The sequence below is a fragment of the Henckelia pumila genome, chromosome 2 (assembly GCF_033568475.1).
Source record: "Henckelia pumila isolate YLH828 chromosome 2, ASM3356847v2, whole genome shotgun sequence".
NCBI lineage: Eukaryota > Viridiplantae > Streptophyta > Magnoliopsida > Lamiales > Gesneriaceae > Henckelia > Henckelia pumila.
Genome location: NC_133121.1, coordinates 14,202,394 through 14,341,142, shown reverse-complemented (window position 1 = coordinate 14,341,142; position 138,749 = coordinate 14,202,394). Strand labels below are relative to the sequence as shown.

General features: G+C 36.8%; 6 protein-coding genes across 14 annotated transcripts in view; 4 read left to right on the top strand and 2 right to left on the bottom strand.

Annotated features, from left to right (window-relative positions):
- Nucleotides 1-37,215: 37,215 nt before the first annotated feature.
- LOC140880684 (uncharacterized) lies at nucleotides 37,216-86,292 on the bottom strand. 5 transcript variants are annotated; one of them, XM_073285332.1, is made up of 44 exons: nucleotides 86,043-86,291; nucleotides 85,620-85,805; nucleotides 85,209-85,298; nucleotides 69,300-69,370; nucleotides 69,002-69,157; nucleotides 68,670-68,790; nucleotides 68,131-68,186; nucleotides 67,794-67,848; nucleotides 67,659-67,715; nucleotides 67,446-67,547; nucleotides 67,209-67,289; nucleotides 67,039-67,091; nucleotides 63,303-63,372; nucleotides 61,721-61,784; nucleotides 60,123-60,271; nucleotides 59,879-60,006; nucleotides 59,749-59,806; nucleotides 59,459-59,556; nucleotides 52,113-52,197; nucleotides 51,917-51,982; nucleotides 51,773-51,832; nucleotides 50,935-51,021; nucleotides 50,660-50,846; nucleotides 49,330-49,373; nucleotides 49,127-49,258; nucleotides 48,896-49,024; nucleotides 48,703-48,755; nucleotides 48,583-48,631; nucleotides 48,060-48,118; nucleotides 46,014-46,150; nucleotides 45,780-45,934; nucleotides 44,947-45,075; nucleotides 44,789-44,874; nucleotides 44,578-44,693; nucleotides 44,375-44,487; nucleotides 44,102-44,225; nucleotides 43,825-43,946; nucleotides 41,974-42,160; nucleotides 41,692-41,860; nucleotides 40,186-40,510; nucleotides 39,435-39,574; nucleotides 39,232-39,350; nucleotides 38,949-39,150; nucleotides 37,216-37,568 (listed from the first exon to the last, which is right to left on the bottom strand). In XM_073285332.1, exons 1-44 carry the CDS (start codon nucleotides 86,148-86,150, stop codon nucleotides 37,481-37,483), a joined length of 4,866 nt encoding a protein of 1,621 aa, XP_073141433.1. In that variant the 5' UTR covers nucleotides 86,151-86,291; the 3' UTR covers nucleotides 37,216-37,480. The 5 variants fall into 5 exon arrangements, 4 of the variants coding, with proteins under 4 accessions (XP_073141433.1, XP_073141432.1, XP_073141434.1 ...); XM_073285331.1 differs by having other exon boundaries at nucleotides 38,949-39,350; XR_012149710.1 differs by lacking the exons at nucleotides 37,216-37,568; nucleotides 38,949-39,150; nucleotides 39,232-39,350 and having other exon boundaries at nucleotides 40,186-40,322; nucleotides 40,408-40,510; nucleotides 86,043-86,292.
- A 17,953-nt stretch (nucleotides 86,293-104,245) lies between these two features.
- Nucleotides 104,246-116,311, top strand: LOC140879774 (cell division cycle protein 27 homolog B). Of its 4 annotated transcripts, none has more exons than XM_073283670.1 (16): nucleotides 104,246-104,501; nucleotides 105,242-105,314; nucleotides 105,865-105,971; nucleotides 106,166-106,212; nucleotides 107,186-107,283; nucleotides 109,451-109,752; nucleotides 111,248-111,403; nucleotides 111,863-112,076; nucleotides 112,722-112,906; nucleotides 112,987-113,052; nucleotides 113,603-113,722; nucleotides 114,350-114,426; nucleotides 114,718-114,837; nucleotides 114,924-115,143; nucleotides 115,227-115,508; nucleotides 115,913-116,311. In XM_073283670.1, the coding sequence occupies exons 1-16, from the start codon at nucleotides 104,397-104,399 to the stop codon at nucleotides 115,961-115,963; spliced, it is 2,223 nt and encodes a 740-aa protein (XP_073139771.1). In that variant the 5' UTR covers nucleotides 104,246-104,396; the 3' UTR covers nucleotides 115,964-116,311. The 4 variants fall into 4 exon arrangements, with proteins under 4 accessions (XP_073139771.1, XP_073139770.1, XP_073139773.1 ...); XM_073283669.1 differs by having other exon boundaries at nucleotides 104,248-104,501; nucleotides 112,686-112,906; XM_073283672.1 differs by having other exon boundaries at nucleotides 104,248-104,855; nucleotides 112,686-112,906.
- Nucleotides 116,312-118,590: 2,279 nt separating this feature from the next.
- Nucleotides 118,591-126,163, top strand: LOC140880301 (UDP-N-acetylglucosamine diphosphorylase 1-like). Its single transcript, XM_073284629.1, has 16 exons — nucleotides 118,591-118,732; nucleotides 120,850-121,129; nucleotides 121,343-121,397; nucleotides 121,487-121,638; nucleotides 122,238-122,277; nucleotides 122,638-122,730; nucleotides 122,801-122,913; nucleotides 122,998-123,072; nucleotides 123,346-123,385; nucleotides 123,508-123,590; nucleotides 123,678-123,755; nucleotides 124,178-124,321; nucleotides 125,306-125,373; nucleotides 125,490-125,604; nucleotides 125,671-125,827; nucleotides 125,917-126,163. Exons 2-16 carry the CDS (start codon nucleotides 120,980-120,982, stop codon nucleotides 126,012-126,014), a joined length of 1,461 nt encoding a protein of 486 aa, XP_073140730.1. The 5' UTR covers nucleotides 118,591-118,732; nucleotides 120,850-120,979; the 3' UTR covers nucleotides 126,015-126,163.
- Nucleotides 126,164-127,528: 1,365 nt separating this feature from the next.
- LOC140881318 (SEC1 family transport protein SLY1) lies at nucleotides 127,529-130,660 on the top strand. Of its 2 annotated transcripts, XR_012149916.1 has the most exons (4): nucleotides 127,529-127,660; nucleotides 127,742-128,083; nucleotides 128,521-130,095; nucleotides 130,202-130,660. XR_012149916.1 is itself a non-coding variant. In XM_073286525.1 (3 exons), exons 1-3 carry the CDS (start codon nucleotides 127,630-127,632, stop codon nucleotides 130,005-130,007), a joined length of 1,860 nt encoding a protein of 619 aa, XP_073142626.1. In that variant the 5' UTR covers nucleotides 127,529-127,629; the 3' UTR covers nucleotides 130,008-130,660. The 2 variants fall into 2 exon arrangements, 1 of the variants encoding a protein (XP_073142626.1); XM_073286525.1 differs by having other exon boundaries at nucleotides 128,521-130,660.
- A 1,584-nt stretch (nucleotides 130,661-132,244) lies between these two features.
- Nucleotides 132,245-134,918, top strand: LOC140882184 (pyruvate dehydrogenase E1 component subunit alpha-3, chloroplastic). Its single transcript, XM_073288004.1, has 3 exons — nucleotides 132,245-132,691; nucleotides 132,997-133,774; nucleotides 134,456-134,918. The coding sequence occupies exons 1-3, from the start codon at nucleotides 132,434-132,436 to the stop codon at nucleotides 134,731-134,733; spliced, it is 1,314 nt and encodes a 437-aa protein (XP_073144105.1). The 5' UTR covers nucleotides 132,245-132,433; the 3' UTR covers nucleotides 134,734-134,918.
- Nucleotides 134,919-135,636: 718 nt separating this feature from the next.
- Nucleotides 135,637-138,749, bottom strand: part of LOC140881945 (organic cation/carnitine transporter 7) — a 3,683-nt gene continuing 570 nt past the window's right edge. The window contains exons 2-6 of the mRNA XM_073287630.1: nucleotides 138,169-138,437; nucleotides 137,050-137,287; nucleotides 136,402-136,930; nucleotides 136,113-136,315; nucleotides 135,637-135,956 (exon numbers count right to left, since the gene is read on the bottom strand). Of these exons, the coding sequence (XP_073143731.1) occupies nucleotides 135,732-135,956; nucleotides 136,113-136,315; nucleotides 136,402-136,930; nucleotides 137,050-137,287; nucleotides 138,169-138,437 (1,464 nt within the window). The 3' untranslated portion in view covers nucleotides 135,637-135,731. The remainder of the gene's footprint in view (nucleotides 135,957-136,112; nucleotides 136,316-136,401; nucleotides 136,931-137,049; nucleotides 137,288-138,168; nucleotides 138,438-138,749) is intronic.

Sequence of the window (138,749 nt, the reverse complement as noted above, 5' to 3'; positions counted from 1 at the left end):
GAAGCATGTGACAACATCTCATAGTAATTAAATGGATTCCATTTATAGCGAGATAATATTATAATTCACAACGAGTGATGTATATTATTTTTCACCTAAGATCATATTAAAAATGTACATGACTCCTAATGAGTCTTGTGTAAGGGAATTGTGGTTGCACATAAACAGTTTGAGGTGTTGTCACAAGGTGTTAACAACACCTACAATAACACCTTGAGTAATTTGCAGCGAAATAAAATTTAGGCGTGAATAAAATAAACAAGCAACCAAATAAATGGACTCAAATGATTTAAGCAAGAGTATAAAATACTCTTGCAGCGCCTCAGGACAAAACTTCACTAGAAAACTTTCAAAGAATTTTACAAACCCTAAAACTAGTGATTATTGTAAAATTCAATTTCTCAAAACAAGTGAGAAAATAAATAGTAAAAGTTCTCCTAAAACATTTTATATGAAATAGAATAACAAAAACGAAGTAAGGAGAAAAACTCTTGATGCCAAAAACACGTGAGACGAAAACACTCTTCGATCAACTATCTTTGAGTGTTCTTCACGGCTTCAAGCAATCACGACCGATACAAGCTTCAGCAGCTCTTTCTCAACGTACGTATATTGAAGCTACAGAAACTCACGGTCTCTCTCTTCCAATATATATACTTTAATCCTCCCTTGTAGATATTTTCTTGTAGAGATAGGATTCTAGATCTTGTTTCTTTTTTATCAAGTAAAATCTACATAGTAAATGAATTAAATCATTAGAGATAAGATAATAAATATTATGATAAACTTAATCATATCTCAAATCAAGTTAAACAAGGAAGTAAATAACTTATTTAAAATTACTTCATGTCCAATAAAGGCAAAAGATATTAGATAGAATCTTTTTCAATTAGGATGATTTTAAGTAATAAAATATTTCTTTCAATCTCTCCATTTTTGCCTTTCTGGACAAAACACATTTAACTTACAAACAGATCAACAAAACTCCCCCTTAATCAAAACTCCCCATGAATAGATTCTCCTCCTAAGTATAGGCAGAGGTGTTGTTACGAGATGTTGGCAACATCTAGCTACGACACCTCAAATAAGAAAACATAAGTGCAAGGAGAAACAGAACCAAGAATTCATATCAAAGCGGACATCACAAAAGAACAGTTTTGATTAGGATCAGAGCTAAAACACACAAAACACAAAACCTAAGAAAAAATTTAAACTATACTAGCAAAACCAAAATAAACAAACTAGAATTGATTGTTCTCAGATGAGCCATCAGCTTCTTCTTCTGCTTCACTTCCTTCTCCCCCTTTTTGTTCAGAAGGGCCAGCTCCACTTAATAGGGACTCATAGTGAGCCTTCATCCCTTCGTAATAGGCTAGATTAGCCTTTGCTTGGGTAATCTTCTGCTCAGCATGCAACAGTTGAGCTTGAATAAAGGTAGAATCCATTTCTTGAGCAGCAGAAGGGGGGTACAAAAACAGCAATGGCAGAGGGGGTGTTGGAAACACCTGCCACAACACATGCGGTAACATCTGATTCAGACCAGGGAAGGTCTATTTTCCTATTTCCTTTTAGTAATGCAGGTGTGATCTTCAGCAACTCCCCAGGCTCAAGTAGCTCATCATCATCCTTCTCAATCTCTTGAGACAGCAGCATAGAATAGATTAGGGATGGATAAGGCAACTTCAGGGTCGGTTGAGCATAATCTGCAAAGGCCATGACTGTTTCAAACACAATTCGGCCATAGTTAAATGCGATTCCAGTACCAATAGCATACAAGACAGGGGCTTGATGCTTTGTAACCACAGTAGAATTCCCGGAAGGGGTCCAGGTCTTCACAGTAGTTTTGTGGAGAACATAGTATAGAGAAGTGAGCTTGTGTAAGGCCCTGAAATTAATTATTTCGTGATTAGCAGAGTTGATTATTAATTATTAGTGGAGTTATTTGAGCCGGGATTGAATCGATTTAAATTGGAGTTTCAGGGATCGAGTTGCAATTTAGGTGTTGGACCAAGTCAAATGACTTAACTTATATTATATTATATACCCATCACTTCACCATCACTCCTCTCCTTTTTCCTTAACTCCCCACACGCCAAGACCGAGACGAGAGAAGCCATGGTCGTTGCTTCTCCAAGCTTTTCTTCAATCCGATTCGCACAATCCGACCGTCAGACTTCCGATTCGAGTTGAGATTCACAATCACCGCGACAAAGGCTTCGTTTGGACGTAAGTTTTGCTACGATCCACGAACTTTGATTTTTGTTGGGTTGTCAGAATTTGATAATTTTCGAGTATAATGTGCTTGAACTAGCATAGACCGTGTATTCGAAATCGGTTTGGAAAAAGAACGAAGTTTGGATTTTATATGAATTTTTGGAGCATATTTCAAAAATGGGTTTTGGATTTTGGTTGGATTTGGTTGTGTTTTGTTGGATTGGAAGTTGGTTTGAGTTGTATTGTTGATGATTGTTGAATTGAGATTTTTGGTTTGACCATTTATAGCCGTTATGCCGTCGAAATCGAATTTTGGATTATCGGTTCTATTATTTCGGTTTGATTTCTGATCGAGCAAATACTACCACAGAAAATCAACTCAAATATGTCTATCAATTAAGCTCGAATAAATCGCAAGTGCACGAGTCAAGTAATAATATAGTGTACATGAGTACGAGTATCGTCCCACAGAGATTGATGTTTGACAAATTCACCTCAAGTATAATTCTTTAGTTAATTAAAACGAGAGATGGAGAAAAAATTAATAAACTAAAATAAAATGATGAAATAAAAGAAAAACAATAAATTAAATTCAAAAAATAAATAAACGATTGTTAGGATCTCGGTTCACCTACCCCTTTTTCTTCTCTAATGATTGAAATTCGGTTCTCAAGTCTTGCTTTTGACGGAATTCCTTAATCTATCAATATAATCTGTCGAGCTATATTAATCTAATTAACAAATTGCAATAACCAAGTGTCCTTGTGTTATTTAACAATTGCAATTGCATTACGATTTGTGGAATCCTCTAGCTTTCGACCTATTGGACTATGACTATCAACATGTATCCAACCTCATATGTCTATGCAAGTTGTAGATTCATGGACTATATTACCCTATCATGTTATAAAATCTCCTTTCAGTATCAATTATAACACATAAAATCAATTCGAAGTTGATCAATCTCCAAATAATAAATAAACACAGTAATATAATCAAGAATGCATAAAAACCAAATTCAATCTTCAAGAAGAAATCAAAACAAAGTTTTGGGGGTAGGATCCCCTAAATCCCAACAAAAATAAGAGAGAAAAGAAGAAACTAGTTTGCGCGGTTCTTGAGATCTTCACGCCGTCTCCCTTTTTTGCTCTTGGTTCTCGCTTGGTGGCCGCCTCTCCCCCTCTTTGCGTCTCCTTCTGATCTCCTTTTTATATATACTTGAAAGCCCGTCAAATAAAGCCCGTGACTCAAGACTTTTAAAATCTCAAAATTTTTGATTTTTTTTCCTTCCGTGTCGCGCCATGGCGCAGAAAAAAACACGCCATGGCGTGAAAAGTTCTGTTCCAAATTTCTTTTTTTTTTCGTCCAGGTCGCGCCTAGGCGCTCAAAACTTGCGCCTAGGCGCCATATTTTCTTCCTAGCGCACAGTTTTTTTGAAAAATTCATAACTTGACTTCCAGCCATCGGATCGAGTTGAAATTTGGACAGCAGCTTCAAAACATCTTGTACTACAATCTGAACGGTGGAGATTGAATTTATAGTAATCTAGAATTCAATTTGAATTTTTGACTAAGGATGCTCCGTAATTCATTGTTCAAAAATTCATTTTCCTACAAAATTAACCCGGAGAGTGAAATGCACAAATAAGAAATAAATCACACAAAAACTTAAACGAACCAGACTCGAAGGAAATTTTTTTTAAAAAAATATTACATATATGCATCTATACTTAAAATAGATTTTCATAAAATTTAATACATAATAAAAAGTGATTTCATCTTAAAAGTTTAAAAACTCGAACAAGTTAAAATCCATGCAAACGACTATAATATCAAAAGTATGCAAACTAATGAAAAATAGTAAACATGTGCGGAAAATAGCTCAATACATAAAATATCTCATCATAAACTAAATCAACTGAAACATGAGCTGGCGAAGGTCACGGGTGTGCTAGCTCGCCACGGATGCACAGAGGTCTTCACCACCAGTCGGGACCACAACCTCCTGAATAACATAAAACTCACATGCACACCATTTAGATCTAGTGAGCCTAAAGGCCCAGCATGCTCTACCTTTAATAACGAGTACTACTAAATAAAACTACATGCAAGCACATAACGTATATAAAAATAACCTGATGATTCTAATGCATGCATGATCGTAAAATCGTATGCATAAATTGCGTCGTAATCTAAATCATAACATAATACGTAACATAATACATTACATAATCATGAGCATGTCATAAACATAAAAATCATTTTCTGTGGGTCATATCAGTGAAGTGTAAGCTAATTCGATTGATCAATCTAAATCCATCGTACGTGGTGGCGGCCTGTGGGGTGTACCCCTAAGGCCCTATGCCACTTCACCCAACCTTTAGGGATCCATAGGCTCATAATCGTAATTGGAAAGGTCATCGGGCCCGGTATCCCGACCTTCAGTCCCGTGTTTGTCACAAATCACTTCAACTTCCCAAAAATATTTTCTTTACATGTCCGTTATCTCATCATAAAATACATGCATGAATCATGAACTTAGAAATATCATTTTCTTAAAATTTTTCCCGTAAATATATATTTAATTCATTTTCCCATAAAAATCATATTTATATCAAAATATACATATACATCTATTAAATATATATTTACGGACTATTTTGTTTGCCACTGGCTAGTTCGAGTTGTTGTCCCTTAACTAAAGCCCATAAACTTATACTGGCTCGTTAACATTTATACTGACCCAAAAATACTTAGACTAGCTCCATCACACTTAAAATGACCCAGATCAAACTTAGATTGGCCCAATAGTACTGAGCCTGACTTAGAATTTAGCTCAACCAAATAAATTAAACAACTTAGGCTCATTAACGAATTTAGCCCAATTAATAAATTAAGCCCCCAATAACTATCTTAAGCCCAATAAGCTTGACTCAATAGCTAAATCAATTCATCCAAGCCCAAATAACATTTTAGCTCAAATAAACAACTCAAGCCCAATAAACATCTTAGACCCAATAAATAAATTAAGTCCAATAAATATCTTAGGCCCAATAACAAAATTGACCCAATGAATAAACCAAACACTTGGACTCCTAAATAAATTACCCGGCCCAAAATAAAATAATCCGAAACCAAACCATAACATATGACCCTAATACACTTTACCCGACCCGGACAACCCACTCGTCCGAGCCCTGTCTGAGCTGCCCGCTAGATAGACCACCCTTACAACCATCCAACTGTTCACCTAGCCGACACTAGTTCAAAACATCTTAAACCAACACCCAAAAGGACCTAATCCAACCATCAACCATTGAACAACAACTAAGACCTAGCCATGACAGAAAAATCATCCACAATACATAAAAACGTGAATAATGCATGAGCTAAAATTTGAGCTGTCATATCCACATACAAATGCAACAACATAATTTAATAACCAAAATAGTGAATATACTGATCTAAACGGTGTGAGCAAGGAAGAGTATAACATGTCTTTGCGTTTAAAACGCACGAAAAACCTATACAGTTGCGGTTGCGCATATCGGGACTCGAAAATCTCATAATTATCCAATTCTGGATCAAATCCCTAATCTGCTGATTTCTGCCTCTAATTATCCTCAACGGGCTTCTGATCTGCGAAAAATCACACAATGGTCAAAAGTCAACCTTGGTCAACTCTGGTCAAAGTTTGACCAAAAATTACCGAACTTTATTGTGCTCTCACCGCTTAATGATTTCGAATCTCGACTCGAAACTTGGATATTCGGATCTATCACGTCGAACCGGTCAAAAATGGTTAACACGTCGGAGGTTGGTGGCTCGCCGGAGAAGACGGCGGCGCGGCGGCGGTCGTCGGAAAATCGCATAACAACTCCAAAAATTCTGAAATTTGGCAGGGTTGTAGAGCTCAACGAGACGATTCTAACGCACTAGGCCATGACCGGAATGGACCACCGTGGCGGCCGGAAATCGCGAATTACAGAGGCGGCGGCGACGACTTTCGAAGCTTCGATCTACCCAATTTTTCCACGAAATATGCTGGAATAAGCTTTGGAAAAGATCTACACACATCCTAATACCGTTTAGCAGCCCAAAAAAGATCTCAATCGAGCTAAAATCCGACTATTACACACGAAGAAGACGATGAATAGTGTCGCCTCTTTCTCGACTTCGTGCTCACCAAATCGGACACCAAAACTCACGATTCTTGGTATGGTTGTTACCGCCTCGACGAGAGCTACAATATGGGAGGTTCAATTGATGGCAAAGGGCGGCGGCCGGCGACGGAAGAGGCGTGAATGGGGTTAGGGTTTTAGTGTATGTTTTTGGTGTTTAGTGCGTGAGAGAGAGTGTACCACTTAATATTATAAAATTTGGTCCTAAAATAACCCGGTCTGATCCATTTCAATGCTCTTGTGTTATTTTACACCAATATGTAATTTAACACATTTTTACAATTATCTGAAATAGCGAACTTTGACCTGGCAACTAGACCAGTTAATTCCCAATAAATAAATTGAGTCAATTTTAGGCTTTGACCAGTGACCTAAACTGATTATTTTCTCCAAATTAAATTATCTGGCATCAATAATTATTTTTAATTCCATTATCTCAATAATTATCTCAAAATGCCAAAATTATCAGATATTCAGAAATAGTCAAACTCATTGACTAATTGGCACGTGTATTTTTTAAATAGACTCTATAACTCATTTGGCAGTAATAATTATTTTTCCAACTCAATAATTATTTTTAATTGCCAATTAATTCGTTAATAAATTTTTGGGGCGTTACAAAAACAATACATAAAACAATATGAGACCAAACATATGCAGGCAAAATAGACATAAAATAATGTACACAAAATGCACTTATCAACACTCCCATACTTAATTCTTGCTTGCCCTCGAGCAAGACATGCAAAACAATATGCAAACAACTACAAAAGTAAGAATGAATCATGAACGTGCACAGCCTCCGAAAAGTTCCCACATTCAAAAATTAAAAACCACAAACTTCTGATTGTTCACAATACACTCTCAGTTTAATGTAAACGTGTGTGTGTGCCATTTTATTCCAGTACGTGCAACTTTAAAAGAATCCATCCTAAGAATATTTAGCGACCTTTGACAATTCAATGCAAGTATCACAATCCAGCACTCCTTCATCCCAACAATCTCAAACAAAACATGCATTCTCTTGAGAATAATTACGTACCTTCGGATTTTGCTCCCGGTTTTTTTCTAAGCCACAATAATTACCCGCAAACTTAGCTATAACTAAGATAGGATTCGAATTTCAATCCCCTCGTCTATAGCCCGGATGGAACTACAATCTCATTTATCCCGCAAACTTAGCTATGGAAAATTGATTAGGATTTAAACCATTTTCCAAGCCCGGATGGAATTGTTATTTTAAAATTTGTTTAAAAATTTTGTATTAACCCCATGGACTCCGCATACTTAGTCAAGAACAAGAGATTAGGATTTCAATCCCTCGCTCGTAACCCGGATGGAGTCAACTTTATTTTTAACCAAAAGATTTTTCAAAAAATTTATAGGTACGCCCAAAATCACACATGCAATGTCTAACAATCATCAAGAATCCAAAGACACTATCATGATCAACAAACATCTATTGTCGTGCAATGGTCAAACAAACACGAACTTCATCAATCACTTCGCTACACTACACCAATCTAACATGCGTGCTTAATATGATTCACGATTCAACCAACAGCTTCTCATGTTCAATCAAAAGAAACATTTTTTTAAAAATAATTTTTTTCAACTCTATCATCATCGGCTAACAATCATCATTCTACTTATTCACATAACACAAACACAAAACATAATGATATCCATGAATACAAATTATATGCAATAATCTAAACCATATGAATGAAAAACACAATGATGAACGAAACTAAACTAAATAACACCCCCCCCCCATACTTATCCAAAGCATTGCCCTCAATGCTCTAGAACAATAAACAGAATGAGAAATGAACAAATGCAAAACAAAAATAAACACAATGAAAATAAAATAACACTCCCCTGGTCAATCATCGTGGTGTATATCCATCTGCCGCTGCTGCAACACATTTCTTAGGCCATCAATATTCTTATATATTCACCTTGAAAATCCAAAAATTGAGGGATTAAACATGATCAACTCAACACGAAACGACACTAGATAAAAAACTAAAATTAAATAAACAAAACAGAAAGAATTAGAATTCTTGGGTTGCCTCCCAAGTGGCGCCTGATTTTCAGTCATTGGCTCGACCATCAGAAGCACTCATCAAAGAGCGGTTGACGCCCAAAGTAAGTGTCATATGACACCACCAATGGGTATTTGTTCCATGTGCCCTCAAGCTTGGCCAGATGTAAGCAGTTTATGCTCGTCACCTCAACAACACTCCATAGCAGCTGATAAACATGGGAGGAAAACATCTCTGTAGGTTCTCGGAGAAAAAATTCTTGTGAAGTTTGTGTTGGCGGTGTATCTGCATATATTTTCTTCAGAACTTCTTCCGGTTGAGGTTCAATGGGAAGAGAAGACACAAACACCTCTTGATCTTCAGCATGAATTGATTCGCATTCCAAATCATGGTTCTCTAAGTCATCATCATTGAACCAAATTTGGGGAATCACTGTTTGAGTATCTTTATTCACTTCATGTTCTTGGTGTTCATGGAGAATTGATATTTTGAGATTCTCTATCTTTTCCTCAAGGTGGCATCTAGAATTGATTAGATCTTCTATAGCTCGCTCGTTCATGACCACGTACTTGCTCACCATATCCTCTAATGAATGCACGAACAATTGAGAACAAATTACCTCCTCCTCTTGAAGTTCGAATGGTTGGTCTGAAAAATCTGGGTAACAAGTATCTTGTGGGTCTTGGTGGCTCCAAATCTGTGGTGTAAGATCCCAATACCGGTGGCAGTTAAATTCTGTCATATCATCTAATATGTGTATCGCACTGTCATCATCTCGGCAAAATAATGGACAACCAGTTTGCAAAGCTCCATTAATTACCCATATCCTTGTCACTACATCCAAACCATTAAGAAAAAATTTAAGAAGAGAATAATTGGTGAAATCATGATACCGGAATGTGTTCGCCAAATTATTGAATCTCTCCCATGCTGCGTAGAATGGCTCTCCATGTTGCTGGGTAAAACTCGTGAATACTTGTCGATAGATCATCTCAAAGTATTTCACCAGATGAATTCCTGCAAAAATAAAAATAGAAAAAAGGGTAGATCACGCAGGAATAAAGTAGAATAAATAAAAGAATTAACCAAAGAAAATAACAAAAAGTAAAATTTGTCAATTTCAATCCCCGGCAACGGCGCCAAAAACTTGATCGAACAAATACTACCACAGAAAATCAACTCAAATATGTCTATCAATTAAGCTTGAATAAATCGCAAGTGCACGAGTCAAATAATAATATAGTGTACATGAGTACGAGTATCGTCCCACAGAGATTGATGTTTGACAAATTTACCTCAAGTATAATTATTTAGTTAATTAAAACGAGAGATGGAGAAAAAATTAATAAACTAAAATAAAATGATGAAATAAAAGAAAAACAATAAATTAAATTCAAAAAATAAATAAACGATTGTTAGGATCTCGGTTCACCTACCCCTTTTTCTTCTCTAATGATTGAAATTCGGTTCTCAAGTCTTGCTTTTGACGGAATTCCTTAATCTATCAATATACTCTGTCGAGCTATATTAATCTAATTAACAAATTGCAATAACCAAGTGTCCTTGTGTATTTAACAATTGCAATTGCATTACGATTTGTGGAATCCTCTAGCTTTCGACCTATTGGACTATGACTATCAACATGTATCCAACCTCATATGTCTATGTAAGTTGTAGATCCATGGACTATATTACCCTATCATGTTATAAAATCTCCTTTCAGTATCAATTATAACACATAAAATAAATTCGAAGTTGATCAATCTCCAAATAATAAATAAACACAGTAATATAATCAAGAATGCATAAAAACCAAATTCAATCTTCAAGAAGAATTCAAAACAAAGTTTTGGTGGTAGGATTCCCTAAATCCCAACAAAAATAAGAGAGAAAAGAAGAAACTAGTTTGCGCGGTTCTTGAGATCTTCACGCCGTCTCCCTTTTTTGCTCTTGGTTCTCGCTTGGTGGCCGCCTCTCCCCCTCTTTGCGTCTCCCTCTGATCTCCTTTTTATATGTACTTGAAAGCCCGTCAAATAAAGCCCGTGACTCAAGACTTTTAAAATCTCAAAAATTCTGATTTTTTTCCTTCCGTGTCGCCATGGCGCAGAAAAAAACACGCCATGGCATGAAAAGTTCTGTCCCAAATGTCTTTTTTTTTCGTCCAGGTCGCGCCAAGGCGCTCAAAACTTGCGCCTAGGCACCATATTTTCTTCCTAGCGCGCAGTTTTTGTGAAAAATTCATAACTTGACTTCAAGCCGTCGGATCGAGTTGAAATTTGGACAACAGCTTTAAAACATCTTGTACTACAATATGAACGGTGAAGATTGAATTTAGAGCATTCTAGAATTCAATTTGAATTTTTGACCAAGGATGCTCCGTAATTCATTCTTCAAAAACCCATTTTCCTACAAAATTAACCCGGAGAGTGAAATGCAAAAATAAGAAATAAATCACACAAAAACAATACATAAAACAATATGAGACCAAACATATGCATGCAAAATAGACATAAAATAATGCACACAAAATGCACTTATCAATTTCCGGTTTGTTATGAGTTGATGAATTGATAGCGAATCCGTATGTTCAACATTTTCAGATTTGGGTTGAAGATTCGGATTTGGAACGAACTTGGAAGTTTGAACCAATTCGAGAATTGAAGACGATTTGAATCCTTGACGAACTTGAAAGGTAAGAAGACGACAATTGAATGAATGAGACGATTAACTCGAATTGAATTAATTCGAGTGCCCAAAAGAAATCACATACTTGTATGCTATTTGAATTATTTGATTTTAACTTGAATAAGTTTAAATTCACTTGCATACATCTTGAGCCAAAGATTCGATTTGTTTTGAACTTAGACGATTTAGGGAGCTATATTGAAGTGGCTTTGGATTTCGAGTTTTTCCAATTGCTAGAATACTTCTTATAGTTTCTCTGAAGTCTAGGGGTTTGAGTTGAGCGACATCCACCCCGAATGGGTGTGTCAGTAAGTTGTTCGTGAAAAATTGACCCCGGGATCCCAACCGAGTACCGTTTGATATTCGATTATCCGATTAGATAATCCCGAGTTTTGAAGTCATGCATTGCATTTTAATGCATTTTAAGTTGAGTGCTGATATGCCTTTTTGAATTTATTGACTCGTTGTTTTATATAACATGAATTGATATATTATTTGGAATTGCTTGATTTGTCTCTTTTACTGGGAATTGTATTCTCACCGAACTATCCGGCTGTCGTTTTGTTTGTATGTGTACTTGACGGCAGGTGGGGCAGGATTGAGTCAGAAGCTGCTTGACTAGATCGAGTTGGAAGTGATAGAGTGAGACACCGTCTAGAAGTTTGTTCTTTTAGCAATCTTGCATTATAGGGTTGATGAAATTTCATGTCTTGAATCATGTTTAGGAAACTCGAATTTATTTGATTTGTCGAATGACCCTATCGTTGAACTTATTATTGTATCTTGGGCAGAACCTAGAATATTGTATGTTCTAATTATTGATATGTTTGTGTTCTTGAGTTTAGATTTGATTGGAGATGGCTTTGTTTGAATTTTCCGAAACCCTGCTCTTTTCTGCCCAGATGGCCTGCGCGCGGGAGCGTCTCATCTCGTGCGCGCGCGAGGAGCCTGAAGGGCTCTGTTTGTTTGGCTCGCGCGGGCGCGAGCACTCCCCTTGCGCGCGCGCGAGCATCCCCGCGAGGCTTTTGGCCTCATAGCCTGCGCGCGCGCGAGGCTCTTTTTTTTTAAAAAAAAATTATTCGTTTTCCTAGTCTCTTTGTGTTCGATTTTAGATTATTATTCGAGATTAGAAGATTAGAAAATGGGGTCTCACATTAAGTGGTATCAGAGCGATAAGATTCTTGGATTTGAACTAGAGTGAGCGGGGTAGATCGAGTCCGCATGAATTGAATTCTCGTATGTGATTGATATATTTTAATGATTATTTAAATACGTGCGAGCATGCTTTATTGATTCTTGGATTAATTGAATTACATGATTTGTGATTTAATTTATAAAACATGAATTACTTGAAATATGAACTATATTTTAATTTCGGATCCGAGTTCCACCTTCTGCTTGAGCTAGCAGATCAAAGACTGTTTGCGATGTGAATTAGAATCCGGTTGAGATCCAAAATTTGGTAATTTGTAGTTGAACGAACTTATCAAACAGAGATGTGGAACACCGAATTTTGAGATGGAGATTTAGTATCCTTTCATACTGAATATCAGAATCGTCTCCTGAAGAATTTTAGCAGACGACAACCAACAATAACTCTTTCGACTGATCTAGATCGTACCACCATTGCACTGATAGATGTCACTCTGACACCGATGGGAGTACTACCGAGGAGGTTTTAGTCGTTTAGATTACCAATTTTGAAGAGTACCGGGAATGATGTTGGACGCAGAAGTTGAATAGAAGAGATCGATCAGTTGGGTGATTCTCTGAACTACACAGATGACCGGAAAATTTGGTTAGTGTGGTACCAACGTAGAGGATTGATAAACGTTGGTAGAATTTGAAGAAGAGAGCGTTAGGGAATCAAGGTTCGATCACTTTTTGGAATCTGCTTTCATCCAAATTTCTTCGGCAAATTCCTTTTCACCGTTTGATCAGAGTTAGAGGACTTAGAGATCATCTTTTATCGAAGAGAAAGAAGTTTATGAAATCAGTGAGCAGTGCCTTGAGATCAGAAGACGATGTCAGGCCTGTCATCAGCCCGGACACTATGCTAGAGTTCGTCATCATGATATTATCGAAAGATCTCCGAAGGGAATTTCCTTGTGTCTTTAACTCCAACAAAGATACTAGCCATTTCAGTTGCTCCTTTCGGCAGCAATAACAGAATCTATGAGAATTTAATCATATGACGAATCAATCTTCGAGGCAATAGATTTTAGTTGTACTCTTATCGAGGATCAGATTTAGATTTCACCGATGATGACCGCAGGAAACAGTAGAGTATGATTTCTCTTCTTATTCTGATATGATCGGTTGCGCACCTTATCTTTCTTCTTATTGATATTTATTGACGCATCTCGGTTTGTTGAATTTTTATTATCAATAGTTGCAATTCTTTTAATTGATGGGATGAGTTGGAACCGAACAGTATCGTACTTCAGTATCAGATTTTGATTTGATTGTATGTTAGCTGCTTTATCCAGTACAGGACTACTGTGGATTGTTTCGGGAAGTTGACAGATTCAGATCCGAGTCAATAGATGAACGGAAATCCTTCGGTAAGGATTCTCGATTCCAGGATTCTTTGTTAGTTGATATGTCGAATGACCTTTTGATTTCAGAATTTCGCGGAGGAATTCTCTTGTTCACAGGTGATGTCCTAGAATCTAGCTTGAATTGGTTGATAAACCAGTGGTTAGAGAGTTGCTGTTATCATCCAGATGAGATTTCTGGATTACCTCTGTGTCATGGGTTTAGATTCAGCAATGACTTGAGATCAGACATCATCAGCTGAGAGTTTGATAGAAAGAAGTATTGAAGACTGGACTTGGATCGAGGTATGACTGCTTTGGAGTATATTCGTACCGTTTGTAGTGAAACTCATCTACAGTATTGTAGATCTTTTGAACTGAATCTATCAGAGGTATTTATATGGAATTAGAAATTCTTATCGATCTTTTCGGTTCTGTTTGAAGAACAGTATTGATCATACAGAGTATTGGAGAATGGTTTTATAGAATTGCGTGCCGAGACGTTGCATGCTATGCTATTGAAGTCTGAATTTTGATTGTATCGAGATGTCCTTTCCTCGATCATATTAATTCTAGAGCTGGAATTTCTGTGATCATTGCAAGACCAAAGCTGTTTTGATTGAAGCCAAACCGACATCTGTATCTGAGAATTGAAGATTTTGAGTTCTATAGCAGATTTTCGAGAGATTCTTATCGTCGTGGATCCGGTTTCTCATCTAACTCCAGAAAATGCACTTGTACCTGAACTGAATCTTATGAGATCAGTTTGTTTGACATGAAGAAGAGATCGACCCGAACTCCAGTATTTCTTACTTCCTCAGTACTGATAATCTTCAGCGCATTGCATCTTCTTATCCAGATTCTGGAGGTATTCTTATTCAGAGGAAGTCTGTGATAGCTCAGTCATAGTAGCAGCTGACGCAGTACGAAACTCAACATCCGATTCGTGATACTGAATTTGCAGTGATCTTATTGCTTGTAAGATCTGGCATCATTATCTCCAGTGAAATTTTTGAATTCTTTTCTGAACTGAGAAGTCAAGTATGAGTTTTACAACCGAATTGATTTTGAGATTGAGGAAAATAATTGATATAATGAAGAATCCGATGGTGAATTCCAATATGATCCGAAGTAATACAATGCAGCAACAGAGGTTTGAACATAATGATCTATTATTATTTTATCTACTATCGTTATTCTCCTTGAGCCGATGGATCCGTTCTTATTTTATCTACTATCCTTGACTTCGCCGACCGATGAGTATTGCACTTCTGATTTAGAGCATGGAACAGATACGAAGTCTATCAGAATTCTATTACCCGAACTGAGCCAGAATTGATTTAGAAGATGGAGATAGCGCAGAAAACAGATTCGCATTGGAGAATTTACTGAAGAAGAGTCAGAACTGGGCACAGTCTGAGTTTCAGGACAGTGACGATACCTCAGTTGTGAGTAATTGTTGTACCAGATATTTTTATTGAGACAGAGTATCTTGTGATTGGCACTTTGCAGTTATTCATTATTCTTTCAGACGACCAAAAGATATTCAGAGGATTGAGAAATCGACCTTTATAGGAATAGATGAAGATTTAGGTTCGAAGCATGATTTCGTAATTGCTAGTCTGTCCACATTTGATAGCTGATAGAGAGAAGGAACCGACTGTCTGTGGTTCAGTTAATTGTCAGAATGAAAAGAAGATTACTTTTCGACGAATACCTTTCTGAAGCTATCGATCAGTCTGGAAATTAGAAGCCATCTGAGCTTTATTTGACCAATTGCAAAAATCTGCTACTGTTCCGTACGGAATGAATTCCAGACTCGACCTGATGTTGAGAAGTTGGCCATAAAGAATTTTAGATTGTTTTTCTCTGTCGCAGTTTATCCGTGCAGAATAGAATTGGGAGTGTTCGACATGTGGACACGAAGGTATATAACTGTCTGATTTGGAGATGCTCTCTGATGATAATCGAGATATTTCTGTAGTCTGCTTTTGTCTCCGTACAGAATGGATTTCAGACACGATATTATGATTGGGATTATTGTCAGGAGGATTTCAGATAGTTGACTTGTCAAAGTCTGTCCTTTCAGAATGAGATTTTGAGTTAACTCTCACCTTGAACTCAGTCTTTGAGAGACTTTTGTTATTTGATTATAAATGGGTTCAGTTTATTATCCTCAAAATGACGAACAACCAAGAATAAGCGATATAGACTTAAGAGGATATGCGGAGCTGTAGTGCTTGATTTTGGCACTAGCTGGATGTATTTCTCATCTTTTGCGAAGTTTCTGTACAACAGCTACCAAACGAGTATCTTAATACCAATCTTTGTAAATGAATTGTACGAGAAGAAATGAGAATCCCAATTGAATCGGAATGATTTTATGAGTTCCCTGACTTGGGATCAGATTTGATTCGAGGTTCGATAGACGGATGGAGATTTCCTGTCTATGATGAAGATGATTTGAGAAGAAGGATGGACGAATTATTCGGATTCCGACACAGACCTATGTACTTATATTCAGGGAGGCCGAGTAATTCAGAAGATTCCTCCTTTTAGAGGCTGTGGCAGTTATGATAAGAAAGAGAACGGTCTCTATGAACTCACGGGTTCCTTTGAGATTCTTGAGGAGATAGGCGATCTCGCCTACCGACTTTTACTCCTTCAGTTCTCCTTGTTTTTCCACTACTTTGTTCTTCCGTATTCTTCGGGTATTCTCGACGTGCTTCACGTATTTTGTTGCCAAATTCATAGTTTTTCTTTGATGTTGAGACGGAAATTGATGAGTCGCCAGTTTTGTTTGAGACGAACGATTCAGAGTTGACCGAACATGGTAACAGCTCCTTAGCGAAACCGATTCAGATGAGTTTGTGCAGTTGAGCCGATACGAATTTGAAGAAACGGTACAAGAAGCAGAGTTTGATTAGAACCGCGATTTCAGAGTTAATTTTGAGAGAAGAATTATTATAGCAGTCTTTGAACTTGATCTTGTATATATGAGATTGAACTGCTTTGATTTCGAGGACGAAATCGATTCTTAGAGGGGGAGAATTGTAAGGCCCTAAAATTAATGATTTCGTGATTAGCAGAGTTGATTATTAATTATTAGTGGAGTTATTTGAGCCGGGATTGAATCGATTTAAATTGAAGTTTCGGGGACCGAGTTGCAATTTAGGTGTTGGACCAAGTCAAATGACTTAACTTATATTATATTATCTACCCATCACTTCACCATCACTCCTCTCATTTCTCCTTAACTCCCCACACGCCAAGACCGAGACGAGAGAAGCCATGGTCGTTGCTTCTCCAAGCTTTTCTTCAGTCCGATTCGCACAATCCGACCGTCAGACTTCCGATTCGAATTAAGATTCACGATCACCACGGCGAAGGCTTCGTTTGGACGTAAGTTTTGCTACGATCCACGAACTTTGATTTTTGTTGGGTTGTCAGAATTTTTAATTTTCGAGTATAATGTGCTTGAGCTAGTATAGACCGTGTATTTGAAGTCGGTTTGGAAAAAGAATGAAGTTTGGATTTTATATGAATTTTTGGAGCATATTTCGAAAATTGGTTTTGGATTTTGGTTGGATTTGGTTGTGTTTTGTTGGATTGGAAGTTGGTTTGAGTTGTATTGTTGATGATTGTTGAATTGAGATTTTTGGTTTGACCGTTTATAGCCGTTATGCCGTTGAAATCGAGTTTTGGATTATCGGTTCTATTATTTCGGTTTGATTTCCGGTTTTTTATGAGTTGATGAATTGATAGCGAATCCGTATGTTCAACATTTTCAGATTTGGGTTGAAGATTCGGGTTTGGAACGAACTTGGGAGTTTGAACCGATTCGAGAATTGAAGACGATTTGAATCCTCAACGAACTTGAAAGGTAAGAATACGATAATTGAATGAATGGGACGATTAACTCGAATTTGAATTAATTCGAGTGCCCAAAAGAAATCACATACTTGTATGCTATTTGAATTATTTGATTTTAACTTGAATAAGTTTAAATTCACTTGCATACATCTTGAGCCGAAGATTCGATTTGTTTTGAACTTAGACGATTTAGGGAGCTATATTGAAGTGGCTTTGAATTTCGAGTTTTTTCAATTGCTAGAATACTTCTTATAGTTTCTCTGAAGTCTAGGGGTTTGAGTTGAGCGACATCCACCCCGAATGGGTGTGTCGGTGAGTTGTTCGTGAAAACTTGACCCCGGGATCCCAACCGAGTACCGTTTGATATTCGATTATCCGATTAGATAATCCCGAGTTTTGAAGTCATGCATTGCATTTTAATGCATTTTGAGTTGAGTGCTGATATGCCATTTTGAATTGATTGACTCGTTGTTTTATATAACATGAATTGATATATTATTTAGAATTGCTTGATTTGTCTCTTTTACTGGGAATTGTATTCTCACCGGACTATCTGGCTGTCGTTTTGTTTGTATGTGTACTTGACGGCATGTGGGGCAGGATCGAGTCAGAAGCTGCATGACTAGATCGAGTTGGAAGTGATAGAGTGAGACACCGTCTAGAAGTTTGTTCTTTTAGCAATCTTGCATTATAGGGTTGATGAAATTTCATGTCTTGAATCATGTTTAGGAAACTCGAATTTATTTGATTTGTCGAATGACCCTATCGTCGAACTTATTATTGTATCTTGGGCAAAACCTAGAATATTGTATGTTCTAATTATTGATATGTTTGTGTTCTTGAGTTTAGATTTGATTGGAGATGGCTTTGTTTGAATTTTCAGGAACCCTGCTCTTTTCTGCCTAGATGGCCTGCGCGCGGGCGCGCGAGGAGCCTGAAGGGCTCTGTTTGTTTGGCTCGCGCGTGCGCGAGTGCGCGATCATCCCCACGAGGCTTCTGGCCTCATAGCCTGCGCGCGCGCGAGGCAATAGCTCGGGCGGGCGCGAGGCTCTTTAAAAAAAAATAAAAAATTTTATTCGTTTTTCTTGGCTCTTTGTGTTCGATTTTAGATTATTATTCGAGATTAGAAGATTAGAAAACGGGGACTCACAGCTTGGCAGCCTGCAACTTCTTGGGGTGAGCTGGAAAAATAGTGACTTGTCCTCCTGTGATTACAGAAGTCATCTCATCCATGGTAGGCAGTGCAGCATCATCACTGGCAGGAGTCTTGAGAAATCCATTTATTATAGCTGGACTGAAGGAAAAAATCTGCCCACGCACATACACTTTCCCATACTTCATATACCTTGGATCCCTCACAGCTTCAGTGAGATTGCAGTAGAACTCGCACTAATTCTCTGCAGTAAGGACCAGCAGTAGTAACTGTAGAAAGTATGTTCCTTACCTCAAAAAATTTGATCATGTTCTAGCTCCATAGCTTTCAACATCAATGTTGTGTTCCTCCAGGAACTCCCGATCAGCATACTTGTCCCAGCATTCAGCAATCTCCTTAGAATAAAAAGTAGAGGAATAGGACGAGTTTACCCGGTATTCTTCACCCAAGGTGTTGTCCAAGGTGTCGGAAATACCTTCCTCAGCACCTTCTTCTTCTTCATCAAAGTCATCAGAAACTTACTCTTCTTCCAACTCCTTCTCAGCATCTGAATCTTCACTCGAATCAGAGCTGGAACTTTCAGAGGGTTGAGGGCGGTTATCAGCGTATTCTTGAAGCATTTTTTTATCAAGTTCATCCTCGGATTCATGAATAGGAGATGCACTAGCAGGCTTCTTGCTTGTGGATTTCTTCATCTTAGCCATGAACTGGGCTATAGAAATCTCCTCGTCATCAGAGAAGACAAGAGGAGCGGCAGTAGTTGTCTCCTCAACAGTAGGAACAGATGCAGATACATCTTTCTCATCAGCAGCAGCAACAGATTGAGTCTCTGGCTCTGTGGATTCATCCTCAGAAGACGAATCTTTCTTTGATGATTTTTATTCTGATTCAAATGGAACAGAGATAGTTGGAACAGATGGTTCCATGGCACTGGCTTTTCCTCTTTTTCGATGCACCAGCTTGAAATTCTTATCAGAGCTTGCATCACCAGAAGAAAATTCGGTGTCCACAAGAGAAGGTCTGAATGGTTGAACCTTCCCTCGAAATCTTTTCGATGCTGTATAATCAGGATTGTATCCAGCTTGCCTCTTGGATCGGCGAGTCAAGGGTTTCGTGGGAAACACCTTGTTTAGCACGGACATATCAGGTAAATTTTCCACATCGATCTCATTGCCTGGCTCTCCTGGAGCGATGGAATCCAGGGGCACTGGTTCTTCAGCAATAGGAACTATGGCTTGCTCAACCACATGGTGTGGTGATGTAGGTGTTGTGACACCTTCCGCAGCATGTTCCGTATATCCCATCTCAGAACGAATATCGTATGAATCAAAATCCTTTCTTGCCATTAGAATTTCTGAGTGTGAAAGATAGAAGAGAAATTCAGGGCAATTGAAAAACAGAGAGTATGGAGAATACAATGGTGCAAAACGAAGCAAGGAAATAATATATTTCCTTAAACAGATAAGAACACAAATATATAACACACCAGAGATTTTCCTATTCTAACTCGGATTCTTAGTAGGCCCCAACGGTAAAAAATTCCCAACGGTAACTATTCGGAAAACGGTAACAAATTCGATTTAATTAGGAAATAAATCTCTTTGATTTCCACCGATAATCTAGGCCCAAATATTTCACCAAATATTTCCAAATTTAACTCCTCATCAAAATATAACACCACTGAAACAAAATCCAATCCCATTCAAATTCAAAAATTCAGAGGATAGAGCAAAATTCAAAATTTTCATCTGATCAGAATTCATAACCTTTCGGCCAAATATATTCACAAATAAAAATATGCATGTCCTTATTATGTCTAAAAACAGAGTGTGACATAAAAATAAAATGCAATTATATGCACAAAAATATGTTGACAAGTGAGGTGTTATCCACGATGTTGGCAACATCTCCCAGCAACTCTTCAGGATTCTAAAAATTTTTTATATCCACTTAATTATTTTTACAAAAGTGGTAGCCTGCACACTAAAGGAACGATCTTTCAATGGACCCCTTTAGATAGCTTTTTCCATTTGCTTCTGATTATCAATCAAATTTGATGATTGATTCATTTCAAGCTTAATCATTCTTGTTCTTTTGTTATTCTGATTTTGCAAAGTCACTTTTCATTTGGGACAAGATCATGAAATACACGAACGTCCCTCCACTACTTCGTGACTTAGTCAGAACTCTTCTTCAATTTATCCAGATTAAACTGTAAAATATTTTGCAAAGAATCCTGAGTGAAAACTAGTCAATGGTTACACAGTATCCAACACATCACAAAACAGAACGAATGCATGAATGCAATATGCCTAAGATCCTAAAAATGCACATGCATGAAAAGGTGTTGTCACAGGGTGTTGGCAACACTCTTGACAACATCTCGGTTCTGTCTATAATACACACATACTGAGAGACTTCCTTAGACTGGAAAATCTCTCGAAATCCAAAGCTTTTGTGAATATATCAGCTAATTGGTTATTAGTTCCAACAAACTCAATTAAGATCATGCTTTTCTCGACCAAATCTCGAATGAAGTGATGTTTAATGTCAATGTGTTTGGTTCGAGAGTGTTGTACTGGATTTTTGGATATATCAATGGCACTAGAATTATCACAGTATACAATTGGAGTATCACTCTTAAGACCATAATCATTTAGCATTTGATTCATCCAAAGGAGTTGTGAGCAACAACTACCAACAGCAACATACTCAGACTCGGCAGTAGACAGTGAGACACAGTTTTGTTTCTTACTATACCATGACACTAAGTTATTCCCCAAGTAGAAACATCCTCCCAAAGTGCTCTTTCTCTTATCTAAATCCCCAGCCCAATAAGCATCACTAAACCCTACCAAATTTGAATTGGTTTCTTTAGTGTACCAGAAACCCAAATTCAAAGTATCTGCCACATATTTCAGTATACGTTTCACGGCCTTTAAGTGAGTAACCTTTGGGTTAGACTGGTATCTAGCACACAAACAAACACTATATATGATATCAGGTCTAGTAGCACTTAAATACAAAAGACTATCAATCATGCTTCTGTAGAGGGTGTTGTCAATACCTTCGGCAACATCCTCCCTAGACAATTTTTTAATTAGACCCCATAGGCGTGCGCATGTGTTTAGTGTTGTCATTCAGAAACTTCTTCATAAGATTTTTAGCATACTTGCTTTGACACAAAAATATACCATCATGCATTTGTTTCACTTGCAAGCCTAAGAAATATGTTAACTCACCGACCATGCTCATCTCAAATGTAAAAGACATGCACTTCACAAAATCATCAACAAGTTTATCATTTGAAGCACAAAAAATTATATCATCCATATAAATTTGGCAAATTAAGATATTACCTTGAGATTTTTGCACAAACAAAGTCTTATCAACTTCACCTCTTTTGAAGCCAATATTGAGCAAGTACTCAGTAAGTCTTCCATACCATGCACGTGGTGCTTGCTTCAATCCATACAATGCCTTTTTTTAACTTATACACATAATCAAGATGATTTGGATCCTCAAACCCTTTAGGTTGTTTCACAAAAACTTCTTCATTTAGGATCTCATTCAAAAAGGCATTTTTTACATCCATTTGAAAAATTTTCATTCCCATGTTACACGAAATTGCAAGCAAAAGTCGGACAAACTCAAAACGGGCTACAGGAGCAAAGGTTTCATCAAAATCCACCCCTTCAACATGTGTATACCCTTGAGCTACCAACCTAGCTTTATTTCTAATGATGTTTCCCGACTCATCAGTTTTATTTTTGAAAATTCATTTATTTCCTATGACATTACCATGAGCAGGACACGGTACTAAGTACCAAACATCATTTCTAACAAATTTTTCTAACTCTTCATGCATAGCATTGACTCAAAATTCATCTTTTAAAGCCTTTTCAAACTTTTTGGGTTCAATGTTTGACACAAAACAAGAGAATCTTACCTGAGAATACGTAGAACGCATGCACAACAAACCTGCCATCTTTCGATAATTCACTTTCTCTTTTCTTTGAGTTTGCAAGTCTCCATGCACATCTCCAATGACTTGTGAGGTTGAGTGATTCTTCTGAATTCTGCTTGGAACATTCTTTCCGGCTTCGTTTACTTCACTGTTCTCATCAGTATTCTCATCAGTATTCTTTTCAACTTTTTATTCTGGATTTTCTATAGGAGGTGTTGTCGGAGGTGTTGGCAACACTCCTTTGACAGCATCTAAATTTCTAGAATTATCCAGCAGATCATTAACTTTATCTTCAGCTGTTTTCTTCTTTAGATCTGCAAAGTCATCAAAAACAACATTAATTGACTCAAAAATTGTCCTTGTTCTCAAGTTATACATCCTATAAGCTCGGCTATTTGATGAATATCCCAAGAATATACACTTATCACTTTTTGCATCAAAATTAGCAAGATGATCCATATCATTCAAAACGTGACATACACATCCAAAAACATGAAAATATTTAAGGTTTGGCCTCTTTCCCATGAGAATTTCATAGGATGTCATAGTAGTACCATTCCTCAAATAAAATCTATTTGAAATATGACATGCAGTATTCAGGGCTTCAGCCCAAAAACGTTTTTAAATATTTTTCGAGCTTAACATCACTCTTGCCATTTCTTGCAAAGTCCTATTTTTTCTTTCAGCAATTCCATTTTGTTATGGAGTTTTAGGAGCAGAAAATTCATGAGAAATACCTTTCTTATCACACAAGCTAGCAAAGGAAGAGTTTTCGAAGATTCGTAATCTTAGTGAGCAGTTTCTTGAAGGCATCAAATGTGTCCGATTTTTTTCTCAGAAAATTTACCCAAGTATATCGTGAGAAATCATCCACACAAACAAAAAAATATTTCTTACCACCAAAGCTTTCAACATCCATTGGACCCATCAAGTCCATATGTATAAGCTCAATGTAGCGTGCTGTCACAGATGTTGGCAACACCTCATGTGACACCCTAGTCTGCTTCTCTTTCTGACATGCTTCACAAACAAATGGAGTACCAGATTTTAAGTTAGGCATACCTCTCACAGCATCTAACTTACTTAAGTTCTTTAATGTCTTGAAATTTTCATGACCCAATTTTTGATGTCATAGATCAAACTCATTAAATTTTGTGTGTCTACAAGTCATCTCTTCTCCGAGTTGATAGCAGTTGTCGGATGGCCTAGTACCTGACATGACACATAGATTTGAATCATAAAAAACTTTGCATAATTCTTATCAAATTGCGCATGCGAATTATCATCACAAAGTTGGCTTATGCTTATTAGATTTGCGGTTAATCCTTCAACATGAAGCACATTGCGAAGCTTAGGCAAACCAGCAACATTCAGAGTTCCTTTTCCAACAATGTTTCCCTTTGAACCTCCACCATAGGTTACTTTTCCACTTTTCTGTTCAATATAGTCAGTGAGAAACTTCTTGGAACATGTCATATGCCGTGAGCTACCGCTATCAAAATACCAATCACCTGAAACGTTAGTTTTTAAAGCAGTATAAATCATATGACATTGAATATCAGCTTTTGGTACCCAAACCTTCCTTTCATAAGATCTATTTCTGAAGATGTTGTGGGGAGGTGTTAGCAACACCTTCGATGCAGATCTATACCTGTAGTCTTCCTGCAGCTTAAAAAAGTACGGTTTGATGTGACCAGGTTTATGACAGTAGTGACAAATGTACTTAAGTTTCCTTCTAGACTTTGAAGGAGCAGTAAGCTGTGGCTTTGGTTTTGGAGGATCAATTGGTAAGGCCTTTTTGCTTGAGCTTTCTGTACTGCTATTTTTCTTGACAAACACAGGGCCTTTTGAACTTTCACCAACCTCAAATATGTTGTTTTCAAAACCTAAACAAGTCGTACCATCTCTTCCCATCATGAGTAACAAATCAAGCTTGGAAGTGCTTGAATTAAACTTGGCCAAAGTAGCATTTGTTTTTCCGAGTTCTTTCTCACTTGGCTTAATTCCATGTCTTTCTTACTCAGCATGACTTCCAGTCTTGACACATCAGCCTTTAGATCAGAATTTTCCTTTGAAAGAATAGTATTCATCTTATTCCTTTCAACTCAATCAGTATGTAACTCTTCAAACATCATCCGAACTTCTTGCATGGACATTGTTTCTTCACCTAGATCATTATCACACATATTATCAGTAATGGAAGAATTCAAACAAACTGACCTTTGAAAGATGTTGCGGCCATGTGTGGCAACACCTAAAGGATTGACTTGAAACTTTTTCTTGCTCTCCAGTAGAGCAGATAAGGCAGTATGGCTTTCTTCATCTTCCTGTTCTTCTTCTTCAGACTCTCCATCACTCAAGGATGTGTTCATCCCTTTTCTAAGCATGTTGGCACACTCATTTGCATTGTGTCCAAAGCCTTGACAAGCATGACATTGAACAGTGTCCAACTTCTTTGACACAAACTTCTTCTTCCCTTCCAACATCAGTCGAGGCTTAGGAGTATCAACAGGTTTTCTTGGTGATTGTTCTGGTCCAGTAATCCTTAAAGTCTTGTTTGAGAACATTGGAGCCTTGAGTTTTTGATCCGTCTTTCTTGACTCTTTCATCTTCTTCAGATAATCATTGAATTTCCTAGTCATAAGAGAGATCGAATCATCTTCCAAGTCAGATTGATGAACTTCTTGATGAAATTGAACATACTCCTCGTATGAGGGTTTCGAGGCTTGAAGGGTTATTGATTTTCCTTTATCCTTCTCTTGTTATGTATTGTTCATCTCAAAAACTTGAAGAATGCTAATCAGTTCAGTCATCTTCATCTTTGAAGTGTCTTTTATTTCTTCAAGCGCCCAAATCTTCCCATTGAATCTTTTAGGCAAGGATCAAATAACCTTGTTCACCATAGTTTTACTAGCAATAGGTCCTCCAAGAGCATGCGCCTCTGTAGCTATCTCCCTAAGTTTCTCATCATAATCAACAATAGTTTCATTCTCATCCATCCTGATATTCTCAAATCTTGCGTTTAACAATCTCAATCTTTTTCTTCTCACGCTATCAGTTCCTTCACAGTGTTCTTGAAGAGCATCCCATGCATCCTTAGCAATAGTGCAGTTAGCTATGATTCCATACATCCTGTAACGCCCCGTTTTTATCTTAAATGAGTTTATTTGAGTTAATCAGAGATTACAGAGTTCTCGAGCCGGTTTGATTTTGATCAGGGTCCTTTTTGCAAATTTTGGAAATTTCAGGGACTAAAACGCAAATAAGGGATTTTATATATTATCTACACTTGATATTTATTTCACAAGTCACCTCCTTCCTCCTCCCAACCGTGAGCCCCCATTGAAGCCGCCCCTTTGAGTTTCCAAGCTCCCAGATTTCAGTCCGAGCTCGATCCGTCCGTTGAAAATTATTTCTGAAGGCAGATTAGCGATCACGGCTGCGAGAGCTTCGTTCTATCGTAAGTTTTTCTACGATCAGTTACATTCTAGTTTTTGGATGTTGTTAGAATCGTTTGAGATTCGAGTATGTTGTTCTCTAAAGAGTTCTGATCGTTTATTATCTGTCGGTTTTGAATTAGAGCGACGTCCGGATTTGTTATGATTTTTGGAAGCCATTTTCGAAAATGTGGATTTTGAGATTGATGGGTTTGCTTTGTTATTGTTGTTTTGGGCATTGAATTGAGTTGTTATCAGTATTGAACTGCTGTCTGCGTTGCCGGTTTGTTCAGTTTATAGCTGTTATGCCGTCGGTTTGAGTTTTGGGTTTTCGAATCGTTTTTGGTATTGAGTGAAGCCTTGGCTTGTGAATGATCGTGATTGTTGATCAAATCTTGTATTCGTACAGATTCGTTGGAGTGTGTCGAGCCCTGTGTCAGCAGCATTGTTCGTCGAGAGTTGGACGAAGAACGGTAAAGAGATTTCCTTGAACCGTTGTTTGTTGTTTAGGTTGTCTAGTTGTTGATACAATATTTTGTTGTAGCTTGTTCGGAGTTGGATCTACGACATTGAAAGGTAAAAGCAGTCATCGTAGCGGGATAGCATACTCGGGACTGTTGGTTCTCGAGTTTCCCTTTTTAAATCACATATTGCATTGATACTTGTTCTAGCACGTGGAACTTGTAATTGTTGATTGATTGAGTTTTTGTTATGTGGCTTATGTTTATGTTTCTGTTATGCATTCATCTTGAGCCTACTTTGATTTCAGCGGGCAGAACCGCCCTTTTTGTTAGACGTTTGGGAACTATGATTGAGTGGCCTAGGTTGTAGTATTTCGCCTAGTGCTAGCATACTCATTATGGTTGCTCAAAGTCTAGAGGAGTGGGATACGTGGCACCACCTCGATTGGGAGAGTCGGTGAGTCGTTACGTGATCTCATCCTCGGGATCCCAAAAGCAGAGCAATACTCCCGTGTTTATCAGAATCGATATCCTGGTTTTAAAGACATGCATATCCTTAACTTCGACTTGAATATGTGGTTTGATAGCATGTTGTATATTCATTACTTGATATGTTGTTTTTTTCTGGGATTATCTTTCTCACCGGTTATCCGGCTGTTGCTTTGTTTTGTATGTGTACTTGGCAACAGGTGGGGCAGGAACAAGTCAGAAGAGGCATGGTTAGCTTCGAGGGCAAGTAGTAGAAGTGAGACTCGGTTTAGAAGTCGAATTAGCATGTTTATCTAGTTTAAGATTGAAGCATGTTAGAACTCGAACTTGATATGTTTTGTTATTCGAATTAGTTTGTATTCGGATTGTAATCTGAAATCGAAGTATGTTGTTGTTGTATCAATTTAGACTTCTGGATGTTTTTAGGCCTTCTGAAAGCATGACTTGTTATGGCATGTTTCCCTACACCCTGTTATTGCATTTGTATTTGAAGGCATGTCGGACCAAGCGCGGAATTCTTTTTTTTTTTTTTCTTTTTCTGCAGCCTGAGCATTTTCTGCCCAGGCCTTTTGCGTGCGGGCAAGGAGTTCCTCGCGCGCGCGCGAGGCCTCCGTTGGGCCTCTGATTCGTTTGCCCGCGCGCGCGCGAGCTTGGTACCTCGCGCGGGCGCGAGCCTTTAAAAAAAAAAAAAAAAAACTTTTGAATTGTTTTAGTCTTGGATTGTTGTTCGCTTACTTGTTGTTTAATCCGAGATTAGTGATTTAGAATCGAGGTCTCACATTAAGTGGTATCAAAGCGTTAAGATTCTTGGTCGAACTAGAGTGAGCGGGGTAGATCGAGTCTGTGTGTAATGACTCCTCGCATGTGTTTGAATTATTTAATTGTGTACTTAATTCCATGCGAGCATGCTTTATTGGTTGAGAATTATTTGAATTACATGGTTGTGTGATTTAAATTAATAAAGCATGATCTACTTGAGATATAACTGTTTCTGTTCTCGACTGGTATTCGGTATTCCAAGCGGTTGTAAGGGCACTGATGGTAACGATTGAGATATCTCGTGTGCTAACCTTTGATTATCAGATGGGTCCTCGTCGAGTGATAAACAGAAACACACCACCAGTTATCCCTGTGACTGAGCAAGCTAGCACTGAGGTTGATCAGTTGGATGCTTCAGCAACTCCTATGGAAACCTTGCTGAAGAGGTTTCAGTCGTTCAATCCGCCATTGTTGATGGGTTCAGAAAATCCAGTTGACTGTGAGAGTTGGTTGGATGATATGGATCAGTTGTTTGATTCCATTGACTACACAGATGACCGCCGAATCAGGTTAGTAATTCATCAGCTGCGTGGTGGTGCTAAGAGCTGGTGGATCATGACAAAGAAAGCATTTGAGAGTAGAGGTACAGAGGTTACTTGGACTCTTTTTAAATCTGAGTTTTATAAGCGGTTTTTCCCTATCTCGTATCGTAAGGATAAGGGAGCAGAGTTTGCAAATCTGAGGCAAGGGAATCTGAACATTGAAGAGTACGTGGCTAAGTTCGATAGTCTGTTGCGTTTTGCACCGCTAATTGCCGGAGATGAAGAAGCTAAGGCAGATCAGTTCATCAACGGGTTGAACCCCGATGTCTTCACGTTGGTTAACACCAACAGGCCTAGCAACTTTGCGGATGCCATGAATTACGCAAAGGGAGCAGAAGCAGGCTTGTGGAGGCAAAGAGGTAATCAGGGGGCACCTCAGCAGCAGAGGCAGTATCAGAACCAACCATCTCAGTACCAGAATCAGCCACCTCAACATCAGAACCAGCAGCAGAGGTATGAAGGTGGAAACAGTGGGGGAAACAGAAAGGATCAGTACAAGGCAAGAGGTAAACAGTTCAAGAGACAGGGGAACAGTTCGTCCAGTTCCAGTGGTTCGAAGCAATTCGGTTCAGGACCGAGTTCTGGGTCATCATCCTTGTACTGCAGCAAGTGTGGAGGAAGACACTCACCGGATCAGTGTGTGGGAGTCTTCGGCAATTGTAACACATGTCAGCAACCGGGACACTTCTCTAAAGTGTGCCCTCAACGTAATAGAGATAGAGCTCAGAGTGGGAGTTCGTCTAGACCTGCAGCTCAGACGGAGAGGCAGTCATCTGCAGTACACTCTTTCCAACCCCAGCAACAGCAGAACAGACAAGGAGGTAGCTCTAGTGCAAATCAGCCTCCGAGACAGCAAGCACGAGTCTTTGCATTGACAGAGGATCAGGCTCAGGCAGCACCTGACGATGTCATAGCAGGTAACTGTTTGATTTTCGGTCATTCTGCTCATGTCTTGATAGATACAGGTGCTTCCCATTCCTTTATCTCTGAGAAATATGTGTTATTGCATGCTTTGCCAACTGAATTGTTGCCTACAGTAGTAGCTGTTACTTCACCTTTGGGTGGAGGAATTGTTTCTGTCCGACTAGTCAGGAACTGTGAACTTTGTTTTGAGGGGAATTTGTTAGAATTCGACTGTATTGTACTTGGGCTGTCAGATTTTGATTGTATTGTCGGGATAGATGCTTTAACCAAGTACAGGGCGACAGTTGATTGTTTTCTGAAGGTTGTCAGGTTCAGACCTGAAATGGCAGACGAGTGGAAATTCTTTGGTAAGGGTTCTCGATCTAGAATTCCTTTGATTTCAGTGTTATCTATGACTCGTTTGTTACAGAGAGGTGCAGAAGGATTTTTGGTTTATGCGGTTGATGTACTGAAATCTAGCCCAGCTTTGGTTGACTTACCAGTGGTTAGAGATTTTGCTGATGTGTTTCCGGAAGATGTTCCTGGATTGCCACCCATTCGAGAGGTTGAATTCAGCATTGACTTAGTGCCAGGTACTCAACCTATTTCAAAAGCTCCTTATCGTATGGCACTTGTTGAATTGAGAGAGTTGAAGGAGCAGCTTGAGGATTTGATTGCCAAGGGATACATCAGACCTAGTGTATCGCCTTGGGGTGCTCCTGTTCTATTCGTTCGGAAGAAGGATGGTTCTATGCGGCTCTGTATCGACTACCGCCAATTGAATCAGGCTACAGTTAAGAACAGATATCCTTTACCCCGAATAGATGACTTGTTTGATCAACTGCAGGGTTCTTCTGTCTACTCTAAGATTGATCTGAGGTCAGGCTACCATCAGCTGAGAGTGCGAGAGGAAGATGTTCCTAAGACCGCATTCAGAACGAGGTATGGTCACTTTGAGTTTATAGTCATGTCGTTCGGTTTGACTAACGCTCCAGCTGTTTTTATGGGTTTGATGAACCGTATCTTCCAGCGTTATTTAGATGAGTTCGTCATTATCTTCATCGATGATATTCTTATCTACTCGAAGAACCGTACTGACCATGCAGAGCACTTGAGAATCGTCTTGCAGATTTTACGAGTTGAGCAGTTGTTTGCCAAGCTATCGAAATGCAAATTCTGGTTAGATCGAGTTGCCTTTCTCGATCATATTATTTCTGAAGATGGGATTTCTGTCGATCCCAGCAAGATCGAAGCGGTTATGAATTGGCCTAGACCGACATCAGTACCTGAGATCCGAAGCTTCATGGGTTTAGCTGGTTATTACCGTCGTTTCATCGAGGGTTTCTCGTCTATTGCCAAGCCTATTACCCAGCTGACTCAGAAGAATGCGCCTTTTGTCTGGACTTCAGATTGTGAGGCTAGCTTTGTTGATCTGAAGAGGAGACTGACCAGTGCTCCAATTCTCTCTATTCCGAAGGGTACTGTAGGTTTCACAGTGTATTGTGATGCTTCTAACCGAGGTTTGGGTTGTGTTCTTATGCAGCATAAGCATGTGATAGCGTATGCATCGAGGCAGCTGAAACCGCACGAGACTCGTTATCCTGTTCATGATCTTGAACTTGCAGCGATTGTATTTGCTTTGAAGATCTGGCGTCACTATCTTTATGGTGAGTCTTTCGAGATCTTTTCTGATCATAAGAGTCTTAAGTACTTGTTTTCACAGGCAGAGCTGAATATGAGACAGAGAAGATGGTTAGATCTGTTGAAGGATTTTGACTGTGAGATCAAGTATTATCCAGGGAAGTCGAATGCAGTTGCAGATGCCTTGAGCCGAAAGCTTTGTTCTTTATCTCTTTCAACTATCGGTGTTTCTCAGTTGGTCGATGATTGTTGCACTTCTGGTTTAGAGTTTGAAACAGATAGGGAGACTATCAGAGTTTTTGCTATTCAAACCGAGCCGGAGTTGTTTGTTGCAATCAGAGAAGCACAGAAGTCTGAGCCGAGCATTCAGGTTTCAGTAGAGAAAGTCAGAACTGGGCATCAGTCAGAATTCCAGGTTAGAGATGACGTTTTGTTTGTGAATAATCGTATTGTTGTGCCTGATATTTCGGAGTTGAGACAGCGTATTCTCCGAGAGGCTCATTGCAGTCGGTTTAGCGTTCATCCTGGAGGTCGTAAGATGTACAACGATCTGAAGAGTCAGTTCTGGTGGAAGAGAATGAAGGACGATGTTGCAAGATTTGTATCTCGGTGTTTGAATTGTCAGCAAGTGAAAGCAGAGCGGAAGCGACCAGGTGGTCTTTTGCACAGCCTATCTGTTCCTGAATGGAAATGGGATCACATTTCTATGGATTTTGTCACGAAGCTACCACGATCCGTTCGAGGATGCGATGCTATTTGGGTAGTGATCGACCGATTGACGAAGTCTGCGTGTTTTATTCCGTACAGGATGACGTATCGTCATGATCAGATGGCTGAGTTGTATGTTAGCAATGTTGTGAGATTGCATGGTGTGCCGAAGTCGATCGTTTCAGACAGAGATCCTAGATTCACTTCTCACTTCTGGCACAGTCTTCAGGGGGCACTTGGTACTCGATTGCATCTGAGTACAGCTTATCATCCTCAGACAGATGGACAGTCAGAGCGGACTATCCAGACATTGGAGGATATGCTGCGAGCGGTAGTGCTAGACTTTGGCACTAGTTGGCAGGATTCTTTGCCTCTTGTCGAGTTTTCTTACAACAACAGCTTCCAAGCGAGTATCGGTATGGCGCCTTTTGAGGCTTTGTATGGTAGAAAGTGTCGATCTCCGTTGTTTTGGGATGAATTGTTCGAGTCACCAGATTTGGGACCGGAGATGCTTAGAGATATGGCAGAGCAGGTTAAGATCATTCAGACCAGAATGAAGTCAGCTCAAGATAGGCAGGCGAAGTATGCGAATGTCAGACGTCGACCTCTGAGTTTTGAGCAGGGAGACCGTGTATTCCTTAAGATTTCTCCGTTCAGAGGCACCGTCAGATTCGGTAAGAGAGGAAAGTTATCTCCGAGATTCATCGGTCCGTACGAGATTCTCGAGAAGATAGGCGATCTTGCCTACAGACTTGCACTTCCTCCGTCTTTATCTGGTATTCACGACGTTTTTCACGTCTCTATGCTGCGAAAGTACCAACCAGATATTTCTCATATCCTTCAGCCTGACGAAGCCGAGTTAGACGAGACCCTGAGTTATTTTGAGCGACCGATTCAGATCTTTGATCGGAAAGAAAAGCAACTCAGGACCAAGTTGATTCCGTTGGTGAAAGTGCAGTGGAGCCGTCACGGAGTCGAGGAAGCGACTTGGGAGACAGAATCTGACATGAGACAACGTTTTCCAGAGTTGTTCGGATGACGTGAGTTCTTCTTACTGTTTTTAGTTCTTTATTCTATCTTATGAGTTGTGGTTCTCGTTGATTTCGAGGACGAAATCTCTTCTTAGTGGGGGAGAATTGTAACGCCCCGTTTTTATCTTAAATGAGTTTATTTGAGTTAATCAGAGATTACAGAGTTCTCGAGCCGGTTTGATTTTGATCAGGGTCCTTTTTGCAAATTTTGGAAATTTCAGGGACTAAAACGCAAATAGGGGATTTTATATATTATCTACACTTGATATTTATTTCACAAGTCACCTCCTTCCTCCTCCCAACCGTGAGCTCCCATTGAAGCCGCCCCTTTGAGTTTCCAAGCTCCCAGATTTCAGTCCGAGCTCGATCCGTCCGTTGAAAATTATTTCTGAAGGCAGATTAGCGATCACGGCTGCGAGAGCTTCGTTCTATCGTAAGTTTTTCTACGATCAGTTACATTCTAGTTTTTGGATGTTGTTAGAATCGTTTGAGATTCGAGTATGTTGTTCTCTACAGAGTTCTGATCGTTTATTATCTGTCGGTTTTGAATTAGAGCGATGTCCGGATTTGTTATGATTTTTGGAAGCCATTTTCGAAAATGTGGATTTTGAGATTGATGGGTTTGCTTTGTTATTGTTGTTTTGGGCATTGAATTGAGTTGTTATCAGTATTGAACTGCTGTCTGCGTTGCCGGTTTGTTCAGTTTATAGCCGTTATGCCGTCGGTTTGAGTTTTGGGTTTTCGAATCGTTTTTGGTATTGAGTGAAGCCTTGGCTTGTGAATGATCGTGATTGTTGATCAAATCTTGTATTCGTACAGATTCGTTGGAGTGTGTCGAGCCCTGTGTCAGCAGCATTGTTCGTCGAGAGTTGGACGAAGAACGGTAAAGAGATTTCCTTGAACCGTTTTTTGTTGTTTAGGTTGTCTAGTTGTTGATACAATCTTTTGTTGTAGCTTGTCCGGAGTTGGATCTACGACATTGAAAGGTAAAAGCAGTCATCATAGCGGGATAGCATACTCGGGACTGTTGGTTCTCGAGTTTCCCTTTTTAAATCACATATTGCATTGATACTTGTTCTAGCACGTGGAACTTGTAATTGTTGATTGATTGAGTTTTTGTTATGTGGCTTATGTTTATGTTTCTGTTATGCATTCATCTTGAGCCTACTTTGATTTCAGCGGGAAGAACCGCCCTTTTTGTTAGACGTTTGGGAACTATGATTGAGTGGCCTAGGTTGTAGTATTTCGCCTAGTGCTAGCATACTCATTATGGTTGCTCAAAGTCTAGAGGAGTGGGATACGTGGCACCACCTCGATTGGGAGAGTCGGTGAGTCGTTACGTGATCTCATCCTCGGGATCCCAAAAGCAGAGCAATACTCCCGTGTTTATCAGAATCGATATCCTGGTTTTAAAGACATGCATATCCTTAACTTCGACTTGAATATGTGGTTTGATAGCATGTTGTATATTCATTACTTGATATGTTGTTTTTTTCTGGGATTATCTTTCTCACCGGTTATCCGGCTGTTGCTTTGTTTTGTATGTGTACTTGGCAACAGGTGGGGCAGGAACAAGTCAAAAGAGGCATGGTTAGCTTCGAGGGCAAGTAGTAGAAGTGAGACTCGGTTTAGAAGTCGAATTAGCATGTTTATCTAGTTTAAGATTGAAGCATGTTAGAACTCGAACTTGATATGTTTTGTTATTCGAATTAGTTTGTATTCGGATTGTAATCTGAAATCGAAGTATATTGTTGTTGTATCGATTTAGACTTCTGGATGTTTTTAGGCCTTCTGAAAGCATGACTTGTTATGGCATGTTTCCCTACACCCTGTTATTGCATTTGTATTTGAAGGCATGTCGGACCAAGCGCGGAATTCTTTTTTTTTTTTTCTTTTTCTGCAGCCTGAGCATTTTCTGCCCAGGCCTTCTGCGTGCGGGCGAGGAGTTCCTCGCGCGCGCGCGAGGCCTCCGTTGGGCCTCTGATTCGTTTGCCCCCGCGCGCGCGAGCTTGGTACCTCGCGCGCGCGCGAGCCTTTAAAAAAAAAAAAAAAAAAAACTTTTGAATTGTTTTAGTCTTGGATTCTTGTTCGCTTACTTGTTGTTTAATCCGAGATTAGTGATTTAGAATCGAGGTCTCACACATCCTCATATCCACAGTTGCAAAAATTGCATTGAGTGCTTTAGCATTGTAGCTTGAACTTTGCGTTTCCTCGGCAGTCCAAGTTTCTTCTTGCTTGATGATGTAGTCTCCATCTTCATCTAGCGTCTTTGGAGGAGTCCAACCAGTCAGAATACTTTGCCAAGCACGAACATCCATATCCTTAATAGTATATCATATCCTATTCTTCCATAGTGCGTAATTTGTGTCTTCAAGAACCGGAGGTTTCAAGAACGAGTTCGCAACAGACGATGAGTCCATCTTATTCTCTGTAATAAAATAAACAAACCAAGATCAATTCTTAGTGTATCAAGAATATGGCTCTGATGTCACTTGTAAGGGAATTGGGGTTGCACATAAATAGTTTGAGGTGTTGTCACAAGGTGTTGACAACACCTACAATAACACCTTGAGTAATTTGCAGCGGACTAAAATTTAGGCGTGAATAAAATAAACAAGCAACCAAATAAATAGACTCAAATGATTTAAGCAAGAGTATAAAATACTCTTGCAGCGCCTCAGGGAAAAACTTTACTAGAAAACTTTCAAAGAGGTTTACAAACCCTAAAACTAGTGATTATTGTAAAATTCAATTTCTCAAAACAAGTGAGAAAATAAATAGTAAAAGTTCTCCTAAAACATTCTATATGAAATAGAATAACGAAAACGAAGTAAGGAGAAAAACTTTTGATGCCAAAAACACGTGAGACGAAAACACTCTTCGATCAACTATCTTCGAATGTTCTTCACGGCTTCAAGCAATCACGACCGATATAAGCTTCAGCAGCTCTTTCTCAACGTACGTATATTGAAGCTACAGAAACTCACGGTCTCTCTCTTCCAATATATATACTTTAATCCTCCCTTGTAGATATTTTCTTGTAGAGATATGATTCTAGATCTTATTTCTTTTTGATCAAGTCAAATCTACATAGTAAAAGAATTAAATCATTAGAGATAAGATAATAAATATTATGATAAACTTAATCATATCTCAAATCAAGTTAAACAAGAAAGTAAATAACTTATTTAAAATTACTTCATGTCCAAAAAAGGCAAAAGATATTAGATAGAATCTTTTTCAATTAAGATGATTTTAAGAAATAAAATATTCCTTTCATCTTGGATTTACAACGAGATAATAGATCAATTTAACGACGATAAACTTATAATGTATGATGAATTTATGAACATTTCAAAAGAATATGCCAAATATTATAAGGTATTGTTTGCAAACCTCTTAATATAAGTGGTTATATATTTTTTCTTAACAAATTTGTTAAGAAAAACATTCATAATCACTTATTTTTAGAAATTGCAAACACTATTAAAATCAATCTATCAATTAAATAGAATATAGATGGATTAAATGCAATGTGGCATAATATTTTAATTTTGATTTGAAATATTAAATTGTGAAAACACGGATTGGTTAGTTAGAAGGACCAATCAAGAATGGAGTTCGGTGCTCTTTTGGAGCCTAATGTGATTAATTAGAGTATGTTAGGAATTGTTTGTCACTTGCCAACTTACTTTTTTTAAAAAAAAATTATGTATAATCTATTATATATATAGTTTATTTTTATACGTCTAAATAGTCAATTGAAGTTGGACAGATGTGTGCACGTATTTGACATCATTTTCCAACAACAAAAAACATTATCAGAACTCAAAAAGTAAATATTATGTACATTATGTGAAGTTGGAGTCTCAAAAAATAGATAATTTCTATTCTTAGGGAATGTATGCACTAAAAAAATAAGTGTACTACTCAACTTGAAATTGTCTTCATTCTGGTATAAACTATTCATAGGATGACATAAAAATCAATTAATTAAATTAAATGCAGTGGACATTTTAGTTTCCCTAACGTAGATGGCATCAACTTTCTTGATCTGAAACCATCAAACTTCATGAATAATACCTTTTTGGAAAGTTGGGGCATTGATTATGTCGACATCGCATGTCCTTCGTGTCCGAACATGGGATAATGGGATCGGAAAATGAACCATGGATGTCGAATAAAAAATTTAAAAAAAGAAAAAGAAAAAGAAAAAACAGTGGCATACATATCAAAGGGACTGATTCTATATTTTAGTGTCAGAAGAGGCAGAATTATAGTTTGTGTTCACGGTACGACTAGCTCGCCCGAATCATGTTGATCTAGACACATCCAGATCCCACTGCATTAGGACAGTAGCAAATAAACATCCTAATCAACAAACGATAACCGAATTTCGGGATTTTATCAGCCCGTGTCGACACTGTGAAACCAAGCATGAAATTCCATAATCGTTAATTAGAAAGTCAATCAAAAGTTTATATATTGATACAGGTACCGGTTTGACTTGTTTAAAATACAAGCAAATAAATTTCCCAAACAAGAACCAGTCATGAAAAACTTAGCAAGCAAATCCCGTTAAAATACAAAATGTTGCCTTTTGCTTCAGTCGTTCACCAGCTTCACAGGGAGACCATATTCAGTAAATATTATTACTCTGTAACATACATGTAATATTATCATCGGGAGGAAGAAAGAAAAAAAATCCTCCCCTGTAACCTATCTACGATATCTCTTTAATGAATCAAATGGACAAACAAAACCGTAGTTGCAAAGCAGGACGCTCCTGGAATCAAATGGCTAAGTTAAGCTTTATCAATCCCAATTCCTCTGCAACGAGTCGAAGCAATACTTGTACAAGCTCTCTAACCCTAGATTCACTGCCCAAATAGATGGCAAGACGAAGTCAAATTATAGGTACATGTAGACAATGCAGACAAATTTTCATGAAAAAGGAAAGAAATTACTGTATCTGGGCGGCAGAAGATTTTGGTAAGATGGGAATTGTTGGAGATATGGATATTATCTTAAATTTTGAGTATTCTTATCTTATCATTTATTCTGTAGGATTAGAAGATAACATATCTAGTTTGAATAATAATACTGAAACATAGGGATTTCAGATTATTAGGTTAGCTTTTCTTCTATTTATATTGTACTCTAGAAGTTAGTAAAATATATGAGAAACAATATTTTTCTCCCTTCTCTTGTCGTTCATATTTTTAACATGGTATCAAAGTCCGGGTTCCCGTTATGTGTTGGACGGCCCATAGTTGGCCTCACCCGTCCCATAGTTGGCCACCCGTTAATATATCCACGCTCCAGTCGTTTCATTCCTGGGCGTGAGAGGGGTGTGTTGGTGTATTGATTTATGTCTCACATAGGTTGGCTAAATAACCTGGACCTCTTTATATGAACAAGAGCAAACCTCACCTCTTGAGTTAGCTTTTGAGGTGAGTTAGGTCCAAGTTTAATTTCTAACATCGGTAGTGGCTCGGAGTAGTGCAGAAGCTGAATTACGCGCTGTTGCTCAAGGACTATGTGAAGGCATATGGTTAAAAAGGGTACTTGAAGAACTGAAAATACCCAACAAAGAACCTATGAGGCTTTATTGTGACAACAAAGCAGCTGTAAATATTGCCCACAATCCGGTCCACCACGATAGAACAAAGCATGTTGAGGTCGATAGACATTTCATCAAAGAAAAGATTGAAGATAAGAGTGTGTGCATGACTTATATTCCTTCAAGGCAGCAAGTTGCAGACATCTTGACTAAGAGCCTGCCGAAAACAGCATTTGAAGAATTGACAAGCAAGCTAGGAATGATAAATATCTATTCACTAGCTTGAGGGGGAGTGTTGGAGATATGGATATTATCTTAAATTTTGAGTATTCTTATCTTATCATTTATTTTGTAGGATTAGAAGATAACATATCTAGTTTGAATAATAATACTGAAACATAGGGATTTCAGATTATTAGGTTAGCTTTTCTTCTATTTATATTGTACTCTAAAAGTTAGTAAAATATATGAGAAACAATATTTCTCTCCCTTCTCTTGTCGTTCATATTTTTAACAAATAGATACCACCACCTTACTTTCATTCAAACTTTTAAAGTCTATCATTTGTTTATTTGTTAGGTTACCTTCATTTGAGCGAATTTCTCTTAAAGTTTTAGGAAAGAAATATATTATTATGACGTAAAAGTTGCACACTTGTAAAAAAGAATCCTTACTAAAACAAAATTCACATTCTCACCTTGATATGACAAGCTCACATAAGGATGGAAATAGAACCAGCAGATGTGAACGTCTTCTCAGATTATCCTCACAGAGACCCTTCTTTAAGTGAGGATGCAACGGAAGAGCAGATGTTGTTTCCAAATGAATTACAAGACGGGCGAGCTCTTGTAGTACAAATATCACTTCTTCCAATCTTGCTGGTGGTAATGAATGTTGACCTGCACATACAATGTAGGCTTTCAGATGGCTTAAAAATGAAGAGGAGAAATGAAAAGGCATAGAAATTCTTCGATCACAACCCAAGTCGTTCTCATCAGTCAAAAACTTTCTCAATATGAATTCACATCTTGACACGAGTACGATGATCGAATATTTGCTAACTTCACATCTGGTCAAATTCCAATCACTTGTCTCATAGCTGCGAGAAAGATCATCAATTAAAATTTGGACAGAGAAAACAGTCGTCAGAGAAATATATGGTTAACTACAGGTTTCAAAGTACCTGCTCAAGGAAAAAAGCTTTTGCAAGCATGTCAAAGAGAATCTGCCGCAGTGAGAAGGCATAAGTTCAACAGTTTCGATAGGCAAACAAGAAGTACGCGATGCACATCGATCAAGGGTAGAAATCAGTCTCTGTACAATCTGCGGAAATAAATATCCATAAATCAGATCATAGCAAATAATCTTGTACCAGATGGTACACAAAAATCTAGAATCCAAAGGCAGGAACTGCAAATTATTGAAAAGTTTCATGAAAGATAAACTAGAAGTGCAAATGATTTAACAGTTAAAATGAAAGATAAACTAGCAGCAAGGCCGATGAAATTGGTGACAGAATAAAATGGAAATTTTATGTTACTATGGAAGCTATCTACATCAGCCAAAGAAGACCGTTTCAAACAAAATAGCGTGTATCAACCCCAAAGGAGAATTCACATGTTGCAAATAATTCCTAAACAAATAGGTTATATTCTCACCCAAACAACACCGCTATAGAAAAGGATCGCAGTCAAAACAAGGGGAATTCATAATCAAAGTAAATAATTTTTGGGGATCCCATGAGTTGAACCAGCGTACAAGTTGTTGATATGAAAATTCAGTCCAACATTCTTGCAAGTTGCAACACCAAGTTAACTGTGATGGTAATTTGTTTCTGGAGTATGATTTATACAGTAAATGGTGAAACTAAAGCATACATTACAAAGTGCACAAAGGACAAATATATATATTGCAGTCTGGTGGATGGAAATTACATCAAGAGGTACACCAGTCAGTGATCTAAGAATCTTGTCACCCAGAATGTCTAAGATGTTCATCTCAAGAGACTCATCGGCTTTGAGTGCGGTCGATGAGAGTGCACTGGAAGGTAGAGCACGGCCACAATGACCCACTAAAAATAATTCATACACATCAGCCACTTCTTTCCAGACATGGATTCTTGAAGATCTGCTAATAGAAAGATCATTAGAAAATACTGGGGTATGTTTGTTGACATCATCAATCAGAATAAGGTGAAAGCCTTCGACAGCTAATCTCCAAAGTGCACCATCAGGGTCATCTCGTCTTGTTGTCATACACCTAACAAGAAAAGGAGACTATATTAGCATAAACCACATTATAGTGTAGAATCAAGTACAAATTACTGCTATGCATAAATAAAAAGATGCAAAAATTTCCAACATTGATTACCAATATAAATCACAAGACAGACTTCACTATTTGTCTTCTACACAACATTACAGGCAAATCACAGATTTTTGAAAGTGGGAACTGAGACGTAAGGTGTAGGTGTCGCTACAGCAAGTCATAGTTATTTGCCCAACTGTTTAATTAAAACTTTGTTTTTTATAAGAAACAAGATTATATTAATTACTTTAAAATTATGATGTACAATATGCGGACAAGTTATCCGCCATCGACAAAGAAGCTTTCATGATCCTACCCCTATCAACAAAATGCAAAAGCCCAATCTCGTAATAAATCCGAGATCGAAACATTCGTTTAATTAAAACTTTGTTAATGAGCTTCCGAATTAACGAAACCAACTTTGTGTTGACAACACTACAAGTGCAATTACGATTTACTACATTTAACTGAAAGCAAATGATGTGTCTTCATCATTTTATTTCTTAAAATAATTCTGCTGCATTAAACATGCTTTAGCACAATGTTTGCTTGTCATTTCATAATTTCTTCTATTTTTATTTTATATTGTAGGTTTTCTAATTTGATCTCGTTAGAGCTGCGCCTTCACATGGGGGGTAATTACTCTATTTTGTTGCATGTCACCTCACCCTCTAGCTTTATTTTTTCTTCACTCATCTTCTATCTTTGTGAACATATTCCTTACCCATATTCAAACCGATTTCATACCAAAGGTATCAGATTTATTTCCTCCCGTAGGTCACCACCCTCCATGTATATATGGTTTTGTGATATACAGTAGGGTCTGCCTTGACACAATCAACTGGCGGTTTACCCAATATGCGATGATGTGCAAGACTAGATCAGCAATGTGAAGGAGACCTTGAGAAGTGGAGACCTAGACTAGATGGTGTCGAGAGTGATACAGCAGCATGCTGAACCTTGCCTTTATTAGTTGCAATAGACTAAAACAAATCTGAACTAAGAAGAGAATGGGACAAAAACAATTGAAATGTCATATCTGACAGCAGCTGTTGCAACCGAACTCAACAAACATTCAAAAAAAATTTAGCACAAGGAACTGCAGGAAACATAGGCATTTGACTTGATCTCACCTTCCTAGACTTTTAATCATATCTGGAAAAATTTTATACTTCTCTGTAGCCGGAGCTTGCAAAAATAGATCAACCAGCAACGGTACGAGCTTCTCCGCAAACAAATTATTTGTTCCGTTTTCCACTGTGGTCGATGATAATTTAGCATTATGGACTAAACCTTCTCTTCCTTTTTGCAACAAAGAGATCCCATTAGGAATATCAGCTATATAATAATATTCGAAGACAGATTTAAAAAAATTTAACTTGATAATCGAGAAGATGCAAAAGGGCACGGCATACCAGAGATATGAGTGTTCTCACTGACTTGTTTAGTATCATCTTCCGGGTTGTCTAAAAAGGTATTAGCAGCAGGAAGATAATTCAAAAAATTTTCCAGTAACACGATCCACATTGAACTTAGGTGCCCAGCTGGATGTAACAGAGGTATAATTTCCAGTACCGTGCGTTGCACATGCGAAACATGACCCTATGGAAGAAAATCCAAATGTAGATTTATCAAAGATAGTGGTGTTATGTGAGATCCAGGCCAAAAGTCTTCCAAGGTTCATATTATCATCCAACTGAATTTGCTTATTGCAGGAACATGTAAAGGAGTTCCAAGGGGTGTTCAGAAACAAAACTGAACCGAACCAAATTGTAAAACAAAACCAAACCGTATGGTTTGGATCATTTTCAGCCAATCAAGGTTTAGATTAATGTTAATATCAACCAAACCAAAAAATTTGATTTGGTTTAAGTTTTGGATTAAAAAAAACGAACCAAACCAATCCAAACTAATCACATTAATATAGAAAATTATGTAATAAATTTAGCTAAGTTAGTGTGTTTTTTCTTGGATATAGAAATATTTTTATTTGATTTTTAGTTTGTATTCTATTATCGTGAGTTTTGTAAACAATCCAATTAGATTGATAATTTATTTATTGCATATTTTAGATCAAATGAATATAACCACAATCCTAAAAGTTTAGGTTTTTTAGGTTTTTTTAAAAAAAAGGTTTATCATAAGTCGCAAAATTTTGTAACTTGAATAGTATTTTAGTTTAAGATATTTTACTTATAATTATTCTAGTCCACCATCAAATAAAATGTGCATTCAAATTCTATCAAATGACATTGGCTACTTAACAAAATTACAATATCTTATTCATTAATTCACCGTGAGATTAAAAACTTAAAATTATTCATCCAAACCCGTTAAAACCGAAATTCATGGTTTGGTTACATATAACTCGTGGTTTGGTTTGGAATTCTGTAAAACCGATAAAATATGATTTGGTTCGAATTTTAACCAAAATGTAGTTGAACACCCTAGGAGTTACTACATTGCCCATTGGAAAATAAGACAGACCCGATTGAGTATCGGGTACCTGCAAAGTAAAATAATCAAACCTAAAGTCCTATTCCAAATTCATTTCCCCATTTATCCGCCTCCCCTTCTCTTAATCCAACCATTTTTCCATCTTTTGTTTTTCCCTTCATAACTGTCAACCCACCATCATCCATCATCTTGGCATTCCACCTTTGGTTCTAAATTTAAGCTTTTTTCTCTATGCTCTGTTCACCTTGTTTTTTTTTTTGACAAGTAATAGATTTGGATGATAATTTTATATGAGGTGTTTAAGTTTGGGATCGCCCAAATTTGACAGAAAAAGTTGCTCAGATCGCAAAGTGGTTGTTCTCGGTGGTGGGGTTGCCAAAATTTGATCTCTACGATATGGGTTTTGGGTGAAGAACCAGAAATAGCAGGAAGTCTTGTCCATGGACGGAGAGGTGTTCATGTCTCTCAACAAATCTAGGGCATTTGACGGAGGATTAGAGATTGATTTGATTTTGCGGAAGGCTAAAATGGATGCTTTTGCTTGCCTTCTTGTTTTGGCCATGGATCAATTTTATTCGGACGTGGATCAGTTTTAAGTTACTTCCAGTCATTGGTTAAATAAGATCCCAATTACCTGTACTCAACTCAATGTAAATTCCAGGTACCCGCATGCCTGAAATTTCAGGATACCCAATACTTGGGTAACCAAAATTTTTTAAGGCTCGGGTAGTAACTTTTACTATCCAACCCGATGCCCACCCCTACTTCACAAGGTGGCAAGTTCTTTTCAATGGAAAGTTTTTACTCACATATTCAGCTTCAAAATTGCTATTGCAGAGCTTGGCTTCCTCAATGGCTCTATTTATGACCAATATCAGTTGATTATACATGTCATCATCAAACATCTCTTGAGCATTTGAATATAATTCTCCTGCCAAAAACGAAGTTGAAAGACAAAATTTTAGTAGCTAGTTAGTTTCCCTATCATGAGACAGTCGAGTGTGACGTGGGTCTCCGATACAAAGTATGCATAGTAAATTATATTTAAGTTGATAGGAGCAATTATGATAGATGTCGATTTAGTACCAAGCCCATGTAAAATCTCCTGCTTCACCTTGCTTATGACATGATCATCACTGTTTTGTGATTTTTGAAGAACAGCCTCATAAATATCAAGTACCGACTTAGTGTATGTTATTGGAAGATTCCCCTGCTCAAAAAGTATGAAAAATAAGAAGAAACAAACTTTTACAAGTCTATGAACTATAAATTACTGAAATTTTATAGCAATCATACAGGTAACACAAGTAGTCACAAATAATCGGTAAAATTTACCATAAGAAAGGAGAGGGGAATCACCTTCAAGGATGGAGAAACAACAGTCGACTGCAAACAATTTATTGCTGAAAGAGCAACTTCTTTACTACCATTTAAAATGCTATTCTTGACAAACACAAGAAGTGATTCCCATCCTGAATACAGAAAAAGAATTTCAAAATTGATTTTGAAATTTCTAAACAAATCAACATTTAGTAAATTAATGAAAAAGGAAATCAGTGCACCAGACTGGAAGTTTTTTAAACTTCTTAATAAAGGAAAAAAGGATCGTAAAATTCGGGCAATTCCACCAAGCACCAGCACAAGTGTCTCATCCCATTGCTTTTGAGCTGTATTTCGACTGCCAATTATTTTGAAAGACACATTGATTTACAACGAAGTAATTTAAGGGAAAATTAGATTTGTGCAAACTAAAGAAAACAGAATCAATTAAACCTGTGATGTATAAGCATATGAACAGCTTTTCCTTTCCGAGTTCCAAGTTCTTTACCTTGCCATTCATCTTTCGATGATGTTGCCGCCTAAACAATGAAAATATTTTCAGTCAAAAGGCTTCAGGAAAACACATTGACTTTTTCATACTTTCATCTTACCATGTGGGACACGCGATCCAATGTAGGGAAAATATGATTCCAAAGACAATCTTCCCACATGCTTTTTGAAAGTTTCTGCCCATGACTTCCTAGAGTTTGGAAAAGCATCCTGACCGCGGAGTTTCTAACCTAAAGATAGAGTGAGTTTTAGCTGGAGAAAAAGACCACCCAGTAATCATAAGACCTATAAATCTATTACCTTTTCGTTGACATGAGTAGTGCAAAAACAAAGCATAGAAAAAAGTATTTGTTTAACTACTCTACCAGGAATTTATTAGCAAGTGAAGGCATCGTAGCTAGATAACATGATAAGCCACAAACAAAAACTAAGAAAAAAGTTTCCTCGCGAATGGCATAGATATGCATAATTTTAGATTAAGTGTGTGGTTCACACAACATAAAGCACTTAAGAAATAAATTTGATCTTCCTGGATCAAAGTCGAATGTTTGATGACATCAGTAAAATATAAAACCATCTTCCAGTACAACGGCACCAAAATAACTAGCCCCTCGGTCATAATTATATCAATATGAAGATATCTCACAAGCCCACTTACAGGCATGGAAAGAACGAGAATAATAAAAAGAATGCTAGTGAAGGAGTTTCATGCAATGATATACATTTCAATGAAAGTAATGACTATGAGAAAAGGCTAAGAATTTAACAAATCAACAGTCATAGAGTACGAAGACAGAATTCAAGCTACGGCAAAAGTTGCTCATTCGAAATAAGTTTGCTTTCGTGGGATATATGATCCAAAAATATCTCGGCTGACTGGCTGAGCATGGGAAATTCACATAATTGCAACTTTTTCTTTTGAAATCTACACAACCTCTGGTCTGTCGTCAGCCCCCAACTTCTGAAGTAATGAGAATACAGAAAAGAGCAATGTGTCATGATCCAGAGTATTCGATAAGGATGTTCCCTCAAAAACTTTATTATCTGCATTGAGTGCTAGTTCTTCCATTCTCTTAGTATTTCTTTGATCTGTATTTCGAAGCAAGTCCATTAGACACAGAGACATTTGTTAGATAAGATATGACAAGTTCTAGAGCAAACACAAAACCTGTGCCTAATTCTTCAGTCCAGTGTGTAAAACCTTTCATAATAAAGTCAGTAGCAGTCCATAATAGGCCCACAGCTGTCAAACTTATATTCAATTCAGTTGTCTGAGTGCAGTATGCTCCAGTAACATCAATACATCTGCGTAACAGATTGAATCAGCACGCATTAAAAATTACAGAGGTGTATTTAATAACAATAACAGAGAAGTTTGGAAATGGAGGAATATATCATTTTTATTTTATTTTTTTATCAGAAACATAAATATTATTAATAATTAAGATAATTAGAGTACAAATTGTGGACCAGTGATCCACTAATCCTCAAAAGAGGTTCAAGTAAATCTAGCTCAAAGCTAAGCTCCAATCCCTATGCAAATCTAAAATCGCAAAAGGTTGAAATATGGAGGAATATATCATCAATATGCAAAAGGCAGCATCAGCATCACAATTCAATCCATTTACTGCTGATAAGAAAGCAGATTCAGCTACAATGTTGTAAATGTCGCAATATTCATCAAGTGTTCTTACTGTATGAAAACCTTGAGGGGCTCTAAAAAAGATTGCAAAATTGTTTTTTTTTATATAAGAAACGCTTATATATTATATACGAACAAAAACATAGTTCAGATAATTGTTAAATGATATGACAGAAATATGAAGCATCGAGGGGAAGAAATAAAAGAGGATCGGTTTCTACTTGGATTGACGAGTGCTGGGAAAATATCAAAATTCGAATTTCTACTTGGATTGGGTCTCGTGTAGAGTTTGAGAATGTCTCAATCTCATATTTATTAAGAGATTGGGCTTTTTGTCTATTTTTTATTTGAGTAGGGTCATAATTAGACTTTTGTTGTTAGCGGATCACTTGTCCGCCTATTTTAATTAATAGATTTCCCGTAATTAATATAATAGTGTTTCTTATTAAAAAAAAAAAAAGAAATAAAAGAGGATTGCATGTATTCTTTACTTCCACGGTCGTGTGAAATTCATCCCTCGAATGGGAGTAATTTGAAATCATCCCTCAAATTGTTAATTCGTCCCTCATGGGTGTCATTTGATACGCATCCCCCAAATCCTTCCTCCAAATCAAATCCACCAGTCCAAGCACAACCTTAGTGATAGCTGGGTGTTATCATTTAGTGCATGCGTGCAGTAATCTTTTTTGGGTTGAAACTCAGTTATTGGGAAGTGTTGGCCTTGTCCTCTCCTATATACGGTGTTTCTGACCATTCAATAAAGATGGTTTTGTTTGGAAAAAAAATTATTTTTGAAGATTAAGACAGTCATTATGCTATTGTTTCGGGTATTCAGCTAGAATTAGATATTTGTCTGTTCATTTTGTTGCATATACATTTCAAACAATTCCTTAAGGAGGAGATTCGGTTTTTACTAAAAGTTAATTTTATGCCAAAACTGAAATGGTGTTATTTCACACAGTAATAGATTTATCTTTGTTATGTTTCTGGATGAGTAACAGAAGTACAGGTTGAGTACCCCAACAAAGCATACTTTTCTTTTGTGCTATTTTCATTGGGTCAATTATTTCCAAAAATGATAAACTCTACATTTATGAAGACAACAAATACTTAAAATCTTTTTAATATAACCAGACCATTCATTTGCACAGGAACCCCAATTTCAGATTTTGTTGCTTTTCTATGTTAATTATGTTTTGTTAGATTTTTAACCATTCAAGCAGCTGTACAGCAGTTATTCTTTTGGTCTTTTAAGTTGTTATCCAGCTATTTATCAGATTGAAGTCTAGTGAAGACTGAAACTTGTTACTTAAATGTTTTCATTGTTTGTTCGTATCTCTGCTTTAAATGTTAATCCAAAAATGTTATCCAGTGTTCATTTTCTGGAGCAACCACTCTTTTCCTCCCAACAAAGGCAAATTCGTCAGTTTATTTGTTGAAGTCATAGCCATCTAGAACCTTTGCCCCCATAATCTAACAATAAGAACACAGAAGTAATCATAATGTTACAACTTACAGAATGTCAAGGAAATGACACGACGACCAGGAAACTAATGGAATAGTGAAACTTACACTGGGAGGCAATCGGTAGGCACAGTGGGAAGCCCGTCGTTCATGATTACACGAAGACTCTACAGAGAAAGAAGAGTAAAAGGCAGATCAGGAATATTCATGAACATCTAGAGTTTATACTAATCCAAATAATTTTTTTTAGGAAAAAAAAAAAGATACAGAAATTTAGTGCAAAATTTTGATATGCATGGACCCAAATAAAAGGCATCCCACCAGGCAATCTGACATTTGTAAAAAAAATAAAAAGACCTCCGAGTCAAACTCCAAATATCACAGCAAAAAATAGTTGAAGCAAATTTTGTGAGTAGGCAAGGAAGGCGTAGCCAGCCTGGTCCACTGTTGCTCCAACTAGGGGAATGAAGTATGGGCAAACCAAATTAGATGACCCCACACAAAGTTATCGTTGTATAGTAACCAACTTACCCAACATATAAACACTTTGACAAAATTTTAAAACTTAAAAAATAAAAATAAAAATAAAATGTAACATTCTAGCATCAATGCTTTTGATGCTGTTCGTCACCTGGAATCCAAGTGTGATGAGATCTTTCTCTGACGCATGAGCAACTGACCTGGGAATGTTGGAGAGTTTTAGCAATGATTCTTACATGATCACAAAAAGGAATCTGTACCAACAAAACACCTCAACATCTCAAGAATATCTGGCCAACTATAGCGCAACTTCTCTCCATGCCTCTGAAAGAAATCGTTTGTTCAAACCAAAAACAGTTGAGTTTCATAAAAATCACAAAAAGATGAAGAGTTAGAGCAGTGGCGTGGTTTCTGTAAAATGCAATAAAAAAGAAAGTTCGATCAAACAAAGACCAAAAAGCTACCTCCAAAACATGCAGAAGTATCTTCAAAGATCCTATTCGAACGTCAATACTTTGAGATGAACAATAAAGACTATTTAGTGGAGAGATGACAGCACATTCCAGTGATCTCAACTTTGAATAGTCAGTATGCTTCCATAGAAAATTTGAGGAGATTATATGTTAAGAACCACTATATTAGCACCAAAGAACTTGAAGAATGGACTTTAAAGGGGAAACATATAAAGTTCTCACATCTTTTGATGCATCAACAGATTTAGGTGAAGAACGCTCTTGGAATTGATCAGAACCTAAAACGGCACATATGGATTTATCCAATGCATCAAGGGCCATATTTTGTAGTTGCGGGTTTGAACTCTCAGAAAGCTGCAAAACACACAACGGTTATGGAGACAAGTGCACATGACAAAGGCATGTATGAGTATTAAAAGGATGACCTCAAGGAAGTGGAGAACTACTTCTTCCCATAATGGTTCCACTCCTGTAAAAAGTAGACAAACATACAACAGTTCAGGCGCGCAAACACACATGATATTTCAAGATTCTTCGCCCCTTGGAGCCAAGCTGAGCCCAGACAATAAAACTTTTTAAAGACCAAATTAGGGTTTAAACACATGTAAGACTGCATGTTACTCTGGACAGCCCTACCTTAACATTTTGAGCAAAAGTTCGCTTCTCAACTAAAACTAAAAGTAAATCTTCATTGCTTGAATTGAATTCAATAAATATTAATTATTCTCTAAGTAAATAAATCTATCAATAGCTCACAAAGGAACCATTGAGCCTTCCAATTGGAGCCAGAGAGTTTGAACCTTGTTGGTACTTCATAGCTCACAAAATGGATCAATACTGTCAAGTGTCAACTCATTATTCACTGAAGTAGTTCAATATGTAAAACTAAAATCTAGATGAAATTTTTTTTTTTTTTTTGATAAGAATCTCTTATATATTATTTTTTTTTTTTATCAGAAACAAATGTCATGTTTTTAATAGGTAACAAATCTCTTATATATTATATAAGATAATAAAACTTACAAAAGGCAGATAAGATATTCGCTAGTTACAAAAGAAATCGACGACTCCCTAATCATATCATCCATGAGTTTCTGGTCCTTCTAGAGATACATGTAGATCTAGTTAAGTTGCAAAATTCTGGGTAACTAATGAACATTGTTAGGTCATAATCTTTTTTTGATAGGAAATTGTTGGGTCATAATAACCAGCCATGAAGATATATTACCTATCAGGAACTTTACTGAACATAAAACAAGAAAAACTGCCACATGTATGCTCATTCAAGAACCAGGGTGACTCAATAGCATTCAAAGACTTTGAAGGAATATTTTTATTAGATTGTCGGGATAAGGACTTTACTACCATTTGCTTGTGAGCTTATTTGGAGTTCTTAGTATACTTTACAATCTGCATATATGGAAAGTTACAATCTGCATGAACCCGATACCTACTTAATCGATAGATTTGTGCAAGGGAAGAAGAAAGGAAAAAATGCACAAAAATAAATCGAGTCACCAGACTTGTCACTCTTTTAACATCTATACCTTTCAAATCCGAAGGTAAAGAAACTGCAAATTTTATTTTCCACGTAACATTTCAACAAAGTCAGAAGTATAATTTAGAAACAGATGAATTTTTTCTCAATTACAATTAGGTAACTCGCATGGATAACCATAACAAATCTTTATATAAGGCCGATGAAAGACAGAGAAGGAACAAAAGAATTCCTGTGAAATAAATTTTCCAACATACTGTGAAGATTATTGACGAGGATAGAGAGTATTCTCTCCACTGAAAAACTAATGCTTCCAATTTTTTGATTTGATGTCTGCCCAAAGCTACTCGAAGTTGTTGATATGCATTGACGCGACAACTGGCGCAGCGCAGAAAGTAGCGATTGCACAGCAGATACATGCATTAGTGACGAGCTCTCGAACAGCTGATTGGGAGAGGGGAGGGGAGTCACAGAGGATCAGATTTCTGTACATATAAGATACTAATTATAATATACAACCCAAACAAACAACCTGAGAGTTGAGTGAAGAGAGAATGTTAAAATCACTATATTGCCCAGATGAATCTCTAGTTAGATTCGGGACAGCCATGGAAACCTCCTACATCATTGAAAAGGCCAAAATTCAGAGTGAATTAAGCATTAAGTTACGAGAACCTCAAAGCAGTACAACAGTTATAAATACAGTGCCCAAGTCTCCAAACGAGAGAAATTGGTTATTACAAGTCATAAATTGTTAACAATCCTAACAAAGATTATATAAACTAGCGATCGAGGCACACACTATGCATGTGTAACATAATAAATAAAAAGTACGTAAACAAAAATTGAGGAAGGAAAAAAGAAGAAAATATATAGTGGAAAGAAGTTGATAAGCGGCTCCTATTATTTTTAAATAGGAGATGATGGATTTTATCATATAGTAGAGAGAGATTTGCCCGAGAAAATCTCCGAGGATCCCCAACCCAAAATCTAAAATCCATCGCCCCTCCGACCAGCCTTACCCTATCTAGAGATCCTAAAAACCACTCAACTCGTTTACTTCCTCATCCCTAAAATCCCGCCGGAAAATGGAAATGCAAGTCCCAAGAAATAACCGAAGAGCTGGAAGAGCTATCCAATTGGACAAAATGAGAAATAGGTTTGTTATGAACCGAAGATATCTGGTGTCTCAAGCTTTATATATAGTATAGATTAAGAAGCAGTAACAGAAAATGGAGTAACTGCAAATTCAATGTCACTACAGTATCTCCAGACATTTTCTATATGTGTCAACATAACTGTTTGAAGGTGAAGTTAACAAAAAAATGCGGACACAGTCCTTGAATTTAAAAATATGATTTACATAATACCTGTGTTGTTGCGTGCGGAGAATGAATAGCCCGGTCAAGAGCAGATAGAGTTTCCAAGACCTATATATTGTAAAGGTAAAACAAATAGCGAGGACTAAAATTTGACTATCTTTCAATTAGATATAAACAGTTGGACTAACTAACCAGAACCCATGAATGACCTAATACATTCTGTAACCTATGAGCTATGTTGAAGAGCGTCCTCAGAGCCTGTTTGTGCAATTATGACAACATGCCATAAACAAACTGGGAGAGAAATTTAGCAAATGGAGCTTGGGAATTGCACCATCAATACAAGTTGATGAATATAAAGTGAATTAGAAATTAGAGGCAAAGAAACCTGCACGTTTTTTGGAGTGAGAACAATGCCTTCTCTCTGGTCGACTAATTGTTCAGCCCGTTTTGAACTAGGTGATAGTAGTATACTGGAAATAAGACACCAATAAGCACTGGTTATTCCAGATAAAATTTTTCTTTTTTACAAAGAGCAAATAATTACAAAAAGCGGGCAAGTAGTCGGTAGTCCGCCGCAGACAAATGGATAAACCAAAGCCCTATCACATCAACAACAAATAAACCTCCAATCCCTCGAATTATCCGAGATCGAAAAATTTCTAAACTCTAAGCTCTTTCCTATCCAAGTACACATTAGAATCTTGATCTTGTCCCAGCACTCATCAATCGACTCCTCAATATCTTTGAAAATTCTCCTATTACGTTCCAACCAAACTGACCAACAAATACTATGCATTGCTATTGTCCACAGAATTATCCACCTCTTTCCCAGAAGACGGCCAAGATCCAAAGTGAGAAGATCTTGCGTGGATCTTGGTACTACCCACATCAATCCCATTTACCCCAAAGCTCTGGCCCAAAAAGAAGTCGCGTAAGGGCAAAAAAGGAAGGAGCACGTGATTCTGAGTTCCATCCCTTTCCGGCAAAGAACACACCGGTTCAAGGAGAGAGCACAAAAGGGCCACCTCTTTTGCATCGAATCACAAATCGGAACTTACCCAAAACCGCAATCCAGGAGAATACTTGAATCTTTGGTGGGATCAGAACTTTCCAAATAGAGTTGGAAAGAGTAAGCAAAGGAAACATACTAATCCGAAAGAAAGATTCATAAAACGATTTATCTGAGAAAGACCAGGCGAATCCCCACCCCGGACTCTGATGTCATCCACTCCTACAATCAACCTGGCCATCTCTAAAACCCCCAAAAGAACGCTCAACTCATTGACTTCTACATCCCTCATCGGTTTACAAAAATGTAAATTCCATGATAAAGAAGATGTTGGTATATTAATTGTGCCCCACATCGGTTGGATAAATATCCTGCGAGTTCTTTATATAGACAAGGACAACTCTCCCCCCTTATACTAGCTTTTGGAGTTGAATTAGGTCAATGTCTCATTTTTTAACGTGGTATCAGAGCCCAGATTCCGATCCTGGGACCTATGGGTTATGGGATGGACCTAACTCAACCCCAAAAAGCCAGATCAAAAGGGAAGTTTGCCCAAGCCTATATATTAAACTCCCAAGCTATTTATCCAACCAATGTGGGACAAACTAACACGACAATAGACCCCTCTCAAGCCCAGCAATGAAACGACTGGAGCGTAGAAACATTAGCGGGTGTTCATCTCTAACCCCCAAAAGAACGCTCAACTCATTGACTTCTACATCCCTCATCGTTTTACAAAAATGTAAATTCCATGATAAAGAAGATGTAGAAAAACTAGAAAGAATGTATTGTAGAGAAAAATACTATTCTCATTGAATAATGAATGAAAGATACAACCTAATTTATAAAGCTGAATAAGTTAAATTAAGGAAGTAATCTATTCCTACTTTAAAATATAATTTACCCATATTACAAAGATTGAGAATATTAGGAATTAAGGAAAAAGAATATTAAGAATATTCAACACTCCCCCTCAAGCTGGGTAGTAAATGTTTATCATGCCCAGCTTGGACTTCAACTCATCAAAGGTGGGTCGAGCTAGAGCTTTTGTAAGGATGTCTGCAATTTGCAAGTGACTCGGAACATACTGGAGATTGATTACTTTCTGCTCAATCTTTTCACTGATGAAGTGTCTATCTATCTCAACATGTTTGGTTCGATCGTGGTGCACTGGGATTCTGGCAATTTTTATGGCGGTCTGATTGTCACACATCATATCTATTGGATGATTATCTTCCAATCTCAACTCGGTGAGCAGTCTTTTTATCCACATTCCTTCAGATATCTCATTGGACAATGCACGATATTCTGTTTCTGCACTACTGCAAGCTACAACAGGTTGTTTCTTACTCCTCCAAGTCACAAGCTTCCCCCACACAAACGAGCACTACCCGGAAGTTGATCGTCTGTCAATCGGACAGCCAGCCCAATCTGCATCGCTGAATATTTTCACATTTCTGACTGTAGTTTTCCTAAAGAGTAATCTCTTCCCAGGTGTTCCCTTTAGATATCTCAGTATGCGATATATTGCTTCCATGTGTTCTACACTTGGGTTATTCATGTGTTGGCTGATCACACTCACAGCAAAGCCAATATCTGGTCGGGTATGAGAGAGATATATAAGTCTACCCACCAATCGTTGATATCTGCCCTTGTCAGTAGGTGTATGATTTTCTTCTGTTCCTATCTTGACATTTGGATCCATTGGGGTGTCGGTTGGTTTGCATCCTAGCATTCCTGTTTCTTACAACAAATCGAGAACATACTTCCGTTGAGAAACTGAAATTCCAAGTGAAGATTTGGCCACTTCCATGCCTAGAAAATACTTAAGAGATCCAAGGTCCTTCATTTCAAATTCATTTGAAAGAACACCTTTTATCCGATTCATTTCCCTCTCATGATTTCCAGTAAGCACAATGTCATCCACATAGACAATAAGAACTGTAACTTTGTCATCAGAATTTTTAACAAACAGAGTATGATCGGACTGGCACTGTAAATATCCATCACTAGTCAGCACATTTGTAAACCGATGAAACCATGCTCTAGGTGCTTGTTTCAGCCCATACAAAGATTTTTCTAGCTTGCACACTTTGTTCTTTGTTGTTTCTGGCATAAATCCAGGAGGAATGTCCATGTAGACTTCTTCTTCAAGATTACCATTCAGGAAAGCATTTTTGACATCTAATTGGAATAAGGGCCAATCGAGATTTGTAGCAATAGAGAAAAGTACTCTAATAGTGTTAAGTCTGGCAACTGGTGCAAAAGTCTCCTGATAATCAATTCCATATGACTGTGTGTACCCCTTTGCTACTAGACATGCTTTATACCGTTCAATACCTCCATCCGGCTTATGTTTGACTGTAAAGATCCATTTGCACCCCACAGTTCGCTTCCCTGGTGGAAGTTCAGTAATCTGCCAGGTTTTGTTCTTTTCGAGGGCTTTGATTTCTTCAAAGGCTGCTGCTTTCCACTTTGGATCTTTGAAGGCTTCCTCGATAGATGATGGTGTCTGAACTTTATCTATACCAAAAACAAAAGCACGATATGCAGGTGATAACCCCTCAAACGAGACAAAGTTACTTATTGGATGTTGAGTGCATGCCCTCTTCCCTTTCCTTAATGCAATAGGTATGTCATCATTATTAGAGTCATAGTTGAGATCAACAGTACCTTGATTATCTTTTGTGGACTCTGACTTTGAAGAATTGTCATGGTCTGGGTGATTTGGTACTGGTTCATGTGGCATCTCCGTTTGAACCTTATTTCTCCTAGAATAGACCTTGAGTGGTGTTTGACGAGGATCGGGGTCAGACGGAGACTCAGGCAGAGTTGTCTGTAGGGTATTCAAGGGTTCGAGCAGTAAAGGATCCCAATTTGGAGATTCACTACTACGCTCCCCCTGAATGGAGAAATTGGGGTAGAAAGGCTCATTTTCGAAGAAGGTAACATCCAAGGTGTGATAGAATTTTCTAGTGACAGGGGAATAACATTTGTAGCTTTTCTGATTGGAGTAGTACCCAAGGAAAATGCTTTTTAGGGCTCGAGGGTCGAGTTTGCTTCGGTGCTGGGAATGAACGTGGACAAAGGCAGAGCAACCAAAGACTTCGAGGGGAAGATAGTGAATAAGGTGCGTTTTGGGGTACGATGCAAGGAGAGAATGGACAGGGGATTGAAATTTCAGTATCCGAGAAGGCATGCGATTAATCAAGTATGTGGCAGTCAGGACAGCTTCGCCCCAGAAGTGTTGGGGTACTTTGGTTGTGAATAAAAGAGAACGAGCTACCTCAAGTAAATGACGATTTTTACGTTCAGCGACCCCGTTTTGTTGAGAGGTGTCAACGCACGAGCTTTGATGAATAATGCCATGAAAGGCAAGGTAATCACCCAATACAACATTAAAATAGTCACGGGCTCGATCAGAACGGAGTATTTGGATCTTGGCTGAGAATTGGGTTTGAATCATGGTATGGAAAATTTTGAACAATGACGTGGCTTCAGATTTATCCTTCATCAAGAAGACCCAAGAGAGCCGTGTATGATCATCCACAAATAAGAGGAACCAGCGAGCGCCAGTGACATTATTGACGCGCGACAGACCCCAGATATCACTGTGTATGAGGGAGAAGGGGGCCGATGGTGTGTAAGGTTGGGACGTAAAAGAGTGACGTGTGTGTTTAGAAAACTGACAAATATCACACTGTAAAGTTTTTGAGCTTTTATTACTGAAAAGATATGGAAATAACTTGGAGAGATACAAAGAGTTTGGATGCCCTAAGCGATAATGCCATAATAACAAGTCACTATCCCTATTGGAATTAAAAACGGCGCAGGAAGTGGAAAACAATGAGGCTGGAACACTTGGAGGCCTAATTCTGGGAGAAGCGTCCATCCGAAGAAGGTATAAACCAGCACTAAGATCAGCACAGCCAATCGTCTTCCCCGAAGCCAGATCCTGAAAGATACAAGAGTCACTATTAAATATAGTGCCGCAATGGGCAGAGGAATTAAGTTGACTCATTGAAAATAAATTGCAAGTAAGCTCAGGCACAAAGAGAACAGACTGTAAACAAATATCCCGGTTAAGAGTAACTGAACCAATACCAACCACCGAGGAGGTAGTCCTATTAGCAATGCGAACGGAACGAGAATCCTCACAAGGACGATAAGAGTCAAATAACAACAAATTCCCAGTCATATGATCGGAGGCACCCGAATCAACAATCCAGACATTAGATAATTTTTGTTGTGGAAGTAGAGCATTGGCACAGTGAGCAATACCAGAGTGATGGGCACTATTACCAGCCCCTATGAGTGACGGGGAAGAAGTGGATGGAGTGAGCATGGATTTCAGCATCTCCATTTGTTCCTTGGTGAAGGGCAGCGGCGAAGAGGAAGAACTATCAGCGGCAGCGGCAGTGGACTAGCGAGGCCGAGCCGGCTTCCAATCGGTTGGTTTCCCGTGGATGCGCCAGCACGTGTCGAGGGTGTGATTTGGCCGTTTACACTTTGGACACCATGGGCGGCCATTACGGATGTTGGGCTCACCAAGGGGGGCAGCGATTGGTGAATGGGTTGTAGGTCCTGGACTAGTAGTGAAAATGGGTCGATGAGTGGCAAGGCCTGACCCATCAACAGACGGAGAAGAACCATGAGAGCCCAACATCAATTGGCGCCGACTTTCTTCATGGCGTACCTCAGAAAAAACAGCACGAAGGCCAGGTAGTGGTTTTGTGCCCAAAATACGGCCCCGGACAGCATCAAAAGAGGGATTGAGGCCCAACAAAACTGAAATACACGCTTAGTGTCCAGGATAGAGCGGAAAAGAGCTTCATCAGTGGTACAAGTCCACGCATGGGATGCGAACAAATCCAGTTGTTGCCACAAGCGAGTGAGTGCGTTAAAGTATGTGGTAACGCTGTCCTCCCCCTTGCGTAAACCATAGAGCAGTCCCTCAATGCGAAATAACTCCGACGTATTCTCTTGAGATGAATACGTGGTCCGAACCGCATCCCAGATTTCCGCAGCAGTTTTGTAGAGGAGGAAATTCTCACCTATATCTTGGGTCATCGAATTTACGAGCCACGACATGACCATATTGTTCTCGGCAGTCCACAGTTTGAATTTTGCATCATCTACAGCAGGACACGTCGAGGCACCGGAGAGATTATCCTCCTTTCCCTTGCCGCAAATGAACATCTTGACGGACTGAGACCATTGGAGGTAGTTGTGGCCGGTTAATTTATGGCATGTGATAGAAGAGAAAGGAAAGGCGTCGGGAAGATGGTTCGTGGCAGGGGTGGTGGGCGGTAGTTTGGACTGTGAATCTTCTTCGGAAGATGCCATACTGCCGAACGAGATCATGGCTAAAGAATGCCCGGATCTTCTGATACCATGTGGGACCTGTGGGTTATGGGCCCAGATGGATCTAACTCAACCCCAAAAGCTAGCTCAAGAGGGGAGGTTTGCCCAAGCCTATATATTAAACTCCCAAGCTATTTACCCAACCGATGTGAGACAAACTAACACGACAATAGACCCCTCTCACGCCCAGCAATGAAACGATTGGAGCGTGGAGACATTAACGGATGGCCCAACTATCTGGAGCATAGATACATTAACGGGTGGCCCAACAATAGGACGGGTGGCCCAATGGGCAGTCCAACACATAAAGGTGGAACCTGAGCTCTGACACCATATTAAGAAATTAGACTTGGTCTTAATTCAAACCCAAAAGCTAGCTCAAGAGGGAAGGTCTGCTCAAGCCTATATATTAAACTCTCAGGCTATTTACTCAACCGATGTGGGACAAACTAACACACCAACAGAAGAAGTAAAGAAGCTAAGAGAGAAATCGGCATATTATGAGCAGTTGAAATCTGAAATAAAGAAGGAAATAGATCCTGAAACGACGAATCCCCCCGGTTTTTCCAGATATAATAAACACAAACTCCTAAAAAGAAGAGGACTTTAAAAAGATAACATAAATTCTGGTAAGATAAAGGTCTCTTCCATTAAGAGTGCATATCAACTAATTGATATGACGACTCATGTTATTCCTAGTGGCTCATTCTATATAGCACTATCCAAGTTGGGAAAGTTTGATATCTATGCGGCAACTTACGAGAGAGAGTTGATGTATATAACTTGCATAATATTTTGTGTTATTATATTTTTTCGATAGGGGTTTAATTCTTATTATAAGGACATTATTTTTCAGATCGAATGCATAGTTGACTTTTCTAGAATAGGCGGTAAATATTATGTATAAAGCCCTCCTTAGGAGACATGAAAATCATTTCAACCAATGTATTCTCGTTGGCACATGATTAAAAACTGAAGTTCAATTGCATTGTGCGTGAAAAATTCAAGCTTGTTGAGTGCGGGCTCGAATTACCTGAAAATATTCGAGTCAAGCTTGAGCTATAAATTATAGACCAGGCTCTTGTATTGAACTTTCACATCAAGCTTGAGTAGGATACTACTTGAGCTCACCTATGGTCTACTTGAGCTCAATTGTGCTCAAATTAACCCCCAAGTCATGGGAGTTTTCATGAGTCTGTATGGAACATCATTATATCGCCATCTCTAACCTATCCGAATACATGATATCAACATAGAGGTAAATTAGGATTCATTCTGCAGCTATGCTCTCCTATTTCTCGGTTTCAAGCACCTGATTACAATAGTTCATATGGCAGTAAGTTTCTCAACAAACATACCTCCTCTTTTCAGCTTCATTGGGGATGTAAATTGTGAACTTGCAAAGGGATGCAAGAAATGAATTTAAAGGTTCTACTGCACGAAGAACTCCACATGCCTACACAATCATGATAAAAAAAAAACATGTTGAAGTACCTTAGCAAGAAAATAATACCTAATGATAAAAACATTAAGAATCAATAGAACACAGAGCAGTCCATGCTTTAAGGTGCACACACACACGTGTGTGTGTGTAGAGAGAGAAAGAGAGAGAGTGAGTAAGTTAACATGTTTGGAAGAACATAACAACCTGAGTAAATGCCTGGTAACCCTTTAATATTTCCAATATAATGGCCTCCCCTTGTGACCTAAAACAATAATCTCAAATCAGAAGAGCATAAATTCCAAGAGCATGGAGAACAAAGAAAAATTTTACATACTTTGTCAAAACCAGAGACAAAGCATCAAGTATTATTAACCACGTTGAATCAACCATTGATATACAAAGCTCTGCAGATATCCCAGTACACTTTGTGGGTGGATCAGTATCACATCTGGGAGACTCAAGCTGATCGCAACCGGACAAAAATATATAACAAGAAGAAAGAGGATAATAAGTCATTTGAAGTAAGATTCATGGAAAAAGTAATATAACTGGCTAGATACATTGATTCCAAGTCTCACCTCACCATCATCCACTGCCTCATCGGTCAGAGTTGCAACAGTGAAAACAACTCCCAGTAGACCCTCAATTGCCAAAGTTATTGCATGTGCTTCGCTTGCAACCAACACAGCAGCGTTTGATGCATCAGTATCCAAGCTCCACTCGACACCTGCCACAATGACAAGTGTAGAATTAGATAAACATTGTGTAAATAGTGGGTGATATTTGATTCGGATTTCATAGAATAATTTATTCATTCTCTCTTTTTTTAATATGCACAATTAGAGTGACTAGGGCTGACGACCACAATACTAGATAGTGAAGAAGTAAATGATAATTAGCACATCAATAGATTTTTGTCTTTAAGAACATATCATTGTATAGCAGTTACCGAGGAGATGCAAGTGACCGGTTATCATGCTTGCATGTTGTGATTGGAAGAGTTATAATTGACCAGTGTAAAATCTCGGTTAATTATCCTAAAACAAATTCAAGCTTCACAACTGTTAGATTTCATCTTTTTTCTTTGGTGTCGCAATTTATTGATGCTACAACAAGCTTCTCAAGTGTTTAGATTGAGTAATGACTAAGGCACCGTTTCAAGTTACACGCAGTTAATCTTTTGATAATTTATCTTATCCAATCTCATGATTCCTTGGTCATACTATTTATCCATCTACTAATTATTTATCTTATATCAATCAAATGATTACTTATTTATCTTAAGTCAATCAAATCATTGAATTTAAATTACAATATTACCTTAATAAATAATAGTATTCGTATTTTATTAATTAGTAAAATGACAAAATGGTAACTATCACCTTATTTAAAATTTAATCAATCAAATCAAACAAACTATATTTATTAATCAAACCAAATACTATTTAACTATCATTTTTATTTATTTTTTTATTATATTAGATTATTTATCTTTACATTATTATCATATCTTTAACTTCAAACAGTACCTAAGATGATTGCTCCTGACAATTAAAAATCTTCCAATCATCTAATTTAACGATAACACTAGACGAAAGGTGTAAGATTTTACAAGCCAACTATCCACATCAGACTTGGTTCAAAATTCGGATATTCCAGCAAAAGGCGATGCTGACAATAAAGTAACTACTGCGTATGACTTATGATCTTGTGCCAGTAGAGCATAGAGTCAACCACCACACTGAAAGTAACATCGTCACGCTACAAGATACCATCTAAAAAGAGAACGTCAAATTTAGTTTATCAATGGTTCAGAAACTTTCAATTCATTGACCGATTCATTTTCTCAGCCATCAATTATTACCAATTGTGCCCCTTCGAAAAATATAGATACCAAGCCAGTAGGTGACTCATAAAAAATTCTATGTGCAAATACATAATAAGTTTTCTGATGGAAATTTTTTCAATATATGGATGAGATAAAGAGCAAATTAGATCAGAAAATGTAATCAAGCACAAACTCATGTATACATACATAAAACCAGTCACATAATCACTCCATTGTAGTCAGTGTTTTTTTTATATAAGAAACGATAATTTATTATATACGTAAAGGCTATTAATTACAATAAGCGGACTAGTCGGTGCATTAGGCTTTTTCTATGTCACATCTTACCTTTGGCTTTGCTGCTAAACATACCAGCAACAGCAGCTAGGCTCTCCTCGCCAGTTTCTAGGTACTGCACGCATACCATATTTTGTTGTTTAGATCCATGAGTGTCAAAACGGAACAGTAAAATAGTACAGGATGGCTACACATACCATCCAAGAAAAAAATAATGAAAATAAACAGAAATCAACTGGAATGGAGACTGTCGTGTAAGACTGAACACATCAACCAGGGACAGAAAGACATGGATTCAAAGGTAAATTTTTACTATTATATAATAATTGAGCACCTCATAGTAACCACTTTGGTGTGTCAATGTGACACCAAAGTTTATTTTCAGTTTTACCCATGTATGATATTTGTTGTGTAATTTTGATGGTATGGGCTTATTGGTAATCTTCGTACGTCTCTCCATCTTCTTCCCAATTTTTCTCCAACTTCTCCCTATTTTATCTCAAAGCTCACATGTTTCTCTCTTAAAGTTTTTTTAAAAATATTTATTTCTCAAATAATTAAATTATGTGAGCACATGGAAACCACATGTGATGGTTACTAGTACTTTATTAAATATGATCCCAACAGAAACCTACAGCTTAAAGTCTTTGCTAACAGGACCAATTCCAAATTTTCGAGGATTAGATCAAAATGACAATATTTCATTAACAATTATGCTTAGTAGAAAATAGGAATTTTGGACATAAAAAGGACAGAGGATTACTTGAATTAGCTGATTTATGAAACATAAATCCCAGATGTTGCAAGTCTAAAATAAAATGAAGTGCAATTATCATGAAGATGCAACTTTTTCTTTGCACTGTCTCGAGATAATAACAAAAGTAACGAATACAAAAAGATACCTAAGACTCTAAAGTTTAAAAAAGTAATTATTTTTTTCCATTTTATTTTTTAAGAGAATATACTTCAACAGGTAAATATAATAAAATCAAAAGAAGGGTGTGTGCCATGCAAACAAGGGGGAGAGACTCGGGATCATATGGTTATTCACTACCCGTTTTCTAGTTCCTTGTGGAACCTAGCTCTCAAGGAATTGGGGTTATCTTGGGTAATTCCGAACTCAACAAAAGACTTATATACTACTGATTTAGGAGGTCGGCTTGGAGAGAGAGGTAGAGTCTTTTGGTTAACAGTGGTTCATTGCGTGTGTTGGTCGTTATGGATGGAAAGGAACAGAAGAATTTTTGAAGGCAGTGAAGAAGCGGTAAAAGAACTTTGGGACAAGATCAAATTGAGAGTATCCATTTGGGCACACAAGGGTTCAAATTTTCAATCTTTGGCGATACTAGACTTGTATAGGGATTGGAAATTGGCTTTGATTTAGATTGATAGTTGCCTTTGTTTGCTTTGGAAACTAGTTTGCTTTTGTGGACCACTGGTCCACTGTTTGTATTCTAAGTAATTTCATATTATCAATAAAATTATAGTTTCTTATCAAAAACAAAAAAAAAACAAAAAAAACAAGACCAAAACAACATAAATAAAGGTACAGAGTGAAATCTGAATGCAGCAAAAAATTTGAAACATATCCACTTCAATAACTAAAATGCTGGGGAAAAAGTGCATGTTTCACCTGCACACTTGAAACAACTCCAGCAAGCGCTTTCACCATTCCCTCAACCACATTTGAGTTGTTGGGATGCCTACGATACATAAAAGGTATTAAAATATATAAAACTACACAAACTGATCTTTATCTCCAAGGCAAAAAATTCTGGCTGAAAAGCAAAAATACAAAGCTAAAACAAACCAAGAGATTACTTCAATTAAGTGCTTCACAAATGGTCCTCTACATCAAGAGAATGCCATAAAAGAAAAGCAAAATGGAAAGCAACTAAAACAATGAAGATTAAGAAAGCTTTTGTAATTTGGAGCCCTGGAGCATATAAACAAATTCAAAGCACATAAACTACAGGTTCAGCAATATGAGTAGCCATGTCCAAAGTTTGAGAATGAATTAAAATGACAAACAAAAACATGTACATGGACGTGCAATTTTCATGCATTCACAATTTCTAAGATGTGGACAGAGGGACTAGCAGATATCAGATAAGAATGACTTTTATTATTTGAAGGACAGAAGGAGCAAAGTTGTGGACAAAGAACAAAGCATTTTATATGGAAAAATAATGTCTGATTGGCCTTTGCAGGACACCTTTACTAGCCTTTGTGCCTCCTATTTAGCAAGCATCCACATGTCAGCTCGTTTCTACAGAGACTTCAATTGGTGCACTCCAGAAATAAAATCCCTAGGAGGCTTTGCAGCCCCTGCCACCCTTGGTGATGCCCACAGTTTAGGATGCTACACTAATCTAAAATACATCTTTCACATTCTCTCTCTCTCTCTCTCTTGATAAGTAATAAATTTGATAAATTTGTGTCATGTAGAACTGGGAATCTGTGTAAAGATACAAAACTTGTATTGTCCCTTGAAACAATTTGTGTTCTAGCCATAAGAACAAGGTTTGGTTGCTCACAACCAAAACTGGTTTAATGCATCTCCATAAGGAATTAAACCATAGACCAATACACTTGTGAAAATAATTTTCCTAACTGATACGAAATTGAGTTTCAAAAAACCCCCATTCAAATTTGCAAGCTTACTCAATTAGTCAATTTCATATCATGATATCTGCCCACCCACTAGGCAATCCCACCAAAGCAGACAATTCCACAAGTATGATCAAATCCTGGCCTTGAAAATATTGTTTGGCAGCTGGGCAGGCCTAATACCCAAGTGCCTCTATCATCACCAAATCAATGCAGGTTGATGTTAGGAACCACAATTTATATATATATAATAGAAGAGAATTACAGTAAAGAAACCCAGAGATGATCTCTGTTCCCTAGCAAAAGCTAGTCCCTAGCATAAGCTAGTAATATTCAAGCAAAAGCCAAATAACTGAATGAATCCTATTTCCCTCCATCTTGCCTCATTTATATTCTAGCCTTCTAATCGTTTTCCTTTTCTCCAAGTCACCCGTTGATAAGTGGCTGGGCCCAATTCATATAGGCCCATGATATGAAGTACCTAACAATACCTTCCCCTTGAAAACAGCCTTGTCCTCAAGGCTGGGATTAAGAATGCAAGGTGCCATGGTTTTCAAAGCTAAATTATACCATTCTCCATTTGCCCTAGCTCTCAACCCTCCTCCGTCGAAGATTCTTGTTTGGCTTATACCCTGGATTGGATTACTTGATCCTTGCCTTTCATATTTACCAGCTATTGCACTGTCTTGAACCTTCACAAAATCTGAATTTAAATTGTGGCGCCCTTCTATTAAACTAAAATCTGTAGATGACCCTTCCCATGAGATATCGTCAATGATACCGGGGTCATAAGCAATGACAGCCCCACCCCTATTGTGTGTCCAGCACCTACCTAACCGTATGCAAATGCCTCCAAGGTTGATGAAGTTTTCTGCACAACCCACCCGTTGTTTGGACCAAGAATTACCAACCACAAATTGGTCAGCACTAAAATTTGGGTGCTTCCCTTCCACCAAACAAGAAAGTGGCCCTATATTCCGCTTGAGCATTTCATCGAACAACTTCTTTGCTTCATCAACTCTTTCTTTCTTACACAGCCTACCAATGAGAGCATACACAAACTCATTGGACCTCATAAAAGTCCAAATTCTGTCTTCTGGTAAGAACCCTAACCTTAGTTATCTTAGGCAAATACGGTTGCTCCTCCTTGTGGTATGTCAAGAGCCCTAGTATACTGAAATAGCAATCCCTTTTTATACCTATCCTTGGATACTCCTCTCGAGCCACTTTGTGTTGTTGCTCAGACCATTCCTCCTCCACTGGTTGAAGCTGGCGGTCGGTTAATTGTCTTTCAAAGTAATAGGAATTGTCTGCGCTAATGGATTGGGCCCTCAAAGGAATAATAAGCCCACGGGCTCCTTCTCTCCAACCTTCAATGAAATAATTACTGACTATTGGGCCTTCAGATATTTTCCAACTCTCAACACCATCTTTAGGCTTATTGATGTTATAACCCGTATAATCAGCCAGAGCCCACTCCCGGACGGTCCACCGCTCAGCCCTCGCGATTCCCAGATCTACAGTCGATTGTCGTTGCATCGACGCAGCGTAACACTCCCATGGATGCGTTGCCGTATCCGGGGGGTTTCTTTTTAAGCAATCGGAAGCCGTTGCTCGTTGGCTCCTTCTCAACAGTGCCCGTATTTGGTTGGTTTCTGGCCGGAAAGCTTGGGATGAGTTCAGCCGTGAACTCCCGTCGGATCGATTTTATCACATCCAAGTCCAACTCAGGTAAATCTGCGCTTCTAGGAGTCCGTTTCTCGTCCTTGGAAGAATTTTCTTCTTCAATCTGCTGCTTGAAGCCAGCGAAACCACCTAAAGCTTTGCCTGATGTCTTTCTCATCTCATCATCTACAACAACTTTCGATTCTTCGTATGAATCGCAACCCTCCACCCGGCTCTTATGCTCCAGGACCTCATCGTTCATCACTCGCTGATGTTCCTCTCCCCTCAATCGATAGTTCGGGTAGTCACCCCACTTCCTACTCATCCACTGTTCCATCCGAGTCTGAGATGTTGCAAGCTTAGCAATAGCTTTTTCCAGATAGCTTAAATTCTCCTTCATAGAGCTCATATTTTCTACAATTTTTTTCTCTAGTACTTCCAACCTTTCTTCTTCTCGCTCCATCGGATCCGGCAGGTACGGAACAATTGTTAGGAACCACAATTTATATATATATAATAGAAGAGAATTACAGTAAAGAAACCCAGAGATGATCTATGTTCCCTAGCAAAAGCTAGTCCCTAGCATAAGCTAGTAATATTCAAGCAAAAGCCAAATAACTGAATGAATCCTATTTCCCTCCATCTTGCCTCATTTATATTCTAGCCTTCTAATCGTTTTCCTTTTCTCCAAGTCACCCGTTGATAAGTGGCTGGGCCCAATTCATATAGGCCCATGATATGAAGTACCTAACAGTTGAACTCCTTGAATAAATATGTAACGTCCTAGTCTCATTCAATGCATGCCAGAGACCCTATCCTGACATTTAAGCTCGTCTAAGCAGATAGCAAAATGTGTCTAAACAAATAGCATCTAGAAGACTCAAATTGGTTTTGGGCATCCCAATAACCACTATTATTTGTTTTGTTGCTCCTTCAATGTAAATTCTCATAAAAGAAGCTATATTCAGTTATTTTGACAAGAACAAGTAATAAGGTGTAAGTGCTTGATACCAATGTGACTCCTTGAAAAGTCACCAACTTATGTCCAAGTGCAAAAGTAAGATTAGAGTATCAATAAAGACGAATAACCTTACATGTCAAAATTCTGAAAAAGATTTCGTAAGGTGCGTGCTTCCACACAGAAACCCTATTATATCACAAAGCTCAAAACAGTTAGCTAATCGGCATTCTTCAGATGCCATTGAAACCAAGTAACATAAATATTGAATTTGGTAAGCCGATGAATCAGGATAATATTCATTACCCTCAAAATCTCCAGGACGAGAATACGATGCCACAGTGGCAAATCAAGAGATATAACTCGCACTAACATGCTGAGAAATACCTGTTTCAAATAAAATTAAATAACATTAGCCGACACAAATACATAAAGATAAACAGGAAAATATTGTTCAACTGAACAAACAATGTTCGCAGCAGTAAAAAATTTGGTAACGTGGAAGACAAATTTCCCTCTGAACAAAAGAAAGGTGTATTATACCTCAGATTCAGTAGTAAGGGATGAACTATACAGCCTGATAATGTGAGCTACAGAACGCAGGACTAGGCGACGAAAGTAAGGCTCTCCTGCTTCCCCTTCAACCTAATATAACCATAAAATGTGATGAAAATAAAGATGCCCGGCTACCTTTTGGAAGACTTTAGAGTAATCCATGTTTAGGTGAATAAGCAATGTTTTAACCAAAAATATCACCTCAGAGTTGGTACGAAGTGATGTCATGAGAAGAGAACATATACGGTGACGCAATACCTGTCATTTCATCCATCAATCATACAACAGAATCTCCAATACACAAATCAAAACCTAATGTTACAGCTACATAAGTACCCGTTCAAAAGGAATCAAGGCTCTGAAGAGTACCACATAATTACATAATATGAACCTGAAAAATTGTCACAGAGAATACTGTTTAAGATATATCCTATTCTTAATTAATTCAATTTCCATTTACTTCACAAACGAATACAAAAACGAAAGAAGAGATGGAGATAACTGAATGTGAATAATGTCCTTAGCACGGGTCCCATATATATGGTTCGAAATGTTGAAGGTAATTTGAAGTGGGTGGCACCAACTGTGGAGCATATTGTGCAAATGTGCGGGTGAAGAGTTTTTCTCTCCTCATTTATGAGGAAGGATTCAGGAACAGGGATAAAACCATTACTCGAGTAAGTCAAGTGCAAACGACCGTTGAATTGAACTAGCACGTAACCAAATAGCCTGAAAACATATGAGGAAACAAATAAGAATTAACAACTGGTATATGGATTGCAATATGGGGACTGTATAAAAAAAACTAAAACTGTGTTTGGATTTGTTCTCAATGTCTTCCATAAAATATATTGGAGAATGTAAAGCATATTTGATTTATATGATATTTTTTACTAAAAATAGCATGTAATATAATAATGTGCTTGATCAGGAATATCGTATCGTAAGTATAAAAGAATTTAATAATGTGCGAGTATTATCAAATTTTAAAAAATAGGTTATTTGATTAAAATATAATATCGAGTATTCAGAGTGAACAATGAAGAGTTGAAATAAGTAATGATTATAGTGGGAAAGGTTAAAAGGGTGGCATAAAATTTGGTTTCATTTTACAATGGATCCAGCATACCCTAATTTTTTTGGTTTAGTTTGATGAACTTCAAAATTGTTAATATTTGAGTACATAAGCAATTGATATAATTTAGCACATACAGATCCACCTGCAGCAAGAGTTGTCAAGTCTTCAAGTACGCAAAGCCCCAACTTCCCAGATTCAGTAAGGGTGTCCCTCATCAATGATGAGCCTCTAGAAACAACTTCTTGCTCTAGTGACCTGCTTGTGCATGTTATTTTAATAGCAGAGGCTGATTGCACTTCAATTAACCATCTAAAAGCCAGCTTCATTAATATATAGCATGCAAATCATCTACACGAACTCATAACAACCACATAGGCCTAAAATAAAAATCTAATATGAATTGTAGGAAGATAGAAGATGAACAATATGGAGATAAAATTGCGTTAGACGAATCAATTGTACGTACTCTAGACGATTAATATTGCGACTGACATCATTAGTAACAGAATTAGTTCGAGAAATGTATCCTCCAGAACCAAATTTGCCTGCAGGCAGTGACTCTGCAGAAATCACGCGATCAAATATCAATGCTACTGCTTGCCTGAATGTTGCTGCAGCAGTACTGAAAAGGATTCAAAAAAGATTAAGACTGGTGAGTTTTTAGCTTGCCACTATCACTAAAAATGTCTGAATTAGAAAACCAAAAAAGGATAAGATGAAGAGTGTGACTGAAAAACTCAGAACACATAGTAAAGATTACTTACTTTCGCACGCTATCAGATGACCTACTTTCAAGGAGACGGAGACATATTCCAAGAGCATGAGCCATGTTCTCCTACCAATATAGGAAGTCAATGGAAAATGAACTTCAGGAAACCAAGAATGTCCACAAATCCAACTCCGATGAAAATTTTGCCAAATGCTCAAGTGCGTTAAAACTTATAATGTTTCAATCATTCACAACAATTAAAAGCCTCTCCACCAGTAAAAGTTACTGCCAAGGAATAAAGTTTTCAGACAACTAAATTTGGAATATCACATCCACGCAAGACTATTTACAATTTACCTGAAATACCCAAAAATATTACAACATATACCTAATTAGTTCATATATTAAAGATATCATGCAATTGAAAACATAGGCCGCGGTGAGGATCCACTAGAAAAAATCAAGAGAAACGGGAAGTAACCCGAAATAAATATCCCTCTAAGCACCAATTTGACAATAATAAGCTAGAAAGTGTATTAGATACTGATAAGTTCCTATTTGGATATAATTTTTTATATTTAATTGATAATATTCTCGTGATTCGTTCTTTGGGTCATGATTGTTCACTGTTTATGTTGGTTGGTTTAGTTGGAAAGGAGTAGGAGGATTTTTTATGATCTAAAAGACTCACTTTAAGAATGTTGGATAAGATCACGTATAGAGCCGCTTGTTGGAGTTAAAGAATACGGAGTTTTAAATAAATTTCAATGTAAGATCTGTATAGAAGCTGGAGTTTCATATTTTGTTAGAGTCCACTTTTTGTAATTAAACTATTCTATTAATATATTATCGTTTCCTATCCCCCAAAAAAATAATAATTACAATGAGTCTTGAACATAAAGGAACAAAGCAACAGCAGCCGCATGGGGGGAATTTTATTCTCAGCTAACAACGTTATTGGGCTTTTGAGCAACTCGCATCACATATATACTACCAGGATTTTCCAACCGAGAGGACGCTTTAAGATATTTTTTTAGAGAAAATTATGTTATATTATATAATAACTAGCTATTAATTACAAAAGCGGATAACGGATCCGCACGTTAAACAACAAAAACTCGGATCATATTAACAACATATAGTTTTGATCTCACTCACGTACCCTAGCGTGCAGGGTTTTCGTGAGCTTAGTGGTTTCTAAAACAAACAACTCACGACCACTAAAACCTCTGGCAAAAAAAAACAACAAAAACCACTAAAACCCAACGGTGAGTCTTAGTGGTCACTCACGAAAACCCTGCACACTTGGGTGCGTGGGATCAAAACTATAACATATAAAACTTCAATCCCTAAATAAATCTGAAACCGAAATCTTCTTAAACTCCTTATGCATCTTATCCATGTAGATGTCTAAATCTTAAGTTTGTCCCAACACTCTTCAACCAACTCTACTATATTTTCAAAAAGTCTTATATTCCTCTCTTATATTCCTCTCCAACCAAACTGACCAACAAATACAGTGAATTACCAACATCCAAAAAATTATTCCCTCCTACCAAGCTCTCGTCCAAGATCAGCATCAAATAAGTCTTTCGTCGACCTCGGAGCTATCCATACCAGACCCAACTCCTCCAATGCTCCAACACACAAGCGTCTCGTGAAAGGGCAATGAATAAAAATATGATCTTGGGTTTCCACCTCTTGCCGACACAACACGCACCCGCTCAGGCAAAGAGAAAAAGTAGGCCACCTCTTTTGCCAAACCGCGATCCACGAAAAGATTTGAACCTTCGATGAGATGGGCTTTTTCCAAATGACATGAAAAAGATAGAATGAACAGAAACCACTAACTGGAAAGAAAGTCTCGTAGAACTATTTGACAGAACAAATCCCCGAAGAATCCAAGGCCCATTTTCTAACCTGACCCTCTCCAAAGACCCTAAACAAAAAGCTCAACTTATTCACCTCCTCATCCCTCAAATCCCGCAGAAAATGCAAGTCCATGAAATAACCGAGGAGAAAGATGAGTTATCCGATTGAAGAAAATGGAAAATAGGTCTCTTCTGAACGATGATACCTGGAATAAGGATGTAAAAAAATTCTTAAAGAGGAAACTCCCCCACCACGGGTCCTCCCAAAATCTGATTAAGCTAAACTTTTCGCTTCGTTATTTGATTGAATTAATTATGTTTTGTGAGGACAAACATTATCAAACAATTTTTATTCCTTTAAATCATTATCTAAGTTTGTTTTGTCAAGATTAGGGGGGGATCCGTTGCTTGAATTTATGATTTTATTATTGTTATTTGATTAAATCCCTGAATTCTTGAGTGCATGTTTTATTGTTTTTAATTCTTTCACAGATTAGCTACCTTTGGACGGTTTTGTGTGTTATGTTTGAAATTCAAAGATGAAATTATAATATGATATAATATTTCATGATGTGGATTTAGATTGAGATCGAGTGATAAAATCAAATAGATGTGCGCTATTATTTAATCAAAGGCTAGTGGATTTCATAAAACTTCAATTATGATGAGAGTTTTTTTTATATATAAGAAACGAGATCATATTATATATATATATAACGATCATCTGATAATTACAAAAAGGCGGATAAGAAGACCGCAGATGGAACCTTTAGTACTCATTAAATATCAACAAAATATAACACTTCAATCTCTGGCTAAATCTAGAATCGAGAACATAACAAACTCTTTATGATTCCTAATCCACGTAGAGACCTTCAATTTGATCTTTTCCCAACACATAACTCCCGATTCTGCTTTATCTTCAAAAATTCTCTTGTTTCTCTCCAGCCAAACGTGCCAGCAGATAGAATGAATCACCATTGTCCAAAGTAATCTCCCCCATCTACCAAGTTTGCACCCTAGATCACCCGCAAATAAATCCTTTGTTCACCTCGGAGTTTCCTTGCACTGCAACCCATGAAAAAACTTGAACCTTCGATGGGATAGGCATTTTCCAAATGACATGAAACAATGGGAACGAAGGGAAATCCATGTCAGGGAAAGAATACTCATAGAAAGATTTAACCGAGGAAAGACCCGAAGAACCCCCCACCCACTTCCTACAATCCGAAGCCCCTGCATCCAACCTAACCCTCTCGAAGGATTCTAACAATAGACATAACTCATTCACTTCCACATCCGTCAAAACCCGCATAAAATGAAAATTCCAAGAGACACCGAATCTAGGGATTGACTTTCGAACTGAGCAAAACGAGAAATCGGAGAATTGTGAATTGAAGATAACGGGAAGAGAGTAAGATAAAGATTCTTGAAAGCAGAATCCCCCATACTTGTTACAATTCAATACTATGTTTGGCGTAGCATGAGAGAGTATATTAACAAGTGTTCTAAAAGGCAACGCCTAGGCGGTGGGCGGTTCCACCCACCGCTTTCTTGCTGGAGGTGTCGCCCGCCTAATCTCCCGCCAAGGCAGCCAGAAATTCGCTTAGGCGGTTACTATTTTTTATTAAAAAAAATAAAAATAAAAATAAAAAATTAAAAGAAAGAGACGCGACACGAGAAACAAACGCAGAAGGAACGAAGAAGTGCAGAAAAGAAAGTCAAGCAAAAAATTAAATCTCATGTTACGTATGAAGACATGATATCTATTAATATCCATGTTGTTGTTGTTATTATTATTAATAATATTAAAATTATTAAAATTTTATAATAGTTTCGTACAAAAACTGAAAAAAATAAAATTATATTTATAGTAAAACTCATGACTATCCCAAGGTATTTATTATTTAGGCTTCAAAAAAACTGCCTAGGCGGCTAGGCGCTAGACGGTGGGTCGCCTCCCACCTACCGTCTAACGTTTTTTAGAACATTGATATTAAATAAATAAAGAATACTCGTCACCTTAAGGATAGATGGAGAACCAGTCAAAAATAATATGAGAATTGTAAGGGACTGCAACGGTGAACCGAAATCTTGATAATTTTCTCCGTTGATTTTTTTTCTTGCTAGCTTTAATTGTTTTGGAAGGAGTTTTAGCTTTTTATTAATTAATTGATAATTGATTTGATTTTAGTTTAATTAAGTTTTTCAATCCTTTCGTAGGTTAAATATAGTTTGACTTTTAGTACTTGCTAGTTAGTTTTGGTGGAACAACCCTTGTTTTCATGCATATACTAAAACTTGATGTTGAAGATTTAAATAGATTGGATAAGATATTCATTCAATGTTCAACTAAGGATTTTATATGATTTGATATTTAGATATTCTGTTATTTCTTTGTATATATATTAAGGTGTAACTTATACACTTAATTCAGTCCATGAGATGGCTAATGGCTTCCCCTTTTGAATCTGATAAACAGCCACCAAACACGCCTGATTTTTCACTAATTCACTCTATTACATGCCACAAACTCAATGGTCAGAATTATCATAATGGTCCCAGTCCGTCATTATGTTTATAGCGGCAAGCGCAAGGAAGATCTCTTATCCGGTTCATCCAAGCGTCCAGCTTCTGGTGATGGAAAATTCAAGGCTTGGAATGTTGACAACAACATGTTTATGTCGTGGCAAATTAATTCCATGGTCCTCAAAATTGGCGAGAATTTCTTACTATACCCCTCTACCAAGGAGATATGGGATGCAGTCCATGATACATATTTAGCCCGCGACAACATATCTGAATTATTTGGTGTTGAAAGTTTGGTTCATGAAATACGACAGGGTGATGACAATGTCACGACATATTTCAATGCTCTCGCCAAACTTTGGCGGCAGTTGCATTTATTAGAAACACGTGAATGGAAGTGCACGGCTGATAAATCACAATTCAGAAACATTGTGGAAACCAAATGAGTGTTTAAATTCCTTCAAGGCCTCCATCCATCCCTTGATGAAGTTCGTGCCCGCATCTTGGACATAAAACCATTGTCAGGGCTTCGCGTGGGTTTCTCCAAGGTCCGCCATGAGGAAAGTCGGCGGAAGTTGATGTTGGGCTCCACTCGTTCTCCTTCAGTAGAAGGTTCTTGCTTCCATTCAGCCCTCATTCTCGACCATTTCCGACATTGGTGCTCGCAATTCGCCCATTTCTGCCCATGTTCCTAATCAGCATATGTGGAATGGTAGGCCTTGGTGCGAGAAATGCAAGAAACTCAATCACACGTTGGGCACTTGCTGGCGCATTCATGGCAAGCCAGTGGACCAAAAATCAGCTAGAGAAAAACGTGCCAATGTTGCTTCAGATTCTGTCTCTACTGCCACGCAACAACCTTTCACTCAAGCGCAGTTGGATGTTCTTCAGCGGTTGTTCAGCCAGAATTCTGCTCAAATGACTTCAATTATTAGCACTAATACAATAGTCCTTCAAGGTGACTTCTCTCTTGTATTTTTCTCCAATCAGGATTTGAACTCTAAGTGGATTGTTGACTCGGGCATCTCTGATCATATGACAGGAAATTTTTCACTTTTTAGTTCATACAAGATTACAATCCTTGCAGGGATTCTCGGTCTGTGTGTATTGCTAATGGATCTAGTTCAAAGGTATTTGGTATTGGCTCTTTATATATCTCACATGATATTTCTTTACAATAACACTTTGTGCTCTGTTTTTGGTTTAGCACGTCGATCTCAATTGTGCTACTAAATTCTAGGGGATTTTTGTTTTTTCCAGGAACTGAATTCGGGTAAGACGATTGGCAGTGCTGAACTACATGCTGGCTTGTTTCTCATCTAGATGGACCTTAACTTTAAGAATGGGCCGAAGAATATTCCAAGCCCAACTCTTCCTAATTCTTGTTCTGTTTTCCACTCAAATAAAGACAATGATATTATTTTATGACATTATAGATTAGGTCATCCGAACTTTCTGTACCTTGCCAAACTGTTTCCAGTTCTCTTTAATAATAATCACCAAGTTTACTTCAATGTGATATTTGTCAAGTTTCCAAACACACACGTAGCACCTTTAACCATACAAACCATCAAGTGGCATCAACACCTTTCTCACCCATCCACAGTGACATCTGGGGGCCATCAAAAATAAAAAAATGTCACGGGTGCTCGTTGGTTCCTTTTAATTGTAGATTATATACTCGAGTGTCGGGGGTATTCCTCATGAAGGATAAGTCGGAAACCACTTCCCTGTTCTTCATTTTTCATTCCATGATTCAGACTCAGTTTTCAGCCAAAATCCAAGTCCTGCACACAGATCGAGCCCGAGACTATTTTAATTCAGTTTTAGGTACTTATTTGTCCTCTCATGGCATTGTACACCAAAGTTCACGTGTCGACACCCCTCAACAAAATGGGGTATCTAAACGCAAAAATTGTCACCTCCTAGAGGTTACCCGCTCTCTTCTATCCTCATACAAAGTCTCTAGCCATTTTTGGTGTGAAGTAGTACTTACTGCTACATAACTAATTAATTGCATGCCCTCTCATGTCCTCAACTACAAAACACCTATCGAGTCTCTCTTGTAATCTTTCCCGAATACACATGCTTAATTTTATTCCCCTGAAATCTTTGGGTGTTCCGTCTTTGTTCGTGTTCATTCCCATCATCGTGGGAAACTCGATCCAAGGGCCATCAAATACACATCCAAGGTCTTGCTACAAATGCTACTCTCCAGTCACCCGCAAATTCTATCACTCTCTAGATGTCTCGTTCTTCGAAAACGAACATTTTTACCCCAATTTATCCATTCAGGAAGAGAGTAACACCAACGAATCTGAACTCACATCATTTGTAGACCCAATCCATGTTACTCCAGAAACAGATCACGTACCACAACCTAACTCCCAATCAACTTCTCCAAATACACCACTCAAAGTCTATTCAAGAAAGGTCATCCAAATGGAGGGACAACAAGAACCAGTACAAAGTCAACCAGTCTAAGACACTTCTACAATACCAATTCCAAATGGAAAAGACAAAGGTACTACTGAACTTGACAATAACTCTCCAATAATGGACCATTGCGACATTGATGATAGACATATTGCTTTAAGAAATGGAACTAGGGCATGTACACAACACCTGATATGTAATTTTGTCTCATTTGACTCTTTATCACTTGCATATCGTTCTTTTGTGTCCAATTTAGATCAAATCCAGGTTCCAAGTACTATCGAGGATGCCCTGAAGGATCCGAATTGGAAGGTTGCTGCCTTTGATGAGATCAAGGCACTAGAAAAGAATAATACGTGAAAGATTACAGAACTTCGCCCCGGAAAACGAACTGTTGGGTGCAAATGGATATTCACAGTGAAATATAAAGCTGATGGGAGCATTGAACGATACAAAGCACAGTTAGTTGCAAAAGGATACACTCAGTCGTATGGAATTGATTACCAAGAGACGTTTGCTCTTGTTGCAAGACCCAACACAGTCAGGGTGCTCCTATCAATTGTTGTCAACCTTGACAGACCATTATTCCAACTAGATGTTAAAAATGCATTCCCCAATGGGGAGCTGGGGGAAGAGGTGTACATGAATATTCCCTCAGGAATGGTGGCAGAATCTGTGAGAAACAAAGTATGCAGCTTGAAGAAGTCATTGTACGGCCTTGAACAGTCACCTCGGGCTTGGTTTTATCGGTTTACAAATGTGTTGACAAAAGAAGGATACATACGGTGTCAATCAGATCACACTCTATTTGTCAAACATGTTAAGGGAATGACCAATCCTCTGATTGTCTATGTTGATGACAACGTCCTCACACAAAATCATAAAGCAGAAATGACCTGTCTAAAAGGTGTCCTTTCAAAGGAGTTTGAAATGAAAGATCTGGGACATCTTTAATATTTTTTGGGTATGGAAATGGCTAGATCATCTAGTAGAATCTCAATTTCGCAAAGTAAGTATGTTCTAGACCTACTAAAAGAGACAGGAATGATAAGGTTCAAACCAGTTGATACCCCAATGGATCCAAACGTGAAAATAGAGATGAATGGAGATCGAACACTTGTTGACAAAGGAAGATACCAGTGATTGGTTGGTACATTGATCTATCTATAACACACCCGACCTGACATTGGATACATTGTGGGTGTTGTCAGTCAGTTCATGACTAAACCCACTGAAGAACACATGAAAGTTGTAGAGTGTTGAGATACCTGATGGGAACACCTGGAAAAGGGTTGCTCTTTAGGAAGACTATATTTCGAAATATTAGAGTCTACAGTGATGCTGATTGGGCAAGTTGTCTTGTTGATAGACGCTCTATATCTGGATATTGCTCGTTCATATGGGGTAATCTAGTGACATGAAGAAGCAAGAATCAACCATTTGTTTTTTATAAGAAACATATATATTATTTGTAGATTATGATAAATTAGGGTTTTATTTTATAATATATATTGTTGATTTGATAAGATATTATCTTTGTAAATTAGGTAGGATGAGATTTGTTATCCCTTATTCACTGGGATATGATTTACTCTTTGTAATTATAAATAGATGTACATATCATCTCAATAAAGTATTCTCCCGATAATTCAATATTCTACATGGTATCAGAGCGCCAGGACCTCTCAATTCTCGTCCAGCCCATCTTTCTTCTCTTCTCTGCCATAATTTTCCGCAGTCCACTCTATTAATCTCCTCTTCAGCGGCCCACCTATAGCACTATGTCGGCAGAATCTTCCACTGTCTCTGTGATTTCCAGCGACACAGTGGCTGAGAAATCCAATGGATCGATCGCTTCTCTTTCCGGCAGCGAGTTTTCATATCTACAAATTACCTCCCATAAATTAAATGGGCGTAATTATCTTCAGTGGGCTCAATCAATCAAGATCGTAATTTGCGGTCGTGGAAAGTTGGGTTATCTTACTGGTGATCTACCATCGCCTGACAACAATGACCCCTCGTTCAAAACCTGGACAGCCGAAAACTCAATTGTTATGGCTTGGCTTCTGAATTCAATGGAGCCCCAAATCAGTCGGCGTTACCTTTGGTTTCAAACCGCGAAAGAAGTTTGGGACGCAGCTCGCAAGATGTACTTCGATCTTGGAAACTCTTCTCAACTATTTGAGCTTCGCTCCAAACTGAAAGACATCAAACAAGGGGAGAAATCTGTCACCCAATACTTCTCTGAACTTCAGGATATTTGGCAAGAATTGGATCTGTTTATTGAAGATACTTCGCCATGTACTTCCTGCAGCGTTAAAATCCGGCAGTCCTTGGAAAAAGAACGTGTCTTCGATTTTTTGGCTGGCCTCAGCCGCAACCTTGATGATGTTCGTGGCAGAGTTGTTGCACGTGAACCATTTCCATCACCTGAAGATGCCTTTGCTGATGTTAGACGTGAGGAAATGCGCAGAAAAGTAATGTTATCTGATGATTTCTCCCGCCAACAGTCTGCCCCTGATGTCTCTGCCCTTGTGACACACAAAACATCATTTTTTACTCCACGTACATCCAAACGCCCTTGGTGTGAGCACTGTAAGCGCCCTGGACATACAAAAGATAAGTGTTGGGAACTACATGGTAAGCCCGCAAACTGGCAGCCCAGAAAGAAAGGGGATACGCACGGTTTTCACACCCAAATCATCCAGGATCATCCTGCAAATTCTGGACCAGCTGCACCCTTCACCAAGGAACAGATTGAGCAGATTGAACAGTACTGTCATTTTCTGCGTCAAATGTCTCTGAATCCCTCCACCGAACCCCCTGTTGGGTCCTGCTCAATGACCCAATCTGGTATGATTTTTTGGGCCCTTCACTCTACTTGTCTAGGATCTTGGATTGTTGATTCCGGTGCATCCGACCACATGACATCAGATTCCAGCTTATTTTGCAATTTTACTCATTATTCGAGTCCCACTTTTGTGAAAATTGCTAATGGGTCGATGACCCCTGTTATGGGTATTGGTAGTATCCGTTTGTCGCCAGATATTGTCCTCAATTCGGTCCTCCATGTCCCTTCCTTAGCATGCAATCTCATTTCTGTTAGTAAATTCACTCTTGATAATCATTGTGTTGCTAAATTTGTGCCTTTCTCCTGTCAGTTTCAGAACCCACGATCGGGGAAGATGATTGGCAGTGCTAGGATTCACAATGGTCTTTATTATTTGGAGGTTGCTCCGCCTGAAGGTCTTCCTACTCAAGTTTCGAATATTGCCTCTACTTTTGTTTCTAGGTCTAGTGAAATAATGTTATGGCATCATCGGTTAGGCCATCCCAGTTTTTCGTATTTAAAACATTTGTTTCCTTCATTATTCAATAATAAACATCTTGATACATTTGATTGTGATGTTTGTCCCTTGGCTAAGCATACTCGATCTCCCTTTACTTCTAAAACGTATACACCGTCTTCACCATTTGCACTCATTCATAGTGATATTTGGGGGCCTTCTCCAGTCACGACCTCCCAAGGAAAAAAATGGTTTCTAACCTTTATTGATGATCACACGAGGGTCACTTGGGTTTACCTCCTTAATAACAAATCTGACACAAGTCAAATCTTCACAGCATTCCACAAAATGATTCAAACACAATTTCATACAAACATTCAAACTCTTCGCACTGATAATGGTACAGAATACTTCAACACCATCCTGGGTGAATATTTGTTGGCACATGGAATCATTCATCAAAGTACGTGTGTCGATACCCCACAACAAAATGGGGTATCCGAAAGAAAAAATCGCCATTTGTTGGAAGTTGCTCGGGCCTTAATGTTCACTATGAATGTCCCAAAATATCTCTGGGGGGATGCCATCCTAACCGCCGCTTACCTCATCAATCGCTTACCAAGTCGTCCTCTAAATTTTGCTACCCCTTTATCCCTCCTCATTCAGAAATTCCCTCACCTCCACATAACCCATAAACTACCATTAAAGACATTTGGTTGCACCGCCTTTGTCCATATCCATACCCACCACCGCAGCAAACTAGATCCACGAGCTATCAAAACTATCTTCATTGGTTACTCACCCACTCAAAAGGGTTATCGGTGCTACTGCCCCAAAACCCGGAAAATGTTTGTCTCCCGGGATGTCACTTTCCTTGAAAAAACACCTTATTTCTTCTCCACTTCGCTTCAGGGGGGGAGCTTAGATGAAGCTTGTTGGGATAACCTACCTCTTCCCGCAACTGATCCTATCCAACTAACTCTTCCCACAACTAATCAGATCCAAGAAAATACACCCAATTCTCTAGAAAATATTTCAGGCTTGGAAACAAAAGAAAAAGCAATACCACAACGAGAGTTGCAAGTCTACTCCAGACGTAAACCTCAAAATAAAAACACTGTGAATCCTATCCACAGCCAAGAAGATGAACCGATCGTGGATCCTCAGTCAGGTAAAATTTCTGATCTCGATATACCCATAGCTTTGAGAAAAGGTATTCGACCATGCACTCAACACCCTATCTCAAAGTTTGTTTCCTATTCAAATCTATCATCATCATTTCGTGCTTTCATCTCGAATGTGTCTAGTGTAAACATTCCCAGGTCTGTTCAAGATGCTTTTATGGTCCCAGAATGGAAAATAGCGATACTTGAAGAAATGCATGCATTAAGGCAAAATAACACCTGGAGTTTGGTGGAATTACCACAAGGGAAAAATACAGTGGGATGCAAATGGATATTCACTGTAAAATATAAAGCTGATGGATCAATCGAAAGATACAAGGCTCGTCTGGTAGCCAGGGGATTCACTCAAACATATGGCATTGACTACACTGAAACATTTGCCCCTGTTGCAAAACCCAACACTATCAGAATTCTTCTATCCTTGGCAGCAAATCTTGATTGGCCGCTACATCAGCTCGACATAAAGAATGCCTTCCTAAATGGTGAACTTGAAGAGGAAGTCTATATGAGTCAACCTCCAGGATTTGAAGAACAACTAGGATCTCGAACAATGTGCAAACTTCACAAGTCACTTTATGGGCTGAAACAATCTCCACGTGCCTGGTTTGGTAGATTCTCAAAGGTAATAAAGAATTTTGGCTATGTTCAGGGACAAGCAGATCATACTCTCTTCATCAAACACTCTGAGAATAAACACATCACCATTCTCATAGTGTATGTTGATGACATCATTATTACTGGAAATGATAGCAAAGAAATGGCAAGCATAAAACAAATGATGGCAAAAGAATTTGAGGTTAAAGACCTTGGAACACTGAAATATTTTTTAGGAATGGAATTTGCCAGAAGTAAAAAAGGTATCTCCGTCTCTCAGCGAAAGTACACATTAGATCTTTTGGAAGAAACGGGAATGTTGGGCTCTAAACCTAGCAATACGCCCATCGAGCTAGGAAACAAAGGGAAGATGTTTGAAGGAAAAACGGTGGACAAAGAACAATATCAGCGACTTGTGGGAAAACTCATTTACCTATCACATACTCGCCCAGATATTGCCTTTGCAGTCAGCCTAGTAAGTCAATACATGCACTCACCATGTCAAGGCCACCTCGATGCTGTGTATAGAATTCTGAAATACTTGAAAAAGGCTCCAGGAAAAGGCTTACTGTTTGCAAAACATGAAAATAGAGCAGTACATGCATTCACCGATGCAGATTGGGCTGGATCTATTTCTGATAGAAGGTCTACATCAGGATATTGTACCATTGTCTGGGGAAATCTGGTAACATGGAGTAGCAAAAAACAATCTGTCGTTGCTAGAAGTAGTGCAGAGGCAGAATATAGAGCACTGGCCCATGGAGTTTGTGAACTAATCTGGATAAGGAGAATTATGATGGAATTGAAACTTAAGGTTGAAAAACCTATGACATTGTTTTGTGACAACAAATCAACCATCAGTATTGTTCATAATCCGGTTCACCACGATAGGACTAAACATGTTGAAGTTGATCGTCATTTCATCAAAGAAAAGATAGAAGGGGGTGATCTCAATGTTGAATATGTTCCTACTTCTCACCAGTTGGCTGACTTGCTCACCAAAGGACTATCAGAACAGGCTCATGAATTTCTTGTTGGCAAGCTTGGTCTCATCAACATCTACAACCAAGCTTGAGGGGGAGTGTAGATTATGATAAATTAGGGTTTTATTTTATAATATATATTGTTGATTTGATAAGATATTATCTTTGTAAATTAGGTAGGATGAGATTTGTTATCCCTTATTCACTGGGATATGATTTACTCTTTGTAATTATAAATAGATGTACATATCATCTCAATAAAGTATTCTCCCGATAATTCAATATTCTACATTATTAAAACTTAGTAATAGTTACATAGGAAGGTGGATCAGTGGTCCACTATAATCTCTATACAAGATCTAGGAAAGTATTATTAGAAAACCAAACTCCAATCCCTATACAATTCTGAAACTGAAAACGATTCGAAGAGAGGTGAATTTTGTAACCAAGCGGCTACTCTCAACTTAATCTTATCCCAAATCTCTTCCCTCGAAACCTCTTCTTCCTCAAAAATCCTCCTATTTTCTAGCCAAACGAACCAGCAAATGCAATGAGTTATGGCTGCCCAAAGAATTCTCCCCCTTTTGCCCAGATAGCTCCCCAAATCTGTTGCGAACAATTCCTTCGTAGTCTTCGGAGTCACCCATGACAATCCCAAATCCTTCAACCCTAACCACCATAAGGATAATGCGAATGGACAATGCACCAACATATGATCCTGACACTCACCCTCTTGCTTGCATAGCACACACCAATTCGGATTAAGAAAACATTTTGGGAACCTCTTTTGGATCATTTCACAAGTCGGTATCCTTCCCAGAATTGCAGCCCAAGAGAACACCTTTACCTTTGAAGGAATCGGAGCTTTCCATATCGATTGAAGAAGATCATATTTTGGGAACCGAGTTTCCGGAAAAAAAGAATGAAAGAAAGATTTCACTGTAAACTCACCTTAGGCATCTCATTTCCAACACCTAATATCCTCTCCTCCCTCCCTAAGACTAACCCTGCCCAAAACATCCAACAAATTGATTAAATCACCATCTCCTCATCTCTGAGATCGCGACGAAAATAATTCCAAGAGAACAAGTTAATGGGTGAAAAAGATTCTCTAGAAAGGAAGTGTGAAATAGGCTTAATATGAGCTCTAGAAATTTGGAAAAGCACTGGGAAAAGGATTTTAAAAGATGAGCACCCCACCCAAGAATCCTCCCAAAATCTAACTCTATCTCCCCCTTGACTACAAACCTCACTGATTTAATAAAAGCCGGATAAATCCTAGAGATGAACTTCCATGGGCTACAAAACGTGTTATTCCTTGCCAATCCCGCGTCCCAGCCATTCTCTTGCATGTTGTATTTGCTAATTACAATTCTCCTCCACAACGTGTTCCTCTCTTTAGAGAAACGCCATCACCATTTGCCCAAGTTGTCACTCGAAGTAGTGCAGAAGCTGAATTCCGTGCTTTATCCAATGGAATTTGCAAAGGCATGTGGCTTAAAATGTTGCTCAATGAACTGGAGATAAGAGATAGTCATCCAATAGATATGATGTGTGACAACCAAGCTGCATTAAAAATTGCCAAGAATCCAGTCCACCATGACAGAACCAAGCATGTGGAAATAGACAGACATTTCATAACCGAAAAGATTGAGAAAACGGTAATTGATCTCCACTATGTTCCCTCTCACATGCAGCTGGCCGATATCTTGACAAAAGCCGTCCGTCGACCAAACTTTGAAGAATTGAAGTCCAAGCTCGGCATGAAAAACATTTACCGCCAAGCATGAGGGGGGTCTTGAATATTTAAATAGATTGAATAAGATATTCATTCAATGTTTAAATAAGGATTAGATAGGATTTGATATTTAGATATTCTGTTATTTACTTCTATATACTAGGGTTAATTCGGTCAATGAGAATCATTCTCTTCCCTCATATAGATTCTATACTTTACCACGCTAGACATCGTACATTTGCAGTTAATTTGTGGCATTTGATGAATTGATGCATTGATTTTTATAATATTTTTTAGTTTAAAGAAAACCAGACTAGATACCATCAAATGTGCAAATAATGATGTTTCCAATACAAGGAGAATAATGTGAAGACATGCCAAATCTAAAGTAAATTAAAATTATAAATCACTTTCATGTATTTGCATTATGGAGAATCAAACACATCAAGATTTCATACAAATCAAAATATGGTATATTAAAGCAAGAACACATAAAAACAACATGAAGCAGCAAGAAACAAATCAACTATAATACCAAACACAACTTGGAATCCTAAAAAAATATCCTAGTTTAACAAAATAAATATTTATTATAATCGAAACATATAAGACAAAGGTACCATAAAAGTAGCAAGCTTTTGAGATTATAAATTGGTGCAAGGTTTCCAACACGTGACATATTAAACAAGTGCATATAACCAACCAATCTCGTACACGAGACAGATTTCAATATTTCTTGCTTTAAGAAATCGGTTATAATAGAACAAGCCAGTTTTTTAATTTAAAGCTTTGTTTGGGAGTTTGGATTTTGAAGCAAAAGAAAACCTAGAAAAGAAACAAAAGGAGATTTAAAATTTTGGTTCTTTGGGAGATTCTAATGGAAAGAAAAGAAAGAAAAATAAGTTGTTTAAAAGAAAAAGTTTCCTTCAAAATGTGAGTGGAATGAGAGGAAAACTAAAAACTTCCTTTTCTCTTGCTCTCTCCTCTTCTTTTCCATCTCAACTTTTCTCTCCCAACTTCCAAACTAAGCCCAAACAAGTTAGGTGGTGGGAGTTGAGCCAAACTCCGGGTGTTCATAAATAAATAAGTCCAAGGAGGGCAGTTGACATAATTTCCTAGTTTTGTCTTATTTTATTGGGTATGCCCAGTCTATTTGTATATATTTGATAAATAAAATTTATTTTACCAAAAACAAAATGGTCGGTCACAGAAAAAAGCAGGGAGGGTGGTTTCCAGGTTACATGCGACTTCATCAAAAGTATTCGATAAAGAGTAAAGACTATGGCATAATTAAGATGGTGGGAAATGTTTTAAAAAATTATGAGTCGTGAATTTAGCATACCTCGTTATCTGGCTGTAAATTAGACTGAAATATTATGAGTATAGTTTGCAGGGTCTTAAGCTGAACATTCTCATCTGCCATCTCAGCATGCTGGGAAAGAGAAGGCAATAAGTAAAGAAGAAAACATCTAAATGCACACATGATATATAGCACGTGTCATGCATTATGTAAAAATACCAATGAATAGACAATGATAAAACCTCCTTATCAAACAACAAAATAGCATCACTTTTTATTTGAAATCAAAAGGGAAGAATTAAAATGTATGAGGTATTGTTATTAATATAAAAGACAACTCTCATTTTTAATACAGAATACAGATCAGTCAGTTCATATTGAATTGAACCAATTAATTTGCACAATTTGGTTATGTCGTGTATATGCTTATTGATTTATTCCAGCTATACTCACTTCCTTGAGAGTGGAAAGAATTTCCTTGAGGGCCGAAGATGCAACAGCATCATGCGAGATAAGCTTTTGCAGACATGACAATCCAATCACACTCAGCTTCACGTTTCTAACCTCACAAGCCATCACAAAAATCTTCAATATATCCTCGTTATGTGCAATCTCATTCGGGCTGGAGAGTGACCTAAGCTGCATTTCCACAGAATTTATATATTTAGTCAAGGGAAAAGAACCTATCACCCAGAGACGCACGAAAATACATTTTTCACTTAAAAAGTTCAGAGTTAACGAAAATTCAGATCGAGTGATGAAGCATGAGCTGATAATCAATCAACCTGGTGATACAAATCGAATAAAAAGCATATCCAAGTAACGTAACAATGCAGGGAGGATGAAATCAACAAAAAAAAACCCCAAGAACGGTACCTTTAAAATCGCGTGTTCAGCTGCGTCTTTGACGGCGGGGTAACGGCGGCGAGCCTCGGCTGAAAGGGCCCTCAGATCGGACTCCAGCACCGTCATGAATGCCGCCATCCTTCTCCCAACACCAGCAAACTAGCGAAAATTATGCTTTTTATATATGCGTAGCTTTGTCTCTACATAAAGAGGGTGAAATTCAGAGAAGAGTCTCGTTTTCTTTGTTCAACGGATCTGCTTTGATTCACTCTCGATATTGAAGAAGAGAGGAAGTCACGTGCACGCCACGTGAGACTTACAACTGTGACCAAAAGGGTTGTCAATTTGGGGTTGAACAATTATAAAATTAAAAAATAAAAATAATAATGAGGAAGGAAAAAAAAAGACAATTTGCTCAAAAATCCTCAAATGCAAATATGTTTTGCTTTGGGATCTTTAGTCATAAAATGTGGTATAAAACCATACAAAATGTAGTACAAATTAACAAAAATTGTGGTACAAAAAAGTGGCTAGGGAGTGCAGAGCAAAACATGTTTGCATTGGGGATTTTTGAGCAATTTGCACACAAAAAAAGGGCTTCCAAGGTTTAAATTTTGAAATCTTTTAAAAATAAAATACAATACTTTTTATTTAGTTGAAAATACAATACATTTTGATATTGAGTAGAGGGATTTTTTTTTAGAGTAAATAGTGGGGTTTTTTAATAAAGTTAGTAAACACTATTTAAAACTAATTATTTTATTTTCAACATTGAATTAATTAAGATATTCAAAATTTTAGAATATGATAAAAGAATTTAGATCGGTGAAAAAAATAGTAATTACAAAATTTTAAAAAAAACAAATAAGAAAAGATGAATTTAAAAAAAAAATTATGTTAATCATGTTATGCTCTTTAACATTAGTAATATTGTTCTTCGAAACAAAGTATTAATAATATTGTATGGCTGAGAATATGATTATAATTTAAATTAAATTTCATCAGATTAATTGAAATTGGTTAGAATATTAAGCATAATTTTAATTAAATAAATAATAAGAATTAACCATATATGATAGAGGGGGAGAATTCAACCATTTATAACAACTCGATCTCTCTTAGGCTTTGGAAGTTAAAAGGTAAAATTTTTCATAAGAGAAAAGAAAAGAAAAGAAAAAAAGGTGAGGAAAAGGGAGAGAAGAGAAATGATGTATTTCTTTATTTGAGAGTTGAAGAAAAAAAAATGAAATAAGTTAAATTTATTTAAAATCAATTTTTTTTGTTTGTGTTTTCTTCCATTTTCGTCCACTTTTGAAAATAAAATTTTTTGGTTGAGACAGAGGAAATTTTTCTCTCCCTTCCTTTCTTTTCCTTCCTTTCAAAAACTCCCCAACAATCAACTTTTTAAAATTTTATTTCATTTCCCTTCTTTTCCTTCCAAATCACATCTCTCAAATGAAGCCTTAGAATCCTATTATCAATTCTAAAATAAAAACTCGTATGAGATCGTCGCATATTTCGATTTCGTGATATTGATCTCCTACCCAAACGACCCATAAAACATGTCACAAATATTAATCTTCACTTCGGTTATAGATACGGTCTGCGAGACCCCACTCCAATTATGATTAATACGGAATTTTAAATAATGTGCTAATGCATCAGACATTTTTTCCATGTTATGTTTTTTGGTTGAGTGTATATCACGTGCAACTATCTCACGGTCCACATATTTATATTCATGAGATAGGTCGACTGGTTCATACATGCAGTGAAACGCAAAACTAATTGCATTAAAATTGATATATATTACATAATATTTATTCATAACAAAAGTAACAAAATAATATATTTTTGCAGTAAAAATTAATACTTTGAACATACAAATTAATATTTCAGTGCGTCGTGTCAGAGATCTATTTCAAACATATATATCCGATGTGTTTTGGGTTTTGATATTTTAAGTACTTTAGGGTTTGAATTTTGAACCTTTGTTATGAATTTTGAACCTTTGTTAAACTTAATTTTAATAACAATTACGATGAAAATAGTAACTTAAAATTAACTATTAAATATGAAATAGGACGATGTCGTTTGAATTCAATTGTGTGTTTTCTATATTTTACTTAATATATATAATTTATTCACAAAATTTGTGGCACCCAACTGAGGGTCTAACTAAAAATAGATGTCACATTCTCTAACAACACCTCTTATAGGATCAGTGTCTTTTTTTGAAGTATCGTAGGTAGTAGCATATCGAAAGAACTTAAATTAATAATATATGTGGAAGCAGCTTATTAAAAAAAACACAAAAATACAACATGATCTTTATTCAACAGATACAACTGGATTATTCTTAACATGTATGGCATAGACCAATAGAAACGGAAGTACTTTATTTGACATACTTAGTCTGAAGAACATAGCATTGACTATATAACCACGAGACCATAACTTATTCAAGGCAATGGACGGAATATTCACTAACATTTCCCTTCCTTTTTCCATTTTTGTGAGCCCTGACTCTGGAAATTACAATAGATGAAAAATATAGAGGTTAAGTCTTTAAGGACTAAGTGATAATAAATAATGATTCATAGGATAAATGTATGTGTGTGTGTGTATATATATATATATATATATATATATTACTAGATTATTATAGTAAAGGATATTTAATCAACCAACTTTCAATTAATCATTGAAGTTTGATATTAAATTACGATTATCCTAACTCAATTTCCAACAAAACCAAAATTATTAGACAAATTAGTCATTTTATATGGTCACCTCTTTTTTAGACATTATATTATATCTTATTTATCAAAATGACACTCATTATCTTTGTTTGTTTTTTAAAATTTTAGATTAGATAGTTATCACTTTTCAAACTTTTGAATATTCAATTCATCATATGGGTTATGAAAATAACATGAAAATTAATTCACATAAAAAAATTATGCATATGCACGCATCGCGTGCAAGGAATGCTAGTATATATACATTCAATAAAACAGTAAGCAATTGTTGTAAAAAGGCACATATAAGTGTGTATGGATTCAGTGGAGCCGAGGGAACCAAAATGCCCGGACTGTAGTCATGTTGTTCAAACGAACCATATGCTCGGATTTAAACCCGTTGTTCATTGGACTCACTTTTCTGGACTGAAGCCACGTTGTCCAATGGACTCATTTTCCAGAACGAAGTTCGTTGTCCAGTGTTTTTTTCTTGGTTAATCATCATAAACATTCAATTCTTTGATTCATTGATCATACATTCATTTGTTTGATGATGAACCAAGACATTATATAGTAAACATTTTTATAAAATTTATTATACCATTACAAAGGGATTAAAATGACCAGGTCTTCCTTATTATCAGTATTAAAGATGAATTAAGCTGAGTAATGAAAAAATAATAGGAAGTGGTCAAGACTTTAGACCGAATCTTAGGAAAGATATCAATATTATGGAGCATTTGGTATGACAATGAGAATTTTTGTAATAGAATTACAGTTCTTACGTGAAAACCTTATTAAGATTATAGTAACATAACAATTATATATAAGTATGAAAAACAATGAAGTATGATGAATACTATTTGTAGTGGACATCCAAATATTAAGCAGATCTTATTGATCATGGTGATTATCATTAGTAAAAATAAGTGACTCTTCATGTATTAACTCGTACCCTGATTTAAACATTAAACATGTAGTAACCCAAAATCCATTTTAAGATAATAATATGTAGAACATAATTAAGGGTTAGTAATTAACCAATTCCAGGGTTTAATCGGACTTCGGAATCAAGAATTGGGTTTCAAAGTTTTGGCCAGTTCGGATGGTCCGAAGAGGACTTCGGACGATCCGAACTCAACAATCTGGAGGCTCCAAAGAAGGGCTTGTTGACTTTGGAGTTAAGGCACATTCGGACGGTCCGAACTAGGATCGGACGGCCCAAACTTCCCCTGTGCCAAGCAGGCAGGATTACTAATCCATGGTTTTTGACAAGTGTCGGATTTAGGACACTTCGGACGGTCCAAAGTGGCGATCGGATGGTCCGAACTTGACGTGTCTCGCATGCAAGCAGTGAGTTGGATCGGACAACCCGAACCCGAGTTCGGAGGATCCGAACTTGACCGGAAATTTTCCTATAAATAGGGCTCATTCGATTTCATTTTGAATTACGAATTACGAGTTTCTTTATTCAGTTATATAAGTGTGAGATATACACTTGAGAGCCCTATCGATTATAATAGAGGTTCTGGAATAACCAAGGTGTGGTTATAGTCATCCGGGACTAGCGAGTCCAAAGGGCTTACTACGGACGAAGGTATGGTCCGGAAATCTATTTAAGTTTTGAGAGTACTTATTAGCTTAGTTAAGGCTTATAGAACTTATGTAGTGATACGGTGAACTTTTGAATATAGGCTTGGAACCTAGGATCCTATTAGACTCGAACAACCTAGAAATATGTGCACATTGACTAAGATTTTCAGCGAGTATACATGTTTATATGTTGCATTTATTTGGCATTATTATGTGGCATGATGTATGTTTTACCGCTTTCTATACTCATATATCATGTACACACACACGTTGAACCTATACCTTGTTATACCTGATTATAGAGCCGCTCAACTCTATACTCGATAGTCTGTCACTGAGAGTAACGCGACGGTGGGGACATGTATGTCTGACTAATCTGGTGTACTAGACGAGTGTGGTTGCACCCATAGGTTGATCCATGCGGTGGCAGCACTCATGTGGCACCGGTACTGAGCACGACTTTTCAGATGATCATTTACCAGTCATCATGTTGCATGCACTATATACATATGTTTACTCATGTTTATGTACTGGGCGTTAGCGCTCACGTCCTAGTTATTATCTTGGACACTCTATTCCATGGGGCAGATCGCAGGATTGACGGAGCCGGTAGCTCGAGGCAGGACTAGGGAGCCGGAGCTTTTCAGGGGATATTATACAACAGGATTTGACAAGTGTTTATTTTTAGCTTTTCGATATGGTTGTATCACTACAGTATTAAGCCTGAATATATTTTACTAAGCTGATATGTAAATTATGGGCTATGTTTCCGCCCGTTTTACTCTGTTAAGCATTATTATTTTATTAAGTTTAATGCATGCTATTAGTTGCCAGTTAGTAGGTGATTCAATGCAAGGTCACTATATTTTTGGTATCAGAGCATGCATAGATTTTGGGATTAGTACTTGGGATTAGTCTAGTCTTGAGTAATTATTGCGCATTTGGGATTTTAAATGTGCAAATCTTTTCAGGATATGGCCGACGAGAGTCACGGTAGTGTTGTCCAGGGAGGTGGTCATCATCGTCACCATCGCCATCATCATGAGGATCGACATCGTCCTCATGAGGGTAGACGTCACTACTCTATTAATAAGTTCATGCAAGTAGGACCGAAGCCGTTATTGGGTGGCGAAAATTCTGAACAAGCAAGAGGCTGGATGTCCAAACTCGAGAGTGCTTTTCGAGCTTTCGATTGCACTGAAGAGCAGAAACTGGAAGTTCTAGAATTTTTTCTAGAAGATCGAGCACGCTTATGGTGGGATGCCAAGGCTACTCAGGCACATACGGAGAAAGGGCAGGTGATTTGGGGGGGATTTCTGTCAGCAGTTTTAGAAATTGTATTTTCCTCCAGCAGTTCGCCAGACAAGAACTATGGAGTTGCTGACTCTGAGGCAAGGATCAATGACTATTGATCAATATCAGCAACGATTTCTTGATCTGCTACCTTTCAGTCCTCATATCAATGACAGGGATGCGTCAAAGTATGATATTTTTTCTGCAAGGCTTGAATCAAGATATATATTCACAAGTTGTCGTCTGTGATGATCTGGCATCTTATGAGACTTTGGTGAACCGTTGCCATCAAGTGAAGAACAGCAATAGGCGGGCACAGTTGATGATTCCAGGACAACCTAGTGGATCTCTTGGGCCTAGGGCTCAATCTGTTGTGCAATCTGGACCCATGTCTTCTTCTACTACTACTTCATCTAGTTCTCGTGGTTCACGAGGTACGTTCCGTTTTGGGAAGAAAAAGAAGAAGGAGGAGTTTTCCAGTCACTGTGGTGGGAAGCATCCTGCAGCTTCATGTCAGAAGGCTACTGGTGCTTGTTATATTTATGGTGAGCAGGGACATCTGCGGAGAGATTGTCCTCAGCGTATGGGAGCTACGAGTGGATCGGGATCACAGGTTGGATCTTAGGCTTCTACTCATCCACATTAGCAGCCAGCACCACAGAGTTCTTCTGGTTACCGCTCTTAGACTCAAGGGCAGGTGTTTGCTCTGTCTGAGGATCAGGCTACTGAGGGAAGCGATCGCATATTGGAAGGTACCTTTTGTTAGAACCTAATGGGGGGATTCGTTTGTATACTATTTTATCTGAGCCGGCTATGTATTCTTGAATTAGAGAAGCTCAGATATCTGATGATAAGACTCGGCGTTTGGCACGTCTAGCCAATGGGGTTATTATATCTGGATTCCATTATCAGACAGATGGTTTATTGTGCTTATCAAATCGAGTGGTTGTACCTGATGTTGCGGAGCTCAGGAATGATATTCTTTCTAAAGCTCACATGAGTCGATTTCCAGTTCATCCTATAAGCCTGAAAATGTATAAGCATGAAAATGTATAAGGACTTGCGAACCAGATTCTGGTGGAAAGGGATGAAACGAAGTGTGCATGAATTTGTTTCTAGATGTCTTGTCTGCAGGGGCGGATCTAGAAATTTTATCAAGGAAGAACAGTCAAACATAATAAAATATCATATACACACACATATATATACATATATGATATATAATCATCATATAACAAAAGTTAAATATAGTACTCTTATTTAAATAATATTTTTAGATTTCAAATTTCATTTACAATTTACTCATACGACTTGACATTTTCTCAAAATAATTAATAATAACTTCATTTGACAAACTAATATATGTATATATATATATATATATATATATATATATTTCAGTATAATTAATTAATACTCGCGTAATAATCTTTTCAGCAAAAAATTTTCTTTGCACTGCAGTTGTTGCGACTCATAAATTAAAAGTCAAACTTACAAGCTTGTAAGCTAACAATTCTTGCTTCAATAATTTAATTTTATGTTTAAAAAACTTAAAACTCATTTGTATTTAGGTTTAAAAACATAGTGATTGAACTACAATTTTTTACAGACTATGAGCCACAAATTTTTGGGTCACTTTTCACACATTAAACGATGAAGATTAACTTAATTTTTTTGACCCTCTTTTATATATTTATGTTTGGTTCCTAATTTATGTTCATAAATTAAAATTTTTAAACTATAAATATATTACTAATTTGTTAAAAAAAATTCAAGGGTGGGCCCATATGTGGAGCCGTCCCTGCTTGTCTGTCAACAGGTTAAGGCTGAACACCGACGACCAGGTGGATTACTGCAGAATCTTGAGATTCCAGAATGAAAGTGGGAGCACGTGACTATGAATTTTGTCACCCACGTGTCTATGACTTCACGTCAGTGTGATGCTATCTGGGTCGTTGTTGACCCTTTGACGAAATTAGCACACTTTATTCTTTACAATCGGGAGTATTCTTATGATCGTATGACACGCTTATACATCCAGGAGATAATGTGATTGCATGGGATTCCAGTGAGCATAGTCAGTGATAGAGAGCCGCGATTTACCTCACATTTCTGGGGTAGTTTTCAGCAGGCTTTGGGTACCACTCTGAGTTGAAGTACTGCATATCATTCGGAGAATGATGGGCAGTTAGAACGGACGATTCGTACGTTGGAGGATATGCTACATTCTTCTGTCATGGATTTTGGTTTGTCTTGGCAGGATCAGTTACCTTTGATTGAATTTGCCTACAATAATAGTTATCATCGTAGTATTGATATGACACCTTTTGAGGCATTGTATGGTTGACGATGTCGTACTCCATTATTCTGGGATAAAATAGGAGAACGACAAGTCGAGGGTCCTGAGTTGGTGCAGCATATTGTAGACAAGGTAGATTTGATCAAGAGGAGGATTAAAGCTGCTCAAGATCGGCAAGCCAGTTATGCTAATATTCATCATAGGCCATTCAGTTCGAGCTTGGTGAGTATGTTTTTCTGCGAGTATCACCTTTCAGGAAGGTGATGAGATTCGGTCCGAAAGGCAAGTTGTCACCTCGTTTCATTGGGCCTTTCCAGATACTGGAGAAGATTGAAGATGTTGCTTCGTTTGGCGTTACCGCCATATCTTTCCAGTATACATGATGTTTTCCATGTGTCGTTACTTCGACAGTACATAGCTGATGAATCTCATATTATCCAACCTACTGATGTTCAGCTAGATCCAGATTTGTCTTATGTTGAACGACCACTCCATATCCTAGACAGGAAGGAGAAAGTGCTTCGGAACAAGACTATACCACTTGTGATGGTACAGTGGCAGCGTCGAGGCGTTGAAGAAACAACTTGAGAAACAGATAGCCGTATGCGAGCGAAATATCCCTAGTTGTTTGCTTTGTACTTTTGATTACCATGTAAAGATGTAATTACAGTTGTTGTAATAAAACATTGTTGATGTTTCATATTTTTATCTTAATTTGCCTTTAGATTTTATTTCGCTGACGAAATATCTAAAGGTGGGGAGAAAAAATGTATTAACCCAAAATCCATTTTAAGATAATAATATGTTAAACATAATTAAGGGTTAGTAATTAACCAATTCCAGGGTTCAATCAGACTTCAGAATCAAGAATTGGGTTTCCAAAGTTTTGGTCAGTTCGGACGGTCCGAAGAGGACTTCGGACGATCCGAACTCAGCAATCCGGGGGCTCCGAAGAAGGGCTTGTAGACTTTGGAGTTAAGGCCCGTTCGGATGGTCCGAACTAGGATCGGACGGCCCGAACTTCCCCTGTGCCAAGCAGGATTACTCATCCATGGTTTTTGACAAGTGTCGGATTTAGGAAACTTCGGACGGCCCGAAGTGGCAATCGGACGGTCCAAACTCGACGTGTCTCGCATGCAGGCAGTGAGTTGGATCGGACAACCCAAATCCGAGTTTGGAAGATCCGAACTTGATCGGAAATTTTCCTATAAATAGGGCTCATTCGATTTCATTTTGAATTACGAATTCCGAGTTTCCTTCTTCAGTTATATAAGTGTGAGATATACACTTGAGAGTTCTATCGATTATAATAGAGGTTCTGAAATAACCAAGGTGTGGTTATAGTCATCCGGGACTAGCGACTCCAAAGGGCTTACTACGGACGAATGTATGGTCCGGGAATCTATTTAAGTTTTGGGAGTACTTATTAGCTTAGTTAAGGCTTATAGAACTTGTGTAGTGATACAATGAACTTTTGAATATAGGCTTGGAACCTAGGATCCTATTAGACTTGAACTAGCCTAGAGGTATGTACACATTGACTGAGATTTCTAACGAGTATACATGTTTATATGTTGCATTTATTTGGCATTATTATGTGGCATGATGTATGTTTTACCGCTTTCTATACTCATATATCATGTACACATACACGTTGAGCCTATACCTTGTTATACCTGATTATAGAGCCGCTCAGCTCTATACTTGATAGTCTGTCACTGAGAGTACCACAACGGCGGGGACATGTATGTCTGACTACTCTGGTGTACTAGACGAGTGTGGTTGCACCCAAAGGTTGATCCGTGCGCTGGCAACACTCATGTGGCGCCGGTACCGAGCATGACTTTTCAGATGACCCTTTACCAGTCATCATGTTGCATGCATTATATACATATGTTTACTCATGTTTATGTAGTGGGCGTTAGCGCTCACGTCCTAGTTATTATCTTGGATAACCTATTTCATGGGGCAGGTCGCAGGATGGACGGAGCCGGGACTAGGGAGCCGGAGCTTTTCAGAGGATTATATGCAGCAGGATTTGTTTAGCTGTATAAATGTTTTAGACAGTTTATTTTAAGCTTTTCGATATGGTTGTATCACTACAATATTAAGCCTGGATATGTTTTACTAAGCTGATATGTAAATTATGGGTTATGTTTCCGCACGTTTTACTCTGTTAAGCATTCTTGATTTATTAAGTTTAATGAATGCTATTAGTTGCCAGTTAGTATGTGATTCAATGCAGGGTCACTATAAAACATGATTAAAGATTATTAATTAAATAAATCGGGGGATTAAAAAGAATTAAAATATGAATTATAGACTTCGAAACAACTGGAGAGTTCAGAAGGTTCGAACTCATAAACTTTGGAAGCATCTAAGTAGTTCGGAAACATGGGCTATAATTCGGAACTTATGAACCCCCTCAGCCAAGTCGTCGATGAGGTGTCACGAGAAGAACTAACGTGTGGCACAGATCGGACCATCCGAAGTGCCAGATCGGAATGTTCGTTGATGTGGCACGATGACTTAGCAATGAATTTGGACGCCTCTAAGTACGTGCAAGTTCGGAACCACTGAAGTCATGATCGGAACGTCCGATCTCCAACGATCATAAATGTGGCTTACATGCAGAGTTCGGAAGGTTCGAACCCCATATGGATCTTCCGATTTCCACCAATAAATAAAAGTTCAGAGCTTCAGTTTCAATCACCAATTCACAATTTCTCCTTCTTGATTCAGTCTATATTTGAGGGCCCGACAATAATAAGTGAGGTGATTCTGGAATATCATCAAGGAGTATGTAGAAACTAGGTTATCGATGTCAATGGGCTAACGACAAACGAAGGTATGGTTCGAGAATCCTATTAAATTTATATGATTATCTGTTAGCTTAGTCAAAACTTCTAAAACATGATTAGTGTTATGATAATTATTTGATTGCAGGCTTGGAACTAGACTCGAAGTATACTTGATCTATCATTTAGAGGACGTAAGTACTAAAAAGATTGTTAGCTGAGTGTGTATGCTTATATGTTGAATTTATGTGTCATGATACATGTTTTAATGTTTTTTATACATACTACATATGTACATACACATTGAGTCATATCTCATTCGAGATAGTCTTTTTCGTAGGGTCATTCAACCCTACACTTGTTTATATTATATGACACCGGAGTTACCGCAATGCGCGGGGACTGATATTATGGTAATCTTGACAAGTGTGTGAGGCACCCCGTTGTCGGATTTTCAGATGGTGCTACATACTCATTGGAGCTTAATCTGAGCATGATTTGGTAGTTGACCAGTCACCCCAGTCCCCAGTCATCCCACACTGCATGCATCATATTGGTTTTGTATACTCATATTTACGTGCTGAGCATTAGTCGCTCATGCCCACCGTGTTATCCTGAACACCCAATTCCACGGGAGCGTTCTCGGGCTGGACGGAGCAGGTGGATCTAGACATGGCTAGATGTAGGTCCAGGCATTGTTGGTAGTTTTACCTACAGTCGGTTTTATGGTGTAAATATTATTGGGAAAAACACTTGGGTTTTTAGTATCGATTGTGCTTCGCCGTTTTTTTTTTGTAACGGGGTTGGTTAAGTTTTCACAATAAACTCTGTGTTTTTATAAATGTTTTATATTAAGCTAATTGCATTCTCAAGACTACAAGTTAGTAGGTGATCTAAAATGGGTCACTATACTTCCTAAGGTGTACCAAAAGTATATATAGTATTAACACATGGATTTAAAGAACTTTGTTTCATCTAACCACTTATTATCATATAAAAAGGGATCCAAACACATACACACCACCTTTTTAGTATCTTTAATCGATGCACCAAATATATAACTCAAATTCTTACAAATTTCACTATGATCATAATGTATCTTCAAGTGCAAAATTTATAATAATTCATTGACTCTACAATAATGTAATTTTGTAACAGTAGAAACTAGATATATTTATCCAAAAGCTCATATGATCATAATGTATATAAAAGGGAAAATTGCATATATTACCCTGGTGAAATTTCGGGTTTGCTGATAACCCCCTATGAAAGTTTTTTAAGCTAATAATCTCTTGGGATTCTAGATATGTATCATGCACACCCTTTTCAGCTAAAAATAACGAAAAAATGACGAAAATACCTCTACTTAAAAAAATGAAAATATTAATATAAAATTATTATATATAAGTTTCATAGTTATTTAACTAAAATTTGATTATTTTATTCAATTAAATATAAATTATAAAAAAAATTAACTTAATCATTTTTTTAAGTAGGGATATTTTCGTTATTTTTTAGTTGTAAAGGTTTGTTTGCTACATATCTAGAATCATAGGGGATTATTAGCTTAAAAAACTTTTATAGTGGGTTATCACCAAACCCGCGATTTCACAAGGGTAATATATTCAATTTTTCCTATAAAAATCATATTCGAACTTAACAAAAAAAATCACAGAAATTAAGGTACTTAACAAAAAATTTTGAAACTTGTCCAGAAGTCATACTTATGTCGGATATTCCATGACCATCGTCGGCATGTCGAAAACGCCGGCGTGTGGTGACCATGCGCCCCCGTAAGGGCGTGTGAAGCGCCTTCGGCAGCCACGCACGGTCGGGGTTCGGGCAGTTGGTTGACCATTTCATTATCAACAACTTTTCTATGTACGAAGCTTCTTCAAATTCCTATCCGACTAGTACCAGAATTAGTATCTTTAAAATGATGAGTACAAAGATTCGGGGTTCGAAAAAGGATACTTCTGATTAGTTTTTCGACTAACTCATGATATATTAGTAATCTACTGCACACGATTAACATTCATTATGTTGTATACATCTACAAAATCAGTGTTAAAACATAATAAAACAAGGCATGAACATGGTACCTCAAAACAATTTCTCCCTAGGGTTTTCCAGCTTCTAATCCTCACGGTTTTGGATTTTGTTGAAATTTTTCGGCCGTGTTTTTAACACACCTCCGATACATGATGCTTGATGGGTTGAAAAGGAATTTTGTGCTAAATTTCTAAAATTTTTGGACTGATTCTAGTATATATATATATATATATATATATATTGGTCTAAAAGTACTCATTTTCTCACCTATTTCTCACCGACACATACCATCAACATATTTTCCAACAACATATGGTGCAACAGTATGATAAGGATATTGTTTATACGTCGTGTGACCATTGGGTAAAAGTATTTAACAAAACATAAAAAAAGTAGATTGCCGATATATAATACCACTTATTAAGAAAATAGAGACACGATATCAACACATTGCCATAATTTATAGATTCATGTAAGCTGTTTTTATATCTGAAATCCTTATGTAACGTCAACGAGACTTTGTGCATGGATGGTGAAGGATGCAAACAACCATCATTCAACAAATTAATAGATGCGGTGCCGATTTCAATCATATTTATCTCATTATTTGACATACCAAAATCTAAATGCTATTATTGCTCCCACAAACACAAACCTATTATCCGAGGAATGAAAAATTTTCAACCAATACGATCTTTCACCAAACAATCGAAGACGAAAAACTATGATTAAATGAAGAAATAAAATCATTTTAGGCCAGACAAAACTTATACGCAGCTATTAAATCACCGAGCTTGTGTGTAAGAAGAGTGGTCAATATTTTCATGTCTTTCACTGAGAACGTAAATACCTTCTTTTACGATGTATTCTTCTTGCAACGTTTAAGCTGAATCTTACTATCTTAATGAAGATCGTGATTTGTAGACACCATTTTCTCGCATCATCGAGAAAGTATTTCAGATCCAGATCTGGAAAAGGTGATCACACAAGTAGAAATATAATATAAAAGTTGGAATATCCAGGGGAAATTTGGTAATGTTTGACCATAATCCAATTCATTGTACGAAAATGAATTCACAAACCCATTGCCATCTCGGGATCTGTTCTCCATCTTCAACGGGAAAATATCTCGGGGCATCGGGATTGAGGGAAAAGTTTAACTGGTGAGACAAACATGGGATAGTCCATCTATCCTAATTAGGGGTGGGCGTTTGGGGTCCGATATCGGATACCCGGCCCGGCCCGATCGGGTCTTTCAGTTTTAAAAAAAGTCGACCCGAACCCAATAATATGTTTTTCGGGTTGGTGTCGGTAGTATAATTACTACCCGATCGGGTTCGGTTACCCGACTTATTTTTTTTATTAAATTCAATATATATATATTAGTTTGTGTTATTCAAGCCTATATTTATGTAAGTCCAATATTTAAAGTGTAAGGCCCAAAAATATTAAGTTATTAATTATGAAATTTGAGAATTAAATTCCGTATTTTGGGCAAATATTGATTTGAGAAGTTATGGAAATTAGAGATTTAATTTTCGAGCCGAAAATATTTAATTTGAGAATTTACGGATTTTGAATTTAAATTCCAAGAATTCTTAAATTAACAGATTAAATATTTGATTTGAAGATTTATGGGATTTAAGAATTAATTCCGAGTTCCGAGAATGAAAGAAGATTTAATTCGACGGTGAAATTCGAGCAGGGATCAATTTGAAAATATTGAGAAGTTCAAGGACTAAACTGCGATAAGGTCCGAAATTCATTAATTTTAATCCAAGAATATTTATAATTTGAGAATATTTAGAGTTTTGATTTAAATTCTAATATTCTTAAATTATTTGGGATTGAAATTGAATTAAAAAGAAGGTCGAGGCCTGAATTGCAATTTACGAAGTTTCAGGGACTAAATTGCAATTTATTCAATACATATCCGATTTTATTAGATTATCAGCATGTATACGTGTTATTTCATTTTGCATTCAGAAAACTTGAAGAACATAGGAAGCCGAGATCTTCATTTTCTTTGTATTTCCGATTTTCAAAACCCCGTAACTTTTGATCCGATCGTCCGATTTCGATTCCAAAAATAGTTCTGGAAACCTTGTGACAAGGAATTCGATTTGATGCAAGTATTTATTTACTTCAGCATGTTTTGAAGATTGAAAGATGATCGAGATATGAAATTGTTGTTGTGCGCATGGTTTTGATGTTTTATACGTTTTGATATCAAAACTGGATCAAAGATTGATTGTTGTATGAACTCGTGATGATGCCAGCATGTGTTTAACTTGTATAGCATATGATTATACTGAATTTTGATGGCTTCTTACTGATGTGAATTGATTCAAAGTCATATTCAAAGTTGATATTGATTTCGATATTTTGTCGGTTACCGATTTTCAATCGCTACGCCGTCGATTCATGATTTGAAGCCGTTTTGATAGCCGATGATTGAGCTGAGACGTTATTTGAGATGTTATTGATGTTGTAGAAATTTTATTCTTCCATTTCAAATTAGTTTTGAAGGCTACCAAATCAAGAACTTTGAATTCGAACCGAAGAAGAATAAGTTGAGGTTTGAAGTGAATTTGGTTGAAGATGAATGATGATTTTGAATCGATTATGAAATGATAAGATTGAATTAAGTTTGATATGAATGTTTTGATGTTATGTTTCAGATTTGAAGTGTTCAAAACAGATAAAATATGAAGGTATAAGACGACATCGCGAGTCAGGGATTTGAAACTCGAGAATGAAGCTTCTTGAGTTGTCCCGCCAAAACCACATAATTGTTATCTTTTTCGATTTGATTTTGATGTTGTCGATCCATCTCAAGCAGTGGATCTTTGAGTTTGAGTCGATACGATGATGATATGATATGATATTGAATTGATTCTATGCCAAGATCTGAGGCGATCTTATTTTCTAGTCTGAGATGATTACGATAGATGGATATCCATGTCAAGATCGGTTACGAATCTTGATGACAACGATGATATATGAATCAATTCTTGATCGATATATGCGTTATTTACTCTATTGTTGAGTCGTTTATGATTAAAGTCGATATGATTTATTTAACGCTTTATATGTCGATTATACTGAGAATGATTTCTCACCGGAGTTTATCCGGTTGTTGCTTTGTTTTGTATGTGTGCATGACAACAGATGAGACATGAGCTATTCAAAGACGACATTGATAGCTCCAGAGAGAGAGGTAACAAGTGTGGGCACGAGTTTAAGCTAAAGAATGGTATTTAGATAGTATCGAACTTGACATAAAACTTTGTTTTAGAAGCTCACTTCTGAGATTTGGTGTAGCTTGTAGTTTCGTGCTTTTTATGCAATTCGTTTGATGTAATAAACGCGTGATTTGATGATTGAAACCTCTTACATGTATATATGCATGTTTTAAATTGATAAACCAGGATTTGAGTTGGTTTTTGATGATTTGGATTGAGATTATTTATGCCATGAACTGAATTTGGACATCAACAGAAAGTCTGCAGTTTTTTTTTTTTTGAAAAGGGAATGTCAGGATCGATCCTGTGAGTTCGTAGGATCGATCCTGGCACAAAAATGGATTTTGGCAGAAACTTGTGAAAAGTTCCAGAATCGATCCTGACCAAGATTTTTTTTTATAAAAAAAATAAAATTTATCCCTTGCTTTGATTATTCTTTGATCAAATATGATTATTTGTGTTTAATTATAATTTGCCCCTAAGATGAGATTAGCAACCCGAAGTTCCCACATAAAACCCAATATTATCTTCCATATTTCCTCTCCATTTTCATTATATTGCTCAATTAAAGTAACAGATCATTTTTCCTTGGACATCAAACGCAACCTAGATGCACTATTAGGTAGGGTTGGAAAAATGTATCAAAATCTCTACCCTTTTCGAATCCCATTCCATTCTTGTCTCAAAAAAATTCTGACCCGAAATTTTTTCGACCCTAATTGTTGGGATTTTTCCCATCCCAACTAATATCGGGAGAGGGATCGGGAGTAAATCCTCTTCCCGACGGGATTTCCGACCCGATCGAATTAATTTTTTAAATAAATTTTATTAATATTGGGCTATATGTTTATTGGGCTTTATCCCATACAAAAATTAATTGTTAACTTATTTCACATAATCATGTATCGTTGAAATGATTTAATATTAGAATCCTGAAATAACATTTTATTTATTTTTATATATTTTTTTGAAAATATTAATAATTTGATTAATTCATATTTATAATTATTTAATTATATCAAATATAGAATAATAGATGTAAATTGTCCTTCATCTATTTAACAAAATTTAATAATTAACCCGTATTTTGAATGTAAATAATTATCTGGTGCACAATTGATGTTCTTCTTCGACAAAAATGTGAAAATACAAGATTTTCATATTTAATCACAAATTTTGCCGTTAAATTGAGTTGTACATGAAAATATTTCGTGAAAAAATTGCTAGATTTTAGTTATTGCGTACAATATTTTGAGTTTATAATCATTAAATTTAATAATAAACATATATAATGATATTGGTATGCACTAATTTATTTCTAGTTGAAAATATGGTTCTTATAAGTTTTTAGATATATGTATATATATATATATATATTTTTAAAAATATTAAAAAAATAGTAACACATTTTTTTAGATTTCTGAAAAATTCTTGAGCTATTATCCTTAACTAGTGACCGCAGCACACGCTCCGCGTATGCAAATATAATATATATTAGCAATCGTGACACATGATTTTCAATTGTTTGATAATTTGATATATAAATTTGAGAGAAGTTGTAAATTTTTTTTGTAAATAATCAATAGGAATTGATAAATGATGAAATTTGAAAATAGATAAAGATAAAAGGAGATAAGATGGTTAGAGAAAAGTGAGAATAATTTAGTAATTTAAGATCTAACATAAAAGAGATGCATTTTAAATTTAGGGGTAAAATGAGAAGAATTTTTGGTGTGATTTGATTTGATTTGACAATTGGCACACCAAAATCGGTTAGTCTAAATATAGTATACATATTTCAATATTATATGTTTTTGACTGAACAGTTATTATTTTGTAGACAAATAAAATTCTAAATAGTATTTAAAAAAAACAATAAAAAAATTTTGTACAAAATTTTGAACATAAAAAAATTATCGGGATATTCTCTCACTAACCAACGGAAATATTCGGATCTCAACAAGTATCGGATATATGATCGTAAAAAAAATAATATCAAAACGCAAAATTGAATAGAGGGATTGTGAAATGGATCCCTATCAAATTCCACCCATACTTTAAGGCAATACCTCTAAAGACAGCTGAAATTTTCCCACCAACCGGCCCAAACCGGTGCTGCGAACCCAAGACTTGTCACGTGCCATTCGAATTTTGAAACCCAATATCACGTGACCCACGGAAACCTCAAAACACCAGAATCCCCAGCCAGACCCTTCTTTTTTGAAATTGGAAATTTTTTAAACTCATTCCCCTGCATAAGATCCAATATTACGTACAATCTCAGACTCCAGAGCATTATTTTTCAATCTCCGTACCTAAATTCAAAGAAATTCATGTGCTGTAAGAGTACTTTGTGCACATAAATGGAGGCGATACTGGCGGAATGTGTGCGGGACAACCTACGTCACTTCGTGCACCGTAATGCCATTTTCATGTGCGAACGGCTTTGCGCTGAGTTTCCATCCGAGGTTAGCATTGAGGGGTGTAAATATTTGACGGCATTTGATGTTAATGTTGAGATATAATACATCTGGGAATTGTTGGTTCTGCTGCACAGCTGCACATGCTCTGGTTTTTGTGAGCTCCTTCTGTAATTTGTAGCGTTGATTAGTGTCTTTGTTTTCGTTTTTTGGGTGGAGCCGGAGTTCCTCGTTTCAGGCTTGAGCTGAATAGCCTTGGAGAATTTACTGTCGTATATGAATGCGCAGAAAGGTTTAACTGGTTAAGTGTTACTGAGAATAGCAGGATTAAGTGATGAGCCGTGATTGTATGCGAAATGGGTTCAGTGGTTTGGATTTTGGAACTCTATAAAGTTGATTCTTGTAAGATCAACTGTACGTAAGTTGCACGTACTTCAATGCTTATCATGTTAATCAAATACTTTTTTTGGAGAAGAGGAAGTCTTGTAACTGTTTGTGAACGAACAAGAGAGTTTGTTTTGCCAACTGCTCACCAAATGATGCTAGCGTCATCAATTCATTGTTATTTTATTTTATATTGTTTCGAAAACATTCTAATTCATTACTTTAAATATTTTTATGGCTGCAATCCAGTCCATCCTTCTATAATATCATGCCATTCATTTTCTACAATTTCATCAATAGAGACGATGATACCTTGTTGACTGTACCAAACTGCTACAAAATTTGGCATGAGTTGCATTCTTTCCTTCATAAATTTACATTTTATTTTACCGTTTCAAATGCAGACAAATTTGCAGCTACTTGCCACTTGTTACTTGCAAAACAATCAGGCACACTGTGCATACCAAATTTTAAAAGGTATAGTTTGAAATATTTATCTTGTTATAACTGAATTTGACCAACTGATCTTATCAAACTGAAGCACATGTGAGCCATTATCCTGCTATATTCTTTGGAATCTATCACAATCTTCAATTTATCTTGGGTGTGTTGTGATGAGAGTTTTAGGAAATAAAATGTATGCATAATTTTGTGACGGATAAATAAATTTTTACTATAGATATGAACACCGACCTTCTTAGTGACAAAGGCTTGTGTGTTGTTGCTGGTGTTGTATAGATATGAAAACATACCAGAACGATTGGATAAATTATTTTAAAAAGAATAATCTGGATTATAATTTAATATAATTCTAAATTATTTTTAGGAAACTATGAAAAATTTAGTTAAAAGTACTTGTTATACTGGGAGATGTGAAATCCAAGAGAAATATGATTTTGGAGAATATTAGTAAATGATGATGCATTTTTTTATTTGGGGGATGAGACAATGTTTTTGGAAATGAAAACAAATCTTGTCTATACTGTTGTATCTATGTTAATTGAAAGTGCTATCTTGGTCTTTGAAGGAGCGCATATGGCTCAATGCCGCTACTTGTTTGCACTATCGTGCTTTCAGATGGATCTTCTGAGTGAAGCTGAAGCAGCATTATCTCCTAGTGAATCCTGCACGGAGGTATTCCTCAAAATATGTATACTAAAGCCAACAGATAATGATTACTGCCATTAATGGTTGGCGTGATACTTTTGTCATGCTCATGGTTGCTTCCTATTCTCTATGTGTTTATAAGTATTAAATATGAGCAAACACATTCGTAGCCCTTTGGTCTCTTGCTATGGAGTAGTCACAGTCATTTTTCTGTTTATTAGGTTCCAAATGGAGCTGCTGGCCATTACCTTCTTGGACTTATATTCAGGTTTTTGACATGTTATACTCCCTTCTCAATAATCATGTTTACATGGGGCCACTATTATCATCTTATTGATTTCATTTAAATGGATAAACCATCTCATAAATTGGGCTGTGTTTTCTTATAAATCTCATCACAACTTGAAATTTGGCATGGGATGGTGTCGGAAGACTGTGTTGGTAAATTGTGATTTTCCGTGAGTTGAAAACATTTCATGTTTTGTAGCTCTTGTTCTCATCGTTTGCATATGAGAAACCCTGATTTTCTAGCAGATTTAATGCACCATTATCCTATTCTATTCCTTTTGTTGGTAGTCTAATCATGTGTAACTAATGTTAATTTATCCAGAAATTATCAGTACTAAATCTTGAAAAATTTAAATAATAATTGATGATCGTGTAATGATGCATGTTTGGATCTAAATAGTAAATACTACATTGTTGGCCCTGTTTGAAGCACATTTTTGTTGCTAGGTGGTAAAAATTTGAACAAATGTTGGACTGGACCGCTGACTTAATACTTGGGAATCTTCTAATTTTCGGAGAAGTTGCAGATTTTACCTGTAGTCATGCATATATTGGACATTTACTGACTGGTTTTTGCTGTTCCATGTGATTGTAAACGATAGTTGATATATGACCCCCCTCTTTTTTAGCTCAGGATTATTCTAAAATTGTTTAAAATTTGCAGGAAGTATTTCTGTAATTCTGTTATCACTTACCAGCCTACAATCTTTTCCCGCATTGGGTTGTTTAGTTTTAACAATTATTGCATGCTTGCCGAAAGTTATTTGGTTGGCAGAGTGACTTCTTGTTCCTGTTTGTTCATCAGGGAAATTGTATATAAAAATCTAAATATCAGATACAAGCACTACTAACATCATAAATTATATTGTACTGTTAGTTTGTTACCGTATTTATTATTGGAGAATCAACATAAGAAATAGATATGTTTAATTTTTTTTCAATAATGGTTACAGGTATACTGACAGAAGGCAAAGTGCTATTCATCACTTTAACCAGGCTTTAACATTGGATCCGTTATTATGGACTGCTTATGAGGAACTTTGTACATTAGGTAATATGTAGAATGAATTCGTGATTTCAAATATTTGCTGCATGTGTTCGCTACAATTGGCGTTTGGAGTTCTGAAGTTTTCTTGGTCATCATTCTTGGCTACTTGTCTTTTGGACTATTTCAAGTATTTTAGCTTTGAACAGCTAGCAATTGAACTGATTCGAGCATTGAGCATGTTTCAGATTTGGCTTTTACTTTGATTTGACTGAGGATTTGACAATGAAGTTTTGTTTTGTTTTGTTTTTTAATTTATAAGAAACGAGATCATATTATATATACATACATATACATACATACATATATATATAGAGTAATTTTCAGCTGCCCAACCATTCCTGCCCAACTCGTCCCCGACCACTAAAACCCGCTACCGGGTTTTAGTTGTTTTTTTTTAAAAAAATTCGTATCACTAAAACCCACTATCGGGTTTTAGTTGTCGGGGATGAGTTGGGCAACATTGGTTGGGCAGCTGAAAATTTCTATATATATATATATATATATATATAAAGGATCATATGATAATAATTACAAAAAGTGGATAAGATATCAGCAGACGGAACCCTTAGTCACCACTAAATATAGACAAAATATAACACTCCAATCTCTGTCTAAATCTAGAATTGAGAACATTACAAACTCTTTATGATTCCTAATCCACGTAGAGTCCTTCAGTTTGATCTTTTCCCAACACAACTCCCGATTCCGCTTTATCTTAAAAAATTCTCTTGTTCATCTCTAGGTAAACGTGCCAGTAAATACAATGAATAACCACCGTCCAAAGTAGTCTCCCCGCCTTACCAAGGTCGCCCTAGATCACCCGCAAATTAATCCTTTGTCGATCTCGGAGTTACCCACAAGAAACCCAACTCTGCCTGAGCCCTATACCAAAGGCCACTGGTGAAAGGACAATGAATGAATAGGTGGTCCTGTGTCCCACCTCTCGCCTTCAAAGCACAAACCAACTTGGACTTAGAGAACAAGAGGGCCAATGCTTTTGCTAAATCTCGCAGGTTGGAAGCTTTCCTTGTACTGAAACCCACAAAAAAACTTGAACCTTCGATGGAAGTTAAAAAATATTGTTACTTTTTGCATGGGTTTTCCAACTTTATGACCTAAATCCTCTTGGCAGTTACTTTATTCTTGGTCATAATTTTGATGCAGGAAGCCGGTAAGTTCCCTAAAATATTTTAGTAGATTGTTGGCTCTCTGGTTATTCTTTAAATGCTGAATAGGTGTTCCTTCGATTCGTGGTACTAAAAACATCAAATGTCTCTGTTTTATTTAAACTTTAGATGAGATGATAATTGAATATGCCATGAACACCAGAAGTAGGGAGGTCCTGCATACCTATGTTTACAAATTGAAGAAAATTTTCACAAACTTGTTTTCATACAAAGAACAGGACATGCACACCAGGGTGTTTGTCATAAACATTAGATGCCACCATCCTATCTAATTACTTAAATTTGGATAGACTCACGTGGATTATTATGAATTTATCTATGATGAAGCATACCCTATGATTCTCCTTTCTTTAGAGTAACAAGATCAGAATGTTAATGCCCTGTATGTTCCTTTCTGTTATTAAAGTATAAACTATTTTTTCCACCGTTAATGCATGAGTTATTTTTCGTTAGTTTCCTCTGTTTGCTTCTCCTGCTTGATAGGTTTTATTTTTTGACCTTGAGTTTAGCTTTGCTTTGTGGATTTGTGTTCAAGGAAATTGATGGATTCCTATTTGAGTATTCGAATTTGTGCCTAGTGCAAAAAGAAGAAAGACAGAGACGCAAAATAATTTTTTTGTCCAAAAATTTTGTTTTAAAGCAATCTGCTTATCTATGACACCATACCTACAAAGGGAAACACTGATTGCCATACATGCGGTAGAACTGGGACTCTTCATTTTTTTTCTTTTGACAAATCAAGCTGCCTTCAAATGTGTGCAATGTATTAGTTTTTTCTGTTACATTAGAAGGAGCAAATTTACAAATTATAGCTTCTGTCAGTGACCATGTTTTCAATGGGATCCAATCCCTTACACGTGACAACATTTTCAATTTTCATGCATCCTACTTGAGAACGTCGGTCCCCTTTTTATTATTTTATTCCCAAGTTGTTGTGTGCTATATTCATATTTTACTAAGCAGACAATGGGGGACCATTTCAGGTGCAGCTGAAGAAGCAACAAAGGTTTTTGATGAAGGAGCTTCTCTGTGCATCCAAAAGCTGTATCTACACATAGAATTATCTTCCCAGAATATGCGGGTATCCAATGAGGATCATGATGTTGCTTCTAACAGAAGTTTAGGCTCAGCAGATGACAGTACAAGGCAGTTGCACTCCCAAGGCAATAGCCTACGAGACGTATCTAGAAACAATCACGGAGCAGCTTCCAGTCAACCTCTAAATTGTGGTTCTGCTGGCTTACCATTTTATAATACACCTTCTCCGATGGCTACACAGTCACAGGTATAATCATGTATAGTATGTTATTGTTTTTTGTCCTTTGGGCTTAATCATAGTTGATTGCATTTATTAAAGACACATGGTACACGACCACAAAGGCCATGGAGTAGGCTCAAGGTGTCATGGGATGAATGCATCATGTCAACTCAGAGCATACTAACGTATAAGTTCTAAATGTAAATGTATGTACAAAATTGCCATGTAGCTTCTAATATGTGATTTTCAAATTATTAAATAATAGCATGTTAAAATTCGGTAGTATGAAAAGCAAATCGAAAAGATGATCAAATTGCATTTCATTTGAAGCCTTTGCATATGCGTGCTAGAGAGTTTTGATATGCACCCAGGTCTGCGTTTCACCGAAGGTTTGCATTATGTTGTGCTACCAGGTTTCAAAAGCCAAGCTCACCTGCCTGCCTACCCGAAAGGGGACTATTTACAAAAGTAGTAAAGCTTAGTTTGTGGGCCTAATGCATGGTTGTTTGCTTTTACCTGAATATGCTCTAGGTTTAAATAATTTCATCTGTCCCAATACTTGGTGGCTAAGGTTGCAGAAATATCGTTCTTTAATGTGTTTGGTCTGCATGGTTCAAGGCCACTGATCCTCAAGAAGCATTCAATGATTTAAGTATCAGTCGCCTCACCCTCTAAAATGTTAATACTTTACCCATTTGCCATTTTACGCATGTCATTGTTAAAGTAAAAATATTTGAACCATGTCAATCTTTGGAAATGATCGTATCATTCTGGAGGGTAAAATATATACGATCTTAGTCCATTGTGCCGACCTCTTTATCTTAAAAGTTTACGATAATTGTTCATTGCATCATCCCCTTTTAAACTTTAAATCTACAAAATAATGGTTCTTTAGTTAACATACTGGAGTTGCCATTTCTGTTTATTTTGAAAACTAAAAAATTGGGGATTGAGATGCTTATATGTTTTTCCAAACTGTCATCTGTTGCATATCTCAATGGAGGGTTTAGGCGTTACTTTTCTCTTCCCAGTCCCCCTCTATTCCCACCACTTTAATTTTTGATAACTTTTGTCTTGGGGCACCTGTTAATCAAAATTGTCTAATGTACTCATGCACTGCATTGGCACCTGGTTGTGGTGTTTCATCATCAAACTGAGACAATGTTAGCATTGCATTTGTGCGTAGTTTCAAAATGAAGTTACATTTTTGCACTATGAAATAAGCAAACCTAGTCTTGTGATTTTTTTGTGTTCTTTTTCGATCTGGTTACTTTGGCCGAGGCATGTATAGTTTGACAATTAACCATTCTGCTCCTACCATTGGGCTATATATGTGGTTCCTTTTTAGTTCCTGTACATTCCTATTTACTTTTTTAATGGCGATGGTTATTCTTAACTTTGACTACATATTCTCCTTGCTTCCCGGCTTATATTTTCCTGGTACTTATGAATTAGGCATTTCTATTTCTCAAGACTGCTTTCATGCTTTCTTTTACTCTCAGAATTCTGGTATGCCTTGTAGTTATCAGGTGTTGCTCCACCTCCTTTGTTGAGAAATGCCCAACTTAATGGTCCCAACATGAGAGCATTTGTAGCTGATAATTCTCCAAGACAAACTGTTAACTCTACTATTCCAGGCCCAAGGAGAAAATTCGTGGACGAGGGAAAATTAAGAAAGGTTAAGACATTTTAAGGTCTTCTTGTTTATTTATGATATTATTTGATGAATGCCTTTTTCCGTAGTAGTCATCCATCCTTGTTTGTAATCTTGTGTTTACCTTTGTTGATCTAGTTATCAGCTACCTACTTTCATTTTTTTAGAATTAAAATGTTACATCCATGCCATGTTTCCTTTGATTTCTGCAATTAAAGTTATTGTTGTTCATTGTTTCATTCATTTGTGCGTAAGCTGAAATGAATATATTTTACTCATCGCAGAATGGTTTCTTTAGATTTATGAAACTTTCAACAGCTGGCATTCTTTTGAAATAAATTATCCTCGTCTATGTGACAAGTTCAGAACCATTAATATCGATAAGCACTACTTTCTGCTAGGGATCTTCTTGAAATTATGATTCATTGGTCATACTTTTCTCTTTTTCCTTTTTTTATGTGCTGAGAGTTAATTCCTGTTTAGGTCTCCGAGCGGCTGTTTTCTGATTCTGGACAACGACGAAGCATGAGACTTGCTGGAGAATCTGTGGTCAACACAAACTCTTATTTGTCAGTCTCTGGCAATGGAACAAATCACTCTTCTAAATTTCTTGGAGGTTCTAAGTTAATCTCTGTGGCATCACGGTCTTTGACATACCGAAAAGGGCAATCTTGGACAAATGAGAATGTCGACGAAGGTGATTGAAGTTTGATGTTTTACTTTTGTAAAGTGGTTTTTGTTAGTTCCCTCCAAAAAAATTATTTTTGTTAGTGAATTTGTTTAGCACAGGGCATTGGTTAATTTGTATCCATAGTTCACTAAATGATTCTGTGAGTTTTTCCATTAACATGGAGCAATTAGGCTGTGGATTATGGTGGTCGGTTGAGATTTACTCATATTAGCTACTCCTGAATTAATATGCCACACTCTGCTTGTATCCTTTCTTTTATATGAGGTAACACTAAAATTCAATCAATTAATGAAATGTTTCAATTGAGATTAAAACCTGGACATCTTTGTAAAGGATGTCACTTGCACTTCAGCTAAGAAACAGACGAAGGTGGACTCCTAGCGGCAAGGATGGGTCCTGATCTATTGTTTATTTGGAATCTGTTTACAGTTCCTTTTGGGGATAATATATTGGCTACTGGTGCATTTAGCTTTTACTGTGTTATACTTATAAGCATGATTATGACATAAAATTGTGTGATTCAGATTATTATTATTTTAATTAAAGCAGAAACTTCGTGGTATTTGTGATATTTTAATTTGATGATATTAAACTAAAAGAATCTTACATTCTTAGGGATTCACCATGACGTACATGATGATTCTAGAGCAGGTATCCCAGCTTCAAATTCTTCCCCATCTGTTGATAATAGATTGCTTGAAGAAGAAGGGTTATCAAGGTCATCAGGTGCTGCTGTTTCGAGCAGCTCAAGATACAATGATGGTGCTTCTGAAATATTGGTCATTTTGAGGCTTCTTGGGGATGGTTTCAGACTTTCCTGTCTCTCCCGATGCAAGGTAGTGGATGAATTCCTTGGAAAACTGGTTTAACAATTATTTTATGACACCATATAATTAACACGCTTGTTCCGAAATAGGATGCACTTGATATCTATATCAAACTTCCTCAAAAGCATTATAATACAGGATGGGTGCTTTCTCAGGTATCTCGTTAAACTTTATATTGTGATCGCCATTTATGGTGCAGTACATTCTTTGGAAAACTCTAGCTTGTTTTACCTATCAAAATACTTTGCAATTATTTCATGGGCAAATAATCTACTTTGTTCCTCGGCTTAAGTAGTTCTAACACATTTAATCTTTGATCATAAGCCAGAATTTTTTTGACCGTATGTGCGCTGCACAGAAACATTATAAACTAATATTTTATGCTACTTAAACCATATTTCGTTCAATGACATTTCTATTCTCCTGAAAATATTGTTCAGTAAATCAAATAATTTTATATTGCTATGCATCATGGACAGAATAGAATTTGAATTGACACCTAATCTATAAATAATTTCTTCCACAATATAACCAATCACACAATGTATTTTCTCAAATATTCTCCAAAATCGTTTCCCCAAAATTTTCCTCCACGATACCAAGCAAGGTCTTTGTATTTGTCGTTAGTGCTAACACATCTTTAGATTGGATGCTTACAGGTTTTTCAGATAATTTGGCATATTTAAGGATCTTACTCCATTACAGGTTGGAAAAGCATACTTTGAAATGGTTGATTATCTTGAAGCTGATAGAGCCTTCAGTCTTGCACGTATTGCTTCCCCTTACAGTTTGGAGGGGATGGATATATATTCTACAGTTTTATATGTAAGCTTTTATAAATTATCAAGATTTCATTCATTCACTTTAATGTCTCAATACAAGCACTCATGCAGTTTCTGGAAAAAAGGCTACCCATCTGAAGTTGAGGTCTTTCTCATCTAATATTATACTCATTCTTTTATTATGACTTTTGTGCATTCCTTTTATATCCTTTTTGTTCAAATGTTTCCCTGATGCAATCGGCAATCCTATTGATAACCTTAATACACCGTGTGATTGCTGTCAGATCTAGATACTACCTTTATTTTTGTGACTTCTATGTTAATCTTCAGTTGAGAAATAAAGCATTGTTTCTTCTTTTGCTTAAACCTTGACCTTTGAAATCCATTTTAAAGATGAAAGTAAATTTTTTTCTTTCAACAGTTAATACTCACACAATCAATTGATGCGCTAGACCATTCTGAAATATAAAATCATATCTAATGTACAATAGCATAGTCTGATATGAAAAACTTCTGGAAGTTTTTCAATGGCAACTATGTATAACATTCTGATTATTGTATTCCAGTCTGATGATGGTGTTGGATGTTAAGATGGTCGTTCCAATTTGATTTTGTGTCTCCAATCCACATGTTTTATATGTTGCTGAATCAATTTACCCCTATGTTTCAGCATCTGAAGGAAGATATGAAGTTGAGTTACCTGGCTCAGGAGCTTGTAGCAACTGATCGTTTAGCTCCTCAATCCTGGTATCCCACCTAAACTAGCAACTTTTAGCTCCGACCTTTACTTCATAGATGCTTCAATTTTAAGTGGCTTATTCTTGAAGTATAAGACATAATTTATGCGTATCTATATGCACTGCAGATGAATCAGCTGTTATTTTTAGCTTCTTGCCGACACATTGCATAATTATTTATTTGACTCTTATTATATTTGCTTAACAATTCTAATATGAAGTAAAATTGATTTATTCATAGTGTTACTGTTGACATTTTCTGTAAGATATGTTCTGATTTTAGAATAACATGATGTCGTAGGTGTGCTATGGGGAATTGCTATAGCTTACAGAAAGACCATGAAACCGCCCTGAAAAATTTTCAGCGATCAGTGCAGTTAAATTCAAGATTTGCTTATGCCCACACCCTCTGTGGTCACGAGTATGGTTCACAATTTTTATCACCTGTTTCTGATGTAATTTCCTTCTGAAATTTATTTTAATAATTAAATCTTTACATCTTAACAGATATGTTTCCCTAGAGGATTTTGAAAATGGTATCAAGAGCTATCAGAACGCCCTTATGGTAGATTCCAGGCACTATAATGCCTGGTATGGTCTTGGAATGATCTATCTTAGACAAGAGAAGTTTGAGTTTTCAGAGCATAACTTTCGGATGGCTTTCCGAATCAATCCGCTTTCCTCTGTAATAATGTCATATCTTGGGACTGCTTTGCATGCTCTGAAGGTGAAATCAAACATAGGGTGGACTTCCTATTCATATTAGTTTGTTTCATTATTAACAATGAACTAATCCCTCTATCTCAACAGAAAAATAATGAAGCACTGGAAATGATGGAAAGAGCTATTTTAGCTGATACGAAGAACCCTCTTCCACTTTATCAGAAGGCCAACATATTAATAAGCATGGAAAATCTTGATGGGGCTTTAGCAGTGCTTGAGGAGCTCAAAGAGTATGCTCCATGCGAGAGCAGTGTTTATGCATTAATGGGCAGGATATACAAACGGCGAAATATGCACGACAAAGCCATGCTTCATTTTGGACTTGCATTGGATTTGAAACCTTCTGCAACTGATGTTGCTGCCATTAAGGTAACATTTTCTTATCAAGATGGAATCTTGCTAAGCGTATTGCATTAAACTTTTTTGCCACTAGCTTGATGAATATTGCTAAGATTAATTGATTTATCCAGAAGTCCTAAAAAAGGAAGATCCTTTTACATTAACTTTGGAACTATTGCAGCGACGCGGTTTACAAAATAAATTTTCCTCTACACCTTTAAGGGTAGAACTGCATATTAAGGCCTTTTATTTGTGCTACAACTCAGAATGATTTGGATTTGACTGTTTTGTTTTATTATTGATCATGGTGTATATTTAGTCGGCGTATGACTTGTAGCCGGTCTATCACTAAACGTATCAGAAGATTTGAAATTCGTGACCCAATACCTGATAATTCTATTATGTAATGTCCACTTCACTTTGTCATCTCTCAGGCTGCCATTGAGAAATTACATGTACCGGATGAGTTGGAGGATGTCCTATGAAATCTATTTAGTGGAATGCAGAATTAAAGACAATTTTGAATGGCCCATGTGAATCAACTTGTGTATCGATTTGCTCGTGCTTTCGGCTGGATGCTCAACAAGTACTGCAGTGCATGCACATATTCTGTCGAGGAATTCTTGCAAATGGCTAGGTTCTGCGATGCCGAGAGAAACAACGCTCATTTGCAGCAACGAGTATGCCTATTGCCACAACGAGCGTGATTTACTCCATGTATCCATATTATCCCAGTCGAATCACATTCTCTGAGAGTTGTTGTTTCTTGGCTAGAGGTATTTATGCCTTAAGCTGAATTTTAATTATATTTTTGGCAACCGTGACACGTGATTTTCGAGTGCTCGACAATTTAATTATTCGAGAAAAAACGTAAAAAATTATAAAAAGAGAAAAAAAAATATGTGAGTTTTTAAAAAATAGAAAGAAATTTTAAAAATGCATTTGGATAATTTAATAAAAACGGATAAATGATGAAATTTGAAAAAGAATATAAAGAGAAAAAGGGATAATGATGTTAGAGAAAGATGAAGATAAATTAATTTAATAAAAACGTATAAATGATGAAATTTGAAAAAGAATATAAAGAGAAAAAGAGATAATGATGTTATAGAAAGGTGTAGATAAATTTTGTTGTTATTTGATACAATAAAAACGGTTAGCGTTAGATGTGCACTTATTATTTTATATTATCTATTACTATTATAAAGTATGAACATTTTATAATAACTATTTTTGGTATTTTTTATGTGAACTTTCAAAAATAACCCTACATCTAATAAAATAATTTTTAAAAATCAAATGTACAATTCAATAATTTCAATTACTTTCAAATTATTTTCAGATTTTGAAGGTAACTCCCACCGTGTTTTAAATTGTTTGAGTTTGTTTTTTTTAAATAATAATAATTTTTTTAAATAAGAATAATAATTATTACATATATTTTATCTTCTAAAATAGTAATTTAAAAATATATACATTAACAAAACACACACATTGTGTGTGTAACTAACTAGTATATTATTATATACCGAGGGGTTTCTATTTTTTTCGTAACTTATTTTAATTTGTTTATCATCCATATATATTGCATGAACATCTATGATTATTTTTAATCTCTCCAATGATAGTAACATTTATATTGGTATTCTTCATTTATGGAATCACTAAAGATAAATACCAACGTTCATTTCTATTTGCGACAGTTACTCGTATGTATTTTCATACCAACGTTCATTTTTATTTTATTTGCGACAGTTACTCGTATGTATTTTCATATCAACGTTCATTTCTATTTGCAACAGTTACTCGAATGTATTTTCATAAAATGAATTTATAATTGATATATTTTTATATAAATAATGTGACGCACAAATGTAAATGTAATATAAAATTTAAGAATACGTGCATTGATTAGTATATATGACAATAAATGAACTTTTGAGATCAAATCCTCATCGGCATTTAAACTGGGTGCAAATAATTAAATTATAGAGAGATACACATCGCAATGCCATTTTCTACCACCAAAATTCAAGAGTAAAGATTACAATGAATTGGACAACAAATTAAACTCACGAGATCGACTTTCGAAACTGCAAGAAAATTAAAAGAGATAATGCATACACTAGCCTTGTGAAATAATGAGATTTTCGAAAATCCCCTATGACTATTAATCTCTTTTCAAAATATGAGCACACATATCCTTTGAAACACGTATAAACAAGGGGTTGTGTGCTCAAAATTTTAAAAAACATTGGAACGTATGTGTTCAAAATTTAAAAACAAAAGGAGCTAATAGATTATTGTTTTTTCACAAGGATTTTAAACAATCTCATGATTTCATAGGGGTAATGTATGCAATTATCACAAAATTAAAATGTTTTCGAATTTCCATGTATGGATAACAAAAGACATTCTCGATAGTGGAAAGTAGAATGTTGAAAGTGAAAAGTGTAGAATATTGTTCAAGTAGTAAGTATTCGGAATAAATAACATTTATGGAAACACATAAGAACTTATTAAAAAATAGTTATTAAATTGAACTTTTGCTTTATCGATAATTGATAATAATAAAATTATAAAAAGAAACTTGTCTACCAAAACACTTGTGTATAAATATTAAGAGTCATTACATACATCGCTCGTACACTTTATGTATTTCATTTGACAATCAGATCTCTTATCAAGTGTAAAAATTATAATATTCCAGAGAGATAAATGCCAAAAACAAAGTGTAGGGGAGATGAATCCAAATTACTCTATGTATTATAGGGGTGTGCAATTATTCGGTTAAACCGAAAAGATCGACCGAACCGATAATATTTGGAAATTCGGTTCGGTAGGTTCGGTAATTCGGTTTTGAAAATATAAAAAATCGGTTAAATGGGTTCGGCTACGGTTTTCATTTAGCACAATTCGGTTTAACCAAAATAACCGAAATATTACAACATATAATAATTAAGTATTTAATTAAGTTATATATGGGCTGATTTATATATTTTAGGTACCCATTCTTGGCCCAACATGTCATTTATGGGCTAATTTTTTACCCAAAATATCAACCAGAAGGTCCAAATTAATATTCAATTTCCCGAGTTCTGCCCTAATTCACTGCCGCCGTAATTCGAACTTTGAAGAGAGAACTTCACATGATTTTTTTTTTTTTTTGAAAGCGAGATCTTCAGATGTTCGAATAACCATCAACCAAAAATCCCTAATCTTTGAAAAACCTTTTCGTGCAAGGACGTAATCAGGTAAATAATTCATTTCCATAGTCAGTATTCGGTAGTTTATTTGTGGAATCATGGTAATGGGTAAAATTTTTCTAACAACCTAAGGTTATAAGAAAATTTCTGCATTTCTATGTTTCTAATTATAGAGTTCGAGATTTCTTGCAATAATTGCGTTTGTTGCTGATTTTTTTCGTAATTGTTCATATCTATGTTTCTTGCAAAGGTGCTGACCGCATACTTGAGAGAGAATCACCTAACTACTGAAATGGATGAGCATGCTGAATCTTGAAAAGAACCTTCATTCGATCGGCATAGACCTCCAATTTCCAGCACCAATTTTTCATTTATATTTCGGTTAATTCGGTGACCTACAGAATTAACCGATTTTCAAATCGGTTCGTTTTTTTGGGTTATTCAAATAAATTCGGTCGGTTTGGTTTCCCTAAAATAAATTCGGTTAATTCGACCAAACGGACGGATTGCACACCCCTATTAAATGTATTACACATTCACGTACACGAGCATATATGCACATTATAAATTATTTGGTCATATTTATTGTCGTTTAAGTTTTAGATTTGATTAAATGAATCAAATTATAATAAAATATAAGATGACGTTTTAGTACATTCAAACAGAAATCAGAAACTACACTTCAGCATAGACAGAAATATTGAGAATTAATGTGTCATCCAGTTGGGTCAAAAGATTGGAATTTTACAATGTTACGCTCCTGTGTCTTTCTGTTGGGTTAAAAGATTGCAAGTTTACAACGTGACACGATGAAATGTGATTGTCGGTGCTCAAAATACTCAATCTCGAACTCTCCGACTTAGATTAATCATAAATGACTGCAAAACTTTAGGTTTGAATTTACCAAATTGGTGATTTTAATGTAGTCACAATTCCTCCTAATAATATATGGGTAATGCTATTTGTACATAGAATTTTATATAGAGAATTACACGTCTTATTAAATTAGAAAAATATATCAAATTTTTTTTAAAATTTCATTTTTTTCAACCTACAATTCTTTGTTTTGCTCAAAAAAACTTTTCACTAAAATATTATTATTTTTTATTTTATTACTTACTTATAGAATTAATTTTATCGAGTTCAACAAAAGAAATTATTTTATGAAATTTTAAAAATTTATTATGAAAATATATATAATTTTTTACCGAGTTTAACAAAAATAATAATTGTTTATTTTTTATAATAAATATATTTAAAAATTTTTAAAATTAAACTTTCAAAAATCATATATAAACGAGATTTTATTAATATGTATTTAAATTAAAATATTATTATTATTATTATTATTATTATTATTATATGTAATTATTAATATATTGTTAAAAAAACAAAATAAAAAATAAAATTATGCAGGTTTGGATTGATCGAGTTAGTTGAGTTCGGGTTAGTTTCTATTGATTTATTCGAGTTTTCGTTTGAGAAATTTTTTTTAAAAAATTTGTACGTATTTATAGGATTAAGAAATATTTAACATATTTTTATATATTGTACGCTTGAAAAGAATTATTGTATATTGTATAATAAATTTTTAACATGTAATAATTATTTTGTAAAACATTGAGTTTTAAAAATAATTTTTATTTTTGTAGTAAGTATATTTAAATTTCGTACAATTAAAAATTCAAATTTAAATTATATAGAATTATATAAGTGAGATTTCGTTATTATGTAAATATTAATTATTACATATAATAATAATAATAATAATATTATATTTATGATTTTTGAAAGTTTATTTTTGTAGTAAGTATATTTAAATTTCGTACAATTAAAAATTCAAATTTAAATTATATAGAATTATATAAGTGAGATTTCGTTATTATGTAAATATTAATTATTACATATAATAATAATAATAATAATAATAATATTATATTTATGATTTATGAAAGTTTAATTTAAAATTTTTTAAAATATATTTATTATAAAAAAATAAACGATTATTATTTTTGTTGAATTGGTAAAAAATTATATATATTTTTAGAATTATTTTTTAAAATTTTATAAAATAATGACTTTTGTTGAATTCGATAAAATTAATTTTATAAATAAGTAATAAAATAAAAAATAATAATATTTTAGTGAAAAGTTTTTTTTGGCAGCTGTAAATATAGAATCTATATAGCAAGAGAGTGCGCCCGACATGAGTTTAACGTAGATGCCACGATATTGAAACCAAGTGCCCCTTACTCCCTCCAGACAGTGTTGGTAGATCTACCCACCCCTACAGCGATGAAGGAACCCGTCACCACCGATTATTCCTCCCCGCAGCCGCCGCTGCAGCTGCGCGAGAGGCTCAAAGATTACGGCCAAGAAGACGTTTTTGCCTTCTGGGATGAGCTCTCCCCTGAAGAACGCCTCCTCCTCGTCCAGGACATACAGGTCGTTGCTCAATTTCCATCCCTCCGTATTCATTTCTGTCAGATTTTTCAGCCATTTTTTTTTTCGTGTGAATGTGTGGTTGGTGAATCATTCGCCGTTGTTTTATGATCATTGGATAAAACACACTTCCGGGCTTAAAAAAACCAGCTTGATTTTCTTGATTTACTTAATTCGTTCTTGTGTTTATTATGGTTCTTTTATAAGCTGTTGCAGAGTGTGGATCTTCCAAGAATCGATCGGATCGTTCGATGTTCCTTTCGCTCTCGGGGTTGGGTTTCTTTTAGCATCCTCTCACTTTGGCATGACTAAGGAAGGATTTTTGTACGGTTAAGTGACCGGATTACTTGATATTTTTAGGGATTCCGGCGGCACCAGTAGAGCTCCTTCCTGAGAGCACCGTGTCTACTGTGGAGAAGCGAACGATGGAAGAAAGAGAGAGGTGGTGGAAGACTGGTGTAAAGGCCATCTCAAATGGAAAGTTGGGCGTGCTACTTTTATCGGGAGGACAGGTACCGTTATAATCATAAACTTGTAATCGTGTTTGGAAAGAAGATGGTGTGAAGGTGTCAAGGAAAAATAAATGTCCAGGTGCCACTTTTGGTGTTCACGAATGTGCGTAGGCAGACTAATGAGAATTATTGATTTAGTGGTAAAAATTACTAGAAAAGTTAGGTTTTTTGCCTCAATGAATAGTGGATTACATAAACTATCTATTTTTTGCGGGATATTAACTCTTGTTTCTTTAATTAGTACTCATTTACCCAAAAGTTGAAAAGAGGTTAGTGATGGATAATATGAGATAAAACAATTGGTGCTTCTTGAACCTAGCAAAGTATTTCACAAAGATGAGTAGTTAACTTAGAACTATACTGCAACTGGTTAATTGTAAACTATGACATGCTATTCTGGTCTGAAATAAATTGATAAGTTTATTACTGCACACGTCTATCTTCAGTCAAGTAGATCACGAATTCCTGCACGTGACACATACACGAAGCTAGTTCTATCAATAATTAATTATCCTTATTTTTGGGATTTTGGGATGCAGCCTGCTTAAATGATTCTTGAATGTTTCCATAAATACTTAGTTTGGAGTCTCTGCATGCAGGGAACTCGCCTTGGAAGTTCAGAACCGAAGGGTTGTTTCAGTAAGTAGTAATATTGTTTATTTTATGTGCAGAAATGTTCTAAATTAGAGTTGGATGGAAAAATAAGTAATAACTATTTGTTTGTATTCTGTCAAACCCTTTACATTCCAAATCCATTTCACACTTCATACAATTTAGGCCTTCCTTTCTGAGACAAATTCAGAAGGGCTGAAGGAGATACAAAGGCTGCCCACTCCCCGGCATTCAAAGAATTGTTTTTGGCTCTTAACATCACGATTTTGTTTGACCATGTTAAATACTCTAGTATTATAAAAACGTTTTCATTGATATGTTTACTCAATTACTCTTATTATTATTTGAACATTTGTTTGATCCTCCAGTTTTTTATCCTTATTGTAGACATTGGACTTCCATCTGGAAAATCACTTTTCCAACTGCAAGCTGAGCGAATTTTATGTATTGAAAGATTGGCAGCTCAATCAGTAAACGAGGGTTAGTTTCATCTTTTATATCATGGACCCTTCTCATTTGCTAGTGAACCTGATTACACTGGTACATTCAGGTTCTGTAAGTTCTACACCTATACATTGGTACATAATGACAAGTCCATTTACCGATGAACCCACACGCAAATTCTTTGAAAGTCATAAATATTTTGGCCTTGAAGCTGATCAAGTAAGGGCATTTTCGCCTTTCGCATTTCACTTAGTATTATTTCTGACAACTATGGCTCATGGTGAAAGACAAATTTGAACACAGGTCACCTTCTTCCAGCAGGGTACAATACCTTGTGTCTCAAGAGATGGTAGATTCATCATGGAAACTCCATTCAAAGTAGGGTTTGTTCTTGGTTACATGAATTTAATTGGCTTGTCAAATGCATGTACTTGCTTGACGGCCAATATATTTGTACAAAAATTACCTTTTGTATTCTGCTACTACCAGATAAGCAAGGATTATATGTCAGCTTATGTTTTATTCAAAAGGATTGCCAAAAGAACAGATTGTGATTTATATAGTTTTTATGTTTTATATTTCCGTTATCTCAATTATGTATGCATAATTTATGAACGTTGTAATAATGAGAATCTAATTTTCAAAAGCCAGGTAGCAAAGTCCCCTGATGGAAATGGAGGAATTTATTCAGGTATATATTAAAATAAGATGAATTTTGATTGTGCTGCCCTCTATTTATTTCCTCTTCTTTGTTATTATCACCCTTGGACTCATACTTTAAAATTTTGTTTTTATTGGGAAAAATCTTTGCAGCTTTGAAATCTTCAAGGCTGTTGGAAGATATGGCTGCGAGAGGCATAAAATACTTGGACTGCTATGGAGTTGATAATGCTTTAGTGAGTTTATTCTTCATTTATTTGTTCCCCGTTTTCTTACCTGGCATATTGTATTTGTAACAAATAAAGGTAATGGCCTGCAAGCAGGTTCGTGTTGCAGATCCAACTTTCCTGGGTTATTTTATTGAGAAAGGTGTCGCTGCTGCTGCAAAAGTTGTCAGGAAGGTGTGTAGTTTTCACCTTTTCTTATTTATGGAATGCAATTTATAGGTTCTAATGTTGCTTGTGATATCAGTTATGAAAGTATTGGGATTGTATGGTTCACATCGTAATAGTTGTTCCATCAGTTAGGTATTTAAGCTTTCTATTTGTGTGAGTTATTTGTCATTAAAATTTGTCAATGCGAGGAAGAGATGGTTATTTATGACTTGTAGTCGAACTTTCTGCAAAGGTGCCATTATTAGTTAGGTATTCCATCAACTTTGTTTAGTGATATCATTTCTGACTTCTTGTTTGCATCCTTGGTTTCGAGAGTTGAGACTGTGATTGACCTTGCTGAACTGAGAATTCAAATTTGTCATGAAATTCTTTCGGTTATAATTGCCCTTGATTGTTTAATGTTTGCCTTTTGATTTAATTGTCTGTAGGCATACCCACAAGAAAAGGTCGGCGTTTTTGTGCGACGAGGGAAAGGTGGACCAGTATCTGTTGTTGAATACAGTGAATTGGACCCATCACTGGCTAGTGCAATTAATCAGGAAACAGGCCGCCTTCGCTTTTGTTGGAGTAATGTATTGTCCTTCCCTGATTTTCTTTTCCCAGTGATTTCTTAATGTATTGTCTTCAATTGTGTCCCAAAAATTATTATTGAAATCTACGAACTTATACATGACTCTATGCATGTATATGGATATGTCTGGCCTCAAAAAGTTGTTACATGAGAAACTAGCCAACTTTCAAGGATTCATGGTGCAGCCTTCTGGAGTATTGTTAAAGCCTTGAGAAATTATGTTCTAAAGCAAAATAATTTTCCGTTACTTAATTTTCATCATGCCCCACATTGATTGCTATCCCGTATATCGATAGCGGATAGCATATGTTCTTTTTTTCGAATCTCTTTCTGCTTGTAAATGCATAGAGTGGATAGATTACCTTTCTAGCTGCTGGACAATTACCAAATGTAGCTCCTCTGTCATTAGCCCTCCAATTATAAGAAATTTGTAAAAAAACTCGACCTTCCTATTTAAGAATGGATGCATGGAATCTATAACACAAGGCAGGTATATAAAGTGAATGATATATCTGCAGCGAAATATATGGGCAAATCCTTTGATTATAGAAATTTTGGCAAGTCGATAGTGCTCTGTCATTACAAAGGTCATGTGATCCTATGAGTATCAAAGCTTCTCCTTTGAGGAGAAGATGCCAAATATTGTTGAACTCTTCTTTTTTGCTTTGTACTTCTAGGAGACTAGAAGATTTAAACTAGTGGGATCCAACGTAATGTTACCTAATAACTTCTTCCTTTGCCTGTTTTCTACCTGATTCAAGTTTGCAGAATCCATTTGCATGTATATTTCGTGGCATGATCTAGTTCAAAATCTGAATGAATGAAAAATAGCAAATATTTTGCAATCAGCTTTTGATCGTTTGGCATTATAATTGGCACTGTAATCAACGAAGTTTACATTGTTCTTGTGTTGGTAAATGCTTGTAACATTTATTTCTTCTAGTCGTTCAAATTTAATTGCTTTCCTATTTTCCTACATTTTCAGGTTTGTCTACATATGTTCACTTTAGACTTTTTAAACCAAGTTGCTGATGGCCTCGAGAAAGACAGCGTGTGAGTAGCACGCCTCTCTCTTTACGGCCGCACGCGTGCATACGTTGATACATATGCTTGCTTATGACATCATCATTGGAATGATACTTTGGTCATCTTTTTTCTCCTGATTGCAGCTATCATTTAGCAGAGAAGAATATTCCTTCTATTCACGGACATGTCAATGGATATAAGCTAGAGCAATTTATATTTGACGCCTTTCCTTATGCTCCTTCTACTGCACTTTTTGAGGTACTATTTGTTGCGTTTTGCTACAATTCAAGAATGTTCTTTGATACCGTCCTTACCATGATATAGGTGCCGCGTGAAGAAGAATTTGCACCGGTGAAAAATGCAAATGGATCAAATTTCGATACTCCAGACAGTGCTCGACTGCTTGTTCTTCGTTTGCACACCCGTTGGGTGGTTGCTGCCGGTGGCTTCTTGACTCATTCCGTTCCCCTATATGCGACTGGTATTTTTCTTGATTTATATATATATATATATATATACATACATAAATTTAAGGGGGGAAATTGGTCAAATCAATTGTTATTGGATCAGGTGTGGAAGTTTCACCTCTATGCTCATATGCTGGGGAGAATCTGGAGGCAATCTGCCGCGGAAGAACATTTCACGCTCCCTGTGAGATTGGGTATTAGTTTTCGCGTATTATCATTTGTTGATTGGGAAATTTTTTTGAATTCGTAAATGATGTGTAATGGAAGAAATAAAAGATTTCTTATCAGCTCTTTATAGTTGTGTGTTGAAGTTGCGACTTGGCTGACGGCTATTTAGGATTTCTTGGTTATTTCTCTTGTTTATGCTTTTTTCGATATTTTATGGCCGCGGTGATGCTTCTATAACTGGCTCAATCTGATTCTCGATGCATCTGTGATTCTGTATCAAGCTTGGTTTGTTGCAACTGCAGGCAAAAATATGCCTATTTTTCATACTTACTAATTACTAACGCATCGTGCATTTTATTATTATAATATAATATTATATTATAATTTAGTATTATTATTATTACAGTTCTTTCTCAGTTCATGGTCAAACGGGCGACGTGCTAATTATGCCAACATGTTCATGTGAAGTACCTTCTTTCAAATGAGCATAGTAGGATCAATCGTGTTAATCTTTGTATCCGTAGTTTTCGATTCAATTGCTTGTACATGTATGTAAACTTTCGGTTTCAGCTACCCATCCCGATCTTGTGTTTTCGAATAAAAACCTGATACATTGTAATAAGTCATTAAAATTACATTAGATATTAAAGAAGGTGATGGCGGAACCCGTTCTTTACAACGAGTCAAAGAATCAGCCGTCTTAGCTAACAAATCAACCGTTTGGTTTGCTAATCTCCGGACAAAAGATTAAAAAAAAAATAGATAAAAAAAGATTGTTCTAAAGCAAGGAATCTATAATCTTCCACAATCAAACAGATACTCGAGGCAACCATCGACGATGACTTATTTTATGGCATCAATAACCACCAATGCATCCGACTCGAGAATTATATTCGTGAGATTGATGTTTTTTAGCCAGCCTCTCAAATACAAAAAGCCTCCGGAGTTGATGGGTGATAACCTCCAAGAAAGCTACCATACATAATTACATATCATCAATAACTGAACCTGAAAAATCCCTTACAATACATCCATATCTCATGCAAAGGGCACTTGAAAATATTTGTATATATGTATATGTATATGAACATCCCTATCACTCTTCTTATTGCAATATAAGAAAAATCAAATAAACCTTTTTTTTTTTGTATATATTTAAACGAATTTTTACACCCAATCCTCACCAAAAAAAATAGATAAAATGAATAACTAGTAATTCTATAGTTCTCTTGCAAGTTTTTGTAACCGCGGGTGCTATTGATTTCCCGTAACTAGTCTAAATTATAGTAATTTATTTATGTTCATCTTTTATTTGAATGTTACTATTGATAATGTGATAAATACTTTGAATATTAATTGTTTTAACTAGAAGAAAATTTTATTTATGATACATGCAATGCAAGCTCTAAATTTCATTTCTTGAATATATTACTGAGAACTAATAAAAAACGATTTATCATCGAAAAATGACGACATATATTATAAATAAAAAAAAACTGATACATAATTGACGAGGAATTCCATGTCATGGTCGCAGAAAAATGAATTATGAGTCGGTTAAAAAAAAAATAGCAAAAAACTTGGGGGATAGTTGCTCTTGCTCCCTTTCGAGCTAAATTCATTGCTCGCTGCCAAACCCGTAGATCCAATGGCGCTAAATCTCCGTCGGAAGCAAACAGGTAAACCCTCACTCTGCGTTTGAGCTTTGGATTTTACTGGAATTTCCTCGATCCAGTGATGAAATGTGATGATTTTTCCAGAGTGCATCATCCGGATGTTGAATCTGAACCAAGCGGTGAGCAACGCCGGTGGAACCGCTAACGAGGAGGTGTACAAGATCCTGATCTACGACAGGTTTTGCCAAGACATACTTTCGCCCATCATCCATGTCAAGGACCTTCGCAAGCATGGCGTCACCCTCTACTTCCTCCTCGACAAGGATCGGAACCCGGTGCACGATGTCCCCGCGGTGTACTTCCTTCAGCCGACGCCTCATAACATTCAACGTGTGGTCGCCGACGCCTCCAGAGGGCTTTACGATGCATTCCACCTCAATTTCTCATCCTCGATCCCCAGGCCCCTGCTCGAGGACCTTGCTACTGGTTAGATCCTTGTTTTGGTTATCTATTTGATCGATTAATTGATTATTATTTTTTTTGGTAATGCTTTGTTGGTTTTGAATTTGGTTGGACTTTGGATTTAGGAGAAATGTGATTCAATGAGGAAGGTGTAAATTAGTTTGTTGATTGTGATCTAATCGATCTCGTGGTTGACATATTGGTTTGATCTTGGTCTGTCTGTTTCTTAGACTCTAATGGACCGGGGGAAAGTTGAACTCAGAAGTAGAGATTTTTCTTTGATTTGGTTGATTAGAAGTTGTTGAATTCCAGTTGTAGCTCTTCCTGATTTAAATAGCAATGGTAAATGTACATTTTAAGATCTTCTTCTACGGGTAAAACATTGGTTGCGTGTTATATGGCACTATGCTTGACCTGGAATAAGGGGAGAACCTAATTTGCGGTTCTTTGGTTTGCCTCAGGAACAACTCAATCTGATTCAATTCAGAGAATTTCGAAGGTGCATGACCAGTATTTGGAGTTTGTAACCCTAGAGGATAACTTATTTTCTCTCGCCAACAAGAATTGTTATGTTCAGTTAAATGATCCGTCAGCTGGAGATAAAGAGATCGAGGAAACAATAGAAAAGATTGTAGCAGGGCTGTTCTGTGTTTTGGCGACACTTGCAGTTGTGCCAGTTATTACCTGTCCCCGTGGTGGGCCAGCTGAGATGGTTGCATCCTTACTGGATCAGAGATTGCGAGACCATTTGTTGGCAAAGAACAATTTGTTCACCGAGGGTGGTAACTTTACTAGCTCATTTCAGAGGCCTATTTTATGTTTATTCGATAGGAATTTGGAGCTATCTGCGGCTATACAACATGATTTTAGGTATAAGCCACTCGTTCATGATGTGCTTGGTTTGAGGCTGAATAGATTAAATGTAAAAGGGGAGAAAGGGGGAATGAAAACATATGAATTAGATCACTCGGATCCATTCTGGACGGCTAATTGGTCGTTAGAGTTTCCAGAAGTGGCCGTGGAAATCGAGACGCAATTAAGCAAATATAAGAAAGATGTTGAGGAGGTAAATAGGCGTACAGGTGGCGGAGATGGGACTGAATTTGATGGGACAGATTTGATTGGAAACACCAAGCATCTGATGAATGCCGTAAATTCACTCCCTGAATTGACTGACCGGAAGCAAGTTATCGACAAGCACACTAATATTGCTACTTCGTTGTTGGGTGAGATCAAGGAGAGGTCTCTTGATTCTTATGCTAAAAAGGAGAGTGAAATGATGGTCCGAGGTGCAATCGACCGGAATGACCTTCTTGCATTGCTCAAGAGCAAAGGTACTAACATGGACAAATTGCGATTTGCTATCATGTATCTTATTTCAACGGAAAATACCCCTCAATCAGAAGTTGAAGCTGTGGAAGCGGCACTGAGAGAGTCTGAGGTTGATTCTAGTGCTTTTCAGTATGTTAAGAAGATAAAAGCATTAAATGTTTCATTGGCCTCAGCTAATTCTGCCAGTAAGAGTAATATTGTTGATTGGGCCGAAAAACTCTATGGGCAGTCAATTAGTGCAGTAACTGCTGGAGTGAAAAATTTGTTGTCTAGCGATCATCAATTGGCTCTGACAAGAACAGTCGAGGCAGTAATGGAGGGGAAACCAAATCCTGAAATTGAATCTTATCTTGTGTTTGATCCCCGTGCTCCCAAATCAGGGTCAAGCGGCAGCCTCCTAAGAGGTCCATTCAAAGATGCTATCGTATTCATGATTGGTGGTGGAAATTATGTAGAGTATGGGAGTTTACAAGAATTTGCACGCCGCCAGCAACCTGTAAAGCATGTTTTGTATGGATCAACTGAGATTCTCACGGGAGCTGAGTTTGTCGAGCAACTTGCTTTGCTGGGGCAAAAAATGGGTTTTGGAAGCAGTATCCCTGCTCCAGCCCATTAGGATATATGTGTTTTATTTTCTGAAGAAAATTGTGTTTGCGTCTCTATATCGCCCAGACCCATGCCTTCAGTTACATTTGGAGGTTCAGGTTAATTTTATTCTTTCACAGATAACCCCATTTATATGGTGCATTTTTGCTGTTTTATTTAGTAGTTATCCATGTGATGAATGAGATGCTGGTGTTTGTTTCATAGACCCCTTTGTCAGCTGAGCCCTTTAACGGTGTAATGAATTGAATAACTGTCCTACATCAGAAGCAAACTCTATATAGTTGCAGTCATTGGATGCATAAGTCCATGTTCAAAGTTGTCTATGCCGGCCGCCCGGTTCGATTATTGTCTCAACTGGCCCATTATTTTGCTGCTCAGCATTGGTCTATATGTTTTGTTTACAGCTGAGACAACCACTACTGCTAGTGAGTCCACATGAAAAAATACGTTTGCCCTTGTGAGGGTAATGCCCCGTTGTATCATCGAATGAATCTTGAAACAGGCTCTTTGGGTCTACGAGTAGGGTCAAGTTTTATTAGGCTTTTGGGTTGATAGGCCTTTCTTCTTCTTCTTGTTATTATTATTATTATTTTTAATCAGGGATGTCTCTACTGGATTTTAGGTTTGTGCATTGAACGATTCGGTTTACAATATTTTGATTTTGTTTCTCGGTTTTCTGTTCTAGAAATGCTTAATTTGATGTCCAAATGGTTAATATTTCGTTAGGTTTTTCATAACATTGTTCAGCATCAATTGAATCCGTGATTTAGTTGTTCTAAGATACTAATAAATAAATATTGAATTGTTCTAATATTTGAAAAATTCTTCTAGACAATCAATTTTTTGTTAACAAATTTATAAGTAGGAGATATAAAATAAAATTTTCATTTTGAACGATGAAAATAAGATTAATCGCTGAAAACGATAAAATATTCAAGAGATTATGTGAATAAAATATTAATTGATTGAAAAAGATTGGTGTCTATGTTAAAATTAATGTATGAATTATAATATTTTAAGTAAAATTAATTTAACGTTCAACTTTCAAAACTGAAATTTAGTTTGCATATATTTTTAATAGAAACAAAATTTTTATATATTTAGAATCCTAACTCTTAAATTCGAGATAAATATAAAAACATTACTAGCAGAACTCTTTAATGATAGCATCTAGCTCACTTAATCGATTTGAATCAAATTGAACTGGATTTCACAAAATCAAACTGGAATTTCACAGAATTATTCTTTTAAAAAAAATCATAAAATTGAATTAATTAAGTCCACTGTAAGCTAATCAAATTAACAATTATCATTATTTTTAAAATCTACACCGAACAAGCAGACATATTTTGATAAAACTAAACTTATGTTAGATGTAAAATGAAAATCACATTACAATTTCGTGTTAATTTTAAAATTAAAAAAAAAATTCAATGAAAAGATCTTGCTACTAATGTATTTGAGATAGTTTTGTAATTCCTTGTGTAACCATTTTACATAGAGAATAATTCAACTAATATAACATTACTAAATTTATATAAAAAAATAGTTGAAAACAAAATAATTGAGTCAAAAAAATGCATAAAATTTGTTTTCACATAAAAATCATGTTAGGATCAACCCCTCCCAAACCAACTATAGTTGTTAGTAGATGGACCAATTTATTTAATTAAACTTGTGTTCATGTTGTAACGCAGAGTCTCATACAGTCATACCAAGTGATGTGTGGACATGATACGTTGCACCTACTTGAGTGTCAATCAGACTAGTTGCTAGGCCCACGTCCTTAGAAAGGTGTCTTACTTTGGATAAAAACTTACAATATTAGTCTCGTCATTTCTTGTTACTTGCGTTGTGTTTATCAGATATTAGTATCACTCCAATGAGATTTAAAGCTTTTCTTTTACGGCTTACATAGCCAATCAGATCATACAACTTCAGTAATTTGATGCAGCCTACTAACGACAGCTTCTCAAAATACCACTCATACCAAAACTACTTTCACTCAAGCACGATTAACCCAACAAATAATTGAGTTCATTTAAAAAAAAAAAATACATAACTGAATACCAAACATAATAATAAATTATAAACCATTGGAAATTTAGTGTAACAATGAAATTGGTAGACACTAAATAACAAATTTAAAATTTATTAATTAGTCATCAAATCCAATTAATGGTTAAAAAAAAAAAAATTGAGGTTGGGGTTTGAAAAGACCGGTTTGATGGCCACCCCATCCTCATCGTCACTTACAAGAAAACAAACCCGAATCAACACAAAAACAAATCTAGACGATTCAATCCACGCATTCTCGTTTTCTCCGCCAATTTTCCCCTTCCCCCTCTATAATTTCCCTTCATTCAATTCTTGTTTCTCCATTTCCGCTGAAATTCGAGCACCCATTGTGTTGTGTTGTTTTTTTTCTCACGCAAAATGGCTTGTTCTGCAGCAGGCAAGATCGTTCAGCCTCCCTCCATCAATTCTGCTAGATCTGCCCGGAAGTCGCATTCTACCCGTAAAATCATAAGCCCATCATCTTTTCTTGGATTTACATCTCACCCCGACAACCTGTTTCCTGTTAGCCAGACCATTTCGTCTCCTAGGCGCCGATCAGCCACCGTAGTGGCAGTATCCTCTGATGTTGTGAAGGAGAAGAAGCTTAAGAACGCCCCTCTGTCGACCCCCAATCTGGTATCTTGTTCATGTCTTCGTTACTTCCGAAGTTTGTTTTTTTGAGCATGCTGATGTTCTCGTCATCTTTTCTAGCTGGTTTTGATTAATATGTCTTGTTTGCTCTTGTTAGTGTATGGGATAGAAAAGTTTAAAGTTGTTTTTCCCCCCTTGAATTGTCTTCTGTTTCCACCTTTTTTACGCACGTGATTTTTAGCTTATAATGATTTGATCGCGGCTTGTGTATTATTATTTGCTAAATTAGGGAATGTTTGCAAGGCTTTGAAAATTTAACTATAGATCACTATTTATCTTTTCTCATGCAGTTGATTACAAAAGAAGAGGGGTTGGAATTGTATGAGGACATGATTCTTGGAAGGGCATTTGAGGATATGTGTGCCCAGATGTATTACCGTGGCAAAATGTTTGGATTTGTTCATTTATATAATGGCCAAGAAGCTGTATCTACTGGATTCATCAAGCTCTTGACAAAAAAAGATTGTGTGGTCAGTACTTACCGCGACCATGTACATGCATTGAGCAAAGGGGTCTCAGCTCGGGCTGTGATGAGCGAGCTATTTGGCAAGACTACCGGTTGCTGTAGAGGCCAGGGTGGGTCGATGCACATGTTCTCCAAGGAGCACAACATGCTTGGTGGCTTTGCTTTTATTGGTGAAGGCATTCCCGTAGCAACGGGAGCTGCATTCACTAGCAAGTACAAGAGGGAGGTTTTGAAGGAAGATTGCGATGACGTGACGTTGGCATTCTTTGGAGATGGTACTTGCAACAATGGCCAGTTCTTTGAATGCTTGAACATGGCCGCATTGTGGAAGCTTCCCATTGTGTTTGTTGTTGAGAACAATTTGTGGGCGATAGGTATGTCTCATTTGAGGTCCACCTCTGATCCTCAAATTTGGAAGAAAGGACCTGCATTTGGAATGCCTGGGATCCATGTTGATGGCATGGATGTGTTGAAGGTGAGGGAGGTTGCAAAGGAGGCTATTGGCAGGGCTAGAGGAGGCGAGGGTCCAACATTGGTCGAATGTGAAACTTATAGGTTCAGAGGACACTCTTTGGCTGATCCCGATGAGCTCCGTGACCCAGGTTACCATTTTGAATCACTTTTATTATTCTCATCCTTATTCATATTTGTTTTATTTTTGAATGCTTGATAAACTTGACTCATTTTCTACTTCTGCTTTTGGTTTGAACCATAAGCTTGTATAGTAACTTGATTAACCATCCAGTTGAATGACATGACACTATATGATCCAAATTCTTGAAGAAAAATGAAATGTGTTTGTGTGTGCATCCAAAAGTAGTTTTTATGATGGATAGTTGCATGAATCATATAATTTACTTATCCGGACAAAACCGCGGGAAGAACATTTCTGGGACTCGTGATGAATCAGAAACACATTATTTTTTTTTGAAGACAATTGTCTGGCAGGTCTTAGCTTCAAGTATATAATGATTTGTTGAACTTTTATTTTTCTTTTGGGTTCATGTAAAATGACAATGCATTAACATATGTTGGCATCCTAAGATCCCATGGTTTTTAAACCAAGGTTGTGTCAATCATATCTGAAAAGCCAATTATTTGGTTCTAAATTATGAGTTGTACTTGACAAACCTGTCTATGTCCGGCTTCTAGTGAATTTCAAGGACGAGTAATACCATAGTCGGTCCATGATACTTGGATAATCAAGCATTTGTATTTCATATGCATTTTTTCGTTTCAATGGGATTCAGCAGTTAAGAATATTATTTGTTTATGTTGTGCAGCTGAGAAGGCTCACTATGCCACAAGAGACCCCATTACTGCATTGAAGAAGTACATGATAGAAAACAATTTGGTAAATGAAGCCGAGCTAAAGGCCATAGAGAAGAAGATTGACGAGGTAGTTGAAGAGGCTGTTGAATTCGGTGATAAAAGCCCAGTTCCAGCTCGCAGTCAGCTGCTAGAGAATGTATTTGCAGATCCTCGGGGCTTTGGTATTGGGCCCGATGGAAGATACAGATGTGAGGATCCTAAATTTACTGAAGGCACTGCTCAGGTCTAATCCCCATTTGAAAAGTAAAGGATGCATCTAGATTCCTCTCTATGTTATTGTAGTGTCTGTTTCTGTTTGTTATTCATGAATCTGAGGGTCTTACATGTTTTGATCTTATGTTTTTTTATATTATTTTTGTTCACCGGATAGCATGTTTGAATGAAGCAATCCTAGTACTTGTTGCTTTCGTTTTTTCCTTGGGTGTTCCATCTCTAGCGCGAGATACATATTTTAAAGTGTACAATCAACATGAAGAGGCTTGTGCTCAAACTTTACATATAAAGTGGTAAAACCATTGATATTTAATTCGAGTGTTATTTACACTTTTCATTTTACTCATAATTAATTCTCTTTTTCGACCTTCAAGTAAAACTTTTACCCTGAAATTAACGCCTATGAGAGGCATATAAATGATGCTCCATGAGAAACAAAATAGTAATCATAATGTTAGTGGTTTGGTTCAATCTCACACAATTTCTAAGTAACATGTGAATCAGTCAGCTACCAAACTACCCACTTGTAAGTAGCATGCGTGATGAGCTTATCATCTACATCATAGGATTTCAATTCGACAACTAAGATGCCCAACAAGAAGTACGTCCTTTATGGCCTATTATACACTCTACGCAGAAACATGTGAATATCATGAAGATGCAAGCTAAATGTCCATTGTGCAATGCTCGTGCGTAAATAACTCGATGATGATGTTATGTTTCTTTAACACATGCATACCCAAAATGTATGTAAGATCGAATGCTTATCGTTTTAACTTCTTATTTTTTGTATCAAAAGCTATGACTGATGATGGTAACAATGAAACTCAAATAATTTTTTAACAATAGCAAGAATGATGTTTACTCAGAGATGCAATGAATACACATGGACAATCCAACTCTTACCTGGATATAAGTTAACCATGCAATTTTTAATTTACTGAAGTAAGTTGTTCGAGATCAACACTGTAAACTTCCACAATAAATCATATAAATCTCACACCGTTGCAGTTCTTAAGAAGTTACAGTATCGCTCAACCCTCGGCCCGTCGTTTCGAATGGAAAAAGGCAAACGCAAATCCCTGAAAGAATAATAACACTCTCAAATAGAAAGATGGCTATAGTCTGATGACACCAATGAATGAGAGCTACTGCGACGAGAGGGCATATCATTCCACCAATTCTTCCTACCGAGCTTGCCACTCCAACCCCAGTAGTTCGAACAGATGTTGGATATAACTGCAGAATCCAGAAATATGCAAGGATCAGTTACCGCATGTTTTTCTGACATCCTAGTTGTTCTATGTTTTCTCTGGCATATTGCTTGTTGGTATGAAATAGTGACAGACTGAATGTAGGGGAAAATGTCCTTGTAACACAAGGACTTTGACATACCTCTGGAGCGTATATATAAACTATTGTGAAGGTTGCCGTGATGCAAATGCGCGCCCCAAAGAGGAGACCGGTTGTTAAGCTTTGCGGCTGATGTATCACCAAAGGAAACAAAAATATGGAGCAGAGGAAGAACATAGCAGCCATAGAGCGCTTACGACCAAGTTTGTCAACCGTTGCAGCCGATAGAAGAAGTCCAGGGAATTCTAGAAGCAATATGTACACACGATAATTAGCCTTCTTCCAAAAAAAACATAATGCATGGAATACAAGAGGAGAACCATCGTTTTACCTGCAAAACTGGTAATGAAAACATCTCCATAACTAACATCTTGGTGATTATTAGATTGCAACTTAGTCTGTGTGCAGTTGTCATGATTGCTGTTTAACTCTGTGGTCAGCAGAACGAGCCCGTAATAAGTGAATGCATTCCCAAAAAAAACCATCCATAATAGTAAAGTTGATCTAACCAATTCAGGTGAAAGAAGCATCCATAGCAATGAGATGACACTCTTTCGAGAACCCACATATTTATGGCGGACACTGGCATTTTCTCTAGGTGATATCAGCTTTGTATCTTCTAATTCATCTAACTCTTCATCTAGTTCAATGCATTTATCAGAAACAAGAACACCTGAAGGGAGTTGTCTTCCATTTACTCTTGCCATTTTCTCCAAAATAGCTAGTGCATCGTTTTTTCTTCCTTTCATGCATAAATATCTGGGAGATTCCGGGGTAATGCAATAGAATATAAGAAGTATCATGGAAGGAATTGCAGACAGCGCAAGCAGCCATCTCCAACCCAATCTTGGCATGATAAACTGCCAAAAAAATCTTCATGAATATGGAGAGCGGAGAGCATGTTAAAGTTGGTATTTAATGAAAGGAAAAGACAGTCAGCCACGTATATTTGAAGAAGCAAGAATTAGCTTTCGCATACCCAAGCAATAGAAGCTTCAAGAATTGTTCCAATTGTCCAAAAAGCCGAGAACACTACCATCCATGTACCTCTCTCTGGAGCAGGAATAAATTCTAAAAACCAAGATGAGAGAACCGGACCACCTCCTAAGCCAATGCCGACTAAACCACGGAGAATGACCAGAAAAGTAAGATTTGGGGAAAATGCACTTACAAAACCAGCTGCAGCTGTAATGGCAGCAGTGACAAGGAACCCTTTCCTAAAAACCAAAAGCAGCAAATTGTTTGAAATGAAAATGAATTGATTCCAATATGTTCAATAAAAAATTTCAGGGACTTCAGCTTGACTTCTAGTGCTCTAAGATTTGTTCCAAAACAAATAACTAGTGTGATAATAGGATACAAATCCTGAATATCAAGATCACGTTTTCGGGATGCCGACATACTGTCATTTTCTTTCTGTTTTTTAAGGGCAGGACAACATGTAACCAAACAGCCCTGATAATTATCTAGGTTGGTATTTCGGAAGCATTTGATACAGAATGAGAGGAACAACAATGAACACGAAATAAGTAACAAATTCAGGTCCACCGTATCAACTTAATCCATTATTTTTTTGTTTCGGTTCTTGCACTTATTCTGGTCCTCCATTTTAGTATTTATTTTTTGAACAAATTTGGGTCCTCTAGTTACATAGCAAAGGTAGGACAATGTTTTTTTCCCTTTTTTCGGGGGAGGGAGGGTGGGGCAGGGGAGGTGGTTGTTTTTTTAGCTGATTCGGGTCCTGTATTTAAGTAGCAGAGAAAGGAAAATGCTTGGGGGGAGGGGGGTACTCAAAAGTTGAGAGTGTGTGAGAGCAACCACACGCCCCCTGGCTCCGTCTCTGAGTGAAACTATGTAAAAGTATTTTTTCTGCAGTCAAATAATGAATGATGATAAAAGACTGCTTTTTGTCTGTATAGAATATGCTCATCTATATTCATCTGAAAACAAACCATATCATACCGAAATTATTTTAGCCAGCTACTTGTAGTGCTTGTATACTGGAAAGATCTCTAATAAAAATGAAGTTTCCGCATGGTTGTTGAACGCCAGAAATTGTTTCATCCATTCAAAGATAACCAAATATAAAACTTCTTACCTCCTCCCATACATATCCGAAACAATTCCAGATGAATAGGCTCCAACTAGCATGCCAGCAAAAACAATGCTAGTTATCAAGCTCTCTTCACGAGCAGAAAGGCCCCAAGCAGATTGAACAGCTGGCCCGACAAAAGATAGTAGCATCATTTCCATGGCTTCAGAAACAAGTCCTATCCCAGCATAGACAAGAACAAGGACTTGGAAATTTCCGAAACCCAAAGCAATAAGTGCATCATCAACGGTAAAGGTTTTGCTGTCATCTCCCATCTATGTAAAAAAGCTAAAATGTTTACAAGTACTAAAAATTATTTAGCTAAAGCATCCATCTATTCATTGATCAATCAACATTGCATCTTCTTGTGCATAATTCTTATACTGGTTTTCAAATACTTGTTCAATTTACATCATAAAACAACAATGCTCATATGATTTTGAGAAAACAAATGAAGACACCATCATTCCAAGGTAGTGATAGACTGTGTTCCCAAAACTTTAAGTCCATGATTTATCAAGTGAGTAAAGCCATTCGAAATTTGTTTTGATAAAGGAAAACACAAGATCTACTACCCCCAGTCCCCC

Excerpts from the sequence above, each read along its gene's own strand:
- LOC140880684 (XM_073285331.1), bottom strand. The coding sequence starts at position 86,150 with ATGGCGGCATTCATGACGGTGCTGGAGTCCGATCTGAGGGCCCTTTCA. Across the intron at positions 49,374-50,659 it reads CCTCGTCAATAATCTTCACA|GAGTGGAACCATTATGGGAA; the intron begins GTATGTTGGAAA and ends TACTTTTTACAG. Across the intron at positions 46,151-48,059 it reads CCTACCGATTGCCTCCCAGT|ATGTATTGATGTTACTGGAG; the intron begins GTAAGTTTCACT and ends TCTGTTACGCAG.
- LOC140879774 (XM_073283669.1), top strand. The coding sequence starts at position 104,397 with ATGGAGGCGATACTGGCGGAATGTGTGCGGGACAACCTACGTCACTTC. Across the intron at positions 105,972-106,165 it reads CTAGTGAATCCTGCACGGAG|GTTCCAAATGGAGCTGCTGG; the intron begins GTATTCCTCAAA and ends TCTGTTTATTAG. Across the intron at positions 115,144-115,226 it reads CTGCTTTGCATGCTCTGAAG|AAAAATAATGAAGCACTGGA; the intron begins GTGAAATCAAAC and ends CTATCTCAACAG.
- LOC140880301 (XM_073284629.1), top strand. The coding sequence starts at position 120,980 with ATGAAGGAACCCGTCACCACCGATTATTCCTCCCCGCAGCCGCCGCTG. Across the intron at positions 121,130-121,342 it reads TCCTCGTCCAGGACATACAG|AGTGTGGATCTTCCAAGAAT; the intron begins GTCGTTGCTCAA and ends AAGCTGTTGCAG. Across the intron at positions 125,374-125,489 it reads GGCCTCGAGAAAGACAGCGT|CTATCATTTAGCAGAGAAGA; the intron begins GTGAGTAGCACG and ends TCCTGATTGCAG.
- LOC140881318 (XM_073286525.1), top strand. The coding sequence starts at position 127,630 with ATGGCGCTAAATCTCCGTCGGAAGCAAACAG. Across the intron at positions 127,661-127,741 it reads TCTCCGTCGGAAGCAAACAG|AGTGCATCATCCGGATGTTG; the intron begins GTAAACCCTCAC and ends TGATTTTTCCAG. Across the intron at positions 128,084-128,520 it reads GCTCGAGGACCTTGCTACTG|GAACAACTCAATCTGATTCA; the intron begins GTTAGATCCTTG and ends GGTTTGCCTCAG.
- LOC140882184 (XM_073288004.1), top strand. The coding sequence starts at position 132,434 with ATGGCTTGTTCTGCAGCAGGCAAGATCGTTCAGCCTCCCTCCATCAAT. Across the intron at positions 132,692-132,996 it reads CTCTGTCGACCCCCAATCTG|TTGATTACAAAAGAAGAGGG; the intron begins GTATCTTGTTCA and ends TTTCTCATGCAG. Across the intron at positions 133,775-134,455 it reads CGATGAGCTCCGTGACCCAG|CTGAGAAGGCTCACTATGCC; the intron begins GTTACCATTTTG and ends TATGTTGTGCAG.